Below are 133,246 nucleotides of genomic sequence, written 5' to 3' on the forward strand. Positions count from 1 at the left end.
TATGCAAAAAAAAAAAACAAGGATTTGGAGAGAACAAGGTTTAGAGAGAAGAGAACAAAAGGAGAGAAGAACCAAGAGAAGGGCTGCCAATCGATAATTCTAAGGTAAGGGTGAGACTATCATTCGGTAATATTAAGTCTGTAATTCTGAATTTGCAATTAACATGTTCTAGGATTAGTTTGTGAGAATTTGCAAATTAGGGTTCTGATAGAGAATTGATGATTAGATGATGAGAAGTTGTTAGATTGATGTAGAAATTGTGTACAGACCTTAGATAATCCATGGGTAATCATAATCATAGAGCTTGAAGTGAATTTGTTATTCTTGAAGGTTTTCTTGAAAAATGGGTCAAATGGTGATTTTTGTTGAAGGGGTATTTTAGTTCAAGTTTTATATGGATTTGGGTGTCTTTTCATGTTTAGAAACGTTTAAACAAACTTTGGGACCAAATTTGGGCTTAGGGTGTAACACCCCGTTCTCCCAACAGCGTAATATTAGTTAATTTAATCAGAGTAACCACACAACGGAGTGTCACACTGCTAATCAAAATTTCATAATAGAAAATTGTCTATTTATTTAAATACCAACATTTAAATTATCTTACAAACTGCAGCGGAATAATTCTTTAAAATATAAATTCAACCAAATTCAACATCAATAAAAATCTTGGCACAAAGGCCACAACATAATTCAACTTTATTCTAATAGCAAGTCCTTTCCAAAATATGTGATACATAAAAGAAATGAGAAGACACTCGCGACGATCCCCATCCTAATATGTATCAGAGCCCTAGACACTTGAGCCAATCAACCTACAAACCATCATTACCTGCACATTACCCACAGTCGAGGCAACATATACGCAGAAGGGGTGAGAAACTTATCCAATAATAATAATATATAATTCATCAAATTAATGAAAATAACAATATATCACAACATGCATCATTAATAATGTATATAAGAATACATATAACAACAACATAATCATTTTCAGCAACAAGGTACAACAACAACAACAACAACATTATCCACAACGACACCGATAACTCGACAATTCGACAACGACAACAACTCGACAATGCTACAACGACAACAACAACCCAACAATGCTACGACAACAACAACTAATGCATCATGCAGGTGGTACCAATCTACGCGCGTTGAATGCTAAGCATTCCAGGGCATAAGCCCCCAACAAATTGGATGGTTAAAGCATCCCAGGGCATAAGCCCCCAACAAGTGAATGATAAACATTCCAGGGCATGAGCCCCCAACGGGTGAATGATAAACATTCCAGGGCATGAGCCCCCAACAGATGTGAGTATGCAAATGGACTCAACTTGTGTATATCAACATACAACTTCAACAACGACAACAACAACGACGACAACAACGTATGTGCGTAAAACAATTATGACACACTCCCCAACTTCGACATTAGACGATACAACAACTTCGACAATGGAACAACAACTTTTATTATACAAAAGTGCTTACACATACATTTCATATAGTACAACCTTCGATAATAATATATTCACTTCATAAACATGGCTTAATAAATCAAGGGAACCTATTAAAATAATTAGAATAGACCCCTAGCGCTCTAAACAAAATTCAGAAAATGGCCGCACAGGACCAGGGACGCTTTCGCGACAGAAGGACGCTTTCGCGTCCTCTACAAAAAGGGACAGGACGCTTTCGCGAGCGAAGCACGCTTTCGCGTCCAAAATGTCGTAACTCAGGATGAGGACGCTTTCTGCACGCTAATGGGACGCTTTAGCGTCCTCAGCAAATGGGTAGGACGCTTTCGCGTCAAAAGGACGCTTTCGCGTCCTCCACAAAAATTTCTGGGCAGCTACAAGGTGTGGACGCTTTCTGGACGCTAATGCGACGCTTTCGCGTCCTGCTTCAGGTTTCAGAAAAATTGCGATTTCAACATAGTTTCACCCCAAAAATCCTAGCTTTGATCCCTTAATCACCCAAATTGGTTTACAAACATGTTTACAGGTTTAGTATACATCATAGGGGTAAAACAACCTATATTCATACAATTAAACAACATGTTTTATCATAAATCATCATCTAACATAACCTCTCAAACCCTAAACTCAAGAACAACAATTTCATCAATTTTCAAATTATATATCAAGATTATTGAAAGGAATCCCACCCTTACCTTAATTCAGCAAAAATGAACGAATAGTTACAACAATCGATTCCTTCCTAGCTCTCTCTTGGTTCTTCTCCTCTTTCTCTCCAAAACCAGTTGTTTCTCAATTGTACGTGAAAATGTTTCTGTTCTCACTTTTCTTTCTTTTACTCCCAAAAATACAACTCTTTTCTTTTCTCACTTAACTCCCTTAATTTCTATTAATTTCTACTTAATTCCCCTTAAACCAAAATAAATACTATTTCTACCTATTTCTATTTCTCCTATTATTTCCACAAATAATAAGACAATATTCATTCAAATAAAATACAACTCCATAAATCATATAATAACATAGCATCATAACATTTATCACACAAAAATCATATAAAATATATATTTCACATAAAATCATATATATATATATAACAAATAAAGTCATATAAAAATATTCACACATCTATTAAAAATAATAGAATAAAAATGGGGCGTTACAACTCTCCCCAACTTATAGAATTTCGTCCTCGAAATATTACCTCAAGCAAACAACTCAGGATATGACTCCTGCATCTTACTCTCCAACTCCCGAGTAAGACTTTCACCGGTTGCTCCTCCCCAAACAACTCTCACTAGAGGTATCTCTTTGCCCCTCAACGTCTTCACCTTGCGATCATCAATCCTCAAAGGTAAAGTCTCCACCGTAAGATTGTCTCTAACTTGCACATCATCTCTAGGAATAACATGTGAAGGATCTGCTACATACTTCCGAAGTTGCGACACATGAAACACATCATGCAAGTTCGAAAGATGTGGTGGCAAACCAACTCTATAAGCCACCGTGCCAATTCTCTCAGATATCTGATAAGGACCAATAAACTTTGGAGTCAACTTCTTGGACTTCAATGCACGACCCACACCGGTCATAGGAGTGACTCTCAAGAACACATGGTCACCCTCTTGAAACTCAAGGTCTTTCCTACGCTGGTCATGATAACTCTTCTGTCGACTCTGCGACGCTTTCATATGCTCTCTTATCATCTTGACCTTCTCCGTAGTCTGCTGAACTATTTCAGGTCCCAACACGATACTTTCACCCGACTCAAACCAACATAAATGAGTCCTACACCTTCGACCATATAAAGCTTCGAAAGGTGCCATACCACTACTTGAATGGTAACTATTGTTGTACGTGAACTCTATCAATGGTAGGTGACTGTCCCAAGCTCCACCTTGCTCAAGTACACACACCCTCAACAAGTCTTCTAATGATTGAATCGTTCATTCTGACTGACCATCCGTTTGCGGATGATACGCTGAACTCAACTTCAACTGAGAGCCCAAAGCTTCTTGCAAGCTTTTCCAAAATCTCGAAGTGAACCTCGGATCTCTATCCGACACAATACTCGACGGGACACCATGCAACTTCACAATATTATGAATATAAATCTCGGCCAACTGAGCTACTGAATAAGTGATATTAATCGGAATAAAATGTGCTGACTTCGTCAAACTATCGACAATGACCCAAATGGCATCATGCCCTCTTTGAGTGTTTGGCAAACTCGTCACAAAATCCATGGAGATGCTATCCCATTTCCATTCCGGCACATCTAATGGTGTCAACAAACCAGCAGGCTTCTGATGTTCAACTTTCGATTTCTGACAAGTCAAACACGCATAAACAAATTGTGCGACATCACGCTTCAACCCAGACCACCAAAACAGTTTCTTCAAGTCATGGTACATCTTTGTAGCTCCCGGATGGATACTCAAGCTACTTCTGTGACTTTCTTCTAAAATCAACTTTTTCAATTCATTATTATCAGGGATACAAATCCTGCCTCGGAATCTCATCACTCCTTGATCATCAACCTGAAAATCACCATCTGCATTCTGGTTACTAGCAACCATCAAGTCTACAAATTTTACATCAGCTTCCTGGGCTCCTTTGATACTCTTCAAGAAATCATTATTAATTTTCAACATACCCAACTGCACACTCTGAGGTGCCTATTCACAAACAAGACTTAAGTCTCTAAACTGTTCCAGCAATTCAAATTCTTTCACCATCATAGCTGACATGTGCAACGTTTTCCTACTCAAGGCATCTGCAACCACATTAGCCTTACCCGAATGGTAATTTAAGCCAAAATCATAATCTTTCAACAACTCTAGCCACCTTCTCTGCCTCATATTCAACTCCTTTTGGTCAAATAAATATTTCAGACTCTTATGATCACTAAGCACTTCAAACCTGGAACCGTACAAATAGTGCCTCCAAATTTTCAACACAAAAACTACAGCAGCTAACTCTAAATCATGTGTAGGATAGTTCTTCTCATGTATTCTCAATTGTCTCGAAGCATAAGCTACTACCTTGCCATCTTGCATAAGCACACCACCTAAGCCCAACTTGGACGCATCACAATATACAACAAAAGGTTTATCTGGCTCTGGTAAAATCAAAATCGGAGCCGTTGTCAATCTCCGCTTCAACTCATTGAAATTATTCTCACACTGAGCATCCCACACAAAAGCTTTACCTTTATAGGTCAACTGAGTCAATGGAAGTGCCAACTTCGAAAATCCTTCGATAAATCTTCGGTAATAACCAGCCAAACCAAGAAAACTTCTGATCTCCGTAACTGACTTAGGAGTCTCCCATTGCGACACCGCTTCAACTTTCGACGGGTCAACTGCAATACCACTACCGGAAATAATATGGCCAAGGAAACTTACTTCACTTAACCAGAACTCGCACTTTGACAGTTTTGCATACAACTTCTTTTCTTTCAGCACCTGTAAAACAATCTTCAAATGTTCTGCATGCTCTTCTTCATTCTTAGAATAAATCAAAATATCATCAATAAATACAACCACAAATTTATCTAGAAAAGCATGAAAAATTCTGTTCATATACTCCATGAACACACCAGGCGCATTACTAACACCGAAAGGCATCACTTTATATTCATAGTGCCCATACCGTGTCCTAAAGGCCGTCTTCTGCATATCTTCATCCTTCACCTTAATCTGATGGTAACCTGACCTCAAATCGATTTTACTAAACACACGTGCACCCACTAATTGATCCATCAAGTCATCAATTCTCGGAAGTGGATACCTATTCTTTATCGTCACTTTATTCAGCTGACGGTAATCTATGCACAATCTCATGCTACCATCCTTCTTCTTAACTAGCAACACAGGCGCTCCCCAAGGTGACACACTTGGCCTTATAAACTTCTTATCAAGCAAGTCTTCTAATTGTTTCTTCAACTCTACCAACTCCGAAGCTGACATACGGTAAGGAGCCATCGACACCGGCTTCGTACCCGACACTAGTTCAATCGAAAATTCAACCTCCCTCTCCGGTGGCTCATCCGGAATCTCATCGGGAAAAACTTCAGGAAATTCATTCACAACGAGCAGTCTATCAATTATCGACTGATTCTCTACAGACAAATACGCCATCAAAGGAAACATCAAGCTTCCATCATGTTCTAACTGCTTCAGCTGCTTGGTAGATAAAAATTCTGCTCCACTCTCTTCTTCAGCAGAAGAAAAGTACACCATCTTCCTAAAACAATTAATATGCACATTGTAACACCCCGTTTTCCCAACTTGAAAATTTCATTTAAATCAGAGTATTTAATTCATAACGGAATGTCACATACTACTTAAAAATCTCAAACAGATAATAATAATTATCCTTCAAATTCAACATCATGAAAAATCTTAAAATATTGCAGCGGAAAATAGTTCAACATTTAAAAGTCTTGGCACGCAGGCCTTATTGAAAAATCTCATAAATTAGTTCATAAAAGAGACACGTAAGGAATAGAAGTAAAAGCAGGCCCCCATCCCGTTACGTATCAGAGCACCTAGACACCAACAGAGAGTCCACTCAGGAACGCCTCTAATCTTTATTACCTGCACATTACCCACGGTCGAGGCAACATATACGCAGAAGGGGTGAGATTTCATAATCAATACATTAAGCATATAATCCAATAAAATGCATTTAACAACTTAAACATTAATAACATGTCAACAATTAACAATTAGTATATTTTTCATTTCATAACAAATACAATCATCAAATATCATTACTAATTTTCATCACAAATCATAATCAACTTAACACTCAACTTGACGACACAACTCAATTTTGACCATGCAACTCTATCAACTCAACAACAACTTGACAACTTAAACATCATGAACTTCTTGATATGCAAATGCATGTGGTACCAATCAACAACAAAATGAGCATAATAGGCTCTTCAACGTGTGAGCACAAAGGCTGCCGGGCCTAAAGCCCCCAACTTTAATGAGCACAAAGGCTGCCGGGCCTAAAGCCCCCAACTTTAATGAGCACAAAGGCTGCCGGGCCTAAAGCCCCCAACTTTAATGAGCACAAAGGCTGCCGGGCCTAAAGCCCCCAACTTTAATGAGCACAAAGGCTGCCGGGCCTAAAGCCCCCAACTTTAATGAGCACAAAGGCTGCCGGGCCTAAAGCCCCCAACTTTAATGAGCACAAAGGCTGCCGGGCCTAAAGCCCCCAACTTTAATGAGCACAAAGGCTGCCGGGCCTAAAGCCCCCAACTTTAATGGGTATGCAATGGACTCAATCTTCCTACAACTTAGACAACAACGTGATCATCTTATACAACTTATAATCATGGACAACTTCTTAAATTCTTGCAACTTAGACCGACTCATGGAACTTCAAACTTTTAAATGATCAACAACATTAAACAACACATATTAATTCCTAGCATATCAACATCATAATATAACAGTATCAAATGATAATCAATCAACATTTAAGAATATCAAAAAGTCATTTAGCAAAATACATATCATTCACACATGACCATTTAGAAACACATCATTGAATATCACATCTTTAAATCACACATAATCATATTCCAATAGTTATCATATATATGTGGCATACCAATAATTACATTCAAATACATAACATCACATCTATATCAATCATTAAATAAGTCATCAATCTAAATAGTTGCAGCAAATCAAGCATAAGCACCCACAAATTTATCCATGACTTCAAATACCACATAATTTAAATCAAGCAACACCTTAATAATGTTTCTAATTCTTCTTTTAACCTCCCACATCTAAATTTGCACATTAATTAATTAATTATTCTCTCAAAGGGCTACAACCGTCGCGGTGAGCCCCGAATGAACTTTGGGAAATACGGCTTTCCCGTTCATCCCAATTAATTTACACTCATGATCTCGAACTCTTCTCTCTCACCCCATACAAAGGTGAAAACAAACATAATAATTATATTCTCATAGGGAAATAATGACTGCTGAACTCCTTCCAAGTATCAAAGATTTTCTCATGTTATGAAACAACATTTTGGTGAAATTATAAAAGTTATTTCAGCAAAAATTAGGGAACGCTATAAAAGTATTATAAAACTCGACGTAAAAACCATTCTAGAATACGCCTAATCCATATGATAACTTGCTAAATGCTACCATGACAGATATAATAATTTGAAGTAACTAACTGGAATTCTAAACCAAATTCAAACAAAGAATCACATAATTGATTGAAAATAAAAAGCAAAAAGACGGCTACCCCTTATAAATACTAATAGCATATATAGACTAAGATTTTACACAATAGTATATAAGTATGTAAACAGCTTTTTCTTTTATTTTTGAAGTGCAACGTGCAAAGACCCCTTATCAGCTTCAACATCGAATAAATCAAACTTTACATACGTGGACTAATAACAAGACATGAGAAAGAAAGCTTTTGCACCAATCTAACATCTTTTCATGGTTCAATTCTCAAATCGGTCTTAAACCTAATTCCCAATTCTCACCAAAACTTAATCTAATCATGCTAAATTCATCCTATAGAATCATACTCTTAATAATATTGAAAATTAGTCTCACCCTTACCTTAGATTATTTTTCTGAATTCCAACGGCCGCGTTCTTCGTTCTTAAGGTTCTCTCTGACTCCTCCTCTTTTCTCCTCTTTTCTCCAATTGCTCTTCTCCCTAAAAACTACTCTTTGAAACAGCTTCATGGTAGTACTTGTCACTTTCAAACATTATTTCACGTTACCTATATGCTTCACGTTTCACATGCTAACATTCTTTTCATAATAGTTGCCACGTTGATACTTCTTTTCACATGACATATCATTATAATTGCCATGAACCCCCCTTCATGACACACGAGCTGCTAATTGTATTGGAACCTGGGTGCATGTATGGGTAAAAGAGAGAATTGCGAGATGTACTAGGTTATGCTGTGCGGCGTTTCATGTGTGTATATAATTAGGTTTCCAACTACTAAGCTTCTATATATATACATATATGAAGGGTGGGGCACAAGTCACTTCCGTTTTTTTTTTCTTTTTCTTCTCAATATCATAAATATATATAATAATATAATATAATTCCCCTAAAAAGTATAATAGTATAATTGCCTACCTTTGAGCTATCTTATTAACACTTAATATTGTTACATTCTGAAAAGTAATATTCACAAAATAGCCCCACATCTCAATATTTATTTTATTTTTCATATCTTATTTTATTTAATAATAAAATAAGTCACACCAACATAACAACTTCACAACATCATATAATTCACACATCTCAATCACTTAAATCATAAATCATATAAGCATATATTTATAAATATACCCTAAACTTCATCGAATTAATTAAATAATTAAGACGGGCGTTACAACTCTCCCCAACTTATAGAATTTTCGTCCTCGAAAATTTACCTCAAGCAAACAACTCTGGATAAGACTCCATCATCTTACTCTCTAGCTCCCATGTCAAGCTTTCACCAGTCGTTCCACTCCAAACAACTTTCACAAGAGGTATCTCTTTGCCTCTCAACTTCTTCACTTCCCGATCCTCGATCCTCACTGGTAATGTTTCAACCGTAAGGTTGTCTCTAACTTGCACATCATCTCTCTGGATCACATGAGACGGGTCTGGAACATACTTCCTCAGTTGCGACACATGAAACACGTCATGCAAATTTGATAAATGCGGTGGTAAACCCACTCGGTATGCCACCGTTCCAACTTTTTCCGATATCTGATACAGACCAATAAACTTCGGAGTCAACTTCTTTAAATCATGATACATCTTTGTAGCTCCCGGATGAATACTCAAGCTACTCCTATGACTTTCTTCAAGAATCATCTTCTTTATCTCATCATTGTCTGGAATACAGATCCTACCTCGAAACCTCAACACACCTTGATCATCGACCTTAAAGTCACCATCTTTAGTTTGATTACTAGCAACAAACAAATTCACCAACTTAACATCAACTTTCTGCGCATCTTTAATACTCTTCAAGAAATCATTATCAATTTTCAGCATTCCTAGGTTAACACTCCGAGGCGACATTTCACAAACTAAGCTCAAATCTCTATACTGTTCAAGCAATTCAAACTCTTTAACCATCATAGCAGACATATGTAAAGTCTTCCTACTTAAGGCATCCGCAACAACATTAGCTTTACCCAGATGGTAATTCAAACTAAAGTCATAATCCTTCAACAACTCGAGCCACCTTCGCTGTCTCATATTCAATTCCTTCTGATCAAACAAATATTTCAAGCTCTTGTGATCACTAAACACCTCAAATCTCGAACCATACAAGTAATGTCTCTGAATCTTAAGCACAAATACAACTGCAGCTAATTCAAGATCATGAGTAGGATAATTTTGTTCATGAATTCTCAACTGTCGTGATGCATAAGCAACCACCTTACCATCTTGCATAAGTACACCACCTAAGCCCAACTTGGATGCATCACAATACACCACAAAAGGTTCATCAGGTTTCGGCAAAATCAAAATCGGAGCTGTCGTCAAACGCTTCTTCAACTCATTAAAACTGTTCTCGCAATGAACATCCCACACAAAGGTTTTACCTTTACACGTCAACTGCGTTAACAAGAGTGCTAACTTAGAAAATCCTTCAATAAATCTTCGGTAGTACCCTGCTAAACCCAAAAAAGCTTCTAATCTCTGTAACTGACTTCAGAGTCTCCCATTGTGACACTGCTTCAACTTTAGATGGATCGATTGCAATACCACTATCAGAAATAACATGGCCAAGAAAACTTACTTCCTTCAACCAGAATTCGCACTTGGACGATTTATCGTACAACTTCTTCTCTTTCAGCACTTGCAATACAATCTTCAAATGTTCATCATGTTCTTCTTCTGTCTTAGAACAAATCAGAATATCATCGATGAACACAACCACGAAGCGATCCAAAAATGCATGAACAATGCAATTCATATACTCCATAAACACATCAGGTGCATTACTAACACCAAAAGGCATCACCTTATACTCATAATGTCCATAGCGCGTCCTAAAAGTCGTCTTCTGCATATCTTCATCTTTCACTTTAATCTGGTGATAACCCGACCTCAAGTCAATCTTGCTGAACATACGTGCACCCACTAACTGATCCATCAAATCGTTAATTCTCGGAAGTGGATATTTGTTCTTTATCGTCACTTTATTTAACTGCCGATAATCAATGCACAACCTCATACTACCATCTTTCTTCTTAACTAGCAATACCGGCGTTCCCCAAGATGAAACATCCGGTCTTATAAACTTCTTATCAAGTAAATCCTCCAACTGTTTCTTCAACTCAGCTAACTCAGATGCCGACATACGGTAAGGTGTCATAGACACAGGCTTCGTTCCTGGAATAAGATCAATGGAAAATTCAACCTCTCTCTCTGGCGGCAGACACTTTCTGATGTGCCGGTAAGATCAAACAACAATCTCTTCAGGAAAACTTCGGGAAATCCTCACACAATTTGCAACCGATCCCTCACTGCTTGATTCTCAATAGACAGTGACGCCATCAACGAAACCATCAAAATTCCATCACGTGCTAACTGCTTCAGCTGCTTAGTAGACAAAAACTCTGCTCCACTTTCTTCTTCGGCTGAAGCAAAGTACACCGACTTACTAAAACAATTAATACGGACATGGTTGTACTCCAACCAGTCCATACAAGGGTTACACAACAAACAACAAACAGGACAACTCAAATACAGTACAAAACTGTAATACGACACAACGCGACTCTACTACTTGGCCGGACGGACCGACCTGCTCTGATACCAATTGTAACACCCCGTTTTCCCAACTTGAAAATTTCATTTAAATCAGAGTATTTAATTCATAACGGAATGTCACATACTACTTAAAAATCTCAAACAGATAATAATAATTATCCTTCAAATTCAACATCATGAAAAATCTTAAAATATTGCAGCGGAAAATAGTTCAACATTTAAAAGTCTTGGCACGCAGGCCTTATTGAAAAATCTCATAAATTAGTTCATAAAAGAGACACGTAAGGAATAGAAGTAAAAGCAGGCCCCCATCCCGTTACGTATCAGAGCACCTAGACACCAACAGAGAGTCCACTCAGGAACGCCTCTAATCTTTATTACCTGCACATTACCCACGGTCGAGGCAACATATACGCAGAAGGGGTGAGATTTCATAATCAATACATTAAGCATATAATCCAATAAAATGCATTTAACAACTTAAACATTAATAACATGTCAACAATTAACAATTAGTATATTTTTCATTTCATAACAAATACAATCATCAAATATCATTACTAATTTTCATCACAAATCATAATCAACTTAACACTCAACTTGACGACACAACTCAATTTTGACCATGCAACTCTATCAACTCAACAACAACTTGACAACTTAAACATCATGAACTTCTTGATATGCAAATGCATGTGGTACCAATCAACAACAAAATGAGCATAATAGGCTCTTCAACGTGTGAGCACAAAGGCTGCCGGGCCTAAAGCCCCCAACTTTAATGAGCACAAAGGCTGCCGGGCCTAAAGCCCCCAACTTTAATGAGCACAAAGGCTGCCGGGCCTAAAGCCCCCAACTTTAATGAGCACAAAGGCTGCCGGGCCTAAAGCCCCCAACTTTAATGAGCACAAAGGCTGCCGGGCCTAAAGCCCCCAACTTTAATGAGCACAAAGGCTGCCGGGCCTAAAGCCCCCAACTTTAATGAGTATGCAATGGACTCAATCTTCCTACAACTTAGACAACAACGTGATCATCTTATACAACTTATAATCATGGACAACTTCTTAAATTCTTGCAACTTAGACCGACTCATGGAACTTCAAACTTTTAAATGATCAACAACATTAAACAACACATATTAATTCCTAGCATATCAACATCATAATATAACAGTATCAAATGATAATCAATCAACATTTAAGAATATCAAAAAGTCATTTAGCAAAATACATATCATTCACACATGACCATTTAGAAACACATCATTGAATATCACATCTTTAAATCACACATAATCATATTCCAATAGTTATCATATATATGTGGCATACCAATAATTACATTCAAATACATAACATCACATCTATATCAATCATTAAATAAGTCATCAATCTAAATAGTTGCAGCAAATCAAGCATAAGCACCCACAAATTTATCCATGACTTCAAATACCACATAATTTAAATCAAGCAACACCTTAATAATGTTTCTAATTCTTCTTTTAACCTCCCACATCTAAATTTGCACATTAATTAATTAATTATTCTCTCAAAGGGCTACAACCGTCGCGGTGAGCCCCGAATGAACTTTGGGAAATACGGCTTTCCCGTTCATCCCAATTAATTTACACTCATGATCTCGAACTCTTCTCTCTCACCCCATACAAAGGTGAAAACAAACATAATAATTATATTCTCATAGGGAAATAATGACTGCTGAACTCCTTCCAAGTATCAAAGATTTTCTCATGTTATGAAACAACATTTTGGTGAAATTATAAAAGTTATTTCAGCAAAAATTAGGGAACGCTATAAAAGTATTATAAAACTCGACGTAAAAACCATTCTAGAATACGCCTAATCCATATGATAACTTGCTAAATGCTACCATGACAGATATAATAATTTGAAGTAACTAACTGGAATTCTAAACCAAATTCAAACAAAGAATCACATAATTGATTGAAAATAAAAAGCAAAAAGACGGCTACCCCTTATAAATACTAATAGCATATATAGACTAAGATTTTACACAATAGTATATAAGTATGTAAACAGCTTTTTCTTTTATTTTTGAAGTGCAACGTGCAAAGACCCCTTATCAGCTTCAACATCGAATAAATCAAACTTTACATACGTGGACTAATAACAAGACATGAGAAAGAAAGCTTTTGCACCAATCTAACATCTTTTCATGGTTCAATTCTCAAATCGGTCTTAAACCTAATTCCCAATTCTCACCAAAACTTAATCTAATCATGCTAAATTCATCCTATAGAATCATACTCTTAATAATATTGAAAATTAGTCTCACCCTTACCTTAGATTATTTTTCTGAATTCCAACGGCCGCGTTCTTCGTTCTTAAGGTTCTCTCTGACTCCTCCTCTTTTCTCCTCTTTTCTCCAATTGCTCTTCTCCCTAAAAACTACTCTTTGAAACAGCTTCATGGTAGTACTTGTCACTTTCAAACATTATTTCACGTTACCTATATGCTTCACGTTTCACATGCTAACATTCTTTTCATAATAGTTGCCACGTTGATACTTCTTTTCACATGACATATCATTATAATTGCCATGAACCCCCCTTCATGACACACGAGCTGCTAATTGTATTGGAACCTGGGTGCATGTATGGGTAAAAGAGAGAATTGCGAGATGTACTAGGTTATGCTGTGCGGCGTTTCATGTGTGTATATAATTAGGTTTCCAACTACTAAGCTTCTATATATATACATATATGAAGGGTGGGGCACAAGTCACTTCCGTTTTTTTTTTCTTTTTCTTCTCAATATCATAAATATATATAATAATATAATATAATTCCCCTAAAAAGTATAATAGTATAATTGCCTACCTTTGAGCTATCTTATTAACACTTAATATTGTTACATTCTGAAAAGTAATATTCACAAAATAGCCCCACATCTCAATATTTATTTTATTTTTCATATCTTATTTTATTTAATAATAAAATAAGTCACACCAACATAACAACTTCACAACATCATATAATTCACACATCTCAATCACTTAAATCATAAATCATATAAGCATATATTTATAAATATACCCTAAACTTCATCGAATTAATTAAATAATTAAGACGGGCGTTACACACATGGTTGTACTCCAACCAGTTCATACTAGGGATTGCACAACAAACAACAAACAACAATTAGGACAACAAGGACAATACAAAATTGTCACACAACACTACTAGGCTCGACACGACTCTACTAATTGGCCGGACGGACCGACCTGCTCTGATACCAATTGTAACACCCCGTTCTCCCAACAGCGTAATATTAGTTAATTTAATCAGAGTAACCACACAACGGAGTGTCACACTGCTAATCAAAATTTCATAATAGAAAATTGTCTATTTATTTAAATACCAACATTTAAATTATCTTACAAACTGCAGCGGAATAATTCTTTAAAATATAAATTCAACCAAATTCAACATCAATAAAAATCTTGGCACAAAGGCCACAACATAATTCAACTTTATTCTAATAGCAAGTCCTTTCCAAAATATGTGATACATAAAAGAAATGAGAAGACACTCGCGACGATCCCCATCCTAATATGTATCAGAGCCCTAGACACTTGAGCCAATCAACCTACAAGCCATCATTACCTGCACATTACCCACGGTCGAGGCAACATATACGCAGAAGGGGTGAGAAACTTATCCAATAATAATAATATATAATTCATCAAATTAATGAAAATAACAATATATCACAACATGCATCATTAATAATGTATATAAGAATACATATAGCAACAACATAATCATTTTCAGCAACAAGGTACAACAACAACAACAACATTATCCACAACGACACCGATAACTCGACAATTCGACAACGACAACAACTCGACAATGCTACAACGACAACAACAACCCAACAATGCTACGACAACAACAACTAATGCATCATGCAGGTGGTACCAATCTACGCGCGTTGAATGCTAAGCATTCCAGGGCATAAGCCCCCAACAAATTGGATGGTTAAAGCATCCCAGGGCATAAGCCCCCAACAAGTGAATGATAAACATTCCAGGGCATGAGCCCCCAACGGGTGAATGATAAACATTCCAGGGCATGAGCCCCCAACAGATGTGAGTATGCAAATGGACTCAACTTGTGTATATCAACATACAACTTCAACAACGACAACAACAACGACGACAACAACGTATGTGCGTAAAACAATTATGACACACTCCCCAACTTCGACATTAGACGATACAACAACTTCGACAATGGAACAACAACTTTTATTATACAAAAGTGCTTACACATACATTTCATATAGTACAACCTTCGATAATAATATATTCACTTCATAAACATGGCTTAATAAATCAAGGGAACCTATTAAAATAATTAGAATAGACCCCTAGCGCTCTAAACAAAATTCAGAAAATGGCCGCACAGGACCAGGGACGCTTTCGCGACAGAAGGACGCTTTCGCGTCCTCTACAAAAAGGGACAGGACGCTTTCGCGTCCAAAATGTCGTAACTCAGGATGAGGACGCTTTCTGCACGCTAATGGGACGCTTTAGCGTCCTCAGCAAATGGGTAGGACGCTTTCGCGTCAAAAGGACGCTTTCGCGTCCTCCACAAAAATTTCTGGGCAGCTACAAGGTGTGGACGCTTTCTGGACGCTAATGCGACGCTTTCGCGTCCTGCTTCAGGTTTCAGAAAAATTGCGATTTCAACATAGTTTCACCCCAAAAATCCTAGCTTTGATCCCTTAATCACCCAAATTGGTTTACAAACATGTTTACAGGTTTAGTATACATCATAGGGGTAAAACAACCTATATTCATACAATTAAACAACATGTTTTTATCATAAATCATCATCTAACATAACCTCTCAAACCCTAAACTCAAGAACAACAATTTCATCAATTTTCAAATTATATATCAAGATTATTGAAAGGAATCCCACCCTTACCTTAATTCAGCAAAAATGAACGAATAGTTACAACAATCGATTCCTTCCTAGCTCTCTCTTGGTTCTTCTCCTCTTTCTCTCCAAAACCAGTTGTTTCTCAATTGTACGTGAAAATGTTTCTGTTCTCACTTTTCTTTCTTTTACTCCCAAAAATACAACTCTTTTCTTTTCTCACTTAACTCCCTTAATTTCTATTAATTTCTACTTAATTCCCCTTAAACCAAAATAAATACTATTTCTACCTATTTCTATTTCTCCTATTATTTCCACAAATAATAAGACAATATTCATTCAAATAAAATACAACTCCATAAATCATATAATAACATAGCATCATAACATTTATCACACAAAAATCATATAAAATATATTTCACATAAAATCATATATATATATATAACAAATAAAGTCATATAAAAATATTCACACATCTATTAAAAATAATAGAATAAAAATGGGGCGTTACATATGGGATTCCAAATTGGGATTTTGGGATGAAAAATGGAGTTTTCCCGAGAGCTATCTCTGACAGCATTATCTGTTTCATGTTTTTGCATCTTTTTAACACATTTGAGTTTTGAATTGGCTTTAGGTGTAAACACGAAAGTTGTAGGTATGGATGTTAGCTTTCTAATGTCGTTGGATTGACTTCAAAAGGATTTATAGAACTTGAGTTATGGTCAAATTACTGCACGTAGGTCACAGTGAATTTTTATGGACTTTCAGCGCAACTTTTCCGAATTTAAAATGAAAACTGGTATTGATCGGTACAGAATTGGTCTTAGGCGTAAACATGAAAGTTTTAGATAATTTTGTTAACTTTCCAGTGGGAAGCACTTCAGTGCCATAGTCATATGGTGCCATTGTGCCATAGGACCAATCAAATTTTGACACGTGTCAAGGCTTGTTAAAATAATAAAAAAATAGAAAATGTAAGTTTGAATGGCACACAAACAGAAAACAACACACACAAACAATCTTCCCCCTTCACCTGTTTTCTTCAACCCCAAAGGCACCACCACTGGTTTATCCATCAATGAAATCATTTTTTTTTCAATTTTTTTTGGTTAGTATTATGTTGTCTCATAATTTCTTCATAACAATGGTTACTCTTGATTGAAAACAATGGTATTGGTGTTGTTTTGAATCAATTGTAGAATAATGGTATACTGATATAACAAGCTTGCTTAGCCTATCTTTACAATATTGCACAATTAATTGATGTATATAAAGCTTGTTGTGCAGTGTTGGGTGTTTTTTGGCTTCTGGTTTTGCCTGCTGATGTGCAGGTCTGCTGGTTGTTTTTGGGTGGCAGCAGCTTTCCCTTGCTGCCTGTGTGTCTGGCAGCGTGCTCCTGCTGGTTTTGGGGGAGTTTTCACCATCTGTTTGTGCTGTTTTTGGGGGTTGTGGGGCTATGGGGTTGAATTCTAGTGGTTGAATTCTAGTGCTCCTGCTGGTTTTGGGGTTGAATAAAACTGGCGAAGGGGGGAGATTGTTTGTGTGTGTTGTTTTCTGTTTGTGTGCCATTCAAACTTACATTTTCTATTTTTTTATTATTTTAATAAGCCTTGACACGTGTCAAAATTTGATTGGTCCTATGGCACAATGGCACCATATGACTATGGCACTGAAGTGCTTCCCGGCTTTGGTTTGATGTGAATATGATTTTTGGTTTTTGAGTTATGATGAAAATACTCCAAGGAGGTCTTAGCGAAATTGTACGGTGACAGCATTCTATGTTTTGCGTTTTGTTCATATGTTTCTGTTTTGAATTGATCTTTGTCGTAAACATGAAAGTTGTTGATAATTGTGATATCTTTCCAGTAGTCTTGGTTTGACATGAAAATATGTTGTAGTTCGAGAATTTTTTTTAATTTGGAAAAATAATTCATAAAAGTTTTGGAATAAAATTTTCGAATTCTTTTCTAAATTCAAACTTAATATATTTCCCATCAATGACACAAAAACACATATGGTATTACTATTTCTATTCTCGAACTTAATAAATTTCATAATTTCCGAAAAAATTATACAATTTTTTTTTAAAAAAATCTGAATTAAATTAAAATTATAAATTTTGAAAAAAAATAATATTATCTAATTTTGTTTTCTGATTATTTAAACTCAAAAAAATAGTTAATTTTATTTTTTTCAAAATTTATAATGTTAATTTAATTCGATTTTTTTTTGAAATTTTTGTATAATTTTTTTCGGAAATTTTGAAATTTATTCAGTTCGAGAATATAAATGGCAATACCATATAGGTTTTCCTGTCATTGATAGGAAATATATTAAGTTAGAATTTAGAAAAGAATTCGAAAATTTTATTCCTAAATTTTTATGAATTCTTTTCCAATTTAAAAAATAAAAAATTCATTTTTTTCCGAAATTAGGAACAATTTTAAAAAAAACATAAAAATCTGAATTTAGGAAGTTGATAAAAATTCATTTTTTTCCGAAATTAGGAAGATTTTTTAAAAAAATTATGGAACTTAATTTTAAAAATAAAAATCTGAATTTTTCAAATTGTTTTAAAAAAAACATAATTTTTTTCTGATTTAAAAAAAAACTGACTTTTTTTCGATTTTTAATTTTTTTCCTGTTTTTTTTATATTTTTTTCCCAATTTTTATTTTTTAAAAAAAAAGGGAATTAATGATGTGTTAAAAAATTACACACATGTCAGGTTTAAAAAAAAATAAAAACTAAATTAAATACACAGTGACGTGTCACGTCATGCCACGTCAGCAAGTGGAGTGTGTCAAATGGAATCAAGGATGTTTTCGAAGAGACGGAATCTAAACTTTTTTTTTTTTACAGGAGGTAAACCGGAACTCGTATAAATTACAGGGGTAAAGACATATTAACCCTTTTAGAAAATAGAAAATAAAAAAAAATATTGAAAATAAACGTATATACTGTTGGAGACGTCGTTTCGCCGGAAACGATAACCTCTCGCCGGAATACGCAGCAGGAGCCGCTCGCCGCTCGCCGCCGCAAAGAAATCATAAACCGTCAGAAACGCCGCCAGGTATTGCATTTTGCTCTTCTTCTTCTTATTCTTGTTTTCCTTCCCCTGTTAACGGCAATGTACCAGAGAGAGTTATAGTTTGTTGATTGATGTTGTTATCTAAAGTAGATTGTCGACTTAATTACATTTGAAGTTTGAAAGATATTAGAATGATTGTGTTGAAATTGAAACCCTAGACATACGCTTCTTTTCACAATTTATTTAAATTTGGGTTACTAACACCTATGGTAGAAAAGAAAAGATAATGGAAACAACTTGGCTTAGGTGGTTTTGAGAGTGAACATGTAGATTCTATAGTAAGGAGATGGAATCAGATGGAGGGTAGTCAAACCACTAGAGACCGAGGAAGACCTAAACTAATTATAAAATTAAAGATATATCTAGGGATCAATGAGTTGAGATGCATGTATAAAACATTATCACGTCATTTGATCCATGTAGCCGACCAACTTTCAATTAGAGCTAATAATACGATACGTAGTAGTGTTTTTCTTGGCTTCTGTTTGAAGAGAATAGTCAAAGCAGCTCATGCTTCCAGTTTATGTGTGTTTTTAAGGAGTATTAGTTCTTAATCTTAACTGGTATGACCTTTGTGAATGATTGGTCATGAATTCTTATGTATTTTTCTTGGTGTGCGCTCTTGTACGTCTTGTGCTTGAGTCGTAGTTATTAATAAATTTCGACGTTTCACAAAAATAAAATACTCCCTCTGGTCCTATTTATTATTTTTATTTTTAAAATAAAAGTTTTAGTTAATCGGGCCGGCCCAAAAAGGCCGTAGCCCGCAAAGAGCCGGGCTTGGACACAAATTTTTAAGCCCTTCAATCATCCGAGCCTTCTTGACAGCTCTACTTGCAATGGTTACATATATTTTACATTCTTTGTTTCTATTTGCTACTGCTGATTGAGTTCTATTTAGGCTGATAAACATTTTTTAACATGATGGTCTGGACCACTTTTTTTATCCAAAATTAGGCTTATTTATTTTATTCCTTGCAGTGAAAATGGCGAGCAATGACAATTTAAAGAGATGGGTATCTGATAAGTTGATGTCACTGCTTGGATATTCTCAACCCACAATTGTACAGTACATCATTGGACTATGTAATTCATCCTACATTGTTTTATCGCCCTAAAAATTATTATATATAATCATTTTGGAAACATTGTTTTGGGATTCACGTGCTATATTTCATTAATATCTTTTTGGTTTTGCAGCCAAGCAAGCTACTTCACCAGCTGATTTAGTGGGAAAACTAGTGGAGTTTGGGTTCTCATCAACAGACACCCGTGCGTTTGTGGAAGAAATTTTCTCTAGAGTTCCTCGTAGATCGTCTGGCTTAAATGTGAGTTTTGATCCAAGACACAATGAATATACTGCCATTTTTTTTACACTACTATACAGAAAATCTTTTCTTACAGAAATAATTATTATCTGCGGGCTATTGATCTTTTTGTGCTCTATAATAGCAATATCAAAAACAAGAGAGAGAAGCTGCAATGTTGGCAAGGAAACAGCGGACTTACACAATTTTGAAGGATGATGACTGTATTGATAATGACCATATTGTTAGTGGTGATGATAAATCGTCGATAACTACTGCTTCTACATCTAGAAAGCCAGACAGTCATAAAAAACGTTTTAGGAAGAAAACTGAAGTTCAAGATGATCAAGAAGATGAGGCAAAGTGTTCATAACCTATTAGATTCACTTTCATATTCGTGCTCATTGTAAGTTGCTGATCAATGTTTATTGTAACAAGGTTTGACTTATTTTGACCAAATGCAACAATGCAGGTAAGTTCAAGGAAAGAAAGGGAAAGACAAGTTAAGAGAAGAATTACCCTTGATGAAGATAGTGGTTCAGAGGTACCATTTTCTTAATGTCTAGTGCTTAATGACGACACAGTTTTGCAGCTGGTACCAATGATGAAATTCCTACTATATCCACTTGTTTGATTAATTTTGTTGCGCTGTCCGTCAGATTTATATTTTTTAGCTGCATGTTCAATTCTATTGATCACTGAGTTTCTGCCTCTATTTTCTTTTTTTGTAATGAAATTTAATATGATTTATGTTCTCAAAAAGAAAAAAAGGATTTTGTAATAGTTTAATTTTTGCTGATAATACCAAAGAAGAGTCCTTTGTTTGTTAATTTTTCTTTCTTTGCATATAGAACTCTCTTATTAATCAGTTTTGTAAAAACATTTTTATTATAATATCCATCAATTCCCTTGATGTGAGTACTTGTCTATTTGCAAACAGTCAGAAGAAGAAAGATTGAAAGATCAAAGGGAAAAGGATGAATTAGTGCAGCATATGAGAGAAAGAGATGCTGCAGCGACACGGAAGGTACTCATTCATTAGTAGTCGGATTTATTTGGTCAATTGTACTTGAAGGCTTTCTTTTATGAATCTGCTGTTTTTGTTGATACCATCATGCTCAAGTTGGTGTCTTAGTAGTATCTACATTAATGCTTTCTTATGGATAAAAGAAGAAAATTGGTTTGAATGAATGGGTAAAATGTGTGGAAGATGGGGTTTCCATTCTCACAGTAGTAGCATGGCTTATCTTTGTTTCATCTAACATGTCTGATTATATAACTGTAATGGATGCTATTTAAGTTTTGCCTCTCCCACCCATTAAATGTTTCTTCTAGTGTTAATATGCAAGTTGTTTTGGCTTAAGGCTGACTTAGATATTAGCTGTATCTTACCTTAAAATTCATGTTAGATCATATCCATTGCCCATAATTTTAGGAACTTGTTTTGCTTTTACATCTAATGAGATTCTTTAACTTTTCTGTTTCTTCATTCTAATTCTTTGAATTTCTTTCTTGTTTCAGTTGACTGAACAAAAATTAACACGAAAGGAGGAAGGTATGTCGGTGGATTGTTGAGCTTACATACATGCACTAATGCACACACATAAGTGCAAATGTGCCTTCATATCCAAATGTTGATTTTAATTTCTTGGTTAAATTTTTCTTCCAGCAGACGAAGCAATTCGAAGATCTAATGCTGCAGAACATGATGATATGTGCTGTTTGAGGTTTGCTATTTTGTGGAATTTTTTTTTTTTTTTTAGCAGTCATAAGAATCAAAAAATTATGCCTTTTGATGGATAGTTGTTAAGATAAGGGTTCAGAAGAAGAAATATATTTTTGGGGGCTATTCAAGAGTTGTACTTCTGAGTATCTTGTGGACTGATGCTTTAAAAATCTGTCTAGTCTCTGAGACAGAGGAGTAAACTGAAGATAACAAAACTATTTTCATAAGTAAGTTTGTGAACAATTCTGTTGTGCTGTACAATGGAGGCAACAAGGTACCTAGAACCTCGTGCATACTACCCAAACCCCTCACCACTAAACTAATTCTAGTCTTTACAAATCCTTATATACTCTCAAAAAATTGTCTAGGACATGGTTTGGAAAAGACTTAAGATGGAGTTGTTGAAATTTTGGTTTTTGATATTACCCGGCGGTGTCATGTGCCCAAATAAAAAACAACATATAGTGCATAAGGCTCAGTTGTTTTTTTACCTTTTTTTTTTTGTTTAATTAAGATACACTTTTGATCGCGTAAAGTTGGTTGCAGTGTCACTTCACTTATTGTTTTTCTGCTGTTTCAGAAAGTATTCACGACAAGAATACTTGAAGAAAAGAGAGGAAAAGAAATTAGAAGAACTGAGGTATGATTCTACTTCCGTTTCATTTATTTTCTTATGGTTGTTTCCAGTTCTGATTTTCAGTCAATGAACAAATTAATATTTGATATCTTGGACATATCTGTTATGTATTATAATGCTTATTTTTCCTTAATCTTCTATAGTTATATTTGATAATCATTTGCACGATTATTGCAGAGATGATATAGAAGATGAGCAATATCTATTTGAAGGTGTGAAGCTTTCAGAAGTGGAACAGCGTGAGTTAAGGTACTAGTTGCTTTCTTGAGTTCTTCAATTTTTCTTTTGCCACTTTATGTTACATTTTTGTTTCTTTAAAATTGTTTTCCCTATAAAAAGTAGTGTCAAGCCAATTCTGTAAAGGAAATGCTTTATGCAACCTCGGTAATGAAGTTAGAATAAAAGAATTAGAATAAAAGAAAGACTATGGTACCGAGGTTGGGTAAAGCATTTGTACATGAGATCTTCCATCATTATGCCTCTCAACAAACAGGTTTGAAATCTAGTTAAATAGACAAACAGGCATACTTGCGTATTCTGCATTTGTACATGAGAGCTAGAACCCTTCCATCATTATGCTGAGTTTTTAAAGAGCTCTATATTCACTAATAGCAAAGATATATCTTATGTATCTTTAGAAGGAAAAAGTTCTTAAAGTTTCATATTTCTCCCCAGGCACAAGAAAGAGCTATATGAACTTATAAAAAAGCGGTCAGAGCAGGCGGACAATGTGAATGAGGTAATCAATAAGTTTGTATTTTCTTAAGACTGAATATATTTATTATATCATTACGTGGGCAGAATGTACATTTATATAGGCAGGAGTCTCCTAGTTAATCCCCAATCAATAGGGAAGATTAATCAATACAATCAAGAGGGAAGGTAAAACTAAACAGTCACAACTTTTCAATAGCTCAGCATATTTCATGGATAACGAGTGTTAGATCAGGATCAGATAAACTGTTCATATATACTTGTAATTATATACATACTTGTTTATAGTATACACCTTGTCTAGAAAAAAGAGAAAAGAAACATCTGTAAGGTTGCACTTTAAGTGTATTGTGCTTTATATCTGTTTACTACTACTAGAGTTTATGTAAACACTATCTTTTGTAAAAACAACTTGTTGTATCTCTGGATTGAGATTAGGAAGTCCTCTAGGTTGGGCAAGGAAATCTAGGACAAGGTTGTCTTAGTGGTATTGTTGTAATCAAAATTTGATTATAGTGAAAAATTTATGATCCTGATCTAACACTCGTTATTCAAAATAAGCTATTTGCCAGTTGTTCTTGTTAGGGTTAAATATGTTGCGGGTGTCTATAACGACAACCCTTCATCTTTAAATCACTATTAAATTTTTATTCATTTAGTCTTCGTAAAATACAAAAACTATGCTCTTAATCTGCGGGGCTAAACGTGAATGAAATTTTATATGGACTAAATTTCAATGGTTCTTATTTTATAGGGTTTAAATACACATTCAACCTTGTATATTTTTATATATTTGGTTGTGCTTTTGCTTTCTGTTGATGATTTATTTAATGCCTTGACTGACTTGTGTAGTTTTATAATATGGTGGTTCTTCTCATTTGTAATGGAATAATGTATAAAAATATCACAATCTCTTATATTTTTTTGGAAAATTGGGATACGATCCTCGGCAAAGGGGTCATTTGGGATTGTGATAAGCTAAATACACATCTATACATGTCTTTGCTAAACTCTCATGTTCTTCTGGAATTGTAGTATAGAATGCCAGACGCTTATGATCAGGAAGGCGGCGTTGATCAAGAAAAGAGGTTTTCTGTGGCTATGAAGCGTTACAGGTTTTCACTTACCTCATGATCTCCACTACAATTGACAATAATATAAAAAGAAAAGGAAAAGGGAATCGGATATGAACTATTGACAATATACCATTTATAATGTATTTTCTCTGATTTTTATCCCATGAATTTCCAAAAGGTACTTGCCTTTATTAGGAATATACAATATAACTGCTATCTTGTATTAAGAGTTGGGCTTTGGCTCAACACTCTAACCTCCACCAATCATAATTCTGTTAGAGACAGTTAGCAACATCTGACATACAGTCGACAGTTCAGTTAGAAGTTAGTTACATCTTTTTATAGTATAACTATATCGTTGAACTCTACAGTACACATTCAGATTGAATATACATGAATAATTCAGATTAAACTGCTAGATTTTCTCTCATTTTATTTCATTCTCCCTTTCTAATACCCTTATCGTACATTGATTTTTTTATCAATAGGGATTCAAATGCTGAGGAAAAGATGAATCCATTTTCTGAACAAGAGGCATGGGAGGAACATCAAATTGGTAAATATCTCTTTATTATTGCGCTCCTTGTAATATCTACTTTTCGAGAAAATAAATCCCTGTTCTTTTCGTTTGTTTTCATATTTGTGTATTCTTAATAATATCTTCTAGGAAAGGCAACACTGAAGTATGGCTCCAAAAATAAAAAGCAAGCCTCTGATGATTACCAGTAAGTTTGTTCATTTAAAAACAATTGTTGCGCAATGTTATATTGTATCTGGTTCTGTTGTTACTTATCGGATGACACTGAAGTCTTCGCTCAGTGTGCTTTTATTCTTTAGGTGTAGCATTGAAGGTGATTCATCACGTGTCTTTCTTTTAGTGCACACATTACTGGTCATTAAATTTTTTACAATTTATGTATGTAGGTTTGTGTTCGAGGACCAAATCGATTTTATCAAGGCATCGGTGATGGATGGAGATAAGGTATGTTAATGACTCAACTTGACTCATGACGTTTAATGGTGATATTCTTGTTTTTGAGCCAGACTTGCTTTGCAGTTTAATTACGATGAGATGGCAGATTCAATTGAAAAGTCCAAAGCAAAGTCGGCATCAGAGGCATTTGCAATTCAGGTAGCACTTAAATAATTCAATTAATAATGGCTTTATTTAGTTTTAGTAGCTCTACAGGCACTGCCTTGCCAGTCAATCAACATTTTATATTTTTTGAAAGTTTCATCCCATAAATATTTAATAGTTATAATGAAATGATTTTTATTAATACTTTTTAATTTTTTAAAATAAATAAAATGATGGAAAGTAGAGCTTCGAAGAGCAGTTTTTAATTAAATAAGGATCAGTTTTCAGTTACTTTGTGGCAGTCAGGCACCTATAAATAATATGTATATTACGGAGTGCAGTGGATCTAGTCTCTCCTGGAGGGACCGGTTAATGCAACAGATTGACATCTCCAAGTGGGAATGACTAACAGATAGCAAAGATAATCAAAGGGGCATTGAAGGAAATAAAATTTGACCTGTATTAATATACTAGGGGAGAAGAAAGAAGGGTGCCAAAAAAAACGGGCTGCAGGGGCCTTTGAGATATCCAAAAATGCATTAATAACAGTTTTCATGTGGTCATCAAAAGGTTGACTCATAAACTGGCGCACCTTATCAATACTATAGATAGCCCATCTCAAGCCCAGTCAGTGTCATTCTGTTGATGACTAATAAATGATTTATAGATTGAGGGTTATTCATGTAATCAATCACCTGCAAACGTTTTTAGCTCTCATCCACCTAAAACTAGTGCAGATACCTTGAGCCGCAGACATGTCAGCATTATGAAGCAAATCCCTTGTATATTTTTGAGTGAAGTCCAAGCCCATTTAATTGAATTGTAGTGGCACTCAACAATTATGAGTATAACGCATCCTGGTGCACTAAAAGCTCCTGCATCCGCAGGGTCTAGGAAGGGGTCCCACCATTTTGGTGTATTGTACGCAGCCTTACCCTGTTTTTACACAAGAGGCTGTTCGAGGACTTGAACCCGTGACCTTTCAGTCACATGACAACAACTTTACTATTGCGCAAAGGCTCCCCCTCAACGATTATGGGTATAGGAAAAGTCGTATTTTGATTGAATCATGTATAATCCACTTTTCTTTGAAACGATTCTACGATTATGGACGCGGTGGTGGAACTACAAAAGGCAATTAGACTTATGAGTTTGATTTAACGTTTCAATTACATAAGTATTTCAATTGTTATGTTGTTGATATGTGAGTGTTAGTGTGTTATATTCTAAGTGTTATGCAACTATGCTGTTATGTGAGTTATGCCTATGAATTTAAATTTACACAAGTATTTCAAGTGTGATTTAAGGTTTCTTTTGTCTTACCTATGCTATTTTATATGCATGTATATGAATTAATATGGATATATTTGATATTTATGAATTTTGTATAATCCTACGAGTAGTGTTACGACTTCACGATCTATGATTTAACATTCCCTTTCCGATTTTACGTAAAATCTTGATTTTAACTACCTTGCATATACTTTTCCGACTTCCTTTTCAGGAGGAGAGAAAGAAATTACCCATTTATACTTATCGGGAGGAATTGCTCCAGGCTGTTCATGACCACCAGGCATGGTTACCCCCCTTTTCAATCTCTTCCCTTTTCCCATTTTTTATTCTGATAGTTCTGTCTTCTGGTTTTTGAGGAATGAATTTCATCTCTGTTGTCAATGAACTGTCTTTTGTCTTACTTTGATTCCATTACTCTTTTATTCACATTTTCATGTATATAATGAAATAGTCATTTGAATTTAACCTGTAATAATTTCCTTAAACAGGTACTTGTAATTGTTGGTGAAACCGGTTCTGGAAAGACTACACAAATTCCCCAATATCTTCATGAAGCTGGCTACACAAAACATGGAATGGTGTGGTTTTGATTTTTTGATATTTTTGTTTTTTAAATTTTTTATGTTCATACAATACGTTAAGTCATTTTTTTTTTAAAGGAATAGGTTATATCATTTAAAAACTTCATTTGGTGTAGGTTAAGTCATTTTTTTTTAAAGGAATAGGTTCAGTCATTTAAAAACTTCATTTGGTGTCCTCGTTATATTATTTATATGTACTTTTATTTTTACAATTGGTAGTTTTTGTTGAGTCAATGTTAGTTTGCTTAGCTGATATTCCATTTTATACAAATCTGCTTTTTGTTGCCAACTATTATTTGTCATTTGTGGAACAACTAGCTATATGTATGTTTTATGGTTTGTTGCTTTATGATCGTGTCATCGAATTGCAAGTGGTTGCATTTCTCCCCATCTTCTGAAGTTATTATGCCTTTCCTATGCATTGGAAAGAAGGTTTGACGTTGTTGTATTTTTGTACAGATTGCATGTACTCAACCACGCCGTGTTGCTGCTATGAGTGTGGCTGCTCGAGTTGCTCACGAATTAGGTGTTAAACTAGGACACGAGGTAGGCTATCTTCATTTTTCAATATTATTATTTTATGTTCTGTGTTGGTTATAATATGGCTATTTTCTTTAAAATTTCTTACTTCCTAAAAGATGGTACAAATATGTACACTATATGGGAAGCAAGAGGTTTTCATTGATAAATAATTAAATTATAAATATCTGCCTCTTTTTCCCAACTGAGTTTTTCTAGTATTAGTGATGATTAATTCAAAGTTCTGTTTTTAAAGGTTGGGTACTCCATCCGTTTTGAGGATTGCACATCAGACAAGACTATTTTGAAATATATGACCGATGGAATGTTACTGAGAGAATTTCTTGGTGAGCCTGATCTGGCAAGTTATAGGTGAGCGCATATTGGATTAGGATTCTGGATTAGGTTGGATGCTTTATGGTTGTTCTCTTACTGTGTTTGCTAATATTGTAGTGTTGTGATGGTGGATGAGGCTCATGAAAGAACACTCTCAACTGATATTTTGTTTGCATTAGTAAAGGTGAGCTGTTTGGGCTGTTTTTTTCTTTCCTTTATAATCCAAGTGAGTTGAATGGCGGATGATATATAATATTATTCCTTGAACAATCAGTATCTTGATGATATTCAAGACATTTTTTGCAATTATTTGCTTCGCGACTGATTTGATGTTGATCACATGTATTGTTTTTGTTCTAACGTTTTCAATGACTCTTGTTTTTGGTTACTGTCTATAACTCATCAAAGCTTTGTCTTCGCTTATATCTGGATGTATTTAAAGCATGTGCTTAGGTTAATTGAATACAATAGTCTGATTTGTAGATCTAACATAATAATTTTTGTGACAGGATATTTCTCGCCTCCGACCTGATCTCAAGTTGCTGATATCAAGTGCTACACTTGATGCAGAAAAGTTCAGTAATTACTTTGATTCTGCTCCAATATTTAAAATTCCAGGGAGAAGGTATCCGGTGGAAATACACTTCACCAAAGCACCAGAAGCTGACTACTTAGATGCAGCTATTGTCACGGCACTTCAAATCCATGTTACTCAATCTCCTGGAGATATATTGATATTCCTTACTGGTCAAGAAGAAATTGAAACGGCTGAAGAAATCTTGAAGCATCGAACTAGAGGCTTAGGGACTAAAATTGCCGAATTAATTATATGTCCTATATATGCCAACTTACCAACTGAACTACAAGCTAAAATATTTGAACCAACTCCTGAAGGGGCACGAAAGGTTGTCCTTGCTACCAATATTGCAGAAACATCATTGACAATTGATGGAATAAAATATGTCATTGATCCAGGATTCGTTAAGATGAAAAGTTATAATCCAAAGACAGGAATGGAGTCTTTACTAGTGACTCCCATCTCAAAAGCCTCAGCAATGCAACGAGCTGGTCGTTCTGGAAGAACAGGTCCGGGAAAATGCTTCCGGTTGTATACTGCATACAATTTTCAAAATGATTTGGATGATAACACCGTTCCTGAAATACAACGGACTAATCTCGCAAATGTAGTTTTGACCTTAAAATGTCTTGGTATTGATGACTTGTTGCACTTTGAATTTATGGATCCTCCACCTACTGAGGCCTTATTGAAAGCCCTGGAGCTTCTATTTGCTTTAAATGCTTTAAATAAGCATGGTCAGTTAACCAAGGTAGGTAGACGGATGGCAGAGTTCCCACTTGATCCTATGTTGTCAAAAATGATAGTGGTTTCAGAAAAGTACAAGTGTTCAGATGACATCATTTCCATTGCTGCTATGCTTTCTATTGGAAACTCAATATTTTACCGTCCAAAGGATAAACAAGTGCATGCAGACAATGCAAGACTGAATTTTCACTCTGGAAATGTTGGAGACCATATTGCATTGCTAAAGGTTCAATTGCTTTTGAATTTGTGTTTAGTTGGTTATTGACTTGTGTATTTTGATTTGTGCTTGTGCATCTTTGAAGTGGAAATTAGGATGGAGGTCCTAGTTCTCTCCCATACACGGAGTAGGGAAAAGAGAATAATAAGAACGGAATATTATTGATAGACTGAATAGTAATTGATAATACAAAAGACTCAAGACTTAATCCCTATTTATAGGGATACCCTGACTCAATCCTAAATCAAGACCAAATCAAAATAATAATGAGTAATTAAACTCTGATCCTAATAATAAATATTAAGATTTGGTTAATTGATTCCAACACTTTTCATCTAGATGGAATGTTTTGTAAATCAAATCATGAGATACGGTGAGATTATTGTTGGGTTGCATGCATATGTATACTTGTTGGATATGTAATTTACAATTGATATATTTCCTTGTTCTAGATTGTTGTTGGACCTTATTAATAATTTTTTTCCCAGGTTTACAATTCTTGGAAGGAGACCAATTATTCAACACAATGGTGTTATGAAAATTATATACAGGTATGGTTCTATGTTATGAAAACTAATACCTTTACGTTAATAAGTGAAGTCATGGAAATAATAGTGGAGGAAATCAAGGAAAGCGAGCGGTGTAATTATTTAGAAATGTCTCTTTATTTTACTAATATTAAATTTAATTTTGCCAATTAAATTATTCATATAACACTAGAAGTTGAGTTATGTACCGTCATTTTGGATAAGGACTGACATATTTATTTTTGCCGTTGAAACCTACCCCCCCTATTATCCTTATTGACTGTGGAGGTGCATGATTTTGTGGACTGTAGTGGTTATTTTTTTGTGCTTGGTTCTTTTTTTATTTCTTGTTCTTCTCTGTCTCTCTCATTATTTATATCTTGAGGTTATTTAAGATGGGTATGCTATCATTTTTTTTATTAGGGATAATATTATAACAACTACTACCGTAGCCTTTTCCCACTGGGTGGGGTTTGACTACATAGATACACTATAATGTCTTATCCTTTGTGTCTAAGGAGCGACCATTTAAATTCAAATTCTTCTTGATGGTTTTTCACTTGGTCTCCCTGCCTCAAATTTCTTATGTAGATAAACGTTTTAGAACTTTTTGCAGCCTTATGGCAATGTTTGTCCGACTCTCCCGAGTACTTAGAATTGTAAATGGATCATTCTGATAATCTGAGTCTGTGAGATGACGATGATACAAATTTTATGTTAATCATGTCTTCTTTCCTCTGTTTTTTTTTTTTTTTTTTGCTAAATTAGCCCACCCAAATTAGCACCGGGGAGAATCGAACCTGAGACCTTGAGGAGTAGCACACTCCCAGGTTTCAAGTCAGTGCCACAACGCTAGCCCAAGTGGGTTTCTTATTTCATATTGGGAAAAACCCAAGTTTCACTTTAACTAAAGATATTAGTGTCTAATAAGAGCTTATAAAGCTTGAGTACTCCTTGTGCCTTACCCTCGATTTTATGGGGTTAATATTTGTGGTGTTATTTTGATGTTTAGGTAAGAAGTATGAAACAGGCGAGAGATATCCGTGATCAACTCGCAGGTCTATTAGAGAGGGTTGAGATCGAGCTTACTACAAATACTAATGATTCAGATGCCATCAAGAAATCTATAGCATCTGGTGAGCTTTAAAAACTTGCAATCATCACTTTCATTATGAATCCTTTTTCATCCTGCTGATTCAATTTTTTAACGACTGCAGGATTTTTTCCACACACTGCAAAATTGCACAAAAACGGATCATATCGGACACTTAAACATGCACAGACTGTTGACTTACACCCTAGTTCGGGGCTGGCACAGGTACTTTGGTTTTGTATCTCTTATATTATTTTTGAGTATTTTAGATCTCAGGATTAAATATCTTATAACCCAAAAATAGAACTAACACAACTTGAATATCTAAGATTTGTGTCCCAACCAACCTCCTAAATCCGGTTTGTAAGATAAGGGTTGTGATGCCGATGCATAGACCTTAAATTCCTTTATATTGAAGTTGCAATTGTGAACCGCAATTTGAAGCCATGGTGGTGATGACCTCGACTCAGAAAGGTATGGTAGGCATGTTTGTGTCAGGATTTACACTCTAGGGACGACAAGAGATTGGGAACCATTTTCTTCATCTCATTTCAATTTGATAAGTGCCAACAACACTCACTATAACACACTTTTTAATACACCCTCTTTCATTGGTCGCACTAAATCATGCGGATCCCATATAAATTTGGTGAGACCCCTATTATTAGAGAAGAAACTTAAGTCTAGTTTAGTTAGACTTAGAACTAGTTAGTTAAGGGATGCCAGCTGCACACAACTGGCACTTAACAGCCGCTGTTAACTGACCGACAACTGTCAGTCATCCATAGATCAACCTGTTATAGCAGGGTAACTCTTCAGGCTACTATACATGCTTGATTGTAACTGATTTCGATCAATTAATTTAAAACAGAATTTTAGATCAAAAGTTAGTTATGCAATTCTCTCTGAATTTTACGCCTATGAATTTTTACCAATAAAAGAGCGTGTGTTGGTTACATTATTTTTTCAATATAGATAACCCAAATGGAGAAGAATGATACTTGAAGAACCGATACGAAAAACGGAAAGAAATTGTATAGACATATTTAGAACATAGGACATTATATTGTTGTTTTATCTATGGAGCCATCACAATTTAGTTGAAAAGGGTTTGGTTGTTGGAGTTGTTTGTTTGTGTGTGTGCATCTGGATGTTCAATTTAAGGCAACTTGAAATGAAAAAATTCTGTCAATGTTTTGTTGCATGAACGTTCATTTATAAAAAAACATATCCCAATTTCTCTCTTACATATTAACTTTCCACTTTGTTTATACTCGAAGGTTCGTCCAAGATGCGTTGTGTACCATGAACTAGTGCTCACAACCAAGGAATATATGAGACAGGTATTCCCTGCATTTAAGCAACCAAATGTTTTATGAATTTTTTCAATGGATGCTCGGGAATAGCTGAAACTGTATGTATATTCTTATTGCAGATCACGGAGTTAAAGTCACAGTGGTTGTTGGAGATAGCCCCTCACTATTACCAGCCCAATGATCTTGAAGACAGTATGCTTTCTTTCTCTTAATTTCTTATATCGTTGTTCTACGCTGCAAGGAGTCGAGCACAATTCCCTTAGGTTCCTAATTTGGTTTTAAATATTGACGTCCTTTTATAGACCCTTAGGTTCCTAATTCGGTTTAAAATATTGAGATCCTTTTGTAGGGAATGAATTAATCTTTGGGTTAAATAAGTTTTTCGTCCCTATAAATATAGCGAATTTTGATTTTAGTCTCAAAAAAAATTAAACTGAATGTTTTCATCCTCAGTTTTTGTTTTTTTTTTTTTGTTGATTTTGGTCCTTAATGACCACTTTATATTCATGTGAATGTCAAAATTCTAACACTTTTATGTTCAAATTGTATCCAAATTATGTTTGTTTATTATGTCTAATCTTTATATATTCATATTATGTTAAAAACATGTCAAAATTATATCCATTAGAGACCAAAAATAAAACAAAAAATTTTGTGAGGATGAAAACATCTCATTTTATTTTTTAGGGACTAAAATCAAATTTTGATGTATTTATAGGGACGAAAAACTTATTTAACCCTTAATCTTTTAATCTAGTTTTGTTTCTAACGGAGTCCGCGTTAGTGTATTGCCACTAGAGTCCTTAATAGGAACTTTTATTAAAAAATTATAAATAAATGAGGTGTACATTTGAGGTCCATTAAAAGAGTCCATGTTAATGTACAGTCATTGTGGATGCTTTTAGATTCCTAATTTGGTTTAACATATTGACATCCTTTTATAGGCCTTTAGAGTATCGACAATGGTAGTTTTGTTTCTAATGGAGTCCATAAAGTGATGTGGCTCTAACTCCTATCCAGAAAACGAGATACTACTAACTCAGTTTAGGGCTGAATAGAAATGAAATGACAGTTGTGCTCCCTGCAAATGAAGAATTTTGTAAGCCCTAATTTATAAGCCCAAAGTAGATAATTACACACACCCCTCATGTTCCTATCCTTACCAGAATATTCATGCCTATTCCCTCTCTTCCTAATTGACTTTCCCTCCCAAATCATTTTATGGGCCTCCTTGAAAAATACTTGGAGGGGATTTCAGTGTTAGACCCAGTGACATTGGAGGCATGATGAAATCAATTTAGATTGTTGTGGAATTGGAAAAGGAATCAGGGTTGTTTAACAGAATGGATATGTGGCAAACTAAGATTGGTTAGAACAATTCAGGCTTTTTCACGTTTTAGAGTTTAAAACCATCAAGCTCAAGGTAGCCAAGACATTCGTCTCAAAGTTTGCCCTGTATAACTTCAACTAACTTGTAAAGTTGATAAATAGGGAAAGGGTGGTTGTAATTAACCTTTTCAATTGAAATATGTTTTCATCAGTTCTACAAGCTCTACATATAGCGTATTGACAGTTTTAAATTTGCTGGTTATTATTTAGAGATCACACACTTGATTTATGCCGTTAAAATTTGAGACTAATGTGAATCAAACTTCTCCCTTCATCTATTTGAGTTGTTGAATCAAATTTTGTCGCAGCTATCTCAAAGAAAATGCCCCGTGGAGAAGGACGTGCAGAGAACCGCAGGAAGTACATTCGTTAGAAAGTGGTTTTACTAGAGGCAAAAAAAAAATGTTGCCCTTAAAATTGGAAGAAGATGCATTGTAAATATATTTCTTCTGTGAGCTGTGATATTTATTATGAAATTTGTTTAGAGATTAAGCAGTATACACTTTTTTTAGTGTAAATTAGCTTCAAACTTACACCCAACAAATGATCTTTATTTTGCCACGTCATACTATTTATTTAAAGATTAAATTATAAAACTGAGATAACATCAGGAGCCGGTTTGTTTGGACTCGGGTACTTTTAGGCTTTGTTGGTGTCTCCTCCGATATATCGGAAGTTGAGTGGTGGTTGATTTGAAGCAACAAATCATTGTCGGCTGCTTTATTGAACCTCGTTGGTGGTAATGGAAATTGACAGTGTTGTTGATTTTTCGCTGGGTGTTTAAACCTCGTTGGTGGTAATGGAAATTGACAGTGTTGTTGATTTTTCGCTGGGTGTTTAGGTGTATTTTTATTTTTCTTTTTGGTGTAATATTTGGGATCTAATCCCTATTTATATATAATATAATTTGCCATTCAAAAAAAAGAATTGGTGGTTATTCATTGCACATGTGGATAAAGTTGGTTTGTATTGATAGTGCTTCATCTTTAACCTACAAATACAATTTTATTTTTGAACTTAAGTCACAGATGGTTTAAGTGTAAGACCTGACCATTTGTGTCAACAATTGTTAATTATAAATTCTTTTCTATATTTAGTTGTCTTCATGCTTGAGTTGGTATCCATCCAAGATCAACCTTGCAAAGAAGCAGAATAACTTATTAGTTTACAATTAGCCTCTTCAAAAAGAAAAAAAAAACTTATTAGTTTACAACCAATTCCTGTTATTTTTAAATTCTTCCCTATTTAAGGCAGATTGTATATATTAATAAACAAAAGTATTATTGCAAATATTACTGTCTTATGTTGTATGAGTATGACTGAGATTTTAAAACAAGGCGTGTTATTTAAACAACTATTATTTATGTGACAACTTTTGGACAACTATAAATTTATAAATAAAAGTATGTATTGACACGGAAATCAAAACAATACAAAGAGAAATTAAAAGGAGGTTTTGAATAACTTATTAGTTTACAATACAGAGAGAAAAAAATTGTCACAAAAAATTTGTACAAATATATTTGCTCTTTAAAATTTATGTTAAACCGTCTAAGAAAAACAATTTAATAAATACAATTGTGTTAGTATTTCTAAAACCACAATAAAATAAGACTAGATAAGGGTACAAGTCGAAATATAATTAAATGTACCACCAAATGTTATTAGTCTAAATTATTTTCATTATAATAGGAAAAATTCTTCGTTATCTAGTTTTGCCTTTTGTTTTTATTTAAGGAAATATAGCTAGTTTTGTTGTTGACATATTCAATGTATGGCCGTTTTTACATTTTATTTGGTTTTAGAATTTAACTCTGATCGAGTCATCACACTAGTCTATTTTTGAGTTTGACACTGATTTTGGCCTCCTTTAGAACATCTTTAGTGAGACATCTAGAGACTTGGATAGCACTCCCCAAGTGCATAGTTTCATTCAATGGATGGTAAATATAAAATGAGGAGTGCTATCAGAGACTGTAACACGCTATTCTCAATACAAACTTTTTAATTGGCCGAAATTCAAATGAGTTATACTAAATTATGTAGGTTCCACATAAATTTCATGGGACTCGTTTAAAAATACCAATTAGTGTGTGTTGAGAAGAGTGTTTGAAAATGTGCAGCTGGCATAATCTATAAAATATATGGTCTTCAGTCTTCACATGAATTGTGCTACCAATGGCATAGGTAATCAACAAAGTAAATAAAAAACTGGAAACTAGATTGCATCATATTTATTCAGCAACTAATAAAAATTACAAACAGATATGCAGGTTACAAATATGTGCAAACAATACAAAGTTTAGAATAACCATGCAAATTTGCAGGATGGGCGATTTAACATAACTAACCCATATGCAAAGATCTGTACAAATGAAAATAAAGATTACCAATTAAGACATAGTTTTCGTTGGAATACAAATAGAGTGGGTAAATGATAATGCAGTTAAAAAACATTGTTTTTGTGCATCATTCTTCCGATTACCTCTTCGAAACAGATATCTTTTTCCTTCCTACCCATTTTGGCTAGATACCGTTGGCCCAATTTTTGCAGGTAGCCTGGCAGTGGTACATGATATTTGACTGACACGTCATACACTACCTTGATGTAGTGGAGCATCATTTCTTCCAATTGCTCCTAAAAAATAGATATTGCAAAACGGTTATGACTATTAGGATTGATGCGTATATGAATAATTAAATATTCTTTCAGACAGAAATGAGGCATGGAGCATGAAACACAGGCAAATCCACAACTTCCTTTGCTTGTAAGTTACGACAATAAGAAAAAGGAACGAAAAGATAGCTTTTAAAAATTGAACGTGCAAATTCCATCATGTTTGATTCAATTATACACAGGTGTATTTCATACAAAAGAATTAGATTTAAGGCAGGTACTATTAGCATCTATACGTTCATCATTGATGCAGTGTCTAACAAAGGAAGTGAAAGCTAACATTGGTTTGAAGTAAAGGAAAAGGAAACTTACGTATTTGGCCGTGTGGTTAAGTCACTTCTTTTCCTATTTAAGGAATAAACACACTTTGACTCCAAAACTTGATTTTGGATAGGATTGTGTTTATGGGAGTATCTATCTACTCTGCTATTTTCCTCATGTCTGCTTCAATGAAGTTACCTCCTCTGCTCTGATGTGCAGAGGCATGCCAGTCTGACCGTAAATTGAATATTTCAGATTTCTTGTCATAGCTGATCGGGAAGGATCTAAGCCTCCCCCAAGTTGTATTTCCCCTCTCCTTTGTGCAAAACTGCACAAAAAAAAAAAAAAAAAAAAAAAGAATTTATGAACACTAACACAAGGTCAAACATAAAATACTTCAACAACCAACTTCCACCTTTTAATTCATCAGCATACAATTTTGTTGCGTTTTACTGAATGGCTCTTGTATGTATTTAAGCGTAAAGCTCACCAAAATTGTATTTGTAGTTCTATATGGTTAAGGTCGGTATCAAATAATATGTAGTTCCTAAAAATTCTCATTAATGGATTTGACTCCTCTAAAGTGAGCAATTCACCAGTGAATGATATCAACCGCTGCTTAACAAATTAATGGTTGGTATTATAATTTATATGCACATGCATAACAAATTAATGGTTGATATTATAATTTATATGCACATGCATAACAAATCAAGTTGAAATGTAACATGGTTTTCTCAATTTACTAACTACTCATTTTAGAGGAGTCAAATATCTCATTAGTACTGACTAAAACATACTCTGATATACACTGCATGTAATTTGTCACTATAGATCAACTTGGGAAATAAAATTAGTTGCTCCCCTCCCAATAGTAAAATTAAATATACAAGCTGTTCCCAATTCAAGCAGTAGTAATAACCAATACATTGATAACGGCAATTCAAAAATAGTAAATACTGCCTATTACATATTGTGAATATGTGATTACAAGACCTGAGTCATCAAAGCATGAGCAATGATTCAACCTCTAAGTCAATGTTATGTAACTCAGATAAAATATTTTCACAATTTAACAAACTAATGGAAGGGGCTAGACTCCCACAACATGGCGAACCAGGGTTTGAATCTCCGCTGGGTGAGATACCACACTGGTGCCTGACACACCTCAGATAGGATTACCTCCTGTGGATGAAACTTATGTGAAATTAAAAAAATTATAATAGGTTTTAAAACCCAACCTGAGCAGAAAAATAGCGAGCCTTGAACTGGTTTTACACTTTGACTTTTATCTGCTGATAACATCTTCTGAAAAGATGCTGCATCCCATTAAAAGACATACAAGTCACTGCACACGAAAAGAACAAAGCAATCTCAAAATCATTAAAAACACTGATCTAAAACACGTGATCCCAATTTCAGATAACAATTTAAACATGATCGTCTCAAAATTCAGAAAAGCTCTGGAAACAACAACCTGGTTCATTACAAGTCACTGCATCCCATTAAAAGACATACAAGTCACTGCACACGAAAAGAACAAAGCAATCTCAAAATCATTAAAAACACTGATCTAAAACACGTGATCCCAATTTCAGATAACAATTTAAACATGATCGTCTCAAAATTCAGAAAAGCTCTGGAAACAACAACCTGGTTCATTACCAGCATAAACCAAAAAAATAAGGGAAATGCTAACATGTGCCGTGCTAAAGATGGAAATTATGCCTTGGAAATTGTGTCAATTTATTTCTTAAACTTTTTATAATATTTTGCAAATAAATATTTACTAGTTGTGGAAACCTTAAAATGTGCCCTGTTAGCAAGACCCAAAAAATAATATCCAGTAACAGAAGTACAAAGTTCATACTTGGCATAAAGAAACTTCCAATTCCAAAAAGACATGATAACAGAAGAAAACAGATTAGAAAAGATGAAAACCAAAACTTGAAGTTTATACTACCAGTTTGTGTTCTCTGTTGTTCCCTCTTCTATAAGATCAATTACAAAGTTGTTCAAACTTCCTAAATGATATTTATCCAGAATCAAGTGACTAATAGATTCAGGAAGTGCAAAATATAAAACACACAAACCTGGAGAGTTCATTAGTCATATGTGCCACAACTTGAGAACGGCCAGCATTTGAATGAAAAGTCCGAAGGTTAGGAAAATAGTGACTTTCGGGAAAACATGGCCTTTATTCCAAAACTTGGCACCCGGTGATGTCTAAAGTCATAAGCATTGTAGGGGCTTCAGGAACAATTACTGTCTTGTTTACTTTTCAGCCAGTCTTGATAAATGTTAAATGCCCTAATTGGCTCCCCCACTTTACAGTATGTATTAAAAAGAATCTGAACTGGAACATGATCCCTCAATGAACCAGATTTCAGTATTCTAGCATAAAGCTCTTCCGCTGCTTTAATGTTATCTGTGATACAATACCACCTAATAATTTCAGTACGAGTTACTAAATCTGGTTCACACCCCCTCTGCACCATCTCATTCCATAGTTGACGCGCTAAATCGAGATCTCCTATATTAAAAGCACCGCCTATCAACAAATTATAAGTAACCACATCAGGACGAAGACCTTCTGTGGGCATCTCTTCCTTCAGAGAGCGAGCAATGTAGACATTTCCACTCTTCAATTGTGCAAGAATTAAAGCATTATAAGTAAATACATTGGGGAGAACACCAGAAGCCAACATCAGATCTCTTGTTAAAAAAGCATTTCTAAGATCTTCGCATCTTCCATAAGAGTCAATGATTAGGTTCCATACTATAGGTTGGGGTACCATAAAATTATTCAACATACACAAAAGCAATTCTTTTGCTCTCGCAACATCTTCATTTAAACAAAGGCCATGAATCATCATCTTGTATGAAATTTGGTCAGGCATAACTCCCATTTTAGACATAACTCCAAGAAGATAGTAAGCTTCACTAATCTTTCCCTCCTTGCAAAGAGCACAAATAAGAATATTGTAGGTAAAAACATCTGGAACTAAACCTTTCTTAAGCATCTCACATGCATATCCATATGCAAGATGCATCTGTTGATTCCGGCAAAATCCATTGATAAGAACATTATAAGCAACAACATCTACTTTTGTACACCTTTGAATCATCTCATTCCAAAGACCAAGAGCCTGATTACTTTTCCCATTCTTAAAGTAATTATCCATAAGTGTAGTTGAAGCCACTAAATCAGGTGTATCTTTGCCGTTATCATCATTTAGTATTTTATCAAGCATATTTCTAGCTTCCTCTAGCTGACCTTTCTCACACAAGGCGCGTACAATTATGTTCCATGTAACCCTGTTTGGCTGAATACCAGTATTGGACATGGTTGTGAACAGATCCTTAGCTTTTTGTATACTATTGACAGCGCGATATCCCTTAATTAAGGTGTTGTAAGTAACACAGTTGGGATGAGGACCAGATTCTAACATCTTTCTAACAAGCGAATCTGCCTCATTCATATGCCCATTTTTGCACAACCCATTTACAATATGGTTGTGGGTATATACGTCAGGGAGAACACCTTTTTCCATCATTTTTTCTCGAAGCGACAAAGCAGCTTTCAATTCACCTTCCAAGCACAAAAACCTAATGGTGGCTGCATTTTCAGCATTGTTATATTGACATGCATATCCATGAAGACCTATCTTTACCAAGGATATATTTTCCCTGCAACATTAATGTAATAACCAAAAGTGTCATTGGGTTCAGAATATGCAACATCTTTCTTCTGATTACTACTAATATACTCTTCAAACTTGATGACATCAAAGCTAACCTCATAATCTTCAGACGCTCTAGACTAGACTTTAGCATGGTATCCAACACATTGAAAACAGCACGCGGGTCCTTCTCACCACCAAAATTCTTGTCATGCGACGAACAATCTTGAGCGTTCAGCTGGCACTTTCTCCCAATAGCTGACACTGTATCCTCGTCGTGTAATATGCTATATCCAAACATTAAAAACACCAAGTCAACGTCACTACGACATAAATTAAATCAAAGGTTCTTGGAAAATTTGTGTTCAGAATCATGGTAAAATGTAGTATTAGAGTTGAATGCTTCAAAACAAAATTAACTTTACCTCCAAAGCTGGACTAATTGCATGTTTGGAATCACAATGGCATCATGATTTTGTTGAAATTCTAAAGTGTAGTTTTTGCACGTGGCTCACCTTGATTTTTTCAAACTCAATATGAATCCAAACATGAACTAAGTTTTCGGGATTGACTTATTTACTTACATAAGCTCAAATAAGTTGAAAACAGCTTATGAACAATCCAAAGTCTCGCAAAACTTATGTCAGGAGATAAGCTCAGCTCAAATAAGCCAATCCCGATAACTTAGTGCATGTTTGGATTCATAGCGAGTTAGAGAAAATCATAGTACAATGTAGTATTATTCGTAAGTTTGTCAAGCTAGTTTATGAAAAAACAGTTTATAAAAATACAATTTTCGTTAGTGAGAACTTAAGAATTACCATCAAAGCTTATCTATTAGCACAAGCTCAAAAATAAGGCAATACAAACGGGCCCTAAATTGTCGGGATTGGCTTATTTGAGCTGAGCTTGTTTACTGACATAAGTTTAGTGAGACTATTTGAGAGAACTTACAATAATGGTTTATGACATGGTTCATAAGCTGTTTTGATAGACAGCTTATGAAAACAACTTATAGCTTATAGAGAAGTGATTATGATTGTAGTTTTGTAAATGAATTGAAGAAAGTAGTAGGTACCTGACATGTTTAATATCTTGGTCTTGAGAGCAGAAAAAGCGTTGATTAATAGATTGAATAGTGCGATTAATAAATCTTAGAAATGCGAAATGCGTGGTTGTCATCGTTGTTAACAAATTATGTTCTCCGAAAGCAACAAATAAAATTGAATTCGTTGCCATTCATTCAATCATATAGAACTAGACACCATCTGTATAGAATAAGAAAATGTGATTTCATAATAATATTAGATTCCTACATTTATATACATTTCTATATGAATGTACCAATTCTAACTAGGGTTGATATTGATAGTACCTGCTTTCTCCACAACTATGTTTCCGATCGATCCCACCAAAGCGAGGAGAATCTCCAATGAGGTTTGAATCAATCAATCTACGGTGCGGCGGTAACGAACATACAATAATAGCGTATTCATTACCGGCAGTGCATTTCAGCAGTGTAAACCATTTTCTTTTGGGCCTTTCTTTTCAAATTTTTATTACTATTTGCACCCCTTTTATACACTCCAACTAATCAACAATATTGTTCCATTTATTCTCTCACTTGCGAATACACGGCCACTAACATGTGTAACATTTATTTATTGCCGACTTTATTTATTGCCGACTGACCCCGCAAGCCAACACAAGTCTTTTCAATGTATTTTTTTTTCCACTTGCACGCTTTTTCTGAGAAACTTCTCAGAAGGTCATCCATCCCAAAATTGCTTATTATTTTGTCCGTCTAGCCGCATTTGTATTTTTCTGTATATGCGTTTTCCGGTAGAATATTTACTTCAATTTATGTGTTCTAAATTTTAGTTTGAAAATAAGATTAGATTATTAAGGGCTAATTTGTAGCAGAGAAATTTTTTAATTAAAAGATAATGAGTTTAGACTTCCTATAACTTTGGAAGTAGATATAGATTTAAAAAATATAATTAATAAGGGTAGTTTTATCAAGAAAATGGTCCAACAAAATGTACAAGTTAATTGATTGATAGTAACTCTATAATGGTATATTTCCCTAAAAAAAAAATAAAAAAAAAACTCGACTATAATGGAATAGACATCATCCTTCCTCTAGTCCCACTCACGTCATTATTTGTCCTCAAAGTCAGAGGAAAAAAAGTGTTTTTGTCCAAAAATATACATCTAAAGGCAGAAAAAAGCACTAATTAACCAATGCTTGACTCCAAACAGTTTCCTATAGTCCATACAGGCTAACTGTGCGAATAGTACATGAGACAACTTCATCTAATATTGTTTTAACTTAACCTTCCATAAACTATCAGTTTCAGCGAATTATAAAGAGTAATTAGCCTATTTTAAACTCTCTAAGCTTTTCACCATTTCCACCAATTAAATACAACAGCACGGCTAAAAAAAAGGATATACAACCTTTGGCTTTTGAGTTTTGACCATTTCCATCAATTTCGAACAGATTCTTTAGCATTTTTTAAACCAACCTGATTGTTGGGTTCAAGATTATGGGATTACTTGGCGCCAACAATAACTCTACACAAAACTGATAAATCATTTGGCTCTTACATACAGTTCACCTCTCAAGCTATGACCGTCCCAGCAAATAAAAAATACATAAATGAAAAATCAAATCCCAAAATTTTCCGTAAATCACATGCAAGATATGCTATCCTACGTATTATTATTTATATATTATTACAAGTTTCAAAGTAATACATCAACACTATTCCTGTCACAACCAACTGCAAAGTTGCTCTCTTTATAGTTAGTGAGTCTCATGGAACAAGGGGCAAGACTTATGTATTCAAACAACCCAAGCCCAAATAAAGATTCTTTTTCAGCTTCCTTCTTTCCCTAAATTAGTCCCTTCAGATATGTGCTTGCTAATGTTACTGACCAAGCTATCAGAAGAAACGCTGATACTAGCATCTTTAACTGCCTCTCCATCTTCTGTTTTTGGGGACACCGTGTTTGGCAAATTAAAACCAGAACCGTGGTTTGTTTCGTTCTCTAAATCAGCTCCTTCAGATATGTGCTCAATCTCAGGGGTAGCATTTACCAGTTTAATATTTCTAGACAAACTGTCAGAAGCACGGATACCAGCACTTTTAACTGCCTCTCCAGCATCTGTTTTTTGGGGCTCTGTGTTTGGTGAATTAAAACCAGAAATGGGCTCAGCCGATTGCTTTGGTTTGTTCAGGGCGTGACAGTGTGGGCAGTAGTAAGTGATAAATGGGTAATCCTCTCTCCGAGCAAGACCTGCAGAGAAATAAAGCAAATAAAAAACACTTTCCCTGCCAATCCATTCAAACACAGGCGCGGGTGCACACACTTATAATATGTATGTGTCTATGCATGTATCATGGTCAAAGTTCTGAGAAAATATTTTGTAAAGTGATCATGTGATGACCATTAACTAGTAATCTTCACTATCTATATATTGTTGCATAGTCAAAATCTATTTCTCTTATTATTGAATAAAATGCCTTCTCACTAGATATATCCTCCCACACACGAGAAAGTCCATATCAAGTAAGAGCACACAACGTGAAAGGACCTAGTATTGACAGAACAAGCATATATGGGATGGTCAAGCTTAAAATTAATTTTAGCCATCCATATATAGTTCTACAATAAATATCAACTTTTCTCGCCCTTTCGTTTACTGCAATATATGTAAGAAAACAAACGTCTGTAACATTAAACTTATTCCACTTACCATTATGCATATAGCAGTTACCGCATATGAGTGCGTAAGACTGCATCGGATCCTCGCCAACAAGCAATGCTGCAATTTGAGCAATCCATCCTCCAGCATACTTTGTTGAGCTTTGAGGTTGGTGATGCTCAACAAATACAGGCTGTTTCTGCACACGAGTCTGAGTTTGATCACCCCCAGAAGCAACTAATTGCTGATCAAGGTGATTTGGGGTAGTTGTCCCCAGATTAGTGGATTGAGTTTTCCCTTGTTTGCGGTTTCGAAGTCCACTAGACTGCACAGGTTCAACATTGTCGGTCTTTCCTGTTGGAGCACCAGATTTAGATTCATCTTCCATATACAATTTCAAACCCGAATCTGCACCCAATTTGGATGCCAAACTAGTTGCAGCAGCTGCCTTTGCTGCAGGGTCTGTGTCATATTTCTGCAATCACAAGTAAAATAAACTGTAATGTTTAAGTAGTTGCAAACAAATATGCCTTCTAATAATGCTATGCAAAAAACAGGTCTCTACTCAGCTCAAAATAAAAATAAAAAATCCAGGATTCTACTCACAGAATTTATCATGTGATATCGATCATTTTCACTGCTAAGGAAAAAGTTCTGAAAATTACTGATCAACAGAATAATCACACTCAAGGTGACGGAGAATAAAGATTTTTTTTTAGTAAGGCTGAAATGAATGTTCCAAATTTATCCTTTAACTAGGCCGTGTTCCATTAAAAAGTAATTTGAAATATTCTATATAACTCAAACAACCACTTATAATACAGTGATAAACAAGCACTGCAAGAGTTCATTTTTACATAGTCAGCATAGAAGAAATAGTTGACAATAAATCAAAGGTTAATATAACAGGGGAAAGAGATTTTTGGAATTACTAGTAATCATTGAACAGTGAGCTAATAGAAATTTTTTATCAGAATCGTAAAAGATTGTATTTTTGTGTGGTTGCGTGTGTAATGTATAACATATCAGGAAAGAGCATGCTCGCATGAGAAAAATAATAGCATAGTGAATATCAAATGAAGCTCCCTCCACCCTCGTTTACATCATTGACTATTCCCCCAACAACAAGCAAGCAAAATTAGATTAAGAACGGAAAACATATATGGTATACTGGTTTTCTTTATCTTTTATGGCCCCTATGTAGTAAGTTGAATCTAGTACTTATAATGAGGTGGTGGTGGTGGTGGTGGATGACTGGTGGCATTCACAGCTTGCTGCCAGTGAGTGGGCATCAAATTAGCACAAGGGCAACATTTTTCCCTTATTGGTTGATATCAAGTGATGGGGGAGTAAATGTTAGGGGATCAAAATGTTCAACTGGATTTGATTATACCATGAGATGCCAACATATCTAGTTATAGTAGCATATAATTAAACTAAAAGATTCACCCCATAATGGACCAAATGTAGCCTTAAGAATGCAACCCCAGAGATATATTGGCTGGTCAACAACAAGGAAAGAAGGTGATACATTGAAAACCAATTAGCCATGTAACAATCATTGCATCGAACAATCACCTGAATGAGTTGTTGAGTAACGTAATAATTTGTCCTCTCCTTGAGCTCATCAATTTTTTCCTTCCTTTCAGCTCTCAGACTATCAAGAATTTTCTGGTCCCTGCGATCACCTATAAAATCACATCTTCGTATTAAAATTTCAACTGATATTATTTGCACCTGGCATATCAAACTCTAAACAAGGGCTTCCAGTCCAACAAACTGCACCATTAAATTGAAATCTAATGTTGCAAAAGCATATTTAGAGTCAGGAATCGTAACAAATTTCTTTGTTCAAATACTGCTCCTTCAAGCACATTTTTATTTACGGAGAAGTTTCATTGGAGGTATTAGTTCTAAATTGCATCAATTATGAGCTCCTAATTAATGTATCAACACGTGAAGATCATGTTTTTATTCACATTTACTGCAAAACTACACCGTGGAAATCAGAGATTCTACTTTTATTGGCAGAAAACCCACTTAAACAGATAACAGAAATTCTACTGAAAATGATGAAGTCAGAACTATTTCCGAACACTTTAGTTAAGTGTGGCATATATAGGATGACTAACGCTATGCCAGACCACAAATTTCATACCAACAATGACAAACAAAATGAAAGGTTTTATTGACCTGGATGTGGACTGCAAATTCAACAGAGCAGCCTACGTGATAAAGAGAAGGTGCTCTGCTTTATAAAAATAAATAAACTAGCTTCTGCAAGATATGTGTATTAATTAAAAATTGCCCGACACCTACACATCCTTATGAAGCTTACAAATGTTGAATATGTAGCAGATGATAAGGCAGGCAAAAGAAACACCGGCAAAACTCGAATCGCCCTCATTTTCCAATTCATATCCGTGGATCTTGTTGTCATAATCGCATAAGACACAGCAATTATCTGCAAAAGTTGAAACTGTTATAAGCAAAATATATTTTTCCAACAATGCCAAAAAAATTAAACACTTGGTATGACAATATTAATATATAGTTAAAATAATTTATAATTTGAGCAAACCCCTCGGATAATTATATATAAGTTATAAACATCACAAGTATTGCAAAGTTTAGTCTTTTATCATTAATTTAGTAACCAAAATGCCATCTTCTTCTGTTACTCTCTCTTGAAAGATAGTAAAAAAGTTAACAAAATGACTAATGGGTATTATGTATGAAACTCCATTGCAAACTTATTTTTGGGTGTCTAACTAAACAATAGAGTCCAAACATACATTCTCATAGTTTCATATTTTCAGATGTAAATCAAACATAAACTAAAAGATGGCAGCAGTTCAAATTATCACCGGTTTAAATCAACTCCAAAAACCAAGAAATAAAATGATTGCATTTTCAGAGGACAGACAACAGGGATTTAGTCTTAAAATTTTAATTATATTATTTCCACTAGAAAACTCGCTATAGTGATATGACCTCATTACTAGTAATTATAATAAGTACCAAGACAATACATACCTTATAGTAGAAATCAAATTTTTAGGGGTAAATAAGACATTTTCTAAATCTAAGATGATACCAGAGTCTACCTAAGACCCGTTTGACCGCATGTGACCTGTTATCCGGTCACCTAGGTCGCACTCCATCTCGTCCTCGCCAATAGGGAGTGTTCAGATTTCACATTGTAACATGGTCTAATAAGTAATTACTGGTGTACATCCCTAGTTTTGTGGAATTGAGTTAAATCCAATATTATGAATGACAGCTTATGGCGGCCATCCAAAAATCAGCCATATAAACATGGCATTGCAACCTATGGCCAAAACACAATGGATATAATAAGTGTGGTGACCTATAGCGCCTGGCACAAAATCCGTTGTGCTATTACGCCATGGCAGAATTTTGACAACACTGGCCAAGTCCAACCAACTTTTTTTTTTCCTTCGGGAATTTCCAACCTAATTTTTTTTTCATAGGCTTATTGGACAATGTAGTATCTCTTGGCCGAGATTCAATATTTTTATTTCTGACCTTAATTCAATTTTTATTTTTTCAGGTAGCTTACTGGCTAGACTCACAAGTGGAAAATCCCGAGTTCGAACAAGACACGTATATACGTCATTGCACCTGCCGACTAAATTTCTGATCTAAATTCTAGCCCTATGAATCATCGTAATAATTAATTTTTTTACAAGAGTATTAAACAAATAATTAATAAACAATTAACAGTTCCTTCAAAAAACAATTAACAGTTAATAAACACATAAGAGTAAAAATCGGAATGAAACTGAAAAAAAATATATACCTCAAATAAAACAGAGAAAAGAATAATGTGGCGAGAGGTTCGCCTCCAAGAACGGGATCTGTTATTCATTCTATTCATAACAGAAGTTTCTTCTTTCGAAATACACTGAAGCCTCTTCTCAAAATCATCTTTATTAGACCTAAATACAAAATTCCAAATTCGAGAAACGAAACCTTTACGCTTCTTCTTTCCATTTCCCGCCGGAGAAGTAGAAGTAACAGTGTCACTCGCCGTCGATTTCTTCTCGCCACCGGCCGTAGTAACCGTTTTCTCTTCCGCCATTACTTCGCGTTTCGCGGTTGTTGTGATTGATGAAAGGAAAATGAGTTGAAATGAAAGTGAAAGCGCGTTGAATGAAGTTTGATCTGGGATTGTTCTAGAAGGTTCGGTCACGCGCGGGCACGTGATCAAGTTGACGAATTACGAAGTGGGTGTGAGTGTGAGAGATATGGGAGGAAGAATCAATCGATGAAGCGTAAACATCAATAAGGATTCAAATTTAGTTGGGGGTTTTGAGTATTTAAGATTTTTCCTTACATTCATTTTCTTTATTGGAGGGAGGATCTTACATTCATTTTTTAATTAGTATTTTTTTACGTTAGTCCTTGTTACGAGTACTATTATTTTATCATTTTTTGTCGGCACCCTTTCAAAATACAAAAAAAAAATGTTGGCAAAAAAAATGTCAGCACGTTGGAAAAAAATATATTTGTCAATCCTAAATAAGGCAACATGCGGTTTTAGGGTCGTCAATCCTAAAGTGGTTACACACGCATTCGTTAGTTTATAGTTTGTAGTTTGGGGTCTTACTCTTTTAGAAGTAATTGAAATAGATGAAAAGAAAAATTCTTAAATTGTCATCTAAAGGCTCTTCTTTATCATGAATCTTATAAGTACATCAACATACTTTATCATATCTTAGTATTCTACTAACGGGCAACTCTATGTCGTTTACCTTGCAAAGGATAAAATGGTAAAATAATTATGCAACATCCGAAATAGGGTTTTATTGTATTACTAAGTTCAGACATTTTTCCAAGATATGTCACCTCAATAGGTGATGAAAGTATTAAGACTTTTGCATAATAAAATTAAACAATTAAACAGGACACATAAACTAACTTCAGACATTTTTCCAAGATATGTCACCTCAATAGGTGATGAAAGTATTAAGACTTTTGCATAATAAAATTAAACAATTAAACAGGACACATAAACTAACTTAATAAAAGACTTAATTAAATTTAATTCAACAAACAAAATGTAGATTCATCTTAGAATCCTACACAATTAGGGTTTAACTACTCATGGTAACAAAAGACAAATTACAAAAGAAATAAAACATAATATAGAAACTAAGGTTAAAGAGAAAGACTTTTCCCTTGAAGCTTATGGTGCCTGCCTTCCTCTTGAACCGTTTCGTTCAAAATGAGAATTTGTGAATGAGAGAAATTGTATTTGTAGGCTGATATCCATGTGGATTTGGGCGGAAACACCGGGTCTTTTCCTTAAACCCGCTGGAGAAAAACAACAAAAAGTTGTTTTTTTCCCGGATGCACATGCGTCTCGCGCATGGATTGACACCCGTGGCGCTAGTGCATTTTCTGCACACCTAGGGCGCATAACAACTCACCCGAGGCACGCCCCAACAACCTAGCATCGCGTCTTCTATGAAATTTCTCTTGGAATTTGGAATAGAGTTTCTCCTCTTTGCAAGATCTTAAGTGGCCTCTTGAATCTCCATTCATTCTCTTCCAAAATCCCCGTGAGATGTTTTGCTTTGCTAATTTGTGAGATTTTGCAGTGAATTACTTCAAAAACACCTAAGAATTGTCTCAAAAACCATACACAATTGTTCTAAAACTGATCTATTTTAGATCAAAACATAAAGACAGTGACTGAAAACACATGCTGAAAATAACGTAAGATGGTCTGCCATCACACCCCAAACTTAAATTGTTGTTTATCCTCAAGTAACAAAAGAAAATAATTTTTAAACTTTGCATATTTATCACGGAAAACATACCTTTTTCGAAGAGGTTGCTCAAATCATCGTCCCGTTTCATTTCCAGACTTGACTAACTAGCCACTTCCATGCAACCGAAACAGGCTTAGAGAAGATAATTCATACCCTCAATCACACTTTTTTTCATGATACACATATGTATCTCATGAAGTGTATAGGACTGGTCACCACATTTGCCCTTTTCACTCGTCACATGAATGTACTTTGCTATAAATTTGAAATAATTATAAATAGACATTCAAGATCATACTATACACACACTTTGTGGTCTTTCAAGCTTATAACGTGACCTATGTTAAAATGAAATATATTTAAGAAAGTAGACTAATATATTTTAGGGAAATGCTAACCGGTGCCTCGGGGCACTGGTTAAAGATATGAAAAAGGAAATTATATAGTAGTTAATGTATTGAAATTGTGTAATTAATTTATAATAAAGTAAAAAACAGTTTCTTTTTATGGTAATAATTCCCTTTTATGGTATGCTTAACCAGTGCCCCGGGGGCACCGGTTAGCAGGACCCTATATTTTAAATGACATAGTGTATGATTTAATGATGAAAAAAATCAACATTGATAAAATTGTAAAAACAATTCTTTAAAAAATTTATTTAATATATGTCATACAACTATATCTTAGGCTAAATATTTGATGGAAGGATCAAAACTATCAATTATAAAATAGAAAGATCAAATCCATAAATGGTAAAAATAGAGATGAAAATTCCAATTAAACCAAAAATAATTAACCAAGTAACAATAATAATTCACAAATAGTAGTGAGTTTGTAGGCTTACAATAAACTCCATGTCATATGAAAATACTATTGGGAATCATATTGGATTCTCCTCTCCCAATCAATTTCTCACACTCTTGAGAAGTAAGGATCGATTGGACATATTACCGCTTGTCTAAGGTGTCTAAGTCCCGTACCCCTTAAACTAATTTATCAAACCAATTTATTAATGATACTTTAGTCCTCTTATTATCAATCAACATTTCAAACTAATTTCATAAATTGCAAGATGTTGATCCAATTGTTCCTTTATTGCTATTTGCAAGGACTGTAAAAATATTAAGTTGTTAATATTTGTGATTTAAAATTAAGTGAATTCTGTCATAATTTATTAGTAAGAATCAAGAGAGATGAACTAATCTAGTAATAATTATAACATTTATGATTTTATAATTCATTTTAAAACATTAATAAGGTAGATAACTAAGTTGATAAGGTCATGACTCATGAGATGACAAGATTAAATATTTAGTCGTTGTCAACTGTATTTGGTTTAAGGAAAAAGTAACAAGTTTGGGGGCATAGAAAGGAAAGTGAAGTGATGAATATGTGTTATGAGCTCAATTAATTCAACCACCAAGAAAATAACGACACTAAACTTTTTCTTGTAGGAGTTGGTTATCTGATGGTACTGTTATGACGTTGAACTTGACTTAAATGCAAACTAGTTCTCTGACTGAAACCATGTGTGTGATTATCTGCATGAACAAAGGACATGTTAGGAATCAAATCATGCAGATAATCGCGATGCCATGTGAATGCATGCTAGTTGTTACGTACCCAATAACTGATGATGATAGCTATAAATCTTTTAAGAGTGCAAAGGGATTGGTTGTGTTTAATATTAAGTTTTTTCATCTATATAATTTTTGATCAAATATCGATCAATAATCCATTTTGTCCATTTTGTATGCCATCCAATAACATGTGAGCCCAATTGAAAAATTATTAATTTTTTTACAAGAAAAATAGATTTTTATTTTTCTTGTCCCCGATTATAACACAAGTCAATGAAAGATGAATCCGTTGGTAAGAACTGACTAATCCACAAAATCGTGAGTTCAACTCATCTCCGTAAATACTCTTTGAACATTAAAGTTGCATTGATCATAGTGAGCTTCCTAAACCCAACCTACGAACTTTCTCATTAGCGTAGGTGCAACCTACGATACTATAAAAATCAAGATCACTAAACACAAGATAGCATGTAACAAAGGGTTCAGTATCTCAATTGTTTTGAGCAAAAGAATAAAGGGACGTAGGTTTTGAGCTTAAGCCCGAATAAAAGGAAAAAATTTACTCCCTCCGTTTTAAAATGAGTGTCGTTTTAAGTGTTTACACACATATTAAGAAATACAATGATTAAGAGAAAGAGAATGATTATTTTACCAAATTATCCTTATTAACTATTGGTTAGTTTTAAAAGTAATACTTTGGAAGTAGTGTGCAGAGTATTAATTGGAGGGTACAATTGAAAAGAAAAAGTTATCATTACATTGAAAACTGAAAGCGACACTCATTTTGATACAATTTTTTTGGCTAAAGCGACACTCATTTTGAAACGGAGGGAGTATTTGACAACTATATAACATATGCCACTAAAAAAATAGAGAAATGATATTTTGACAACCACTTTTTGACAACTTTTGGACAACTTTCTCTCTCATACTCACATGATGTTGTTATCATCTCTCTTCCTTTTTCTCTCTCCATTGTTTTTGACCAATAAGAAGTGAGAAAAACAAGGTTGTCAACAAAGTTGTCATCAAATGGATGTCAAAATATCATTACTCAAAAAAATATCATATCATATTACAATGAAAAATGGTAGAGAATCAAAGTGTTGAAAAGAAACACTTACATAATTACGCAACTCTAGGATTTATCTTTTCAAATTCATTAGCACCACGAATAATGAAAATTGTTTGATGCGAACATCAGCCAACAATAAGATCAAATTTCCAACGTTGACATTAGACAATGACATTTGATCTTGTTGTTGTCTAATGAATGTGTCAGACAATTTTCCAGCCATGGAGGTGGATCCGACAACCCCGAACCCCTTGAAGTCTCAGTTTGAACAAGAACAAAGAACAAAAACAGTGACAACAAAACCAATAAACCCAAGACTCAAAACACCTTAAAGTTTACACATTTGTTCTCTTCTTTGGATTTGAGGAAAGAAATGTTTGTTTTAATGATTTTGAAATTCGTTGAAAACACAAGACTAAAGACATTTTGTTCCAAAAAATAATATGGAAAATAGGTACAAGTTGAGCAGCGTGAAGTTTGTTGTTTTCTGTGATGTTGTGTGACATGTTGAGGTTGCTATAGTTGAACAGGTGAATGGAGAAGAAAAGACATTCACATGAATGAATGATAAATATTATGCTTAATCTCAACTATAAATCTTTGAAATACTAGCCTTAAACCTTACAAATACAAATCTTAGTTTTACAGAACGAAAAAAACAAAATAGGAAAAACAATTGAAAATACAACAGAAGGTGTGTTGTTTGTTCTTTTTATAGCAGAGAACACGTGCATGGTTTGTGAGAGTTGGTTGAACAATTGATTGGAGATTGGGTGGCTTTGACTTAGATGATATTGATCACATTTTATCTGTTTATTTCTTCTCAATAAATGTGGGGCTAATTAGATACAAAAATTAAAAAAAGAAAAAAAAATACTTTGTACACCCTAATCCTACTTAGTATTCAAATGAAAACTTTATTAGGGATGTTCCGAGTCTTTGTAATAGTCTTGTTAAATTACTAATTCCCAAACTTAAAATCAAACTGATCACTCAAGAATTACATATTAATATTATATTAGGCCTCACAAAATTAGTTACAACTAAAAAAAAACTATTAAGAGAACAACATTCAACTGAAATGATCGACAAAGTACAATTTCATGAATATTTATGTCAATTTTTTAATTTTAGTGACTAGCCAGAGCACACCCTAGAATTTTAAGACTATAAAAGTTTCACTTGAAAATCCTCAACATTATCTAAACACGAGAAAATGGAGTTTCCGTCGTTACTTCAAGTGTACACTCATCATACATTCTATTATTCATATTGAGCCCTCAAAATTCAAAAGAAAAAAAATCTAGGAAATAGACAAGATATAAAAGGCTTAAAAGAAAATTGGACAGATCATCATAAAGACATAAATGAAAGATAAACAAAATAAGACAGAATATCTAATTACTCAAAAAAAAAAAAAAGAAGACAGAATATCTAATGATGGTACTTCTGCCCCCTTAAAATTGTCCATGACCTACAAATCAAGATTGAAGAGTGTGTTAGCCATTTAAATAAAATAAAATAAAATAAAATACAGTTGACACCTAGAATTTTCATGCAAAATCCCAAATATCATTCCCCTTGTTATGATGATAATATTTTCTTTTGAGAAAGTAAAACTCCAGGTTCTGAAAAGGTTGGAAAATTAAGCTTTTTTTTCAAACATTAACATGAAGCAAGCAGAGCAGGCCAATAGTATGGTCCAGGTCAAAGTATTACTACTATGTTGTTATACTACTATGCTGTTATCACGATGCTGCATTTGGAGGCTATGAAATTAAAGAAAAAAACAGAATGCTATGGGAGATATGTTACCTGTAAAGCTGTTCCACAAGCACAAGTAATGCTATTTGATGATTTAAGACCATTGAGGATAACTTGATTGATAAGTTAGCACGTTCTCTTATTTTTCTTCCATGGCCATAGGGTCCACCAATACAGAAAGATATACGTGAAGCACCCTATAAGAGAGCATAAATCAATAAATTTTATTTTCATTTAACAGAAAACATTATTGAAAACAAAACTGGGGCATTTGCACACCATCCGAGAGAAGACGTAAATATAGAAGCATAAAACGACTTCAGCAAGAAAACGTGAGCAATAAAAATGACAGCTAAACACCCAGGTATCGCTTTACACAGTTCAATCTAGATTAATATTCGATGTGTGTTAGGGTTTCCCATGTTAGTGATTTCCTATGTGTGATTTAATAATGGATTGGATGTGATTAATATATTACTTCTTTTGGTTGGTTGTGATGTAACTTTGCTTTGTTCTTAGTAGGCCAACTGAGGTTGGTGAGATTAAATTATGCACGCACCATGGAAAGTTTGTTTGTTGGTCAAGCAACCCATATATATGCAAGGGATATGTTGGAAGAAACCAACTAGGGGTGGTACGAGATTGCATATTGAACAGAAAACCGGTAAAAAGACTTGAATATGCCTCCTTCAATTGGATATGCTATATGCCTTCTAGATGTTATATAAGCAACATGGTAAGGCAATTGAAAAATGAGTGTGGGATACTGGTATCTTGATGTATGCAAAATATGTATAAGGTTTTCAGATATTGAATGTCTGTTTGGAGAATCTTATAAATACCCATGTTTGATTAATAATGAAGGGCAAATTCAGAAGGTGCACTGAGACTGAAGAAGTTCTCATTAAAAAAAAGAGAGAGAGAGACTGAAGAAGTGAAGTGTTTGATCTTGATGGCTTGGAAGGAAGCTGAGAGGGAAAATTACGAGATCACAAGATAAAATGTTCAAAGTCAGGGTAAGCATGGAATTGGAGGACAGAACCCTAATAGCAAGGGTTGTACTGAAGAGGTATAAAAGGATGAATCTGACAGCTCAGATGATTAAGTTACCCCCCACAGCACAATCATAATCAAATGTGATGCGAGTAATAAAGGCAGGAGGCCAGTTCGCATATGTCTATCTTCATCTCCATAGCTCTATCTGCAAGCCTTTGTTTACCCTCATCAACGACACGTCTTTCTAAACCTGGTTGCTCTCCAACTCAGCGGCATTGCTGTCGTCAAGAGGTAGATCGCACTACAAAGGAGGTAGCAGAGAAAGTGGATCGGCAAACCCGCTTCCTTGGAGGGGAAGAGATCCAAAATGGACCCATGAAGCTTCTATTGTTTGACTCTTGACTGTGCATTGCTACAATTTGACGACCAGATTGTTTGCTAGTTGCGGGTAATCAGCATGCTTGCAGGGAAGGGCTGCTTTATGTTGGCAATTGTTAAGGTGTGTTTCAGAAGAAATTTTTTAGGTGAGCATCACATCCGATAAATCTCTGTCTCACCATTTCACAAAATTGTCTCCTCTCCCAATTAAATCCACAGTGACCAGGTTTAGGTGGGGAAGAAGAAGAAAATCTGAAAGGGATTTGGAGTTGGTACAAATTAAAACCTTCGGTATATTTTCAGTTTGCTAATCATTTCTTTTAGTGTGGAAAAATATAATGGGACATGGTGGATCAAGCTATAACTATCCATGGAAGAGATCATTTACAATATCTACTTACAGTATTTCCTGCATCAGCCACCAACTCTGCCATTTGCTCAGATCGTAAATCCTGCCCGCGCTCATCCAACATCACAACCTAAAATACAGTTATATGACAGACAAAACTTAGTTAAGAAAAAAGAAAAGACCAATTCATGCCAACAAGACAAAGACCTATAAACTAGTAACTCTTCTGCTATATCTTGAAAGTATCAGTTGCTAGTAAAATGGATTTGAACTTTCAAGCAAGGACTTAAAGTAGAGATACCATAGCAGTGAGTTATACAGCAATCTTTGCAAAATGAAACTACGTCAACCATAGTAGTTACAGTTAAAACATTATAAGACATAGTATCAAATATCAATAAGGAGCACAAAATTACTTGTTACTGTAATTTAAATTCATGCATGTACAAGACTATACCCAATCATCAGACCTTATAAGATTCATCACTGCCATGTCTTCGTCATCAACCTGAGCCCTATGGTCACTGCAACACAATCAATAAGATCCACCGTTTCAATTAGACAATTGAAAAAGCAATTCTCTGTGTACATTTATTCGTCTGTAACAAGACATACAAAGATCTTTTCAGGTGAAATTTTCACAATGATACCTTGTCATGTAAATTTTTTATTCTTATATCTCCTTCAACAAAATTCACAAATTTCAATAGAATCTCTCTTATTTAATGTCTATGAAAAGATAGACGCCAAATTTTCATATAACAAGGTCAAATGAAATTTTAACATGACAGAATCCATTTCAAATGAATATTGTCCTCAATAACTTAAATTTATAGATCCGTCAGAGAGCATGAAAGGTTGCAACATACGTAAATAAATTGACGATGCAAGTTTGAAGCTTGTGTTGATCATATCAAAACTCGACAAAATGAAGCAGGTGAAACAAAATTGAGAAAGTGAATTCACCGTGCATTTCTAGGATTTGACCGAATTTGAACATCCTCAACACTGCAATAGTACTTGATCTTTTCAACATACTCGTCAACCATGAGTTGCAGTCCAGGTGATCGCTTTTTTCCCACGGATAATATACGTATAGGAAGTGCTCTCTGCAAAAACCCAAATAATCAAATAACTATTATCACTTTTTAAAATAAGCGCGAACGCACACACATTACTATACGAATGGAATAAATATTAAATCTGTTCCTTAAACTATGACTCTCACTCTTCTACTTAGTCTCTGAACTATAACGATACAATAAACAATTCATTAAGTTAGTCCCTAGTTACTCAAAAAACTGTTAAAACAAACATGGCTGTATTGAAAATGAATGAGATAAGAAACTGAAGTAAAATTAGTGAGAGGATAATTGAATTGAATCGAATTGTTAGTCACTAACCACTGATTGAGGTGCAAACTTGGAATTGGAACTCGCTGAAAATATATCGGAGAAGAAGGTTTTAGTGAAGGAGTTTGGAAATTGAAATAGAGAGTGTTGAAATGAAAGGAACTTACCTTGAAGATGAATATGATTGGAAGCGCTTAAATTTAAACCCGCACAAAGCTGGAATGCGGTGCCCATTTCGAACACAACCACTAGTCGGAGCGAGGAGTGAAGAATATTTATAGATTTTAGTCTATAACCACTTTACCTAATCCTTGAGATTGAATTAAAAAGATTTTGTATATTTTAGAAATTATTTATTATATTTTACTTTTATAATAATTTAACAATTAATTTGATGAATCGGGGATAGTTTTATTAGCAAAAATAAAATAAAAATAATGAGTGATAATTTATCGATCCAATTGATAGTTTATTCCTTTTTTTTCTTTTTGAAGAATTGATAGTTTATTCTTAAAACTTATAAAAAAAATCAAATAGTCTCATGAAGGATGTTGTGTAATATATGCCGGAGTGAAGATTCGAACTTCGGACACAATTTTTATCTAGTAGATTATTTGACAAAAAAATATATAAATCTAAGAAGTTAGAAACAAAGTCAAAATAACAACAATGGATTGATTGATCCAAGTGATAAGCGACTTAGACACGTTAAATATGTGGTCAAGGGTTCGATTATTGGTTCTTGGGTATGGAAAAAAAATTGTTTGATAAGGAAGAACACACCTTGTGTGTCGCACAAGTTCCCAGACAGAAATTAGTCGTTGCTATGCAACGATAAAAACTTCGTATCAATATCATGATAAAAAAAAAAGTCAAAATTGTTTGATGATTGAAGTTATATGTGTAAGATGATTAAGTCGTTTGGTTTTTTTTGTTACCATGATGATATTGACTTTTTATTTACCTCATGGTAACCATTTTCTTAGTTTTTGTTTAGTTTTTATGAACTAAGCAAAAACATATTTAATCTTAATTTTATGAACTTCGTATGTTATACTTAGTTTTTGCTTACCCATTTTCTAACAATTTCTAAGTTTGACAGTGTCGACGGATTTATGGATGACATTTGTTTTCTGGATTAGAAGTTTACATCTACTCCCTCCGGTCACATTTATAAGCAAAAAGTAACTTTTTAGGTTCATTCAATAACTAATGTATCTAACCTATATATAGGTTAGATACATTAGTTATTGAATGGACCTAAAAAGTTACTTTTTGCTTATAAATGTGACCGGAGGGAGTATTTCTTTGTTGTTTGTTAGTTGAGGTGCTCTATATTGGTCAATTCATTGCCCATTGTTGAAGTGATTTGGAGAGCTCATACATGTAGAACATTATTTTGGGAGACATGCATTCATATTTAGGTATATATAACATATGGTTTGGATGTACAGGAATTTCTTTATTGTTTAGTTGCTATAATAGAGTGAGTGCTAGTTTAATTTTTACACATTTTTGCATCTTGAAGTTCATTTCTATTTTGTTATGGGATTTGGCTCATTTTCATTGCATCTAATGCACTTTTGCTTGGATGTCTGCTAGGGTTGCATTCGTTGTTATTTGCAGCACATCTAACTATGACGAGACACAAGTGATTTACTTGGTTCAGCAAACCATCAATCAATCTTATGGTGGTTACCACAATCGTGGCACTCAGCACTGCGACGGATAATCAACCATGGCGTGTAAAATAGTATTTTGAGTTTCAATTTGTAAAAAGCTTAAATATACATCAGTCACCTTATGCCGGTTACCCAAGCATTGTTTCAATGAAAATTTCTGATTACTCATTTCTGATTACTTGAAATAAAAGAAAACACAGCATACGAAAATAAAAAGAGCATACCTCGCATTCCCTAAATTAAATAATCTTGTCAGATTTTTTTTGTCTGAATAACAAGTTGATTACACATTTACACCACTTTGTAACTATAATATAGCACCCTACTAGTGAATTTTGAGACAAACTCTGCAGCCAAGGGGTAATGATGTCTTGGAAAGTTTTCTTCTTTTTAAGTTCTAACAAATATACACTCACAAAATCATATTATACATGAATTTGTGCCAAGTTACAAACTTGCCAGAATTTTCATGAAAGGAATTTGAATTCGAATCCAAATTCATATTCTTCGAAAAACAAACAGTGAACCTCTGGATCCCAATCCTAACCTGATTTTTTCATCTACATAAGTGATTCGGAGTTTAACTTCACTCTGGCCTCCATATTGTCCTTTCCATGATCCTAGCTTCAATTCAGGCGCTTCAAATACAACTTGAATCCATTCAGTATCTAGAGCTTTGAGTGTTCCTGTTTCCCATTTTCATACATCAAGTAAGCACAGAAGTTCGGTAGTGAAAAAATAAAACTGAATCACAAACAAGATGCCCTTTTTTAGTGCTTTTCTATGGATAGAGAAAGGACTTAAGCACCAACAAGAACAAGTTAGTCTCTAAAATAAAAATAAAAATAAAAAAAGGTGACAAAAACATCCTTCAATTTGTAAAATGTTTGTCATTTTAGTCCCTTCTGTTAGCTAACATTTCAACTTAGTCCCTATAATTAAATACTTAAAATCAAATATGAATGTCAAATTACTCCTCCAATTTGTTAGTTAAGACTCAAAATGCTATCCAAAGAGTAACATGTAACAAATTTCTGAGACGAAAAAGAGGTTTCACTTGATATTAGTATTAGAGACATAGTTTGTTATTAGTAGTTACTAACTTAGTAGTTACTAACTTAATCGCTATGTAAGTGATGTAACCCCTTGATGTAAACATAACATTCTCATTACATAGTACATTCTATTAATAAACCATTTACTAACTACTAACTAACCATATCTCCAACCAACATGTTGTTGGGAGAGTTGACAACATGACTCTCCCCTAGGAAAAGAACCCGAGTTTGACTGCTAGAGTCGTCCTTTTGGGAGGTAGCCCAACCTTGATTAAAAAAAAAACAGAAATCCAGCTAATGACTTGATGATCAGTCCCATAGCGGGTCCAGAGGGAGTAAGCCATGGGGATACCTTCGGACGCCTAATGGGGGTCAAAGATACGAATTACGGTGGGTTGCCATCATACATATTTGACATGATTAAAAGACATATATACCTTTTAGAGAAACCTCTCCATCCAAAAAACCTAAAGCAGTAAATGCGATTTTGTTTCTCACAACATCAGGAGCTTCAACAACCTGAACCATTTCCTTTGTTTTGAAAAAAACTCTGCCCAATGCACTCCGATACCCGCCTCCAGGTGATGTTGGCTGTGAACAGTACACCACATCCCACTCTGGAAAGCAATTTTGTCAGTATGTTGAACAAGGAGGAAAGAAAATATTTCGAAATCGTTTATGATGTGTTATTTTCACAAGCTCCCCAAAATAATTTAAAAAACAGTATTGCAATTTGTCACAATTATTATTGCTCATGAACATCACAAAGCCAAAAACCACAGATTACTAGGCCAAGTAACCATTCACAGGATGTATGATTGAAAATGCAAACCAATTAAACAATAAAATGTGGCATTTGTGAGTTTCCAGATAACAGTGCTTAATGACATTTAGCATTTTTCTTTATAAAAACAGTTGATACATCATGCAGAGCATGTGTGGAGTTTCCCTAATGTCCTTTTAAATTGTAAAGAAATTACGTATAAATGCTTCAAATAAGCGTTTCTTAAGCTGTTTACCCAAACACTACACTATGGATAAATATTGCACATTGTTTTCAACTTGGTTCCACTTTGTTGTTAATTGTTATTCACTTGTTCATTGCCAAATTCTTGAAAAATGCCAACAAATAAAAGGTAATATTTTATAATTCTTAATTATGATAGAAATTTGAAAAACACGGGTAACAAATCAAAAGCACTACGCGATTTATTTTGGTCTGTTTGAGAGAGCTTACGGAAACAACTTATGACATGTCCATAAACTATTTGTAGTTTATTTTCATAAGCTCTCCAGAATTGCTTATAAAAACAGCTTATAGCTTAAACGAAAAAAGTTTAATTTTATCTTTCGTTATAGAAGTATTTTATACATAAGCACTTATATGGTAAGTACTTATACTATAAGCACTTTATTAAATATGCAGATAGGCTGGTAGGGGTTTTAACTTTTAACACAATCTCAAGGTTAAGCAGCACGAATAAATGCATAATGTGGATTCACCTCCAAATATTAAAGGGCATTTCACCGGCTCTTTCACACAATACTTCTGCAATTCCTGAACTACTTCAGCCACCTCTTTGTGTTCTTCCTTTTGCAGTAAAACTCCTCCATCTGTTTGCACCACCTGATTAAAAGGTAAAATTCAATTTTCAGTATGGAAATAAAGATTTAAAAGTATAGGATATGTAAATTAAATATTAAATGTAATGAAATGGAAGGAAGTAGTGTAATTCATAACTATCTTAGTTCTGAAAGAATAGAATAGCAATCATGATTCATTAGTCTTGCTATAAAGTCTGGTACTATATATCACAACTTTACATGAAAATTCGTATCATAACTCTAATTACAGTCCATTCTTGTGCTCTTGTTCAAATATTTTTAGCAGCATCCATTGCTTAGTACTACTATATAGTATATTAGTAATTACATTGTGAAATTTTCAAATACTAATCTAAAGCTTAGAAATTCCATTTTATTTCATGATTCCCCAATTATATTTCTAAAACATCAGAGTATCCAAACAAGGACCGTGTAAGAAATAAATAACGTGAATGATTAACTCACTCCATAGTCATCGTCCCCCGTGTTGTAGTAGTGGTTAGCACTACTGGGACATGAGCATTGGTGTGTGGGTTCGAACCCACTACACCTCCTTCCCCCTCCCCGTTTATTTGTGCATCGGTTGACCATTATGCCAATAGTAACAACAACCAAGTTTTTTACCACTAAGTGGGGTTGACTACATGGATCAAATTACGATAAAATTCCTATCACAAACAATATTATAGTCCAGCTTATTAATTTCTAAATCTTTCCTAACATTTTCTTTTATAGGTCTTCCTCTACCTCTAGTGATCTAACTATTCTCCATCTGATCAACTCTCCTTACTACAAAATCTATGGGTCTTCTCTCTACATGCCCAAACCATCCGAGTCCATTTTCCACCATCTTTTCTACTATAGGTGCTACCCCAACTCTCAAATATTCTCATTCATTTCTAATCCTAACACATCTAGTCTTATCAGACATCCAACGCAACATCTTCGTCTTTGCTACGCTTATTTTATTCTCGTGTTGGTTTTTCACCGCCCAACACTCTATCCCATAGAACATCATTGGTCTTACTCTGTCCGGCAAAATTGACCCTTCGACTTGAGTAGTATTTTGTATCACCGAAAACACCAGAGGCATTATGCCAATAGTAAAGTAAAATAAAAATTCACTCCACAGTCTGGCATAATCAATTACATTAGTTCCCCACTTCACCTATTTTGATGATTAATTTAATTTTATGAAACATTTATATCTTCATCAAAAAACACATCATCAAAGACTTTAGCATATTAACTAATTTTCTTAAGGGTCATGCTAACCGCCACCGGTGCCCCGGGCACCGGATGCCAAAAAAGGAAATTATTACCTTAAAAGGAAACATTTTTGACTTTTTTTAGTATTAATTACATAGTTTTCAATGCAATAACTACTACTATATAATTTCCTTTTTTAATATCCTTATCCAGTGCTCCGGGTTAACATTTCCATTCTCTTTTTTTTTTTGGGTCAAAGCATTTCCCTTCTCTTTTTTTTTTTTTGTCAAAGCATTTCCCTTCTCTTAATTGGGTGTTTTGTTGATCAGCTATTATCACGGTGTTGAACATTAATACAAGGATTTAGCCTCTTTAGTCAACTTTGACATTAAAAAGAAATCAAGACATCTCAACCATTACTAATATTCTAAGACTTTAATCAATCAAATACAGTAATTGTCATATGCAAGTTGATTATCAATGGTTGACAATAAAGTCAGATTAAACCTCACATGATGACAGCATTAAAATTCAGATAAATATATAGTTTAATTAAGCATTTATTCAGTAAGTGATTACCGTTGAAAGAGAAGAATAATCATCCGTGTGTATAAAATTCATACAAAACAAAATAAACATTATTTTGAATATTTTAGTAAAGTAAACAAATAAATAAATAAGAAAAAATATACGTAGTAGAGTACCTTTGAAAGAAGAGAAGCTACGAGATCATTAGGACCTGTTCGGACATCCGTGTTAGAAATAGAAACGGAAGCGGAAACGCATAAGCTGTTTTTACGGCGAGGGAAACGGATGTTAAATGATTTGGATGTTGGAAAGTTATTATTATTATTATGGCTTCTGAATTCGAATGAAGATTGTACTAAGCGAAACGCAGAAGCATAAGCTGCAGCCATGAGGGTGTGCTCACTGTACTAAGCTGCGTTAAACTTCCCAAACAGTGAACAAGTTCTTTCTATATTTGACTAATCGTTTATTGGTTACATTATGCCACGTTGGATGAGAATCGAGTTTATTGGGTTTTTGTGATGCCACGTCTGCGTAAAGTCTTCTTTGCCTTATCTTCTCGGGGTGTAAGCATGTTTGGTTAGTGTTTTAGTAAAGTAAACAAATAAATAAATAAGTAAACAAATAAACAAAACTTTTGAACTTGAACTTAAATTGTTTGGGTTTTAGTACTTTTATTACTCAAATGCATTTTCTTTTTAACAATATTATTGGTAACAAGTTTTCATTATCATTCAACTAAGTATAATAATTTTCATTCTTAAATATGTAAATCGATCATGTAATTTGACGTGTTTTTTGTTTTCTATCTTTTTTTTTTTTTAAAACAGCTCTTGTAAGTTAATAACATTTTGTTGTTCGTCCCTCCCGTCAAACACAGTTACAAAAACACCTTATTGGCTAACGGCGTGTGATGTGGCAGATGCTAACTTGGCTAAACACACTTATGTAGACTGATAGATGATCTCTGACTATATTACAGAGACCAAAACCAGAAACAAAAAGATACAGAGGGATGAGATTAAAAACACTTGAATAATAAAATTTGAAATTTAGGTGGCCATCTAGATGATCCCCGACTATATTACAGGGATCAAAACCAAAAATGAAAAGTTACAGAGGGACAAAATTAAAAATCACGGAAAAGGAGAGGAGAATCCGGAAAAGTTGTTAGACGGCTTCTTCTCTCTGTTGTATGGGTCCCATTCCAACTTGTATTGATTTTGTTACGATAATATGGAGAGGAGAATCCGGAAAAGTTGTTAGAGATTAACATCTCCTTCAAAATACTCCCTCCGATCACATTTATAAGCAAAAATGCACTTTTTGGTTCATTGAATACATAATGTATTTGACCTATATATTGACCAAATACATTAAGAATTGAATGAATCTAAAAAGTGTTTTTTTGCTTATAAATGTGATCGGAGGGAGTATGTTTTAATTTTGAATTTAGTGAAAGTGTCTACTTCGAGACGTGGAGCTGATGTGGTTGATGCAATTTTTATTTAACTTGAGGAAGGTATGAATAAAGTTGTTAGAGATTAACATATATGAACAATAAAATATTCTACTCCCACCATAAAAAATTGATCAAAACAATCACACGAAAGTTGACATGAAAAGACAAGTCACACGTCAAAATGTTTAACGGTCAAAATTGATAGAGAAACTAATTAGCTATTTCAAAAAATGTGGGGATTAATTTGATTGACGGTACATGTTAAAGGAACAACGAGTTCATTCACTAGAGTGTTAAAAACACTCTCTTTCAAACATTTTTTTTAAACATATTCTATAACACAACGTCCTGCCTTACTTATTTCCTCCCCTAATTACAATAAAAAATAACTTAAACATCTTAATCCTATTCTTAATCAAGGAGGTGATAATAAAGGAGTTACATCGACCCTCTCATCCAAAGAACAACTGAATGATGGTAATTGGATATTTTGTTCATTTAATGTTGTAATATATTTAGTTATTTTGGTGTTGGTGTAAGCGTGTAACGATGTATGGCCCCATTTTTTGGCTTTGTATAGTTAACTTATGATGATGTAATGACTTTATTATGGTACTTGTTGCCACATTTTTTATAATATGTTTTTTTTTTTTTGAAAAGTTTATTATGTACTTGAACATTTACTCTATTATGTTTGTTACACTATCATTCTACCCGTGAACCATTTACTATATCCAGGGCGTACTGACTGAATTGATATCAAGTTTTATAATACATGAAGTGTATTGATATTAAGCTCAACTCACTTTCTAAAGTTTAAACTTTATTCATTAATGGAGATTTTCAAATCTCTTCACTGCCATTGTCCTTGACCTAAAAAAACCAACCTTGTACTTCAATCTTATCCTTCCGGCCTCTTCAATTCCATTATCTTCTATAATATCATTATGCTTCAGCTTCATCAATCCATTAAAAAAATGCATTCAGCTTCATCATCATGCGATTGCGATCGTATCAAGGGGAAAAATATTATCATGGTGTCAACAAATATGAGCACAAGTGACAAAACCATTTCACATACCTATGACAAAGGAGAATGTATAAAGGTCTACCTAGCTAGGTCCTTCAATGTGTTGAGCTTTAAGAAATTTGAAGGATTAGAAAAATGAGGGATTTGAGATCGTTAATGGAGGGCCAAAATCTAGGATTTTAGATTTATATAACTAAGAAGATAGGCATATAGTCACTGGAGATTAAAGTCAATGAACAATATTTGACTCCCATGATAAAATTCGATCAAAACAATAACATGGTATGGCACACCAACATGTTTAACAATCAAACTTGGCGAAATGACTTATTTGATACAAGTTAAGCAAGTTGAATGACTAATTACCTATTTAAAAAGTATGAGGATCAATTTGATTGACGAAGGATCAATAACTTAGTTCAGTTAAAAATATATTCGCATAAAATGTTTGAAAACACGGTATTTTCAACGCTCTTTTAACACAAATTTTTGTGAGAAATCAACGTAAATTCCACTACTTTATATGGAATTTGTTTCCAAAGTTAGAGACTCGTATTGATTTTACCCACAAAATAAATGTTGGGAAAGAGTGTTCTTAATACTAACATTCCCGTGATTAACTCATTTCAATTCGATAAAGAGATATATTATTTGAACAATCATTTTTTAAACAACCAAATAAATACAAAGAAATATAGAAATTGACACGTAAACAAAAACAATAGAAAAAGAAAGTAAAAACAACGTAAGTACAAAAGAGTTGTTACAAAATGATCAGTGCTATTTAACGAGAGGGATATTGTTCCGTATTCATCCAGAATCACAATTAACCAATTAAATCTCTCCTTGGGCAGAAAACAAATAGGTGGTGTGGTATTGTTTTAGGAATATACCATGTGAACAATAGCTCGCGAATGATTCATGGAAATTTTTTCCGATGTAAATAGCAATATTTATATAAAAGTTGTCATAAAATAATTATACAAATATATTTATTTTTAATAATAATAATGTGATTTAACGGTTGCGTTTATAAATGTTTTGAAAAAAAAAAAAATTAAATAAAGGAGGTTGCGTTTAATCATAAACAATTGTAAAAGACATGGTACAAGAAAATACTAGATTGATAAAACGACATAAAGCATAGTGTCCGGGAGTAAGACATGACATGACAACCTGAACTTAGTAGCACAACAACGACAGAAGAAGGGAGGTAGAGAAACTGAAAACCCAAATACAAACGCAAACACAAACACATTGTTAAACTTATTTATTTAATAATAAATAAATAAATGTTGAAAAACACCTACACTGGTATCAACGTTCTCCAATTGGCGTTTCAAATCTAAACCACCGATCCAATCCAAACACGACACCACCCCCAAACACACAACACCAACGTTGACATTGTTTCTTCATCAGGGTTCTCTCTCAGATCCCTGCATTCAATTCATAGGTATTCATTCATCTTTGTTGTGATTAAGATTCATTTTCGAATACTTATGTGGTGCTTTAGTTTTAGTTAAAGATCTTTGTGTTCATAATGATAGATCTCTGTTCTGTTCATGGATCTTGTTGTTTTGTTCTGACATTTTACTTTTCTACTTTTTCTTTTGTTTGAAAATTTATACTCTTGTACTTTTTTACTTTTTCAATTCGGAAATTGCAAGCTGATTAGGAAAATTGAACGACTTTCACATTTCTTCTCAAACTTGTTTTTGTTATTGTTAGAATTGGGGTAAAAATTTACTCACTCAAACTAGTGAAGAATGAATCACAAGTCCATAATTTGTGATATATTAAAATCATTTTCTTATGCGATTTATCTGCAAAATGTTACATCGCTTATGATTTGTGTGGTATGTTTGGATTGAGGTTTTAGGAAGGGTCAAACTTTTTACTATGTTGTCTCTTCAGCAAATTGTTATATACAATCAGGAGTTAATTAAAGTCTGATTAATTATTGTTTCAGTCGTGGTTTGAACTCTAATTGTGTTATTTACGAGTAAACCACTCAACTAGATCGACGATATTATCAATATTTCGAAAAGTCTCCGACTTTGTCGCATTTTAGTCATATTAGTCCTTCTGAGAGTATCCTAGAGACTGAATTGATAGCAAGTGGTTAAATATATGGACCAAATTCATAGCAAGTTGTTAAAATGTTGAGACCTAAGTGATAATAAGTTGTTAAATTATAGGGGCGTAATTGATAGAAAGTGGTTAAATATAGGGGTCAATTTGCAAGTTTAATAGAGTGAGGGACTTGTTTGAGAGCTACCTAACAAGTCAGGGACTAATTTGGTGGTTTATTTGTTATTTATTTATGTCTTTTGTTTTGCATACTTGAAAACATGGTTCTTAAGTTTTTTATGCACATGTTTGATTCCATCTACTCTAGAGTATATTGTTTATTGGTAGTTGAAGCACTTATTATATTGAATGTTCTTCTTTCTCTTTATTATGTTTTTTGTTGGTGAGACAGGGTTGAATGTAAATGAATGTTGTTGATATATTACAGATGCATATGGAGGAGTTGAAGGGGTTCCTTGAACTTAAATGAAGAAAGCATTTGCATGGCCACAATTCACAAAAAATCTTCTGATCATGGTTGGATCAAGACACAGATCAAACTTAAAGAGGCCTACTTGGATCATCGTTTTAGTGTTCATAGTCTGCTTTTTTCTGATTGCTGCTTATATTTATCCGCTGCGGAGCTCCCCCTCGACGTGTTCTTTGTTTAACTCTCAAGGTTGTAGTGTTGTTGGTGGTGTTGATCGTACATTTAATAAGCCACCACCCGTACAGACTCGGGAATTCACCGATAAAGAGACTGAATCTCGGGTTGTTATTAACGAAATTCTTAAGTACTATGCTGTTCAAAGCACGGTCCCTAAAGTTGCTTTTATGTTTTTGACTCCGGGATCATTACCTTTCGAGAAGCTCTGGCATACATTCTTCCAGGTATATGACATTCCTATTCCATAGACCACACTCTTAGATTTCACATCTTCTTTCAAAATAATAGGTGCTGCCTTTTTCATTTATTATATTGTTCTAGAACTAGTGATATTCTCATGCATTACCTCATTCATATTGTTCTAGCACTTGGTAATTATATTCAGCATGACAAGCATTGATATGAATGAGGTAATGCATGAGAATATCACTAGTTCTAGAACAATATAATAAATGAAAAAGGCAGCACCTATTATTTTGAAAGAAGACATGAAATCTAAGAGTGTGGTCTATGGAACCAACAAAATCTAAATGTAAGCAAAATAACATTCCGTCAAAATCAAGTTCTAAAAGTACTCAAAATGACATCCCATCAAAAACATAACTCAAAGAGAAAAACTCAAAGCAGCCACAATTGAACAATAAAACATGTGGGTTCCAATATTAGGCCACTCAAAGTGCGCGAAAGTATCGATATACCCTCAACAAATTAATACAAAATCCGTTCAATTGTATTCCATAGACCACACTCTTAGATTTCATGTCTTCTTTCAAAATAATAGGTGCTGCCTTTTTCATTTATTATATTGTTCTAGAACTAGTGATATTCTCATGCATTACCTCATTCATATCAATGCTTGTCATGCTGAATATAATTACCAAGTGCTATTTTTTTTGGTTTGAATGTGATAGAGATATGCTACTTCCTATTTATTTGAACTTTACTTGTAAAACTAATGCAGGGCCATGAAGGAAAATTTTCTGTCTATGTACATGCATCAAAGGAAAAACCGATACATGTCAGCCCCTATTTTGTTGGACGAGACATCCACAGTGAACCGGTATGGGGTATAGCTCATCATTTGAATATATACTAGCTCTTTATATGGCAGTTTCAAGTTCCAATATAAGCTAAGAATGATAAAGAATGTGGTCAATGCATATGATTTTTATGTGTAATTTTTATAAAACATTTATCAAATGATTGAAATTTGAGGACATTATCACAATAGTCTCATTATTTTGTTAACACCCAACACTTTGGAAAATGAATGACTGTGTAAGGCGGATAATATAGATAATAACATCTCAGTCATCATAACATTGTGTGTGTTGTGCAAATGTTACCCAGTTACAAGTAATAAGCATCAAGAAGTAGTGTATAAATATCAATCCTGCGCGAATTAAATTAAAACCTTTGAGCAGAAATTTCCCTGTTTCTTTGGATTTAGTTGGAACTCGTTGAACTAGGTATGTAGAAATAACTAGAACTAGATCCTAATAAAATATTAAGCTTAAGAGAAAAATTCATCTAATCACGCAAGGCACTAGGGCTTTATTTTCCCGTCTTTTATCATAATTGATTGAGTTTACCATGATAATTAATAATAAGTCGATTACTCTAATTATATTTAATTAACCGAAAACAATTGCATTCATACTATTTTGATTATTAAAGATACTTTATCTAACTCTCGTGCACTCAGATAATATCAATTAGATCATGTTCAAGCTTTGAAGAACATCTCGAATGGTGTTTCTTAGGGTTCCTTAATCCTTAATAGTAAAATATAATTTTGGTTTGCTGCATTTTATTTTTGGTTTCATAAATTTAGTGACAATTTCATAGCTATGGAACATTAAGAGAGTTTCATAGAATTTAAATATTATTTTTTTGCATTTGATAGTGTAAAATTAGTAGAGAGAATATGTGATATTGATAAAAACTCATTGGAGTGAAAATTGCACGACTGTCATAAAATTTAGCTGCCATGTAATGTATCCACTCAAATACTGAAATGCGTTCCTTAAAATTTTGCCATTGGAGATGCTGCAGAAGTTTCGATATTAACATAAAAATAAATTAACATAAAAATAAATAAATAAAGGATTTGTAAACAGTGCACGTATCCACTATTCAAAAAATCATGCATCTTTTTCTTAGTAGCTAGTGCCAACTGGTTTTCAATTTCTTTCAGGTAACTTGGGGAAGAATTTCTATGGTTGAGGCAGAAAGGAGACTTTTGGCAAATGCACTTTTAGACCCTGATAACCAACATTTTGTATTGTTGTCTGATAGGTATTTTTGTTAAATTGTTCTTTGTTCCATTGCTAAAATTTGGTTGGTTTTTGGGATTTAATCCGTTCAATTGTATGTTCCTTTCTGCTTCAGCTGTATACCAGTGCGCTGCTTTGATTTTGTGTACAACTACTTGTTATTAACTAAATTGTTCTTTGTTCCATTGCTAAAATTTGGTTGGTTTTTGGGATTTAATCCGTTCAATTGTATGTTCCTTTTTGCTTCAGCTGTATACCAGTGCGCCGCTTTGATTTTGTGTACAACTACTTGTTATTAACAAGTGTCAGCTTTATTGACAGGTAAGAAATTATAGAACCTTCTACAAATTAGATGAATAAATTCTAGAAACTTTTTCCTTTCATTGAAGATTCTACATGTCTGTTACATGGAAATTTGAACTAATCTGTCTTTTATTTTAAATTTTAAATAAAAAAAAAAGCTATGTGGATACCGGTCCGCATGGAAATGGCAGGTATGTAGAACGCATGTTGCCTGAAGTAGAAAAGAAGGATTTTCGAAAGGGTTCACAGGTATATTTTTAAAACACAACCATAAACCATTCATTGAGGTTAAGATTTGGATGAAAATTTGCTGTGTCCAATGTACAAAACCAATGGTAGTTTTTCTGACATGCATCTGAATTGAATCTTCTTGTTTCTAATACAGTGGTTCTCGATGAAACGGCAGCACGCTCTAATAGTTATGGCAGACAGCCTCTATTTTAATAAATTCAAGCATCATTGCAGGGTACTATGTTACTAATAATCACTTGTGCTTTTTCTTGCTGACCAAGTTATTATTGTCGGTTATAGCATCACAAATAATGGTTTCGTTAATTATCTACATTTTTTCCTTTCTATGCTTTTTGTAACAATTGTTTGACGAAAGAAATGTTTTAAATTTATCAGCCGAATATGGAGGGAAACCGCAACTGCTATTCTGATGAGCATTACTTGCCAACCTTTTTTAATGTAAGTGCACCGATCTTTTCTCTTTATAAGTGATACAGGGTAGCCATCTCTCTCTCCCTGCTAACTTGTTTGGCGTATGTTTAGATGCTTGATCCAGGCGGAATCGCAAATTGGTCGGTGACATATGTTGATTGGTCCGAAGGAAAATGGCATCCTAGGTCATTCAGGGCTCGTGATATTACTTATAAACTCATGAAAAAAATAGCGGTATGTGACACATTTTACTCTCTTTCCCTTCAAATGTTTTTGCACTCTTTACGACGAACCATCAAAGAATTTGTCTTTAGCATTTTTTTCCTTTCAGAGAGCCAATTTTTATCTAGTATAAATATCACCAGGAAGTCTAAACATTCTACCATAACAATCTTGATGAAAATCAAATGTTATTGATTACGTTCAAAAGTATAGTTGGAAAAAACGTAAAATCTTGTATTGCTAAAGCAAATTGAAGTTTGTTGATACAAACAATGAAAATCAAATGTTATTAATTACTATTACTATTAATTAATGGATTGTTTCTACTAATCTTCAGTTAGTTGAAACCTTCCTAGTTATCCTTGTAAGCTTAGTTAGTTAGTCTATATTTGTAACTAACCTCAGTTAGTCTTGCTGAGTTTAACCAGCGTAGTTAGTTAGCCTTGTTGGTCTATATATAAGGAAGCTTAGCCTCTCTCTTGTAACAGAAAAAACAGAATTTATCAATTCAGATACACTTTCTCTCCAACTTCACGATCCCGTGATCTAAAAATTGAGATCTGCAGAATTCTAACAATTCCATACAATGGTATATTGAAAAAAAGTTAACAACATCTTGTATTTTTGAAAACCTCATAGTTTTGAAACAAAAACAAAATGGTAAAACAAACAAATATATGGTACATGAGCATGTATTAAAACTTTAGCAACAGCAAATTCAGTTATCTAGGGGCACCTGTTAGCCGGACCTCTTTTTTAGTGCATATTTTTTTTTTCCCTTGTCTTTACCTTGTTAATTTACAATATTCCAGTACAGCTTTTATCTTCAAATTCTACTTAATGACACATTTTTATTCACTGCAGTACATTGATGAAAGTCCACATTATACAAGTGATGCAAAGGTGTGTAATATATTTCACTTCCTCTAGTTTTGGTTCTAAGGTCCTCTTCCATATTCTATAATATTGCTTTTATTCCTGTTGAAAGAATGCTTATGATTTTGTTATCATTTTCACATGTCTTACAGAGAACAGTGGTGATTGCACCTTGCGAGTTAAATGGCTCAAAACGATCTTGTTATCTATTTGCCCGGAAGTTTTATCCGGAAACTCAAGATAAATTGATTCACCTTTTCTCGAATTCAACTACATTCTAAAGTATTTATAAATACTTCTTCATTCTTTGGTGAATCAACACCATATGGTCCCTAGAACCATCTTTCGCACATACGACATAGCTTATTTGGAGAAGTTCCCGACGGCTGAGGCTGATGGATATATTTTGATGATTAGATCAAATTTTGATTTCCTGGGGCTTGATGAAATGGAACTTCTGAGCTTGTCTGGTTAGATAATATGGTGTTCCTATTCTACAATATATTTTGTTGTGTTGTATTTGAAACATCATAGATTATTAGATTCTTCTGAGGGTTGAAAAGTTTTGGTATTCTTGATAGGCTAGAGAGGGAGGGATAAGGTTTGGTCTTGATATGACTCTAGAAGCTAACTTTATTATTTATAAGAGTTCATCAGTTATGCAGAATTTGTCACAATATTTATTTATACATACACAAATCTTTGATTTTGTATGACGAATAATTTTAAAAGATAATTGCTTTGAGCGTATGGTACTTGTTTATTTTTATACAAGTGCTGGTTTGTTGTGTAAAAAGTAAAAATGAATATGCAAATTTATTTGTCAGATTGATTTAGTTGCATAATGCAGAGTCTAACGACTTAATTTGATGTCTGAGTGGAACAATTTTTTGTGGACTTTAATTACCTCAAACAAAATCTGAATTAAGTATTGTGATTGAAAAATATAGGTTTTAGTGATCTAGGATATTGAATGATTAACAAGTTGTGGGTATAAGATAAGTTGTGGATACAGTCACACAGATACACTCCTATTTCATCACTAAAAATGACAGAATCAGAAAAGATAAGTACATGTGCAATCTTAACACAAAACTAATCAAAAGGTATAATAGTCTAAACAATTTGAAGAATTAAACAACCATTGATTCAAATCATAGAAAATTTTGAGTTCTTTAATTTTAGCGACCACACATCCACACTTTGATTTTATTAAGAATTTGCACCTTCGATGATTCCTTTTGTCAAAGTTGCCGATGATGTTTTTCCTTCCTAAACAAAAAAAATGCAAGTCATCGAGATAACTTGATAACACTCTTGAACCTCTTTCTGTAGATTATAAAAAAACAATACTTTGAATAAAATAAACCATATTTTTTTTTAAAATACATTGTAAGTGACACTCTGTACCATGTCAAAATTGAAATATATGAAATAATAAATTATCATGACTATAAGTTTATGCTCTTCTTTCTATTCTCTTTTATTTTACGTACTTTCTTTGTCTCATAGTAAATGTTTTTTGGTAGTGGTTGGGGTTCGAACCCCAGGCCTTTTGCATATATTATGCACTGTTCGTACCAACTGAGCTACGCTCATGAGGACAGTCTATAAAAAAAATAATCCAAAAAATATTACTTTCAATTTCTTTAATTTTTCATCTTTTGTTTATAATCTAATATAAATAGTCAAAAGTGATAATTATTTTGGAATGGAGAGTGTTATATTTTGTTTACTAAATTTTGTTATAATGGAGATAATATTCATTTTTCGGTAAGAATGTACTCCCTCCGGTCACATTTATAAGCAAAAAATGACTTTTTAGGTATATTGAATAATTAATGTATCTGGTCACATTTATGGATTAGATACATTAATTATTTGATGTACCTAAAAAGTTGTTTTTTACTTATAAATGTGACCGGAGGGAGTACTATTCATTTATTGCTTTTAGTTGGTAAACCAACCAGCTTTAGTAAAAAAGTAGTTTGAGAAACCAACGGTAAAAAAATAAGATCATTAAACCGTCGATTCCTCCCTCCCACAACCAATCTAGACCGTACGTTCAAAATCCAAAAGCGCGGGAAAATCCGAAACGCAAGATAAAAACAGAGAACACAGTGCCAACTGCCAAAGCAACATTCATACACGCATAGAGATAGAATTAGAAAGAGTGAGAGAGAGAGAGAGAGAGAGAGATTTCGAGAGAGCGCGTTTTTGGAAAAATGGCACCGACAAAACGCAAGGCGGAGGAAGCGACGGTGGCTCCGGCAGTGACGCCGGGAAGAGTTACTCGTTCGGCAGCGAGAGTAACTCGCTCATCACTGAAGAGTTCAGTTTCCAAGTTAGTTGAGTTACCAGATCCGAGAAAGTCATCGATCAAGAAGAAGAAGAAAGCGAAGAAAACTGAATCTAAAGCTAAAAGTAAAGAAGATTCTGCTGCTGAAGGCGAAAAAGTGGAAGAAGGAGAAGAAGAAGAAGCCTCTAAGAACATTGTAGAAGCTTCTGTGACTGAAGGTAAAATCTCTGAGAAGGTTCCAGAAGTTTCTGCTGCTGGAGGTGAAATTTCCGAGAAGCTTCTAGAAGTTTCTGGTGAATACAACGAGAATCAGAAGGAGAATGAAGCTCTTTGGGATGATATGGCAGATCTTGTGGAAAAGATGGTGGAAGATCAAAGGAAGGAAGAAGAGAATCCAAATTATCTTCGTTGAAATTAATTGTTAATTAGTTTCTGTGTGAGTGTGATGCATTTTGTTGTTAATTAGGATTATTAATTTACTTTAATCTTTTACTACTTAGTTTAGTTCCGCTAATTTTTTTTCTTGTGTTTTGTTAGTGATTAACTAACTATTATCCTAGAAATATCATAGATTCAGATTTGCATGCCTTTAACATAGCCTAAGCCTATAGATTATACTTAATTTTTTTTTCTCGGAGTGATTATTCTGGTAGTTGATTGCTTTCTCACAGTAATTATTGTGTTTTGATGTTTGTAGTGGTGACAATTCTGATTAAAAGTGTGTTTGGTGTTGAGTGCGTGTTAATGTATGATACTGACATATGTGAGTGCTTCGTATGTTTTGATTCGCGGTGTAATTGATATCGATGTGTCAGGGTTGTATCCCATGTTTGTGTGTGAGTCGGTGTTTCTTACGTTTTGATGCACACTGGAAAATTATTTTATGATTTTAGTAGAATTTGAAGGTTTGGTTAGAGTGGAATTTAGTTGGAAATAAATTCAACAAATCTGAGGATGGAAAGTTGGAAATTAATTGAGTATTTTTGCTGTACTGTATGTTTCTTCTTTTGGATGGTTGTAGTGAAAGATACTGAGGTTCTACTCAAAGGAAGATATATTGCCTCATTTACATTAATTCTCTATTTTTTTTTTTTGAAGGATTTAATTCTCTACTTATTCTATATCGGAGTCAAATCCGTATGTAGAATTGAAAAGCATTTCTAAACCTTTCAAGAATGAGAGATGGAGTTGCTTGGTAGACTCGGGCAAATTACCTCATCAATCAATTATAACAATTTCAAGGAACTCTTTTAATAAACTATTTCCCTCACAAATCCAATTTGATATTCCATACAAAGTTCAAGGTTATATAGTACCACATGGAAAACGATTGATCACAAACCTTAGATGCATGGTGCACCGTGGAACTTTTATGAATTATGCATATGACGAGTTCTAGAACTACAGAGCGTAATCTAGAGGGAAAGAGCTTAAGGTGGAGAAGATCAAGACATCATCTTCAACGTTGAATCTCCTTCATTCATGCTATGTATGGTAAGGTTATGCATAATGATATTTCTCTATTGTTGAGATCGGGTGTAGTTAGTTTGGAATCTAATCTAATACAAATAATTAATCTAGGGCGCTTCTATGGTGAAGTCAAGAAACTGACTTTTTTGAAAAAGTCATTTTGTTCTTCATCTTTCTCCTTTGCCAAAACACCCAAAACCATTGAACCATTTATCAAATTAGTAAGGTTGCCTTTATCACACGTAGAGCAATTCCCACCAGGTGCAGAAAACACTATGGATATTCCACTAAACATGAACAAATTACTTGAACTAGCTTATCAAGGTCTTAAAGATGATATTATTGAGATTCTCAAAACATCAAAACCTGATTGGGTTTTCTACGATTATGGTACTGTTTGGTTAGCACCAATAGCTAAAAGCCTCAACATAGCTTCTGTTTACAGCATAACACCAGTTTGGAACATAGACATACAGAATTACAACCTAATGAATTTTGGAGAAGATGAATTTTGGAGAGAAAGGGATTTGATTAAGCAGATGAATTATGGAGAGAACGGTTTTAGGGTTTGAGAATGTAAATTTTGGAAAAGATGAATTTTGATTAAGCAAGACAGTATGCTCAATGATTGGCCATAGAGTTAACTTCACCAAAAAAGTCATTCTCATGACTTCACCATAGAATTTTCCATATCTAACTAGTTATATCTATGTTTATTTCACTATGTCGATGTTTCTTTTCCCACTCATAATGATTTTCCAACGTGCAATTTGAAATTTATCATTTGATTTAATTTAGGGAGTTCCAGACATATATTTTCTATTTAAGGGACATGGAATAAGAATATTTGTATATGATTGTTGCAAGTCATCGATCTAGGTTTACAATCACACACACACACTATTGAAACATAATGCTATTTTTCAAGCTAATTGAGTGAGACATCAAAAATTAAAGGATATAATAGACCTTTTGTTATCTACGAGACATGTATGGAGAGCGATAGATGAAGGCATAATTGAAAATATTAGGAGTGTATAATCGGTCAAGGAAAGACATTAGAAGAATAACTAGTGAAGATGAATCCCAACAATATCATCTCTTTGTTCTTGTTTCCCATTTAGGCTCTGTTTGGTAAAAATAGCGGATAGCTGATAAGCTAGCTGATGACTGATGACTGATAAGCTAGTTGAAGTGTTTGGTAAAATTAGCGGTTCAACTAGCTGATTAATGTAAAATGACGTAAAAGGACATTTTTAATTCATAGTAAAATTTATATCAATTAATATTCAAAATATTTTTTTGACAAAATAGTTAAGATATGTAGAATTTAGTAATTCAATATACTACTATATTATGTATTATTATTAAATTAATTCCTTTTCAATGAAATTTTGTTTTAAATATGTTTCCATCTATTCATTTTAAATTATAATCTTACCAATAAAATTATAAACTTTTCTTTAAAAACAATTCGATACACATTCAATTCATTATTCATTTTATTTGGAAGGGTACAATACATAAGTAACAAAAAAAACGGTTAAATTCATAAGCAACGTAAAAAAAACTGTTAAAATTGGAGATGAAAATCACTTCCGCTTAGCGTTATTTTTTTATCGACGTTTCAGCTTGGAATTGAAAACATATCATGTTTTAATTATAATAAAAGTTATAAAGGGTAAAAATGAGTTTTAGTTAAAATGATAAGGGTAAAATAGGAACAAAAAATGATAAGCTATAAGCTATAAGCTCAAACGCTACTTGGAATAGCTTCTTAAAAATAGCTTATAAGCTCGTGAAATAAGCTATAAGCTCATGGTGAAAAGGTGTTACCAAACAGAGCTTTTTTTAGCTCTGTTTGGTAACGATCTTTTACCACGAGCTTATAGCTTATTTCACGAATTTCCACGAGCTTATAAGCTATTTTTCAGAAGCTATTTCAAGTAGCGTTTGAGCTTATAGCTTATAGCTTATTGTATTTTATTCCACTTTTGCCCTTGCTATTTTATCTAAAATCCCTTTTTACCCTTTATATTTTATTACAATCTGAAACATGTTACGTTAATGCTGAAACAATTTTCAATCCCATTTTTTTGTCACATGATTTTTTTTTTCATTTAGCAATATAAGTAATTTTTTTGAAAAATGCTAAATAGTACGGAACTTGTGGCCATGAAAATTCACGGACAGGCTAACTGCGGCATTTTTTTTTTTTTGAATAGTAAGTGATTTAATTAACTTTTTGGTTCTGATTTAATTAACTTATAAAAGAGAGTTTAAAGGTAAGTACTCTTTTTATTTTATTTTTTTTCGTGAAGGGTTAGCACTCTTTAATCTTTAACACTATTTTTTTTTGAGGGAATTAATCTTAAGCAAACGGTGCAACAAATTGAAACGGTGTTGACCACCTTTTTCTTTGGTTGAATTGCATAACAATGAAGACATAGTGCATAATAATAGATACCGTTCAGGTTGCTTATATGTTCAAGCGTCCGTGAATTTTCGTGAAAATAAATCCCGTACTATATAGCACTTCTCAATTTTTTTTACGTAATATGAATCGTAAATATAAGTAATTTTTTTTACGTAATATGAATCGTAAATTAAGTATTTTGACCAAAAAATAAAATATTAATTTATTAATCTATAAAATATATATTAAATTGATTAATTTAAATTATTAAATATCTTAAATATTAATTTATAGTAGTATAAATTTTATATGAATTAATAATGTCCTTTTATGTAATTTTACATTTATCAGCTAGTTCAACCGCTATTTTTACCAAACACTTTAATTAGCTTATCAGCTATAAGCTATCAGCTAGCTTATCAGCTAAAAGCTATCAGCTAGCTTATCAGCTAGCTTATAAGCTATCCGCTATTTTTACCAAACAGAGTTAAGTAGCTTTTGAAAAATAGCTTATAAGCTCATGGAAATTCGTGAAATAAGCTATAAGCTCGTTGTAAAAAATGTTACCAAACAGAACTTTTGTCAAACGAGCTTATAAGCTATAAGCTATAAGCTATAAGCTCTTTGGGTGGCCTTACCAAACAGACCCTTAATGCTTAGACCATTTCATAATCAGACAACCCTCCTTAAAGCGATAATAATTGCGAAAAGGCATTGATATAACACGTGTCCTTGTTAATAAGATAAAACTCAAATACTTATCTTTGATATTGCAATTTGCACTTATCAATGTTGCAATATTAAAAGTAATTTCATTCGTATAAAAGAATCGAGCAATATATTGTATCATTCTCTCCCTTTCTCATGTATCATTAGAATTATTGATGTTTATTGGCCTCGTGTTTTTCCCTATAGTTTGTTCCCTCTTTGTCTTGAGCATTGGTTTCAAAAGACCTTTCGTCTATATGGCAGTCGATAAAAAGGCCTCGGCTACCCTCTTTCTAATTTTAATTCCTCTTGTTTCCCCTATAGCATCATTAACGTCTTCATATAAATATAATTTCACCTCTTCTAATCTTTGTTTTCTCCTCTCTTTTTTCCCCTCATTTGAATCAGCATGCAACAATGCCTTGACTTTCGTTAGTTAAACTTCCAAGCCAAGTCATTGTTTTCATTGGTTGTTTTAAACCTTTCATCACAAGAAGCAACAAATGCAGAGTTTGTTGGTGTTGTAGATGATGTTGTCATGGTTGTGTTGCATAAACAACATCAAAATAAAAATATAAGAAATGTTTAAATAGTGATGGAGTTTATGCAACATAACCATAACAACATCATCTACAACAATAGTGATAGAGTTTATGAACCGATTATCAACTCAGACAAAGTGAGTATCATTGATTGAACAACTAGGTCATCGATTGAACCTCATGGTTGAATTGAATGACTCGATTTCTATGAACATATGTATATGTATTAAATTGAATTGAATCAGATGACTGAGTAAAAAAATATTAAAATAAAACTCATGACATATATTAATGTAAAAAAAGATCATTACATAAGAAAATATACTTATAATCAAGTACAATAATGAAATATATTTTAACTTAAAAAAGAATATAGTATTTTTTTTACCTAAAAAATAGTGTTTATACAATTAAATATTTTTATGATATAATGTTTTTTTTTATGATATAATGTTTTTTTTATGATATGAGTAAAAAAATATTAAAATAAAACTCATGACATATATTAATGTAAAAAAAGATCATTACATAAGAAAATATACTTATAATCAAGTACAATAATGAAATATATTTTAACTTAAAAAAGAATATAGTATTTTTTTTACCTAAAAAATAGTGTTTATACAATTAAATATTTTTATGATATAATGTTTTTTTTATGATATAATGTTTTTTTTATGATATAATGTTATTTAAGGATATTTTAACGATTATATAATATGTTGTGTTTTCTTTTTATGGTGATAATATGTTGTGTTTTAAAAGAGAGTAAAGAGACAATTGTACCGACAAAAAAAAATTGGGCAACGTTTACCTTAGCTTACGCTTAGCATATGTCTTCCTAACCGCTGGAACACATTCCACAATTGTTATCTAATTGCACAAAATGATATATATATGTGTGTATATAAAAAAAAAAAGAAGTGTGTCTATACATACTAAGAATTATTTTTTTGGGTGAGCCGTGACCCATGAGCTGCTCTGCCCATGGAGCAAAGTACATGTAAGAACAAGAGAAATGAACATATAAACATGAAAATAATAATAATAGAGAAATTAAAAAAAGAAAATAAAAATAGAGAACACATATGAAGCACACATACATGGATGCCAGATATAACACCGACACCGACACGATGACACCGATAGTAATCTAAGAAAATGACACAGTTCAATGTAATCATATATGTTGTGTTAGTGTTGAACGCCAACGTGTGCCCGACACTGAGACACGCCAACGGGATTTGACCTAATGTATTTGATAAATAATTATGTTTTCTTTGGAAATGAATATTTTCTTTTTTTATGAGACAAAACCCTGGTTTCTTTGTGAACTAACTGAAAATGCATTTCGATGGATTCTTATTTGGTGGTAAATCTTAATAACCTTAATTATTTGGAAGTAACCGAATAAAGTGTATTAAATGGAATATAATAAAATAAATAGATTGATGAAATGTTGATTAAAGTGAAGATATTGATAGGTTCTTGTTTGGTGGTAAATCTTGATTAGGGCATTGTTAATATTGAATAGAGTTCCATAACTCGGATATAGTGAAATGGATTGAAAAAAATTGTTGATTAAAGTGAATATTTTGTTGGTTAAATTAAGATTTTGATAGGTTCTAGTTTGGCGGTAAGTCTTGATAAAGGTACGTGTTTTGGTCTAGAGAATAATCGTTTTTGCTCAATAATTGGAGAAGTTTCTTACTTGAATGCCAAAATATAGTTTGCTTCTCCCTCCCCGTTGAATGAGAGAGGGAGAAACATACTGAAAACCGTGTGACTGAATGGTACCACAGAACAGAAGGTTTGTTATACACTTAATTATAAAGAGACTATTCTACATATTACTCCCTCCGTTTCAAAATGAGTGTCGCTTTAGCCAAAAAAATTGTTTCAAAATGAATGTCGCTTTACATTTCCAATACAACTTTAATTTTTTTTCTTCCAACTTTACCCTCTCCAACTTTTCTCTCACACAATTTTCAATGCAACTTTAAGTTTGTCTTTTTCTTATAAAGTAAGGGCAATTTAGTAAAAGTGTTATGTCTAATGATTATTTCATTCCATTCCTTAATCTGTGTGCAATAGCCTAAAGCGACACTCATTTTGAAACGGAGGGAGTAATATTTTGTGCTAAGTAGCTTCTAAAGTAAGTTAGAATATATTTACAACATAAATTAATTACTTACTATTTATTTAAATATCAACACCCCCTAAAGTTGGAGCATATAAGTTAAATGCATCAAGTTTGCCACATATATAATTTGTTCTAGGACCCAACATATATTTTATAAAGATAAATGTTACGAACACTCTCTTTAACACCACTCTTATAGACGAAATTCATGCAAGTCTCGCCATTTTATGTGACATCCATTTTCAAAGTGTGAGATCCACACGGGTTCCATCCAATAAGAGAGTGTGAGTTAAAAATAGTTTTAGAAAGAGAGTATGTATAGAACTCCTCTTTTATAAAAACATTTGTCAGTTGAATTGACAAAGCTTGTGACAATGTCATATGATTCAATATTTTCTATGAAAAAGTGTCAATCTATTTCAATATGTTTGGTCCTTTCATGAAAGACTGGATTCGAGGTTCCTTGATTAACCACTTCAACCAAATGAGCTCACATGTTACAAGTGTCATGGCTCTATATTTTGTCTTTGCTCTTGATCTTGCAACTAAATTTTGTTTATTATACTCTTCTAGAATATCATGTTTCCTCCAAGAAGTACACAATACCCATAAGTGAATTATTTATCAATGAGTGAGTCTGTCCAATCAACACATGAGTAGCCTACTATTTGAGTATGTCCTTTATATTCATAAATGATACCTTTTCCTATAGCACATTTTATGTATTTCAGAACATGGATAACATCATCCATATGTTCTAGGATAATTTAGGAATGGGCTTACCACACTAATTGCAAAAGAAATATTTGGGCGAGTGATTGCAAGGTATTTCAATTTTCCAACCAATCTTTTATATATCTCGAGAAGCAAATTAATGCTTTCCTTAATTGGATGGAAGTTTGACATTTGGATCCATAAGAGTATCATTTATATTGGCATTCAAAATACATGCTTATTCATGAATACTGATAGAATATTTTCGTTGTCGGATCACCAGACCATCCTTATATTGAGCTTCCTCAATACCCCAAAAAAGTGGACTTTACCAAGGTCTTTGGTCTGAAACTGATTAGAAAGATGTTGTTTCAACTAGTGTATGTCCCATTAATCGCTACAAGTTACAAAAATATCATGTGCATAAACTATAAGATAAATGCATCATTGGGTTGAGTGATGATAGAAAACAAAATGGTCGGCTTCACTGCGAACTATACCAAGTTGTTGCACTATTGTGCTGAATCTCTCAAATCAATCTCTAGAAGATTTCTTAAGACCATAAAGAGATGAGTGTAGTCGAAAAACCATATTACATGACCCCCCATGAGCAAAAAACCCAGGTGGTTAATCCATACACACCTCCTATTTATGATTACCGTGTAAAAATGCATTTTTGTCAAGCCGATGGATATGCCAATGTCGAATGTCTACAATGGAGAGAAAGAGTCTAACTGTTGTCACTGTGCAACCAATCTTGAAAATGATCAATCTTGCCATCCGTACTAACGTTAATTGTATAGAGCCACCAAAAACCTACTAAAGATTTTACAGGAGATAAAATAACTAGTTCCCAGTTGCCATTAATATGAAGAGAACACACCTCCTTAACCATTGTTTGCCTAAGCTCATGACGAGATAATGCTTCGCATGGAGAATTAGGAGTAGAAATTGGGACAAAGAACAAACAAGTGTAATACAAAGGAGAGAGATGATGATAACTCAAATAAATATAATAAGGAGAAAGGGCATGAAGAAGGTGTTGCGTGATTATGCTTCTTCAGTTGTTCGACTGAATCACTTGCGACAGGAGGGATAAACTTAATGAATTTACGAAGAACAATATGAAAGTTGCCGATATATGCAGAGGTAAAGCCATCTATATTATTCAAATTTATGATATTCATCAATTTGTGACACATTCGATACATATATTGTGCCTTATTAGTTTAGAGTTTCTTAGCTCTAAACTGATTCACGAATGATATTAGGACGAAAGATTTATTTGATGTAAGGATGAAGTGTGGACTTAATGACACTGTAAAACTGAGCATCAATCCTCTTCCACATAAATTTCTTAGTGTCAGGCACCTTGTCAATCTTTTTAATTTGACGATCTTCATATTATTAACCATTAACCCACAGTTTTATGTTGTCAGCCTAACTGTCATAATTTGACTGGTTTAATTTTTTAACTGAAAGGGAGAAGTGTCATAGTTGCTAAAAATACTTTTGTTAACATTAGAGGTCGTACTTTTGGTAGTTTCAAAAGTGATAGATGATGGAGTAAAGCCAGCCATGATCATTTTTTACTCTAAAATAAAAAGTTATTAGAGTTAACTTGTTTCAAAATCTTTTTTTTCTTTCAAAAACAAGGAAGTAAAAACATGAGTCTGTCAATGATATTTTTTTAGAAAAATATTTTTATATGAATAATAAACAAAGAGAATTAACTTCATATAGCTTTTAAAATCTCTAGAAAAAAATCTTCAAATTACTTTAACACACAATATTATTATTTTTTAAAGGGTCATGTTAACTTGTGCCCTTGGGGCACATGTTAAGCAACCCAAATGTAGAAATTATTTCTTAAATTTTGTGCATTCAATTAGTTAAAAGTTAAAAAGTTAAATTTAAATGCATTAATTACAACAAAACATTTCTACTTTTACTTCTTAACTTGTGCCTTGAGGGCACAAGTTAACATTAGCCTTTTTTAAATCTATAACAAACACACCCTAAGTCTAAGTGATGTATATGAAAATCCTAAATATTAATCCATTTTTCAAGAGAAACGAGATAATAGAAACGAGATAATGAATGATAAAATATGTTCATGCACCAATATTTTAAAGGCCAAAATATGGTTTTAATCCCTGCAAATATGTCTCGTTTTGGTTTTAGTCCCTGTAAAAAAAAATTGTTTTTGGTCCCTGCAAATTTTTTTGTTTTTTAAAATAGTCTCTGACCCCATTTTTGTGATGATTTGCATACGTTGCACATGATGACTGAACCCATTTTGTATAGTTTTTGGTCCCTGCAAAATATTTTGTTTTTTAAAAAGGTCCCTGCAAAATATTTTGTTTTTGAAAATAGTCCTTCTAGGGACTATCTTAAAAAACAAAAAATTTTGCAGGGACCAAAAACAAATTTTTTTTACAGAGACTAAAACCAAAACGAAACATATTTGCAGGGACTAAAACCATATTTTAGCCTATTTTAAAAATATTCATGCACCAATATTTTATTTTTGTAGGTTCATGCACTAATTTTAATTGAGAGTAATGCAAAGTATATTATAAACTAATTTTTTGAATATCCTACAAAAAAACTATTTTTTAGTAATTTAGAAGGATAAGAATAGACATATATTTTTAGATACAAATCAATCATTATAATAATTGGTGAGTAGTGCGAAACTCTACTCTGACTACAAACAAATATTAGTAATTTAACATTTGATTTTTATCGTTGTTAGACCAATAATTCAACATTTAATCTTTATCGTTGTTGGACCAATCTCATTCCGTGTTTAACTAAGGATCAGGTTTTGCTGCTGTAAAAACATCACGTAGTTTCACACAGTTTTTGATCTCAGCCGTTCATATCAGATCGAACGGTTGGGATTGAAAACTGTGTGTTTTTAGTTAAAACAATACTCCATCTGTCCCTCAATAGATGACATATTTGACAATATACATTATTGACTTGACATACTTTGACCATATTTTTCTACTATTCACAAAGATAAATAATACTCACTCCGTCCCGCAATAGATGACCCATTTGAAAATGTGCGATTTTGACCTAACTTACTTTGACCATATTTTTCTACTAATATACAAAGATAAATAATATCACATAAGATGTCGTTAGATTCTTCTTGATGAGTATTTTCAAAATATAAAATTTTTATAATTTTTTCTAATATATTATTCAAGATATTTAAGCTCAAAATTATGCATTGACATGCGTATATAGGGTCAACTATGTCATGTATTATGAGACAGAGGGAGTATCATGTAAGATGTTGTTGGATTTGTCTCGATGAATATTTTTAAAATATTAAATTTTCGTAATTTTTTTTAGTAGAGAATTGAAGATATGAAAGATAAAACATATGCATTGGTACGTATGTCGGAGTCAACTAGGTCATCTATTGAGGGACGGAAGAAGTATTTTCATCCAACTGTGATCGAAAGCTATTACAGCACCTTGTTGATTGATTGTAACTCATGTCCCTTTTCTTGAGTCCTAGGCTCCTAGCCTAGCTTAGTACTTCATGTGTCTATGTGAAGCTTGGTTGATATATATTCTATTTTTTCTTCTTTATTTGTTTTTTACCAACCAGTAACCATATTTATTTTTACCCCGCACTCCATCCGTTATGGATATTGGAAACGTTTAACATTCCGAACTTTCTGTCTCTATTATTTTATTACTACTATATTTTACAGCTTAATTTTTACGCAAACAAAAATACACTAATAACCGTCGATTAATCCATCACACAAATAATCTCAACCGTTCATCCAGCACTCAAAAGCGCGGGAAAATCCAAAGCGTTGTTAAAAGAGAACACTCACACGGAGAGAGAGAAACACAACTCAACACAATTTTCAAAGAGAAACCGAAGAGAGAGAATTTTCATTTTCAAGAAATGGCACCAAAACGCAAGGCTAAAACCGCTTCTCCGGCGAAGGCGGCGGCGCCGTCGCCGGGAGGAAAAAATCTTCGTTCCTCCGGAAGAACACTTCGTTCCAACTCCGAAGGTGCAAGGCTTGTCTCGTTAGATGACATTCAGAAGAAATCTCCGGCGAAGAAGAAGCAGAAGAAGGAGAAGAAGAAAGCTGAACCGAAGGATAAGGGAAAGAAAGCCGCTGACAGTGAAGGTGCTTCTGGTACTACTGGTTCTGGTGGTGGTGCTGACCCGAAGGGTAAGGGAAAACAAGCCGCTGTACCTGAAGGTGGAGGTTCTGATGCTGCTGATAAACCTGAAGACAAAGATGATGACCCTAACAGGACTGTTATCGTCGTTGAGCATTGGTATTTCACTCTTTCGCTTTTTTTTTTTTACCGTTTTGCCCTTTTCTTGCTTTCGTACAGATGCACGATAATGACGGAGAAATTATTATTCGATTTTGTTTCGTTAATGCAAATTTTATATCAAACCCTAATTTCTTGGAATTAACCGAAAATGGTGGATTCTGTATAAGCTATTTTTAATCGTTTTCGCTTTTCTTGCTTTCGTAATAATGTCCGTAATGATGACGAAAAATATTATGCGCTTTTTCAGTTTTTTTATTTTTATTTTATTTTTATGCATGTGTTTTGTGTTTGTCTTTATCTTTATCTGCTTATTTTGTTTTTATATTAGCTTAATCAATATGAAAACGATTTATTTTTTGTGAGACGAAACCCTACTTTTTTGGAACCAACCGAAAAAATGGATTGAAAAATTTGTTGATTAAATTGAATCTTTTGTTGATTAAAGTGTAATAAATGGAATATATTGAAATGGATTGAAATCTTTTGTTGATAGGTTATGTTTTGGTGGTAAATCTTGATTAGCTTATGTGTTGATGTTTGGAATATAAATGGAATATAGATAATGAAATGGATTGAATAAATTGTTGATTAAAGTGAATCTTTTGTTGATAAATTGAAGCTTTTGATAGATTCTTGTTTGGTGGTAATTTTTTTATGTGGATAGTTTGGTGGTTAAATTTGATAGTATGTGTTTATATATTGAATAGAGTGTAATAATTGGAATGTAATGAACTGGATTGAAAAAGAGTGTCATTTTTTTGATGATTAATTGATGCAGATTGTTGAAATATTAATGATAATATTTCTTGATTGATTATAATGACTATCTAAAGCAATGAGGAGCCTAAAAAATAATTTGCTTCTTTTGATTAATGTGGAATTTTGAGATAATTACAAATAATCTTTTTAACAAGATTCTTGAATCTGATTATAATGTTGCTTTTTGGTTCTTGTTGCTTCATTATATACCTCGGTGAAATTATTTTTACTATTATTGATTTCTCTCTCTAACATTGTAACTGTTTTCTCAATTGAGTGACTGATTATTGTTTTACTATTATTGATTTCTCAATTTTTTTGTCTTGATTTTCCTTAGTACTCAATGCAAATCATTCTTGAGGAGAGCTACTGAGGTGAAGGATGGTCTGGAGGGTAGTCAAGCTATTGATGTGGTGGTGAAACTGAACCCTGAAAAGGTATTCTAAGCTTTATTTATCATTTCTATCCACTCATGCCTTCTGCTATTTTGTTTATGTCAATGATATCAAATAGATATACATGTTTTTCAAAAAAACATTGATTATAATACAATCAATGTTTATTCTGCCATTGATTATTTTACCACTTTACATTATGTGTTATAATACAATCATGTGGTGTTTGAATGATTAGTTAGAAGTAGAACTAGGAAAAGGGAAGGAGAGGGGGGTTGGTCAATAGAATCTTCTTATTTGTTTTTCAGTGGAGGTGTGATTTTAATAATGAAAACACTAATTCAAAATTTACTCTAAGTTTATGTATTTAAAATATTTATGCAATTCATGTTCACTGTTTTATTCATCTCTGATCTCCCCCTTTGAAATCTTCACAATGTTGGAGGGAGCTAATGTTTGGTGAAGAGAGATTTTTCATATCTCTCTATATCCATTTCCCCCAAACAAATACTGGGTAAGGGTTTGTGTACAACTTACTGGGGGAGTTTTTGAAAATAAGTTGACAACTTATTGACATATTATATATTATTTTTAAAAGTTCTTCCACACACATTACACATGCATATTTATATGATATAAGCTCGTTGGAGGATGTATTTAAAATATTTATGCAATTCATGTTCACTGTTTTATTCATCTCTGATCTCCCCCTTTGAAATCTTCACAATGTTGGAGGGAGCTAATGTTTGGTGAAGAGAGATTTTTCATATCTCTCTATATCCATTTCCCCCAAACAAATACTAGGTAAGGGTTTGTGTACAACTTACTGGGGGAGTTTTTGAAAATAAGTTGACAACTTATTGACATATTATATATTATTTTTAAAAGTTCTTCCACACACATTACACATGCATATTTATATGATATAAGCTCGTTGGAGGATGTATTTAAAATATTTATGCAATTCATGTTCACTGTTTTATTCATCTCTGATCTCCCCCTTTGAAATCTTCACAATGTTGGAGGGAGCTAATGTTTGGTGAAGAGAGATTTTTCATATCTCTCTATATCCATTTCCCCCAAACAAATACTAGGTAAGGGTTTGTGTACAACTTACTGGGGGAGTTTTTGAAAATAAGTTGACAACTTATTGACATCTTATATATTATTTTTAAAAGTTCTTCCACACACATTACACATGCATATTTATATGATATAAGCTCTCAAATAAGCTCTTTCAAACTTCTGCTTCACTTTAGGTGACATCTCTACTAAACTCTCACCCTCTTCCTACTTTCTCTCTGCTTCCACTATTTTGACTCTCACCCTGCAAACCTAAACTCAACCAAAAGCCTTTTAAACATTTTGTTTTCAATGATAGCTTATCAACTGTGACGATTGTTGGTCATGGCCTTTTTTACAATTTCTTTTTGAACAATGAGAAGGACTATTGAATTCATATGCTATATTATTTAACTAGTCCTTGTTGTCTTAATACTCTGTTTTTTATGTCAACAATACTTGATTGATCCAATTTTTTCCTTAAAAATTTACAGCCAAGGAGAGGTTGCTTTGAAATACGCCAGCAAGGTGGCCATACATTCATTAGCCTTTTGGTAAGTCCTGCTCTCTTGTTATCAACATGAACATTTTTTAATTGGCAAGCTAAATCAACCTTTGTACTTTTTTCTATTTGTTCATATGCTATATTTGAAGTTTTTTTGGATATATTGGCCATTATTTTTTAGTCATTTTTCTTGCTCAAGAAAGTATTAAGATTTTTTAGATTGTACCATTGTATTAAGATCTCAGCCTCTTCAATGGATGATTTCATTCACATGAAAATATTTCTTTTCTGTATGTTTTAAAGAACTTCAATTTCTTTATTAGTTTAAAGGCATCCTACTGGCAATCTAAATGATACATGCATACATTTAATTATATTTTTATGATATTCTGTTTTAATACTAACTTATGAAATACTGCTTAATTTCAGGACATGAGTCGTCCATTCAAGCCAATGAAGGATCTTGACATGGCCAAGGTCATCGCAGATATCGTTGCTGATTTATCAAATGCTGGTTGACTTTAGTTGTTTCACAATTTCTCTTTTGGCTTGACTTGTAGTTGAGTTAGATAAACTGATTTTACAGTAGAAATTCTTGGATAGATATATGAAACATGGTATTAAATGTTGCCTTTGTGGTTGTTATTTTGGGATGAGGCAACTAGGAGTTTATGCAGTCATTTTGGATATGTGAACTGTTTCTAATTAGTACACCATTGGTTTTGGTTTTAGGAAACCACATTCAGGGTTTCATTTTGGATATTCAAATCAAATTCCAAGATGTATTTTTTGGTCACTTCTTACTGCTTATGTCATGTTAAATGTTAGGGAGATTGGATTTATCTTCCCATATCCACTATTCTCACTTTAAAAAGACCCATGGAATGAGTAATGCTCACATGTTATGATTTTGCTACATTAACTATTATATAATTAGTGTAAATCACATTGCGATGGTCTTACAAAGTATTAAAGAATTGACGTAGATAAGACTGGTTCGATTTCTCCCTCAATCAGAAGATTGGTATTTATGCATTTGAGTTTACCCGCAGAAGCTGGTTGGTAACTTACCATGGCGTCTTGATTGAGATTTTTAGCAAGAACCGTAATCTACGTTCCTAGTACTACTATATAACTCACCAGAACTAGTTTAGCATCTCTATGGTTAGCCAAATGACAGGCTACAAAAAAAGTTGGTTACTATTTTCAATTATTGGGAAATATAATAAATATACGGAACTCTTTTAATCATTTGATTAAATAATTAAACTGTCACATGTATGAATGAATTATTGATTAAATAATCAAATTGTCAGATGCATGAATGAAAAACATAGTATTGAGAAATGTCAATTCTATAAACAGATTTTAATTACGTTAAGAGATTAATCTCTATAGTTGTATGTGAGAGATACCTTGATTTTTTTTTGTTTCTTTTTTTAAACGGTGTATTAGATTCAATTATATTTTCACACCAAAAGTCTCACAAATCACATAAAATAAAGATTCAATATTTTAATAAAATGATTGAGCTCAAGTGATCAATAAATTCTACCTAAGAACGAGTCGAACTCCGGTTTATTATGACCGCTTTCTCTTAAGAATCAAATAGTTGAAAAAATAAATAAAACAAAGATCCAGTTTTAATTTTATACTTAGTAGGTATCAAGTTTAAAGATCTCAAGATTCCATATTCAATAGATTCTATCAACTATTTTTTTTAACAAAATACATTGCAACGACTTTTATGAGGGTTCCTGCTAATGACACTCTTGGACCCCTGATTTCAGCCCTCATCTACAAAGACAGACTCACACCCAAATTTGGGTTCACTTTCATGAATATCCACAAAAGTATCTGAGCCGCACAATTGTATTAGCCATGGTTGCAAAAATTAGTACTTCGATCACTTTGTGCACGCACTTGTTGACATGGATCTCTTAGATGAAATAAAAGGTAAACTTTTGGTTGAAATAGAAGGCATCATTTCCTTTGTGAATCTTGAATTCAAAAATTTACCTAAATTTTGTATTAATTGTCAAACTGTTGGTCATTCGACCGCTCATTGTCGCAAAAATCCTCAAGTAACTAAAAATGAGAAGTTATATGCTAACATGGTAGCCCAAGTGACTGGAAAGCCACTAGATATGCTGTCAAATACAAAAAAATAAAGGACACTGCTCCGGTTGTCCCTACGAGAAGAACTCTCAAATGGTTATTTTCAATGTGGCATTGAGGAGATCAGTGACTCCCACGGGGTGGGTGACCAGGAGGTGCACCATAAAGCTATTTTCCTATCTTTATCTTTGACTTTATAAGTGAGAGATCCATAAACTTATTGCTTTAAGGTTTTGAGTTAAAGTGTGGTTTCTTCCTCACTTGTGTGGTTGCTTTTATGTGGTTGATCACCCAGTCTCTTCTCGCAATTCATTAGTGATATCAATAGCGAGGTTTGACAAAGGGTTTGATCAAGCTCCTTGTATCAGAAGTTTTCTTGGCAAGTAGTTCAGATGGCGTCTCCTGTTGAGAGAAATGATGACGGTACAAGGAAGTGTGTACGGATGAAAGAACTTCCGCTTGAAAGACGAACATGATGAATTAATGGACTCATACTTGAACACAGAGATTGTTGTGACAAGTGTGGGTTAAAAATCACACATTGTTTAAAAAGATGAAGATCGAACACTAAATAGGTCTATGACACTTATGTAGTTGCTTTTAACTTGAAGTAGTTAACCCTTTGAACTATCCTCATTATCCAATTGATTCTCTCACGTTGAAAAACATGAAGAGTTCGTGTTTTTTATCTCTATATCATTTAATTCATCTAGTTGTATTTTTGAACAAGCATTCTCTCAAGCGGAACCCATTCTTGTTCTTGCTTGCAAAAGAGAGGCAATTTGTAAGGGGTTTCTCTTCCCTCCCAAATATATACAAATAGGCGTCAAGGGAATGAAAAAAATGTTAGACTACTCACAAAAGAAATAAGGCAATACTGTGCAACATTGATCTTTAACTTTATTTAAAACTTCAAATATATTAATTTGTTTTTTCATGTCAAATTAATAATATATTTTTAAAAACATTAAAAATGTTAGACTCAAGTGATTATTGGATGACACAATTGAGTCATTTTCCTTAAAAACTGGAGAGTTAATACAAAAAAAATTCGGAATTTTTTTTCTTCGAAAATAATATTAACTTCTAGTGGCAGATTTTATCGAAAAAGCTAATTTTTTTTTAAAATATTTATATCAAATATTTTAATAATGTTAATCCAGTGGTTAAGTTCAAGTGGTTAAAGAGTGGTTAAAGGACGAATTATTAAGAGAAACTAAATTCGATTCATGATTAAAACATTTCATTTGCAGAGAGGGCCATACCATATATCAAAAAAGGCTTGGTGAAAGGTAAACAAGCTAGTTGGAATTAAACGTAGGCAACAAAGAAAAAACATCAGAAGAAATTATGAAGACTAAAAATAAATAAAGCTAAACAAACTAAAGAAGTAATCCTAATCCTCCCAATTTTCATCCAAGCCGTGTCGTCATATTTTTCTATGATCACTAAGGAAGACAACCCGCTAGTCATTGCAAACTACTTGATAAAGGCCTGAGAAGATTCTACTATATATTATTGTTTCAGAAAATATTCCTGCTATTTTTCCCTTATTTACCTCTCGATTAAACTTTGGATTATCACCGAAGGGTTAAAACCAAAAAAATGATATTTCCAAAACATTTTCAATTATAAATGGTTGATGTTCCATTTTTTTTTTTATTACAAAGAGGGCCTAAACCCATTTGATGTTCGATTTTTATTGATGATAATTACATTTTTTTTGAATAAAGATTTATACTTGCAGAGAGCTACAAATTGTCGATATATATGATTGCTAACTTACTTAAAAAAAAAACATTTTATTAGAAGAATTTATACTTTAAAGAACCATTTTATTAGATACACTTTGGTCTGGATCGAGGTTGGGACCTCTTCCATCCAAACCTGATTAATAGCCGCCGGAGACATTAGATTCGCACAACAATTTTAACATTAATAGCCACTGGAGAATTGTATGGCCTTTATGATTCAATGCAAATATAGCAAAAAACTTCCAATAATAATTTTGGAAAACCATACATTTGTTGGATTAATTAACACCAATCATGATCACCCTAAAAATACACATTAATTTTCTTATCCTCCCCTTGTTTCAGTATGCAAATCATGCTAAACCATTCAAACTTGTCGTAAAGAGAGGTTCACAAGTCACTATGATAAAATTGGATTTCAAACACAAACCTCAAAATAACTAAACCTTAATCAAGCATAGCAGGTCACATATATAAACACCCTCACAATCCTCTCAATCATCATTCATCAAGCTTGGTTTCGGACATAACATCCGAAAGAAAAAGAAACTAAACACAACTTTAAACTTGTGTGAAAAGATGGGTTTCAAAAGCTCTTCTCTTCTTTGCTTGGCTCTTTTCCTTGCAGTTTCTTCTTCCATTCATGCACTTGACATCACAAAATTGCTAGGTCAGAATCCCGACTTTGCCACCTTCAACAAATACCTGACCGAAACCAAGCTTGTTGACCAAATCAACAGTCGCAATACCATCACCGTCCTTGCCGTCAGTGACGGCGCCATGTCTGCCGTATCCGGGAAATCTCCACAAGCTACCAAGGCTATCATGAGCACCCATGTGGTCCTAGACTATTTTGATGAGAAGAAGCTCAGTGAAGCTGTGGGTAGTGGCATACTCTTGACCACCCTTTTCCAAGCCTCAGGCCTTGCTAAGAACCAACAAGGGTTCCTTAAGGTTAAACTCATTGGTGAGGGTGAGATGGACTTTGGATCTGCTGTGAGTGGTGCTCCAATCGACGTTGCGCTCGTGAAAACCATTGTCAAACAGCCTTACAACATTTCCATTCTCCAAGTCGCCAAACCTATCATCTTCCCTGGAGTTGATTCAGTATCTACTGCTAATGCAAGCGCTCCAACTGCGGCAAAGAATGCAAGCGCTCCTTCGGCTTCTAAAGCTGATGCTCCAACAACTGGAGCAGCTGAGACTCCTTCAGAGTCCGCGACTGCTCCTTCACCTTCTAAAGAGCCCGCCACCAATGCTCCCGCTGAAGCCCCAACAGCCGATGCTGCAGGCCCAGGTGGGGCTGCTGCCGATGCTCCACCTCCTAGTAGCTCTTCAAGGACTGTTGTAGGTTTGGTTGGAGCAATGATGTGCTTTGCTTCTCTCTTGGTCGTTATGTAGAGTGATGCAGAAAACACAATGTTTAATAGTCTATGCATTTTAATTATAATAATACATGAAGAGGAAGGTGAATCCTTTAAATAAAAAAAAGCAAGCACAAGCTAGGGCTTCTTGTTCTTGAAACTATTTGTCAATTACATCAAGGTCTAGTTTGTTTTAGTATTTGTGACGTTTTAATGGAAAAAATATATATGATATGATCATATATTTGGATTGAGGTTGCTTCAATCTATTTCCTTTTCTATTTTTGTTTTTCATTGTTCTCTTGATATTAACTTTTACTACAAATATTAATTTGATTATTCTCTGCATGCAATGTTTTTTAACTAAATACCAATATGTTGATAACAAAAATAAATGCGATACCTTATTCATTTTGCTCCCTTTCACAATAGAGTTGAACGATAAGAAATTTTCTACCTCCTCATCCCACCAATCCGTCGAATTCCAGCCATGCCAATTAAAGATATAATTCCAAAAATGAAGATCAATGTTACATACACCACACACTCAATCAAAACACATATCACACAAGCCTTGAATACTAAGTTACTCATTAAATATTTTAATTTACCCTCAATTTCATGTCATTCCCCCTTTCATCTTGTTCTTCACACTTAGCACATCTCCCTTTCATCATCTTCTTCTCCACAGTCTAGCCATCTTTCCTTTATATATCTTCTTCAGTTTTTTACGAATGTGACATGATTCATAGTCCAATATCCCTCTTATTTTTCTTCACAAACTCAACCAAACTCATCTAATGTGAACTACATTATATTTCAATATTGTTTTTAAGGGTTAATTAATGTTTATCGCCTTGTAATATGAGCGAATTTCGGTTTAACTATTGTAAAAAAAAAAAATGGAATCTAACTCTGTAATATAAAGATTCTTTGGAAATGAACCCTGATGTCATTTGACGGGATTAAAACGTTGAAGTGAAACACTAATTGTGCAAATAATTATTTACTTATGTGTTTTACTTTAGTTTATTTAATTTAAAGTCTTAAATTCTTATCTTTGTTATTTGTCATTTTGGATCTTGAATAACTGCACTCAGCATTTGGAAATACATAGAACTTAACCACTCCAATCTTAATGGAATCGACACTCTACTTACTCTTTATTACTTGTTGTGAAAGTGTATACTAGCACTCAATATGTATTGAAAATAATCACTGTTTACAAAGATGGTGAATGGAACACTAGTGGAACCTATCATTCCCGGTAGAGGGCTTCACCAGGGTGACCCGATTTCACCCTTTATATATTCGTCCTTTGTGCGGAGGGATTGTCCGCCTTGATTCGTGATGCATAAGGTCGAGGCGACATTCGTGGTACTCTTATTTGAAAAATGTATCAATCATGTCTCATTTATTATTTGTGGATGACTTCTTCCTCTTCTCCGGAGCATGTGAAAGCAAGGTGGTAGCAATTATGAATATTTTAGCTACGTGTGAAGCAACATTCGGGAGTTAATTGCAAATACATTGCGGGTTCAACAAGTTCTTGGGACATGTAAGTATTTGGGATTTCCATCTAAGATTTGAAGAAGTAAAAAGGCTACCTTCATGTTTGTACAAGATAGAATCAGAATAAGATTAATTCATAGAGTAGTCGTTGCCTCTTACAAGCAGGAAGAGAGATTCTCATCAAATCATTACTTCAATCTATACATTCATATGTAATTAGTGTATTCCTCTTGTCGAGATCCTATTCCTCCTTTAAATTTCTTGTTTGTTTCTGCACGTGATGAAAAAGAGACAAACTATACTATTTAGAGGCTGAAAGCGACCTTTCTTCAGAAGATAACAAATTGGTTAAGAGGCTTCAGATGCTGACAGGGCTTTAGATGCTTGAAGACTTTAGGGGCTCTGCTTTTTCAGATATTTCTGATCCAAAAGTTGACTTCTAGTTGATTTTTCTTTTGACCTTGTTCCAAGTTTTCAACTTCTCACTTGCTTCAAATGCTATTATATATGTTCAGAACCTTGTTCTTTCAGAACCAAAACTTGATTTGATAATATGAATTTAATTCCATGCTCACGCACATTTGAACGTACATATTAACATATCCAATTGTTCATTTATAGTTTATTATCGTCAAAACTTCAAATATTGTACAAAACCCATTTTGGTTCAACATATTACTCCGTCAACAACATTACATACCATGTGGAATGAACTCACAATATCGCATTTGTTGTGGCCTAACACCAAGCAATATTGGAATACATATTTCATCAACTACATGTTCGACAACGACACGACTAGGAAAATTTACAATACACCACTGCTGTCCTCGGTTCTGCAAGATTTGGATACTTAGAGGTTTGAGAAAGATGGTAAGCACCAAGTTCAGAGCACATACCAAGACATTATTAACAATGACAATGCCTCTCTTCAGCATAAAGTGGCAGGTTATTGGAGCACTATTTGGAAACTCAAACTCCTGCCGAACATTAAGAACTTCTTATGGACAGTCTGTCACAACTGCTTTCTGATAAGATTGCATCTACAATACAGAGGAGTACGATGTCCCGCTGTATGTGATGTCTGTACAGAGAAAGATGAAGATTGAACCAATGTGTTTTTAGGTTGTACCAAAAGCATTACGTGCAGGCACAAGCAGGGTATAGGTTTATGTAACACCATTCTGCATGTACTATATTCTGCTACCTCATGTGCTGCATATATGTTTGCTATTCTTAAAATTGTATATGTCAAGCAAAAGAAATTATTTGGTGTCACTTTTAGGAGCTAATGGACACACTGAAATAACAAAGTGTGGAATAATGTGGTGGAAAATAACCAAGACATCTGTGAGCGAGCTGGATCCCTGTTGACCAACTGGCAGAATGCGCAAGTTACTCACAACACGAGGGCAAGTCCAACAGGTTGCGGGGAACAAGTGCAATGGAATAAAACAAGTGTAAGTCGTTATAAATGCAATATGGATGCCTCCTTTTCCCATTCACTTAATAAAGTTGATATTCAAATCTGCATTCGTGACGAGGAGGGGCGGTTTGTGCTCCGCTCACCAAAATGGAAAGGATTGGACCATTACTTGACGTAGATAGGGGAGAAGATCTTGGTCTTTTATTAGCCTTGAAATGTGCTAGTGATATTTACTTGGTGAACACAGATTTTGTGATGGACTCCAAAACAGTAGTTGATAGTAATTACTCATACAAATGCATGCTAGCTTCTGATTTAGTGAACTCTGATATGACGTTCATTCGGGGACAAGTTGTTGCGCTAAAAACACACTTAGAGTGCTCTAAGTGTGTTTTTAGCGCAACAAGTTCTTGGCGCCTGTCACGCGGGTGACCCGGGTTCGATCCTAGAGAGAAGGTGTTTGATGGCTTTTTAACTTCTTTTGTTTATTATTATATTTTATATTGTTTATTATTATATTTTATATTCTACAAAATAAAAATAAAAATATAGGTAATTGTCTAAATAATAACAACACAAAATGTTTGAAACTATACCTAAAATTCTAATATAAGGCATATAAGTAAATGGTTTATCACAAGTCAATGGTGTTGCTTATATCTCAGCTAGGTTAGCCTTATGGTATGCTAGTTTACAACTTTTTGTTGGCATGCATGATGTATTTATACTCTTGTTATGAATGAAATGTGGTAAGCTAATTTCCATAATAAATAATAATCAAACAACTCATTTACTATGTATTTGACTCCTAAAATTTACGAAATTCAATTATTTATTTATGAAAAACGAAGGGCGATTTTCTCTCATATTAAGAAAAATAGGTATTACCAAAAATGAAAAGAAAAGTCTATCATTTATTAAATGTGTTTTATTTATGTATAGATGTCCATAAAATACTACATTATAAGACACATACAAAATAAAATATATTTTTGGTTAGAGTGACATATAGCTTGAGACGTATGGAGGAATAACATTCATCAAACCTTTGTAAGTAAAAAAATGAACAAACTTAAATGGAGGAGTATTATCTTCTCCTTTTAAGGTCAAAATATACACTCTCCTTCTCTATTTTCAAAACATATCAGATAAAATTATACTCTACATTCTTAAGAGAAACATGAATTACATTTCTCTCCCCTTATGTTAACACTCTGGTTCCTTGAGGAATGAGACTCTAGTATCCGAGGTTCGGCTCGAATGTAAGTAAAGTCTGGTAAAAAAATGGTTCTAGTAGTTAGGAATAAAACTCCGGTTCTTCTCCTCTCTTATGTTTTTTTTAGAGGACCTCCCATCTGAGCATGTATCAAGTGAGTGAGTATCTATTGTGAGAGACGAGAGGACTCGTTAATGGCAATTAAATTAAATTATGTGGCTCAAATAAAAAGTGTCATTTTAATTTTTCAATTTTGTTTTAATTGATTTATTTTAATTTTGTTTTGAAGGATGATTTATTTTAATTTTAGTATCTAATTAATAATATGCACATCATTTTCCATTTTTTTAATCTAAAACCTCGATAACCATAAAACGAAAAATAACATAAAAAAAAAAATGAAAACCAAGCTAAACCATTCAAATTTGTCATAAAGTAGTTGTATAGAGAGAGGTTCACATGTCACCATGACAAAAATGGATTTCTTCAAATTTTGATTTTGATTTTTTTATTCTAAAACCATGCTAAACCAGGAAAAGAAAAATAAAACAAAAAAGTGAAAACCATGCTAAACCATTCAAACTTGTCATAAAATAGCTGCATAGAGAGGTTCACATGTCACGATGACAAAAATGGATTTGAAACACAAACCTCAAAATAACTAAACCTTAATTAAACATAGCAGGAAACATATATAAACACCCTCATAATCCTCTCAATTCTCAAGGCAGGCTTGGTTTTAGGCATAATATCCAAAAGAAAAGATGGGTTTCAAAAGCTCGTCTTTTCTTTCCTTAGCTCTCTTCCTTGCAATTTCTTCTTCCATTCATGCATTTGACATCCAAAAATTGCTAGATAGAACCCCCGAGTTTTCCACCTTCAACAAATACCTCAACGAAACCAAGCTTGTTGGTCCAATCAACCGTCGCAATACCATCACTATCTTCGCCGTTGATAACGGCGCCATAGCTTCCATATCCGACAAAATGCCGGAAGCTATCAAGGCTATCATGGCCACCCACGTGCTCCTCGACTATTATGATCCAAAGAAGCTCAATGGAGCTATGCATAAGCGCGAACTCTTGACCACCCTTTACCAATCATCAGGCATCGCCGTGGACCAACAAGGGTACCTTAAGGTTAATCGCACTAGTGACGGTGATTTAGCCATTGGATCTGCTGTGAGTGGTGCTCCAATCGACGTTAAGCTAGTGAAAGTTGTTTTCGCCCAACCCTACAACATCACCATAATCCAAGTCGCGAAACCTATCTTGTTCCCTGGACTTGAAACACAAACCACTGGTGCACCATCTAATGCAAGCGCTCCAGCAGCCGAAACAAATGTAGATGTTTCTCCGGTGTTTAAAGCACCGCCGGCAAAGGCAAAGAATGCAAGCGCTCCTGAGGCTGCTGAAGAGCCCATCACAGAAGTTTCAGATTCTCCTTCACCTTCTGATGAGCCCGGCGAATCTCCCGTTGAAGCCCCTGCAAGAAGCCCATCTTTGGCTCCTGGTCCAGGTGGTGATGAGGCTGCTGCCGATGCTGCACCTACTAGCAGCTCTTCAAGGATTGTTGTAGGTTTTGTTGGAGCAGTGATGTGCTTCGCTTCTCTCTTGGTCGTTATGTAATTTAGAGTGATATATGGAGAAAACATAATGTTTAAGAGTGTATACATTTTAATTCTAATACATGAAGAGGAAGGTTTTTTGAAACATGAAGAGGAAGGTGGATCTTTCTACTGTAGACTTTAGAAAATAGATTACCACTTAATATACTATTTCATCCATTTTTCATTTTCATTATTGCATATGGTTTTAATTTGTGACATGTTAGCCTAATTAAGGTTTTTGTTTCCAAATTAAAATCTTATACAACTTGTGTCCATTATATATATATATATATATATGGGTTTTGTTAGAAGCCAGCCATGAAGGTGTCTTTTAGCAATCCACACCTCAAGGTGTGATTTCCACTTTTTAGTTATAACTTTGCTAAAAGACACCTTCATAAAAATTAGTTGGTGTCGTTTAACAAATGCTCATAGAATACCTTGCTAAAAGACACCTTCATAAAAGGTGTCTTCTAGCAAAACCCTATATATATATATATATATATATATATATATATATATATATAATCTTTCTATATACTATACAATCTTCTTCTTTTTTGTGAAGGAAACAACTCAATTCATTTCATTATCAATCATGGACCAAATATAGGACAATACATCAATATAGAGATACAAGTTAGTATTACATGGGGCTACCTTTACTATTTTATGGGACACCGCATTCACTTGCTTTTGACTAAATTCAACATGAGATTTTTGAAATTGTTGTGAAACAACTGCTTGCAAATACTTCCTTTTCTATTTTTGTTCTTAATTGTCATGTTCATATTAACTTACTACAAATAATAAATTTGAATTTTCCCCTTTTATATATTTTCTTTGCATGCAAATTTTTTAACTAAATTGTTCCATTTAATTTTTTAAACATCATAATGTATACTCAATTTCTGTTGCACTATAGAAGGAAGACGGTGTTGTATTATGAATATTCAAGAAAATATAAAGATTGATGTTTTCATACACCACACTCAATCCAAACACAGATGACACAAACCTTGAATACTAAGTTACTCACACACTCAACTGTCACATTTTCATCCTCTTCTTCTCCACAGTCTAACCATCACCTTATATATATATATATATATATATATATATATATATATATATATATATATATATGTATGTATGTATGTATGTATGTATGTATGTATGTATGTATGTATGTATGTATAATTACGGTTATGTATATTATAATTGTGGTGTATGTCCTTACATATTAGAGGATTGTAAATAAAATCTGGGCACAAAATAAATTTCTTTTTTGATTTTAACTATTCGTATTTATAGGTATGTAAATAAAGTCTGGACACTGAATGTTCCAACCATTAATTGCAATATGGACTTGGGCATTTTTATCGATGGCCTGTAAAGTTGCACCATAAGCCGGAACATTTGGCATAACCAACATGTTGTTGATTTGTTTTAATACTTGTTCATCCATCTCATTCACCATAATTTGACCCCTAAGGCAAGCAGTGGCAAACGTATTCGGTGGAATCATTGGTAACGATCATGCCTAAACAAATTTTTGCCGAACTTTTCATAAAAGTTATGCCTGAACAATGTACGGTTGAACACTGGGTAAATGTTATGCATCAACACATTGTTATTGTTGCTGTGGAGACAAAAATATGATTGGTGAGTTCAGCTTCATGGTCCCACTCACTGTTCAATTTGTTTTCATCTTGCAAAATTCCGTCTTAGCCAATTTGATGTGTGATATGCTGATGTCATGACAACATTGTTGATTTATGGATTCTTCAACTGATAAGATGATATTTATGATAACTTTCACTTGAGACAATTATCCACTTTTAGATAAAGAGAATATGTTTATAAAGAGACTTTGTTTCTCAGTTGTTGGTTTCTAGACTACTCCAAAGAACGTCTAGTGTGGAAGGATGAACTATTACATAAAATAAAGTAAAGTAAAGGAAAACTATAAAGGAATGATAAAAGTATATGTAGAGATTTGTTTGATTTGATGTGTGTGTTGAATATCTTTACAATGGTATATTTATAGACTTAGAAGCACCTACACTAACATTTCTTGCAAGATTGTTGACCCACTATCTACCATATTATATTATGTAAGATCAGGGATAATGATGACGGTTAATCATATTGTGTTTTTAGCAGTGTTTAGGAGTAAGTTTAAAGGCTTTATAGAAAGTTTCCATTTCTTTTAGTTGAGTTTTTTTAATAAATCAATGGATGAGCATGGAAGAGCTATTAAGCGTACAAGATCTTACAACATGTGAAATCACCCAAAACAAACAACTATGTGGTCTTGCTATACTTTCTTACAAGATATATCAATTGAAATCTTGGGGTATAGTCACCAAGGACATTTCGATAAGGAGAAATGAGACAAGGAATGACAAAAAGCAGAAGGTTCAACTACAAGTTGTTGAACAATGCGTGCTATGAGTTGCACGTCGAGCAGCTGTGAAGAAATTGGAAGTGTTCAGCTACTGCCTCATACATGATGCATAATAGATGCAGATCGTGCCATGTTCTGAAATTATGGATTGCGCGTGAAATTATTTGGGTTATTGGGCTTTGTTGGATGACCCAAAATAATAATTAAGGTTTCCCTGGGCAACAAGCAGCACACACTTATATACACGTATTTGCACAACACTACATAACACACACTAGAGAGGAGAATAAAAAAAATATATTAGGTTTTGGAGAATAAGAGGAGGACGCAACGGCATAACAAGGGAGAGAAGGAAGAATTAAGAAGCAATGTCATCATGGTTATTTTAATTTCCTTGTTATTTATTCTTCTCTTTTTGTTTGGAAAATTTCTCTTTGATTTAGTTAATGAAAGGATCTTCACTATAAACATCTTGAACCATATAATTTGTTGAATATCTTTTAATGAAAAATTTACACATCCTTGTTACAATTGATATTGTTTAGTATAAACTTCACAATCCATGTGGAGATGAACTAATCTAAATATTATTGTTTGACGAGAATTTAGTGCACTTTCTATATCGACAATCATCTGTCATCATTAATGTAAGTAACTACCATCTAGGCTGAGTTTCAACCTCAAATCGCCTTGTCGAATAAGATATACACTTCGATATCAGCCGTCCCTGTCCTCCATCCTCATATTATTAAGGAAATAGGTCTTCACGCACGTTATGGATTTAATTAACTAATATCTTGTTCATATGACTGAGTTGAGGGTAAAATTATACTTGTAGGGGTGATTACTTAGCCCTCATTTACCCATGTAACTACACCCATGTATGAAAATGGGGGAAGTTGCCCCCACTACCTACTTTCTTATTATTATTCAACTAAATATCATGTGTTGCCCCCACAAAAATATTAAATATTTTATATGTAAAAAATTAAATGTATAATGGTATCAAAGATGAAATGTTGAATGGTTGTTTATCTTATAAATAGAGAGATATTTTTTATAGTATTAAAGATAAAAAATTATATAACATTTTTCAAAATATTGAGACACAACTAATGGAAATTTTGAATTTGTCAAAAAACCTAATGGACATTTTGATGTGTGTTTAATTTTATAAATGTATAATGATATAGTTGTGATGTCCACTTTTGTAACGATAATTAATGCAACTATTTTATGACTTATGCATTTTTACGTTTTTGTATAAATATTTTTGATATATTATCTTGCTCCCAACCAGTGGAAATGGCTGGATCTATCATTGTACTCATATTCTTCTCATTCCTATTTTTGAGGGACATCTCTCTCTCTCTCTCTCTCTCTCTCTCTCTCTCTCCCCCCCCCCCCCCTCTCTCTCTCTCTCTCTCCCTCTCTCTCTCTCCCTCCCTTTATCATGCTACATTTATATATATAAAGAAAATAGTCACTTTTGTGTCGACTTTTCTTATTCCAAAATTACTCTCAACTTTCAATAAAAATAATACATATAACAAATATATAAGAGTAAATTCAAATATTAAAACGAAATGTAACAAATTATATATGTCCGATTTTTTCTCCTTATCATTCAAAAAAGAGAATGGATGAGAGTGAATTCAAATATTAAAAAAAGTGTAACAAACGCAATTTTTATTTTGGTTACCACATAATATATCGTGTAACAAACACGATATGAGTATATATATTCAGTTTTTTCCGTTATAACATATATGAGATAATAAAAGATTTATTCTTGGATCATTGATTATGGAATCAAGTTGCCAAAACAATTTTTTGTTTCTTTTTCACTAATTCATCGTCTCAAAGGTAAGTCCTCTTATTTTGAAATTATTATGGAATCATTAATATTTGTTTTATTAAGTTTATTTTCCAAAATAAAAAATAAAAAATATCTGGTCCATACTATCTGGGACATTGAAATTTGTCCATTTTTTCAAAAGTATGATGATTTCAATTTCATATATGGATCCTTTTCCATATTTTTTTCATCTGTTGTTCTACAATTTGACGATGAATAACCAAAATATTTGACTTTTGCCTGAAAAAAAATCTCACATTCATGCATTGATAAAAAAAAATCATGCATTCTTTGGTTAAAAAAATTAAAGGTAAAAAATTTAAAAACTCTTAAGACTTAATTTTTTTAACTAAGAATGCATAAATTTTAATTTTGTTGCAAAACATAGACTCTAAATATGGCCCGTGTAATGGAACATAAATTATTATGTTGTGGTTTGTTTATGAATATGCTAGATGTGGAAATCCTATCATAAAACAACGTTGGAAAAAGAGCATTCTTGCCCATAATTAAATTAAAAACAAATGCGAGTTCATGACTTCATTTTGTGCTTAGTAGAAAACAATTTTCATTAATATTTAAAAATTGTAATCAAAATTATACAGACAAACAAAATAAAATATACAAACACGTTAGCGCAGTACAATATATAGCGGACAAACAAATACGGTAGTACTCATATTTCCGTTAGTATGTATGAAAGTACTCCCTCCGTCCCTTAATGTAACCCCCCCTTTGCTTTTTTCACATTTCTTAAGAAAAGTTGTCAGTGTAATTAATGTGTCTGTTTTGTGTATTGATATTACCAAACTGTCCTTTGTTTGTTTGTGTAATAAATTTGACTATTCATATTTCAAGACAAATTAGTAGTATTAATTAGGGGTATGTTTAGGAAAAAAGTAATAAATGCATCTAGTAATTTGAAAAGGGGGTTACATTTAGGGACAAAAATAAAATCAAATGGGTGGTTACATTAAGGGACGGAGGGAGTAGTTATTTAGTCTCTAAACTTAGTAAAATTTATGTGTAGCTTATTTAACTCTCATTAAACTTTACCACGACAATAATAAGACTTAATGACAAAATTTCCCATCATATTTATTGAGAGAATTTCCAATGCATGTTTTTAAGGAACTCATATTAGTTTACCATTATATTTATGACTTATATATTAATGATTTTTTTAGTAAAATTTTGTATGTGTGATATCTTATAATGTGCGAAATTGTATTGATAAAAAGTTCATTTATTTTGTTGTATTTTTTTAATAATGTTAATAAATTATAAATTGTCTTATGTACAATTTTTAAATATTTATAAATTAAATATGTTAATATCGTATATATGTGTCACAATGTCAATTAATTATAAAGGCACGCATCACTAAAGGTATACCTTTAAATTATAAAATTGTATATAAGACAATTTCGTATTTGTTGGTGTTATTTAAAAAGTTAAAAAAAATTATTTTGCTATTAATACAATTTTACAAAAAATATTTAAGATCTTGGACTTAGAGATTTTGGGGTCAAGTCCGCTAGTACCTTGAAGGAAGATAAATATAAATCTCTTTCTAAATTCTCTTTGAATTTAGGATGGGCATTCATCCCCATCCTAAATTTTTATACTAATAAGTTTCTTTATAAAGTTTCTATTCCCATTAATTGATCATATTAATATGCTTAAGTTCTGAATTATTCAAATATGAAACAAACTCCATCTGTTTCAAATTATTTGTCACTTTGTCAATTTCACATAAATTAAGAATGTAGTTAATTTTTTATGGAAAGAGATATTATGAGTTTTTGACAAAATTATCCATCATTATAGTTGTATGGAAAAGAGGAATTAAAATAATTGAAAAAAATAAATGGTACAATAGGAAAAGAAGCAATAATACTTCATTGATATTGTAAATTAACATAAAAAAAAATTGTTAGAGTGACATATAATTTCAATCGGATGAAGGAATAACATTGAACAAACTTTTGTTATGTTAACGTTGGTGGGATTTAGCATGAGAAAGAGGAGTTGTTTCCCACCATGAGAAAGTTATTTTCAACCATTGGATCAAATAGAAAACATAGTTTTACCATAGACATTTAACACCAAATTTTATTCCCACACTCACCACTAACCCACAAACAGCTGCTGATCGAACACTATTCTTTCTCCTTCATGCCACACCACCACTAACATCAAACCTATTGTCCTTTTTTTTATTCTTCTAGAAGAATTAAAAAGGATACCACTGTCTCAATTTTTTTCCCAAAAGAGTTAAAAAGGATACCACTGTCTCATTTTATTTTCAATTTTGCTTTTTAATTCCGACCGAAAATGGTGACTGGAAACCATCCGGCGGTGGTGTGTGGTGGCTCTCCGGTGAAGGTGTCCCAGAAATGCAAGAAGAAGTAGAACAACAGAAAGATCTCACAATGAAGAACACAAATCTGATGTATGCTTTTCTTAAGCATGTTATAGGTGGCTGGAAGCGGTGACCGAAAAACTAGTCGGCGGTGGTCTGTGGTGGCTCTCTAGGTGGCCGGAAGTGCTATACAACTTCTAGATATGTTTTATGTTTTTTCATATATGTTTGTGAAATCAAACAACTTGCTTCAAGCTTCCATAGGTGATCAAGGAAAAGTATTTTGAAAAGATCAAGATTGGTGTCACTTTGATAAAGTAATACAACTAAAAAAAATCCCAAATAAAATCAATATGTGATGAATTTGGCATGAAGGATTTTGTTTTAATTTAACTGTGCAGAGAGAACAAACAAGAGGTTTCAAGTGATGAAATTCTAGTGCTGGAAGTTCAAGAAAATGTGAAAGAGAAAGGAAAAAAAATATGGTGTAGACAGACCATGATAAAATCAATGTTCCTCTTTAATCTAACGGTAAACATCAACTTTCCCATGATGGGAAACAACTCCCCTTTCCCATGCTAAACCCCACAATTAACGTTTTGGCTCTTGTGGGAATGAGACTCTGGTAATTCAAGGTTCGGCAGGAAGGTAAATAAAGTCTAGTAACAAATCCTCTTACTTAGGAATCAAATTGGGGTTCTACTCTCCTCTTATATTTTCTTAGAAGACCTCACATCTTATGTTAAAATCTACACTTCTCATTTCGAAATAAAAGTGAACAGAGAAGCCATATTGTTGAAGAAGTGACTTCAACACACAAGATGGACGTGACTTGTGTTCTTTAAGACGTTTTAAAAATAAGCACTTCAAAAAATGTTTAACCAAATAAAATAAAGAGCTTATAAAAAAGTAAAAACAAATAAGGAAAATAGAGATTGCGAGGTAAAATAATTAACAAATAAAGTAAAGGAGATAAACGGTCAAGGTGAGAAAAACACAAGAAGGTGTGAAAAAAAATTCCATTTTTTTTTATCTAAAACCATGAAAAGAAAATTACATAAAAAAAAGTGAAAACCATGGTAAACCATTCAAACTTGACATAAAATAGTTGCATAGAGAGAGGTTCACATAATCACATGTCACCATGACAAAAATGGATTTCTTCAAATTTTGATTTTTTTTTTAATCTAAAACCATGCTAAACTAGGAAAAGAGGAAAAGAAAAATAAAATAAAAAAGTGAAAACCATGCTAAACCATTCAAACTTGTCATAAATAGCTGCATAGAGAGAGGTTCACATGTCACGATGACAAAAATGGATTTGAAACACAAACCTCAAAATAATTAATCCTTAATTAAACATAGCAGGGAACATATATAAACACCCTCATAATCCTATCAATTCTCAAGGCAGTCTTGGTTTCGGGCATAATATCCGAAAGAAAAGATGGGTTTCAAAAGCTCGTCTTTTCTTTGCTTGGCTCTCTTCCTTACAGTTTCTTCTTCCATTGATGCATTTGACATCCAAAAATTGCTGGATAGAACCCCCGAGTTTTCTGCCTTCAACAAATACCTCAACGAAACCAAGCTTGTTGGTCCAATCAACCGTCGTAATACCATCACTATCTTCGCCGTTGATAACGGCGCCATCTCTTCCATATCCGACAAAATGCCAGAAGCTATCAAGGCTATCATGGCCACCCACGTGCTCCTCGACTATTACGATCCAAAGAAGCTCAATGGAGCTATGCATAAGCGCGAACTCTTGACCACCCTTTACCAATCCTCAGGCATCGCCGTGGACCAGCAAGGGTACCTTAAGGTTAATCGCACTAGTGACGGTGATTTGGCCATTGGATCTGCTGTGAGTGGTGCTCCAATCGACGTTAAGCTACTGAAAGTTGTTTTCGCCCAACCCTACAACATCACCATAATCCAAGTCGCGAAACCTATCTTGTTCCCTGGACTTGAAACACAAACCACTGGTGCACCATCTAATGCAAGCGCTCCAGCAGCCGAAACAAATGTAGATGTTTCTCCGGTGTTTAAAGCACCGCCGGCAAAGGCAAAGAATGCAAGCGCTCCTGAGGCTGCTGAAGAGCCCATCACAGAAGTTTCAGATTCTCCTTCACCTTCTGATGAGCCCGGCGAATCTCCCGTTGAAGCCCCTGCAAGAAGCCCATCTTTGGCTCCTGGTCCAGGTGGTGATGAGGCTGCTGCCGATGCTGCACCTACTAGCAGCTCTTCAAGGATTGTTGTAGGTTTTGTTGGAGCAGTGATGTGCTTTGCTTCTCACTTGGTCGTTATGTAATGTAGAGTGATATATGCCAAAAGCATAATGTTCAAGAGTGTATACATTTTAATTATAATACATGAAGAGGAAGGTTTTTTGAAACATGAAGAGGAAGGTGGATCTTTCTACTGTAGATTTTAGAAAATAGATTACCACTTAATATACTATTTCATCCATTTTCCTTTTTCATTTCCTAAGGCTTTAATTTGTGACATGTTAGCCTAATTAAAGGGTTTTTTCCCAAATTAAAATCTTATACAACTTGTGTCCATTATATATATTATATATATATATATATATATATATATATATATATATATATATATATATAATCTTTCTATATACTATACGATCATCTTCTTTTTTGTGAAGGAAACAACTCAATTCATTTCATTATCAATCATGGACCAAATATAGGACAATACATCAATATAGAAATAAGATTTAGTATTACATGAGGCTACCTTTGCTATTTCATGGGACACCCCATTAACTTACTTTTGACTAAATTCAACATGAGATTTTTTAAATTGTTGTGAAACAACTGCTTGCATATACTATATAATTTTCTTGTACCATAATCATCATCACATTCACGTAAACATATATGATATGTTAGTTTATTTTGATTGAGGTCGCTTCAATATATTTCCTTTTCTATTTTTTTTTCAATGTCCTGTTCATATTAACTTACTACAAATAATAAAATTGAATTTCCCCCTATTATATATTTTCTCTACATGCAATTTTTTTAACTAAATTGTTACATTTAATTTTTTAAATATCGTAATGTATACTCAATTTCATTCCGTTGAAGCCACTTGCTTGCAAATTCTATTTGCAAGCACTATTGCACTATAGAAGGAAGGCGATGTTGTTGTAACACCCACAACGTGGCCCAGTAACAGTGGCGGAGCCAGGCCGGCCCCGGACTTAAGCGGGATGAGTCGGACCACCGGGCTGTTACAGGATGACCCCACGTTGATAGGAGGAACCAAATCACATCGGAATGAGAGGGATCCGGAGGCCGGGTAGGTATGGGACTACATGGTTGAAGGAAGGCTTATAAGAATTGTTAGGTACTACCCATATCAACAAGATGCATCTTCTTTTCGGGAGCTGAATCCATAGGAACTCCACAGTTAAGCGTGCTTGGCTTGGAGTAGTACTAGGATGGGTGACCTACAGGGAAGTTTCCCGGTAAGCATGTGAGTGAGGACAAAGCATGCTGAAAAGACTCGTGTTGGTTTGTGGGGTTAGTCGACAATCCTGTAAGCAGTCTGGGATGTTACAGTTGTATTAAGAATATTCACAAAAATCTAAAGACTAATGTTTTCATACACCACACTCAATCAAAACACACATCACACAAGCCTTGAATACTAAGTTACTCACACACTGTCTCCTTTTCATCCTTTCGTCTTCTTCCTCACACACTCAACCCATCTCATTTTCATCCTCTTCTTCTCCATAGTCTAACCATCACTTATATATATATATATATATATATATATATATATATATATATATATATATATATTAATTGTGGTGTATGTCCTTACAAATTACAGGAATATAAATAAAGTTTGGGCACAAAATACATTTCTTTTTTGATTTTAACTAGTCAATTTGATAGGAACGTAAATAAAGTCTGGACACTAAATGTCCCAACCATTAATTGTCATATGGACTTGTGCATTTTTATCGGTGGCCTGTAAATTCGCACCACAAGCCAGAACATTTGGCATAACCAATGTCTTTTTTATTTGTTCTAATGTTTTTTCAACCATCTCATTCACCATTGTTTGACCCTAAGGCAAGCAGTGGCAACCGTATTTGGTGGAATCTTTGGTAAAGATCATGCCTAAACAAATTTTGGCTGAACTTGTCATAAAAATTATGCTTGAACAATGTACGGTTGAACACGTGGTAAATGTTATGCATCAACACATTGTTATTGCTGTTGTGGAGACAAAAATATGATTGGTGAGTTCACCTTCATGGTCCCACTCATTGTTTAATTTGTTTTCATCTTGCAAATTTTGTCTTAGCCAATTAGATGTATGATATGTTGATGTCATAAGAACTTTGTTGATGTATGGATTCTTCAACTGATAAGATGATATTTATGATAACTTTCACTTGAGACAATTATCCACTTTTAGATCAAGAGAATATGTTGATAAAGAGACTCTCTTTCTCAGTTGTAGGTTCCTAGACGACTCCAAAGAACTGCTAATGTGGAAGGAGGAACTATTACATAAAAAGACAAAACAAACTAAATTAAAGGAAAGCTATAAGGGCGAACTCTTGACCACCCTTTACCAATCCTCATGCATCACCATATAACAACAAGGGTACCTTAAGTTTAATTGCACTAGTGACGATGATTTGGCCATTGGATCAGCTATGAGTGGTGCTCTAATCAACGTTAAGCTAGTGAAAGTTGTTTTCGCCCATCCCTACAACATCGCAATAATCCAAGTCGCGAAACCAATCTTGTTCCCTGGACTTGAAACACAGACCTCTAGTGCACCATCTGCGTCTAATGCAAGTGCTCTAGTAGCCGCAACGAATGTAATTGTTTCTTTGGTGTTTAAAGTGCCACTGACAAAGGCAAAGAATGCAAGCGCTCCTTCGGCTTCTGAAGAGCCCATCACAGGTGTTTCAGATTCTCCTTCACCTTCTGATGTGCCCAACTAATCTCTCCTTGAACCCCCCTGCAACAAGCCCATCTTTGGCTTCTGATCTAGGGGGTGATGAGGCTGCTGCCGATGCTGCACCTACTATTAGCTCTTCAAGAATTGTTGGAGCAGTGATGTGCTTCACTTCTCTCTTGGGCGTTATGTAATGTAGAGTGATATATGCAGAAAACATAATGTTTAAGAGTGTATACATTCTAATTATAATACCTGAAGATGAAGGTTTTTTGAAACATGAAGAGGAAGGTGGATCTTTCTACTGTAAACTTTAGAAAATAGTTTACCACTTAATATACTATTTTATCCATTTTCCTTTTCCTTGCCTTTGGCTTTAATTTGTGACACGTTAGCCTAATGAAGGGCTTTTTTCTCCCAAATTAAATTTTATACAACTTGTGTTCATTATATAAATATTGCATTTTAAATTATTATTATTTTTTGACGAACTTTGACTATCAAATTTAATATTATTTTTTTACAAATAAAATTTAATAGTCTTAAACCATATGCATTGAATTATTGATATATATATATATATATATATATATATATATATATATTAAATTTGATATACCATATGATCTTCTTTTTTGTGAAGGAAACAAATCAGCTCACTTCATTATGAATCATGGACCAAATATAGGACCATACAACAATATAGAGATGAGATTTAGTATTACACGCAGCTACCTTTGCTAATTCATGAGACACCCCATTAATTTATTTTTGACTAAATTCGACATGAGAGTTTTGAAATTATTGTGAAACAGCTGCTTACAGGTATATACTATAATAGTCGGAGTACCAGTGCAACACACGGGGCGAGTCTGTCTTGCTTAATTATATTAATTAATGCTAATATGAGAACCAATGTTAAATACTTATAATATTCTTTTGTAAATCCGATAGAAATAAAATAAAAAAGATACACCAAAATGACAATAGTCACTAATAATATTCTCCCATACCTATGCTAGGGTGGGAGGACGAGTTGTTAGATGAGTGTAGGGTTTTACTGCTGACAGTTCATTTGCAGGATTCTATTTCAGATGCTTGGCAATGGCATCTGGACCCTATAGGAGGTTACTCTGTTCGTGGCGTTTATGAGTTACTGACATCTAATGAGCATGTTCACGTCCCTCCCAGCATGGATTTAATTTGGCATAAGAAGGTTCCCTTGAAGGTCTCTGTTTTTGCTTGGTGAATGTTTCGTGATAGATTACCAACGAAGACAAATTTGGCGACTCGTGGTGTCATTTCTCTAGAGGCTAGCTATTGTGTGGCGGGTTGTGGCCATCTAGAAGACGCACAACATGTGTTTCTTTTGTAGTGTCCTCTTTTCGCTTCCCTTTGACTGATGGTGCAAGCGTGGATCGGGTTTGATGGTGTTGACACTTAGGCTATTCATGATCACTTCCATTAGTTTATTTATTACACAGGTGGTATGAAAGCGCAACGTAATTTTCTTCATCTCATATGCCTTTTATGCTCCTCGATTTTGTGGAATGAAAGAAATAATCGGTTGTTTAAAAATCAGGAATGTACTAGTTATCAGCTACTAGAAAAAGTTAAGTATTATTCTTTGTGGTGGCTGAAAGCAAAGCAGGTAACTTTTGTTTTCGGTACCCAAATGTGGTGGTCGAATCCCCTAACATGTTTGGGTATTGGCTAGCACTGTTCTCTTGTTACTCTATGGACAACTTGTATTTTTAGTAGTCTTTTTGGCACACCTTGTGCAGAAGGGATTAGTGTGGTTTTGTTAATATAATTCATTTTGCCTTGTTAAAAAAAATTATTCTCCCATACCCTCACAATATTATGATAGCCATCATACTATTTTCATATACATAACAGAACCCTTAAACTTAAGATTTGGACCTAACTTATAACAAATCAAGCCAAGCAATCATAATATTTTGTTCTTAAATATTCGATCAAAAAGCCATATTTCTTGATAGTAAAAATATGCAACAATACGACAATAGTAAACACTAATAATATTCTCTCATACCCTTGCAACAAAAAGATTTACATAAGTTTTTTGTTTTTTTTTTGAAAGAAAAAAAAAGATTTACATAAGTTAAAAACATGATAGTAATCGATATAGCAAACATAAAAGTTTCAACATCCCAGAACTGGTACACTAATGAACAAATTAGCAGAAGCTTTAATTGTCTTATTTACATATCTTCAAGCTTCTGCAATATTCAAGCACCAAGATATCTTTAAAATCAAACTAAATTTACAGTTGAAGTCACTTTTGTTTGATGTCGTTTCATAATTCTAAATTTCTGTTTCAGCATTTATAAACAATAAGCACTTCAAAAAAACTAAAAAATTTACTGTTCAATCATTACCTCTCACTCAAGATTGTTACCTTCTCAAATTCATTATGTCATCAAATCATAAAAGAGGGGTTAAGTGCATGAGCAAAAGCAAAATGCAGCAATCATGCTTACTAAATGCTGATTGTACAATGACTGCTTATAGATATGATAATAACTTCACTCACTTCTCTAAAATAAAAAAGTTCAGTCACTTGAAGAGCTGAACACACAAAAATAAATACCAAATCTTACACCACTCTCACCAACATTCCTACTAGTTTGATATTATTTGTGACTCCTATCAAATTTTACCTCATTATACGATAAAAGATTCAACTCCATGGTGAAGGGACCAAGTTAGAGGCGAAGTTTACTTACATGTGTTTTTCATTCTCCTCGCAGTGTCAATCTTCCCATAGCAGATATATGTAGCATAAAAATGTATTATTTTAAAACCTATATTTAATTGCTAACTTGACTATGATTCTAGCATAGTTAGTACATAAGCAATAATTACAGGACAACCTATACTATGGTTCTCAGACCATGGTAGACTCTGTTTGGTAAGACCAAAAAGGTAGCTTATAAGTTCGTCTGACAAAAAAACCCTCTTTGATAACGGTTTTTTCATCATGAGCTTATAACTTATTTTTCATACGTTATTTCAAGTAGCGTTTGAGCTTATATCTTATAGTTTATCATTATTTCTTCCAAGTTTACCCTTATTATATTATTTAAAATCCATTTTTACCCTTCATAATTGATTATAATTTAAAATAAAATAGGTATGTTTTAAATGCTGGCAAAATGAAAGTTCAATATTTTTGATTGAATCAAATTTTTTTGTAACATTTAATTTTATATATTTTCGAAGAGCATTTTTTTTTGTGGTGGCCGAAATTTGAACCACAGACCCTGCATATATAATGCATTGTCCTTACCAGTTGAGTCACAACTACTCTTCATACCATAGGCATGTTTTATACCACTGTCATGTTTATTTATTTTACGTCTTGAGTCTATATTTATAGTCACGTTGATTTTATTTTATTTTTTTTGTTATGTTTGAATCTTTCACTCTTTGTATTTTATCGTTATGTTTAATCATTTTATAAAGTATATTGAAATATAAAATAATAGCTATATTAAATAATATATAAAAGATATATTAAGTTAATCATTTTAAATTACTAAATTTTAAATACTTGATGGATATTATTTTAATTATGAATTAAAATTGTCCTTTTGTGTCATTTTACATTTATCAATTAGTTGAACCACTAATTTTACCAAACAGTTCAATTAGCTTATCAGCTATAAGTCATCATTCATCAGCCATCAGCTATTATAAGCTATCAGCTATCCGTTAATTTCACCAAAATGAGTGGTAATAAGCTTTTTATAAATAAAAAAAATGAAAAACCCACCAACAAAACAACAAGAGTTTAACGGTGAAGTAAAAACATGAGAGTCAAAATTTTCAAAATCCAACAAAAAAGTTATTGAAAAAACCAATTTCTTAAGAGCCCCATGAAATTAAGATATAAATATAAACTTACATGCAATATTAACCTGCATCATTATTAGCAATGAAGTGGCTACTCTCATATTTAACTTCAGCCATGATATAGACTCTTACGGTGGATCCTGAAAATCAAATAAAGTTTTATTGAATCAAATAAAAACAATTTCTGCTCTTCTCCCAGCACATTTTGTTCGCGCCCAGCATAATTTTCAGTTATACCCTTGTGTGAGTTAAGTCAAGCAGCGTGACTTAACTCACGCATCTTATAAGTTATGCGTGACATAAGTCACGCAACACTGACCCGTGCGCGAGTTAACTGACGCAGGTTGACCGGTGGTCTGAGCTCAAGAACACACGTTTTTTGGACTGTGGTCAATGCATTTTAATGGTTTTTACACTTTTTTTTAGTTTTTCACGTTTTTTGACCTCATTAAAGTGTTATGTTACCTTAAACCACCTATAAATACCCCTCCATAATTCCCTATTTCCTCACGCCATATCACTTTCTCTCCATCCTCACTCTCTCCCTCTATTTCTCTTCCTTTTTTTTTTTTTCAATAGTCTCCTTGGGGGCAAAAGTGAGCAGACTTCTTGGGGCAAAATAGTGACTAGCTCGCTTGGGAAAAAGAGATCAACATTTGAGGTAAAATTATATTTGCTTCTTTTTACCAAAAACTTTTTGTCGTGGGTAAAAAGAATCTTCTTGGGTATAAAAAGAAACAGATTTAAATTTACCTCAAGTTGATGATGCCTTTTCCCCCAAGATGGTTGGTCACTATTTTACCCCAAGAAGACTGCTCAATTTTTTCCCCCAGAGGGTAAAAAGAAAATAAGTAGATTATTTAGTGAATTCGAATAAATGTATTAATTATTGTATGAATTCTATTAATAAAATGATATGTTGTTATATGTATTAATTTTGTTCATTTCTTTTTATATATATTTGCTTTTATTTTCTGATTTTTTATTTAATTAATAAATCCGAATAAATATTAATTTAGTTAATTTCTTTTTATTTATATTTGTATTTACTTAATGAATAAATTCGAATAAATATTTATTTTAAGTGCATAAATAAATTAGAATAAAGCAAATAAATAATTTAGAATAACGTAAATAACTTAATTTGAATAAAGTAAATAAATAAATTAGAAAATAATTAAATTAGAATAAAGTAAACAAATAATTTAGAAAATAAATAAATTAGAATAAAGTGAACAAATAAATTAGAATAAAGTAAATAAAATAATTTGAATATAGTAAATAAATTTAAAAAAAAAGTGAGTTAAGTCACTCTGCGTGACTTAACTCACGCTGCATGACTTAACTTGCACAAATTTTTACACTTGCATTAGTTAACTTTAGTAAGGGTAGTTTAGGTATTTCAGTTGGGCGCGAGCAAAATGTGCATGGATAAAAGTAGAAATCAATAAAAACATTATGCAATACATCAAACTATCTTACCACATGTGCAAAAGTTAATGTGATTGAAGTAACTCGTTTAATGATTCTGCTACCTAAAGACAAATTTGCTGGTTTAATTTTGTCGGGCCTTGGACTTTTTGTTCATTTCTGAATTTAAGGCCCGATTTTGCTAGTTATCATAATTTATTTTTCAATTTAATGCTGGTTTAATTTTGTCGGGCCTTGGACTTTTTGTTCATTTCTGAATTTAAGGCCCGATTTTGCTAGTTATCATAATTTATTTTTCAATTTAAATTTGATGATACATGAAATTATTCAATGCTTGAATGCTCAATTTGGAAAAATTATACTATTTATTTTTGTATGATGTGGCAACATTAGCTTAAGAGCTTGACACCTAATTGAAAGTGAATAAAACATGTTTTCAATATGTATAAAATTAAGATTAAGATTAAGATAAGATTAACGGTGCGTTTGTTACGCGAGAAGTTGGAATGAGAGAGGCAGCTACGAGAGAGAATGCAAAGAAAATGGTTATTGTTAACGTTTGGCATATCAAAGAAGTATCGAAGAGAGAATAAACATGATTGGGTCCCACACGTTTTTTTTCTTCTCTCCAAGGTAGCAAAGAAAGTGGAGAGAGCACCCTTTAATTTTCGATTTTTCAATATTGCCCTTTTGTTTCATATGTTTCACACACATTGTTATGTAGTTTTTTTTTTTTTGAAGGAATAAATTCATAGCATTTCATTAGATAAAATATGCCAAATACATGTAGGTACATCATCAATAATATGGGGGCTAGGATTAGACAGGGCTGCCTGAGCTAACTCGTGAGCTACCCTATTTGCTTGCCTCCTGTTGAACTCAACATGAGAGTTCTGAAATCTATCCTCTAGCAGCTGTTTACAAGCATTAATAATACACCCAAATTCACTACTATCATCTAAACTAAAATTGACACAATCAACAACTTTTTTACAATCAAGAACAAAATCGACATTATCAAATTGTTGATTAGAGATCCAATCCAAGGCTGTATGCAAACCAACCGCCTCTCCCACCTCTACATCACAAAGAGGGGCAAACCATTCTGTTTTTGCAAGGACAAATGCACCATCATCATCTCTAAGGCACATACCCAATCCAACCCTGTTAAGAGAAGTGGAAAAGGATGCATCAATGTTGCATTTATACCTGCCAGGTGTCGGCTTCCTCCAACGATCTTCTTCTAGACTTGTGTTGCGCACCTGTTGGGTAGTATTTTGGTTGTTGTTGCGAGCTCTAATGTCTTGGGCTGCTCTCCATTCTTCTAATAAGTGATTTGCACGTTGAAGCACCTGCGCATTAGTTTCATTTTGCTGCTGCCAAAGTTTCATGTTCCGGCTCTTCCAAAGACTCCACATAATCGTGGCCATAAGTTCACACTGCCCTGGGGAAAAATTCTGCAAAAAAGTAAATATGAGAGCATGAATATTATAGTCTTGCCGGAGTACCCTGTTAATTGTGTCCCATAAATTCGCATCCCTCCATACTTGAACAGCTTTAGGACACTCAATAAGAATATGAATGCTGTCCTCATAATTATTACTACATTGAACACAGTCAAGTGGACAAGGAACACCTCTACTACTTAGGCGAGCCCGTGTCGGAAAGCAACCACGACACACACGCCAAAGAAAATTCTTGATTTTAGGAGGCACTTTTAATTTCCAAATAAGATTCCATCGGCCATGAACATGCATATGAGAGTTATCAGCAATTTCAGACACACAAATTTTATATGCACTTTTAACAGAATATTTACCACTTTTTTCCCCCTTCCAAATCATTTTATCTTCTGTAACAAGTGGCTGAAGCGGTGTGTTAAGGATAGCTTGGGCAGTGGCCGCATCAAACAAGCTACAAATAAGGGGCGCTTTCCACACCTTCAAATCTTGATCAATAAACTCATTTAAATTTACCTGCATCAAAGGCTCAAAAGTTGGATTAGTTGTGGATAAAGACAAGCCATCCTTAAGCCAAGGGGCGCCTAAAAATGGTATGTTAACACCAGAGCCTATTCTCCACCGCGCACCTTGTTTCACCACTATTTTAGCACTAAAAATACTTCTCCAAACATAGCTTGGATTATGCCCAATTTTAGACCCAATGAAGTCGGAATTAGGAAAATATCTAGCCTTAAATAAACGGGAAACAAGACTAGACGGATCAGTTTGGAATCTCCAACCCTGTTTACCTAACATAGCCACATTAAAGGATGTCAAATCCTTAAACCCCATACCACCAAAACTCTTGTGAACCGACAACCTTTCCCACGACATCCAGTGTAGTCCTCTACGCATATTACCACCATTACCCCACCAAAAAGCATTTATCATTTTTTCAATTGCATCGACTAATTTATTTGGCAGTAAAAAGACACTCATAATATAAGATGGAATAGATTGTAATACCGATTTGATCATAACCTCTCTGCCGGCTTTTGATAGACACTTGCTACTCCAGCTATTAATTTTGTGCCAAATACGGTCTTTAATGAAACCGAAGGTTGCCTCCTTACTTCTACCCACCATGGATGGAAGACCAAGATACTTGCCTGTTCCCATCACTGCTCTGACACCTAAAATGTTTGTAATAGTATCCTTCAAGGGCGTTGAAACAACACTGCTAAAGAAAACTTCAGATTTTGGAAGACTAATAGCCTGTCCCGAAGCTAGCTCGTAAGTATGAAGAATATTCTTCATAGCCTGCGCTTCTTTCTCATCTGCCCTGAAAAATAAAAAACAATCATCTGCAAACAAAAGGTGAGAGATATTAGGTGCATTAGTACAAATAGATATGCCATGAAGATCTCCGCAACGTTCAGCTTTACGGATGAGAGCGGATAGACCCTCCGCACACAAGATAAATAAATAGGGCGACAACGGGTCTCCTTGTCGTAGCCCCCTGCCTGGTATGATCGGACCAACCATCTCATTGTTAACAATGACAGAATAATCAACAGTTTCAACGCACATCATAATGCATTGGACCCATTGCCTATCAAATCCCATTTGAATCATCACTTCCTTAAGGTAAAGCCAATCAATTCTGTCATAGGCCTTGCAAATGTCTAATTTTAGTGCAACATTTTTATCCCTTACTTTCTTACTTACTTTCATGTGATGCACCACTTCAATAGCAATCATGGCATTATCAAGAATAGACCGCTCTGGGACAAAAGCTGACTGATTTTCAGAAATGCATTTATGCAGAATTTTTTTAAGTCTATTTGCAAGAACCTTTGCCACTAATTTATATAAAACATTGCATAAAGCGATCGGTCTCCAGTCTTTCATAGATTTCTGTTCATTACCTTTGGGGATCAAAGCAATATTTGTAGAGTTAAGTGATGGCGGAAATTGATTATTGTTAAGCCACGCACAACATTCCTGAAAAATATCAGCATTACAAACAGACCAAAAATGTTGAAAAAACCCCGGATTGAAACCATCCGGGCCAGGGCACTTATCTGGGTGCATAGAAAACATAGCATCCTTGAACTCATGGGCCTGAAAAGGGGCTGTTAGCATCATATTATCATCAGCAGAAACAACTCTTTCAATAATGTCTACAACCGGCGCACGTATGCTATTATTTTCCAAAAATAAAGTTTCAAAATACCCTTTTGCAACCTGTCTCATGCCCTGTTCATCTGAGATTCGGACACCCACATCATTTTCCAAAAAATTAATACGGTTTACCTTTTTTCTAGACGTGGCTGAAGCATGAAAAAATTTAGTATTGAGGTCACCATCACGGTACCAATGAGTCTTCGCTCGCTGCCTCCAATACTTATCCTCTTGAATCATCAGGTGCGTCATACGCTTTCGCAAGTTTGTCAAAGTGTTTGGATCAGCCGCTGCCCCTTGACCACGACAACGATTCAATTCACGTCGACAATCATCAAGTTCTTGTTTGATGCCATTTCGGTTTGCCTTATTCCAAGAGTTCAGGTCATTTGCGCAAACTGCAAGCTTATCAGTAACCTGCAAACCTGCACTAGAAGACCAACTGTCAGAAACAATATCATAAATTCCTTGTTCCACACACCAAGAATTTTCAAACTTGAAAGACTGCCTAGGAACCCAAATACGTTGGGACTCCTCCTTCTTTAAAAGAAGAGGATAATGGTCTGAAGCCGGTGCCACTAAATTCTCAACTATAACATTAGGAAACATGCGAAACCAATCTGCATTAGCAAGAGCTCTATCTAGCTTGACCTCAACAGCTCTAGGTGTGCCTAAACTCTTAAACCAAGTATACGGATAACCCTTCATGAAAACTTCAGTTAATCCCGCATCGGAAACCGCTTGCCTAAAACCATTTATAAGCCATCTAGGACGAATAGCACCTCCCCTTTTTTCACGGACATCAAGAATATCATTAAAGTCACCTAAAATACACCAAGGAAGAGAGGTATTATTCGCAAGATTTCTCAAGAAATCCCATGAAGCACGCCTTCTTCTCCCTTCGGGGAAACCATAATAACCAGTGAATTGCCATTTTCCTTTATTCAAATCATTAACCTCTACATTGATGTGATTAGCAGAATAATTAAGTACTGTACAGACAAAAGAATTACGCCAAAATAAAGCTAAGCCACCACTTCGACCATTACTACTAACAGAAAAACAATTATCAAAACCAAGCAAGTAACGAAAAACATCTGTTTTATTCGAGTGGACTAACGTCTCACTTAAGAAAAGGGCGTCCGGCTTATAGTAGCGGACTAAATATTTTAATTTAGGAACTACGCTCTGGTTCCCCAAACCACGGCAGTTCCAAGCTATGATACTCATTGCTCTCGGCGGGCCTGGTGTTCAGGTCCCGCCGTTATTACATCATTTTCAAACAAAGGATTCTCCCTAACAGACATATCATCACTACTATCATTATTCATCACTAATTCTGCATCCTGACTAACATCTACAGGAGCAATACTCATGGTTATATCAACAATAGAACCAACATCAGAATTTTTTACACTACGTTTCCGCTTTCGGAGTTCAGGTCCAGCTTCTTCCTCATCAGTTGGTGCAGCCTCCAAACAAAGGACAGCAGGCCGCACCCCATTATCAGCTAGCAAGGTCAAATCTTTCCCACCAGTTTTAGTAGAACCTGCGCAAACAGCAAGAGAAAAATTGGCAGCAGACATGTCACTTTTTATTGAATCAATCTCTTTGTGCACAGCAGTGATTCTCCCACCTAAAGTCACCATAGCAGAGGCAGCAACAGTTGGTGTTTGTGGCTGCACATTCTCAGGAACATTAGCCGGTTCATCTGTCTTATTGCAGACACCACTGGACTCTCCTTTGACAATGTCCCGCAACCATTTATTAGAGGCTGCAGTACCCATCTTACGAGCAACCGGTTTCAGACTTGCGCTCCATGTTCTTGTACCATCATCATGTTCCTGATCATACAACATCTCACAAGCACGGTCAGTGTGACCGAGAATTCCACAAGCATAACAAAAATTACCGAGCCTTTCATATTTAAAAAGGATCTGAATCCATTCACCACCAGCAGTACGAACCTTCCACTCTTGTTTCAAAGGTTGTGTGACATTGATGCGCACCTTCAGCTTCATAAACATACTGTGAACTGAATTTTTACTGTCATATTCCACTAGTTCTCTGAGATACTTACCAATAGCTTCACCTACCTTTAGTTGTATAAACCCATAAGGCAGATTATGCACTTGCACCCAAATGTTCATAAAATCAAGGCACACGTTCTTAGGAACCATACCCGGAGAAATTCTCTCGATGACCAGGTTGCAATTGTCATAAATCCAAGGTCCATCATTTAACACATTCTCAGCATCATTTTTATGGTTGAATTGGAACAGATACCTGTTTTCAGTGGTAGGGATGACGTCAACTCCCTTCACCGGCCGCCAAGCTGTACTCAGTCGTTGCTTAAAGTAAGCCAGTCGTACCTCCTTATCAGACAGCACACGGCCAATCAAGCAATGGTCAAGGATGATCGAAGTTTGGACAGAGGCATCGAGGTTCAGTGTCATGCCTTCATCATCTAAAGTGAGGCCATCTAGGTTAATGTCCATGGTGATAATGAGGGAGAGGAGAATAAAAACGACTAGTGTTAGGCTTTTTGTGAAGGAATTAATTGTGGGGAAAGATGAAAACATGTATTGTCGGGTTACTATTATAGGAGGAAAGATTTGTGAAAAACACCAAGGCACTACTGGCCATATATACTGATTAAACATCATCTAGGTTAAGGAAACCCTTACATAACAGAACCCTTAAACTTAAGATTTGGACCTAACTTATAACAAATCAAGCCAAGCAATCATAATATTTTGTTCTTAAATATTCGATCAAAAAGCCATATTTCTTGATAGTAAAAATATGCAACAATACGACAATAGTAAACACTAATAATATTCTCTCATACCCTTGCAACAAAAAGATTTACATAAGTTTTTTGTTTTTTTTTTGAAAGAAAAAAAAAGATTTACATAAGTTAAAAACATGATAGTAATCGATATAGCAAACATAAAAGTTTCAACATCCCAGAACTGGTACACTAATGAACAAATTAGCAGAAGCTTTAATTGTCTTATTTACATATCTTCAAGCTTCTGCAATATTCAAGCACCAAGATATCTTTAAAATCAAACTAAATTTACAGTTGAAGTCACTTTTGTTTGATGTCGTTTCATAATTCTAAATTTCTGTTTCAGCATTTATAAACAATAAGCACTTCAAAAAAACTAAAAAATTTACTGTTCAATCATTACCTCTCACTCAAGATTGTTACCTTCTCAAATTCATTATGTCATCAAATCATAAAAGAGGGGTTAAGTGCATGAGCAAAAGCAAAATGCAGCAATCATGCTTACTAAATGCTGATTGTACAATGACTGCTTATAGATATGATAATAACTTCACTCACTTCTCTAAAATAAAAAAGTTCAGTCACTTGAAGAGCTGAACACACAAAAATAAATACCAAATCTTACACCACTCTCACCAACATTCCTACTAGTTTGATATTATTTGTGACTCCTATCAAATTTTACCTCATTATACGATAAAAGATTCAACTCCATGGTGAAGGGACCAAGTTAGAGGCGAAGTTTACTTACATGTGTTTTTCATTCTCCTCGCAGTGTCAATCTTCCCATAGCAGATATATGTAGCATAAAAATGTATTATTTTAAAACCTATATTTAATTGCTAACTTGACTATGATTCTAGCATAGTTAGTACATAAGCAATAATTACAGGACAACCTATACTATGGTTCTCAGACCATGGTAGACTCTGTTTGGTAAGACCAAAAAGGTAGCTTATAAGTTCGTCTGACAAAAAAACCCTCTTTGATAACGGTTTTTTCATCATGAGCTTATAACTTATTTTTCATACGTTATTTCAAGTAGCGTTTGAGCTTATATCTTATAGTTTATCATTATTTCTTCCAAGTTTACCCTTATTATATTATTTAAAATCCATTTTTACCCTTCATAATTGATTATAATTTAAAATAAAATAGGTATGTTTTAAATGCTGGCAAAATGAAAGTTCAATATTTTTGATTGAATCAAATTTTTTTGTAACATTTAATTTTATATATTTTCGAAGAGCATTTTTTTTTGTGGTGGCCGAAATTTGAACCACAGACCCTGCATATATAATGCATTGTCCTTACCAGTTGAGTCACAACTACTCTTCATACCATAGGCATGTTTTATACCACTGTCATGTTTATTTATTTTACGTCTTGAGTCTATATTTATAGTCACGTTGATTTTATTTTATTTTTTTTGTTATGTTTGAATCTTTCACTCTTTGTATTTTATCGTTATGTTTAATCATTTTATAAAGTATATTGAAATATAAAATAATAGCTATATTAAATAATATATAAAAGATATATTAAGTTAATCATTTTAAATTACTAAATTTTAAATACTTGATGGATATTATTTTAATTATGAATTAAAATTGTCCTTTTGTGTCATTTTACATTTATCAATTAGTTGAACCACTAATTTTACCAAACAGTTCAATTAGCTTATCAGCTATAAGTCATCATTCATCAGCCATCAGCTATTATAAGCTATCAGCTATCCGTTAATTTCACCAAAATGAGTGGTAATAAGCTTTTTATAAATAAAAAAAATGAAAAACCCACCAACAAAACAACAAGAGTTTAACGGTGAAGTAAAAACATGAGAGTCAAAATTTTCAAAATCCAACAAAAAAGTTATTGAAAAAACCAATTTCTTAAGAGCCCCATGAAATTAAGATATAAATATAAACTTACATGCAATATTAACCTGCATCATTATTAGCAATGAAGTGGCTACTCTCATATTTAACTTCAGCCATGATATAGACTCTTACGGTGGATCCTGAAAATCAAATAAAGTTTTATTGAATCAAATAAAAACAATTTCTGCTCTTCTCCCAGCACATTTTGTTCGCGCCCAGCATAATTTTCAGTTATACCCTTGTGTGAGTTAAGTCAAGCAGCGTGACTTAACTCACGCATCTTATAAGTTATGCGTGACATAAGTCACGCAACACTGACCCGTGCGCGAGTTAACTGACGCAGGTTGACCGGTGGTCTGAGCTCAAGAACACACGTTTTTTGGACTGTGGTCAATGCATTTTAATGGTTTTTACACTTTTTTTTAGTTTTTCACGTTTTTTGACCTCATTAAAGTGTTATGTTACCTTAAACCACCTATAAATACCCCTCCATAATTCCCTATTTCCTCACGCCATATCACTTTCTCTCCATCCTCACTCTCTCCCTCTATTTCTCTTCCTTTTTTTTTTTTTTCAATAGTCTCCTTGGGGGCAAAAGTGAGCAGACTTCTTGGGGCAAAATAGTGACTAGCTCGCTTGGGAAAAAGAGATCAACATTTGAGGTAAAATTATATTTGCTTCTTTTTACCAAAAACTTTTTGTCGTGGGTAAAAAGAATCTTCTTGGGTATAAAAAGAAACAGATTTAAATTTACCTCAAGTTGATGATGCCTTTTCCCCCAAGATGGTTGGTCACTATTTTACCCCAAGAAGACTGCTCAATTTTTTCCCCCAGAGGGTAAAAAGAAAATAAGTAGATTATTTAGTGAATTCGAATAAATGTATTAATTATTGTATGAATTCTATTAATAAAATGATATGTTGTTATATGTATTAATTTTGTTCATTTCTTTTTATATATATTTGCTTTTATTTTCTGATTTTTTATTTAATTAATAAATCCGAATAAATATTAATTTAGTTAATTTCTTTTTATTTATATTTGTATTTACTTAATGAATAAATTCGAATAAATATTTATTTTAAGTGCATAAATAAATTAGAATAAAGCAAATAAATAATTTAGAATAACGTAAATAACTTAATTTGAATAAAGTAAATAAATAAATTAGAAAATAATTAAATTAGAATAAAGTAAACAAATAATTTAGAAAATAAATAAATTAGAATAAAGTGAACAAATAAATTAGAATAAAGTAAATAAAATAATTTGAATATAGTAAATAAATTTAAAAAAAAAGTGAGTTAAGTCACTCTGCGTGACTTAACTCACGCTGCATGACTTAACTTGCACAAATTTTTACACTTGCATTAGTTAACTTTAGTAAGGGTAGTTTAGGTATTTCAGTTGGGCGCGAGCAAAATGTGCATGGATAAAAGTAGAAATCAATAAAAACATTATGCAATACATCAAACTATCTTACCACATGTGCAAAAGTTAATGTGATTGAAGTAACTCGTTTAATGATTCTGCTACCTAAAGACAAATTTGCTGGTTTAATTTTGTCGGGCCTTGGACTTTTTGTTCATTTCTGAATTTAAGGCCCGATTTTGCTAGTTATCATAATTTATTTTTCAATTTAATGCTGGTTTAATTTTGTCGGGCCTTGGACTTTTTGTTCATTTCTGAATTTAAGGCCCGATTTTGCTAGTTATCATAATTTATTTTTCAATTTAAATTTGATGATACATGAAATTATTCAATGCTTGAATGCTCAATTTGGAAAAATTATACTATTTATTTTTGTATGATGTGGCAACATTAGCTTAAGAGCTTGACACCTAATTGAAAGTGAATAAAACATGTTTTCAATATGTATAAAATTAAGATTAAGATTAAGATAAGATTAACGGTGCGTTTGTTACGCGAGAAGTTGGAATGAGAGAGGCAGCTACGAGAGAGAATGCAAAGAAAATGGTTATTGTTAACGTTTGGCATATCAAAGAAGTATCGAAGAGAGAATAAACATGATTGGGTCCCACACGTTTTTTTTCTTCTCTCCAAGGTAGCAAAGAAAGTGGAGAGAGCACCCTTTAATTTTCGATTTTTCAATATTGCCCTTTTGTTTCATATGTTTCACACACATTGTTATGTAGTTTTTTTTTTTTTGAAGGAATAAATTCATAGCATTTCATTAGATAAAATATGCCAAATACATGTAGGTACATCATCAATAATATGGGGGCTAGGATTAGACAGGGCTGCCTGAGCTAACTCGTGAGCTACCCTATTTGCTTGCCTCCTGTTGAACTCAACATGAGAGTTCTGAAATCTATCCTCTAGCAGCTGTTTACAAGCATTAATAATACACCCAAATTCACTACTATCATCTAAACTAAAATTGACACAATCAACAACTTTTTTACAATCAAGAACAAAATCGACATTATCAAATTGTTGATTAGAGATCCAATCCAAGGCTGTATGCAAACCAACCGCCTCTCCCACCTCTACATCACAAAGAGGGGCAAACCATTCTGTTTTTGCAAGGACAAATGCACCATCATCATCTCTAAGGCACATACCCAATCCAACCCTGTTAAGAGAAGTGGAAAAGGATGCATCAATGTTGCATTTATACCTGCCAGGTGTCGGCTTCCTCCAACGATCTTCTTCTAGACTTGTGTTGCGCACCTGTTGGGTAGTATTTTGGTTGTTGTTGCGAGCTCTAATGTCTTGGGCTGCTCTCCATTCTTCTAATAAGTGATTTGCACGTTGAAGCACCTGCGCATTAGTTTCATTTTGCTGCTGCCAAAGTTTCATGTTCCGGCTCTTCCAAAGACTCCACATAATCGTGGCCATAAGTTCACACTGCCCTGGGGAAAAATTCTGCAAAAAAGTAAATATGAGAGCATGAATATTATAGTCTTGCCGGAGTACCCTGTTAATTGTGTCCCATAAATTCGCATCCCTCCATACTTGAACAGCTTTAGGACACTCAATAAGAATATGAATGCTGTCCTCATAATTATTACTACATTGAACACAGTCAAGTGGACAAGGAACACCTCTACTACTTAGGCGAGCCCGTGTCGGAAAGCAACCACGACACACACGCCAAAGAAAATTCTTGATTTTAGGAGGCACTTTTAATTTCCAAATAAGATTCCATCGGCCATGAACATGCATATGAGAGTTATCAGCAATTTCAGACACACAAATTTTATATGCACTTTTAACAGAATATTTACCACTTTTTTCCCCCTTCCAAATCATTTTATCTTCTGTAACAAGTGGCTGAAGCGGTGTGTTAAGGATAGCTTGGGCAGTGGCCGCATCAAACAAGCTACAAATAAGGGGCGCTTTCCACACCTTCAAATCTTGATCAATAAACTCATTTAAATTTACCTGCATCAAAGGCTCAAAAGTTGGATTAGTTGTGGATAAAGACAAGCCATCCTTAAGCCAAGGGGCGCCTAAAAATGGTATGTTAACACCAGAGCCTATTCTCCACCGCGCACCTTGTTTCACCACTATTTTAGCACTAAAAATACTTCTCCAAACATAGCTTGGATTATGCCCAATTTTAGACCCAATGAAGTCGGAATTAGGAAAATATCTAGCCTTAAATAAACGGGAAACAAGACTAGACGGATCAGTTTGGAATCTCCAACCCTGTTTACCTAACATAGCCACATTAAAGGATGTCAAATCCTTAAACCCCATACCACCAAAACTCTTGTGAACCGACAACCTTTCCCACGACATCCAGTGTAGTCCTCTACGCATATTACCACCATTACCCCACCAAAAAGCATTTATCATTTTTTCAATTGCATCGACTAATTTATTTGGCAGTAAAAAGACACTCATAATATAAGATGGAATAGATTGTAATACCGATTTGATCATAACCTCTCTGCCGGCTTTTGATAGACACTTGCTACTCCAGCTATTAATTTTGTGCCAAATACGGTCTTTAATGAAACCGAAGGTTGCCTCCTTACTTCTACCCACCATGGATGGAAGACCAAGATACTTGCCTGTTCCCATCACTGCTCTGACACCTAAAATGTTTGTAATAGTATCCTTCAAGGGCGTTGAAACAACACTGCTAAAGAAAACTTCAGATTTTGGAAGACTAATAGCCTGTCCCGAAGCTAGCTCGTAAGTATGAAGAATATTCTTCATAGCCTGCGCTTCTTTCTCATCTGCCCTGAAAAATAAAAAACAATCATCTGCAAACAAAAGGTGAGAGATATTAGGTGCATTAGTACAAATAGATATGCCATGAAGATCTCCGCAACGTTCAGCTTTACGGATGAGAGCGGATAGACCCTCCGCACACAAGATAAATAAATAGGGCGACAACGGGTCTCCTTGTCGTAGCCCCCTGCCTGGTATGATCGGACCAACCATCTCATTGTTAACAATGACAGAATAATCAACAGTTTCAACGCACATCATAATGCATTGGACCCATTGCCTATCAAATCCCATTTGAATCATCACTTCCTTAAGGTAAAGCCAATCAATTCTGTCATAGGCCTTGCAAATGTCTAATTTTAGTGCAACATTTTTATCCCTTACTTTCTTACTTACTTTCATGTGATGCACCACTTCAATAGCAATCATGGCATTATCAAGAATAGACCGCTCTGGGACAAAAGCTGACTGATTTTCAGAAATGCATTTATGCAGAATTTTTTTAAGTCTATTTGCAAGAACCTTTGCCACTAATTTATATAAAACATTGCATAAAGCGATCGGTCTCCAGTCTTTCATAGATTTCTGTTCATTACCTTTGGGGATCAAAGCAATATTTGTAGAGTTAAGTGATGGCGGAAATTGATTATTGTTAAGCCACGCACAACATTCCTGAAAAATATCAGCATTACAAACAGACCAAAAATGTTGAAAAAACCCCGGATTGAAACCATCCGGGCCAGGGCACTTATCTGGGTGCATAGAAAACATAGCATCCTTGAACTCATGGGCCTGAAAAGGGGCTGTTAGCATCATATTATCATCAGCAGAAACAACTCTTTCAATAATGTCTACAACCGGCGCACGTATGCTATTATTTTCCAAAAATAAAGTTTCAAAATACCCTTTTGCAACCTGTCTCATGCCCTGTTCATCTGAGATTCGGACACCCACATCATTTTCCAAAAAATTAATACGGTTTACCTTTTTTCTAGACGTGGCTGAAGCATGAAAAAATTTAGTATTGAGGTCACCATCACGGTACCAATGAGTCTTCGCTCGCTGCCTCCAATACTTATCCTCTTGAATCATCAGGTGCGTCATACGCTTTCGCAAGTTTGTCAAAGTGTTTGGATCAGCCGCTGCCCCTTGACCACGACAACGATTCAATTCACGTCGACAATCATCAAGTTCTTGTTTGATGCCATTTCGGTTTGCCTTATTCCAAGAGTTCAGGTCATTTGCGCAAACTGCAAGCTTATCAGTAACCTGCAAACCTGCACTAGAAGACCAACTGTCAGAAACAATATCATAAATTCCTTGTTCCACACACCAAGAATTTTCAAACTTGAAAGACTGCCTAGGAACCCAAATACGTTGGGACTCCTCCTTCTTTAAAAGAAGAGGATAATGGTCTGAAGCCGGTGCCACTAAATTCTCAACTATAACATTAGGAAACATGCGAAACCAATCTGCATTAGCAAGAGCTCTATCTAGCTTGACCTCAACAGCTCTAGGTGTGCCTAAACTCTTAAACCAAGTATACGGATAACCCTTCATGAAAACTTCAGTTAATCCCGCATCGGAAACCGCTTGCCTAAAACCATTTATAAGCCATCTAGGACGAATAGCACCTCCCCTTTTTTCACGGACATCAAGAATATCATTAAAGTCACCTAAAATACACCAAGGAAGAGAGGTATTATTCGCAAGATTTCTCAAGAAATCCCATGAAGCACGCCTTCTTCTCCCTTCGGGGAAACCATAATAACCAGTGA

General features: G+C 33.8%; 11 protein-coding genes, 1 long non-coding RNA gene and 1 pseudogene across 18 annotated transcripts; 8 read left to right on the plus strand and 5 right to left on the minus strand.

Moving 5' to 3' along the window:
* Positions 1 to 19,134: 19,134 nt before the first annotated feature.
* LOC146952662 (pre-mRNA-splicing factor ATP-dependent RNA helicase DEAH1-like) lies at positions 19,135 to 35,216 on the plus strand. Of its 3 annotated transcripts, XR_015007198.1 has the most exons (29): positions 19,135 to 19,295; positions 20,295 to 20,399; positions 20,514 to 20,641; positions 20,766 to 20,983; positions 21,098 to 21,164; positions 21,561 to 21,647; positions 22,142 to 22,175; positions 22,293 to 22,347; positions 22,927 to 22,986; positions 23,161 to 23,232; positions 23,659 to 23,722; positions 24,733 to 24,812; positions 25,262 to 25,329; positions 25,441 to 25,498; positions 25,698 to 25,755; positions 25,831 to 25,905; positions 27,356 to 27,424; positions 27,633 to 27,722; positions 28,185 to 28,271; positions 28,501 to 28,616; positions 28,698 to 28,764; positions 29,090 to 30,130; positions 30,610 to 30,672; positions 31,661 to 31,784; positions 31,866 to 31,966; positions 33,022 to 33,084; positions 33,177 to 33,249; positions 34,755 to 34,924; positions 35,078 to 35,216. XR_015007198.1 is itself a non-coding variant. In XM_085704401.1 (28 exons), exons 2-28 carry the CDS (start codon positions 20,300 to 20,302, stop codon positions 34,817 to 34,819), a joined length of 3,183 nt encoding a protein of 1,060 aa, XP_085560527.1. In that variant the 5' UTR covers positions 19,135 to 19,295; positions 20,295 to 20,299; the 3' UTR covers positions 34,820 to 35,042. The 3 variants fall into 3 exon arrangements, 1 of the variants encoding a protein (XP_085560527.1); XR_015007203.1 differs by lacking the exon at positions 35,078 to 35,216 and having other exon boundaries at positions 31,866 to 32,215; positions 34,755 to 35,042; XM_085704401.1 differs by lacking the exon at positions 35,078 to 35,216 and having other exon boundaries at positions 34,755 to 35,042.
* Positions 35,217 to 36,646: 1,430 nt separating this feature from the next.
* LOC146952663 (Tetratricopeptide repeat (TPR)-like superfamily protein) lies at positions 36,647 to 42,542 on the minus strand. Of its 4 annotated transcripts, XR_015007214.1 has the most exons (7): positions 42,443 to 42,542; positions 42,146 to 42,335; positions 41,184 to 41,354; positions 39,478 to 41,074; positions 38,862 to 38,908; positions 37,436 to 38,732; positions 36,647 to 37,084 (listed from the first exon to the last, which is right to left on the minus strand). XR_015007214.1 is itself a non-coding variant. In XM_085704415.1 (4 exons), the coding sequence occupies exons 2-4, from the start codon at positions 42,304 to 42,306 to the stop codon at positions 39,637 to 39,639; spliced, it is 1,770 nt and encodes a 589-aa protein (XP_085560541.1). In that variant the 5' UTR covers positions 42,307 to 42,335; positions 42,443 to 42,542; the 3' UTR covers positions 39,319 to 39,636. The 4 variants fall into 4 exon arrangements, 1 of the variants encoding a protein (XP_085560541.1); XR_015007213.1 differs by lacking the exon at positions 38,862 to 38,908; XM_085704415.1 differs by lacking the exons at positions 36,647 to 37,084; positions 37,436 to 38,732; positions 38,862 to 38,908 and having other exon boundaries at positions 39,319 to 41,074.
* A 1,097-nt stretch (positions 42,543 to 43,639) lies between these two features.
* LOC146952664 (uncharacterized protein At2g24330-like) lies at positions 43,640 to 49,089 on the minus strand. The gene is made up of 5 exons (XM_085704432.1): positions 48,603 to 49,089; positions 47,099 to 47,243; positions 46,358 to 46,467; positions 44,831 to 45,254; positions 43,640 to 44,370 (listed from the first exon to the last, which is right to left on the minus strand). Exons 1-5 carry the CDS (start codon positions 48,882 to 48,884, stop codon positions 43,949 to 43,951), a joined length of 1,383 nt encoding a protein of 460 aa, XP_085560558.1. The 5' UTR covers positions 48,885 to 49,089; the 3' UTR covers positions 43,640 to 43,948.
* Positions 49,090 to 49,820: 731 nt separating this feature from the next.
* On the minus strand, positions 49,821 to 50,784 carry LOC146952665 (uncharacterized). Its single transcript, XR_015025343.1, has 2 exons — positions 50,629 to 50,784; positions 49,821 to 50,425 (listed from the first exon to the last, which is right to left on the minus strand). It is a non-coding gene; the product is annotated as an uncharacterized LOC146952665 (long non-coding RNA).
* A 3,610-nt stretch (positions 50,785 to 54,394) lies between these two features.
* On the minus strand, positions 54,395 to 58,369 carry LOC146952666 (methyltransferase). Its single transcript, XM_085704442.1, has 7 exons — positions 58,242 to 58,369; positions 58,126 to 58,160; positions 57,689 to 57,831; positions 57,180 to 57,246; positions 56,775 to 56,852; positions 55,051 to 55,196; positions 54,395 to 54,709 (listed from the first exon to the last, which is right to left on the minus strand). The coding sequence occupies exons 1-7, from the start codon at positions 58,306 to 58,308 to the stop codon at positions 54,670 to 54,672; spliced, it is 576 nt and encodes a 191-aa protein (XP_085560568.1). The 5' UTR covers positions 58,309 to 58,369; the 3' UTR covers positions 54,395 to 54,669.
* A 1,593-nt stretch (positions 58,370 to 59,962) lies between these two features.
* LOC146952667 (Plastid-lipid associated protein PAP / fibrillin family protein) lies at positions 59,963 to 64,575 on the minus strand. The gene is made up of 4 exons (XM_085704445.1): positions 64,333 to 64,575; positions 62,318 to 62,441; positions 61,252 to 61,431; positions 59,963 to 60,442 (listed from the first exon to the last, which is right to left on the minus strand). Exons 1-4 carry the CDS (start codon positions 64,543 to 64,545, stop codon positions 60,255 to 60,257), a joined length of 705 nt encoding a protein of 234 aa, XP_085560571.1. The 5' UTR covers positions 64,546 to 64,575; the 3' UTR covers positions 59,963 to 60,254.
* A 3,231-nt stretch (positions 64,576 to 67,806) lies between these two features.
* Positions 67,807 to 74,478, plus strand: LOC146952668 (glycosyltransferase BC10-like). 2 transcript variants are annotated; one of them, XM_085704456.1, is made up of 11 exons: positions 67,807 to 68,104; positions 69,134 to 69,612; positions 70,350 to 70,448; positions 71,586 to 71,686; positions 71,914 to 71,985; positions 72,126 to 72,216; positions 72,353 to 72,433; positions 72,595 to 72,657; positions 72,742 to 72,864; positions 73,717 to 73,755; positions 73,881 to 74,478. In XM_085704456.1, the coding sequence occupies exons 2-11, from the start codon at positions 69,208 to 69,210 to the stop codon at positions 74,007 to 74,009; spliced, it is 1,203 nt and encodes a 400-aa protein (XP_085560582.1). In that variant the 5' UTR covers positions 67,807 to 68,104; positions 69,134 to 69,207; the 3' UTR covers positions 74,010 to 74,478. The 2 variants fall into 2 exon arrangements, with proteins under 2 accessions (XP_085560582.1, XP_085560590.1); XM_085704464.1 differs by having other exon boundaries at positions 69,170 to 69,612.
* A 1,385-nt stretch (positions 74,479 to 75,863) lies between these two features.
* On the plus strand, positions 75,864 to 76,620 carry LOC146952669 (uncharacterized). The gene is made up of 2 exons (XM_085704470.1): positions 75,864 to 76,262; positions 76,305 to 76,620. Exons 1-2 carry the CDS (start codon positions 75,954 to 75,956, stop codon positions 76,437 to 76,439), a joined length of 444 nt encoding a protein of 147 aa, XP_085560596.1. The 5' UTR covers positions 75,864 to 75,953; the 3' UTR covers positions 76,440 to 76,620.
* An 11,270-nt stretch (positions 76,621 to 87,890) lies between these two features.
* On the plus strand, positions 87,891 to 91,866 carry LOC146952670 (uncharacterized). Its single transcript, XM_085704479.1, has 4 exons — positions 87,891 to 88,346; positions 89,446 to 89,545; positions 91,060 to 91,119; positions 91,500 to 91,866. Exons 1-4 carry the CDS (start codon positions 87,961 to 87,963, stop codon positions 91,587 to 91,589), a joined length of 636 nt encoding a protein of 211 aa, XP_085560605.1. The 5' UTR covers positions 87,891 to 87,960; the 3' UTR covers positions 91,590 to 91,866.
* A 3,457-nt stretch (positions 91,867 to 95,323) lies between these two features.
* On the plus strand, positions 95,324 to 96,587 carry LOC146952671 (fasciclin-like arabinogalactan protein 14). Its single transcript, XM_085704495.1, has one exon. The coding sequence runs from the start codon at positions 95,522 to 95,524 to the stop codon at positions 96,341 to 96,343; it is 822 nt and encodes a 273-aa protein (XP_085560621.1). The 5' UTR covers positions 95,324 to 95,521; the 3' UTR covers positions 96,344 to 96,587.
* A 4,595-nt stretch (positions 96,588 to 101,182) lies between these two features.
* Positions 101,183 to 102,172, plus strand: LOC146952672 (fasciclin-like arabinogalactan protein 14). The gene has a single exon (XM_085704505.1). It carries the CDS (start codon positions 101,225 to 101,227, stop codon positions 102,086 to 102,088), a length of 864 nt encoding a protein of 287 aa, XP_085560631.1. The 5' UTR covers positions 101,183 to 101,224; the 3' UTR covers positions 102,089 to 102,172.
* A 7,934-nt stretch (positions 102,173 to 110,106) lies between these two features.
* LOC146952673 (fasciclin-like arabinogalactan protein 14) lies at positions 110,107 to 111,097 on the plus strand. Its single transcript, XM_085704512.1, has one exon. It carries the CDS (start codon positions 110,150 to 110,152, stop codon positions 111,011 to 111,013), a length of 864 nt encoding a protein of 287 aa, XP_085560638.1. The 5' UTR covers positions 110,107 to 110,149; the 3' UTR covers positions 111,014 to 111,097.
* Positions 111,098 to 113,233: 2,136 nt separating this feature from the next.
* Positions 113,234 to 113,963, plus strand: LOC146952674 (uncharacterized; annotated as a pseudogene).
* Positions 113,964 to 133,246: the final 19,283 nt, after the last annotated feature.

Source organism: Medicago sativa, chromosome 1 (assembly GCF_051527215.1).
Source record: "Medicago sativa cultivar Bolivia chromosome 1, Bolivia_mono, whole genome shotgun sequence".
Classification (NCBI taxonomy): Eukaryota; Viridiplantae; Streptophyta; class Magnoliopsida; order Fabales; family Fabaceae; genus Medicago; species Medicago sativa.

Excerpts from the sequence above, each read along its gene's own strand:
- LOC146952666 (XM_085704442.1), bottom strand. The coding sequence starts at position 58,308 with ATGGGCACCGCATTCCAGCTTTGTGCGGGTTTAAATTTAAGCGCTTCC. Across the intron at positions 58,161-58,241 it reads CAATCATATTCATCTTCAAG|CGAGTTCCAATTCCAAGTTT; the intron begins GTAAGTTCCTTT and ends ATATATTTTCAG. Across the intron at positions 57,247-57,688 it reads TCAAATCCTAGAAATGCACG|TGACCATAGGGCTCAGGTTG; the intron begins GTGAATTCACTT and ends ATTGTGTTGCAG.
- LOC146952667 (XM_085704445.1), bottom strand. The coding sequence starts at position 64,545 with ATGGCTGCAGCTTATGCTTCTGCGTTTCGCTTAGTACAATCTTCATTC. Across the intron at positions 61,432-62,317 it reads ATGCCCTTTAATATTTGGAG|AGTGGGATGTGGTGTACTGT; the intron begins GTGAATCCACAT and ends ATTGCTTTCCAG. Across the intron at positions 60,443-61,251 it reads TGGAGAGGTTTCTCTAAAAG|GAACACTCAAAGCTCTAGAT; the intron begins GTATATATGTCT and ends AATGGGAAACAG.
- LOC146952668 (XM_085704456.1), top strand. The coding sequence starts at position 69,208 with ATGAAGAAAGCATTTGCATGGCCACAATTCACAAAAAATCTTCTGATC. Across the intron at positions 69,613-70,349 it reads TCTGGCATACATTCTTCCAG|GGCCATGAAGGAAAATTTTC; the intron begins GTATATGACATT and ends AAACTAATGCAG. Across the intron at positions 72,658-72,741 it reads ACTTGCCAACCTTTTTTAAT|ATGCTTGATCCAGGCGGAAT; the intron begins GTAAGTGCACCG and ends GCGTATGTTTAG.
- LOC146952664 (XM_085704432.1), bottom strand. The coding sequence starts at position 48,884 with ATGGCGGAAGAGAAAACGGTTACTACGGCCGGTGGCGAGAAGAAATCG. Across the intron at positions 46,468-47,098 it reads TGTAAGCTTCATAAGGATGT|GTGATCGCAGGGACCAGAAA; the intron begins GTAGGTGTCGGG and ends GTGATTTTATAG. Across the intron at positions 45,255-46,357 it reads TTACTCAACAACTCATTCAG|AAATATGACACAGACCCTGC; the intron begins GTGATTGTTCGA and ends TTGTGATTGCAG.
- LOC146952663 (XM_085704415.1), bottom strand. The coding sequence starts at position 42,306 with ATGGCAACGAATTCAATTTTATTTGTTGCTTTCGGAGAACATAATTTG. Across the intron at positions 41,355-42,145 it reads CAAGATATTAAACATGTCAG|CATATTACACGACGAGGATA; the intron begins GTACCTACTACT and ends GTTTGGATATAG. Across the intron at positions 41,075-41,183 it reads GAGCGTCTGAAGATTATGAG|GGAAAATATATCCTTGGTAA; the intron begins GTTAGCTTTGAT and ends TTAATGTTGCAG.
- LOC146952670 (XM_085704479.1), top strand. The coding sequence starts at position 87,961 with ATGGCACCAAAACGCAAGGCTAAAACCGCTTCTCCGGCGAAGGCGGCG. Across the intron at positions 88,347-89,445 it reads GTTATCGTCGTTGAGCATTG|TACTCAATGCAAATCATTCT; the intron begins GTATTTCACTCT and ends GATTTTCCTTAG. Across the intron at positions 89,546-91,059 it reads TGAAACTGAACCCTGAAAAG|CCAAGGAGAGGTTGCTTTGA; the intron begins GTATTCTAAGCT and ends AAAAATTTACAG.
- LOC146952672 (XM_085704505.1), top strand. The coding sequence starts at position 101,225 with ATGGGTTTCAAAAGCTCGTCTTTTCTTTCCTTAGCTCTCTTCCTTGCA.
- LOC146952673 (XM_085704512.1), top strand. The coding sequence starts at position 110,150 with ATGGGTTTCAAAAGCTCGTCTTTTCTTTGCTTGGCTCTCTTCCTTACA.
- LOC146952669 (XM_085704470.1), top strand. The coding sequence starts at position 75,954 with ATGGCACCGACAAAACGCAAGGCGGAGGAAGCGACGGTGGCTCCGGCA. Across the intron at positions 76,263-76,304 it reads AAGGTAAAATCTCTGAGAAG|CTTCTAGAAGTTTCTGGTGA; the intron begins GTTCCAGAAGTT and ends ATTTCCGAGAAG.
- LOC146952662 (XM_085704401.1), top strand. The coding sequence starts at position 20,300 with ATGGCGAGCAATGACAATTTAAAGAGATGGGTATCTGATAAGTTGATG. Across the intron at positions 24,813-25,261 it reads GTGGCTATGAAGCGTTACAG|GGATTCAAATGCTGAGGAAA; the intron begins GTTTTCACTTAC and ends TTTTATCAATAG. Across the intron at positions 33,085-33,176 it reads CCAAGGAATATATGAGACAG|ATCACGGAGTTAAAGTCACA; the intron begins GTATTCCCTGCA and ends TTCTTATTGCAG.
- LOC146952671 (XM_085704495.1), top strand. The coding sequence starts at position 95,522 with ATGGGTTTCAAAAGCTCTTCTCTTCTTTGCTTGGCTCTTTTCCTTGCA.